The 144,179-nt window shown below is 37.0% G+C and overlaps 3 protein-coding genes across 5 annotated transcripts; 2 read left to right on the top strand and 1 right to left on the bottom strand.

Moving 5' to 3' along the window:
• Positions 1-84,248: 84,248 nt before the first annotated feature.
• Positions 84,249-84,677, top strand: LOC136406456 (histone H2A-Bbd type 1-like). Its single transcript, XM_066386527.1, has one exon. The coding sequence runs from the start codon at positions 84,249-84,251 to the stop codon at positions 84,675-84,677; it is 429 nt and encodes a 142-aa protein (XP_066242624.1).
• Positions 84,678-90,618: 5,941 nt separating this feature from the next.
• Positions 90,619-117,968, top strand: GNPDA2 (glucosamine-6-phosphate deaminase 2). Of its 2 annotated transcripts, none has more exons than XM_066384938.1 (7): positions 90,619-90,747; positions 93,884-94,045; positions 97,543-97,644; positions 98,669-98,851; positions 105,773-105,957; positions 107,293-107,467; positions 116,640-117,968. In XM_066384938.1, exons 2-7 carry the CDS (start codon positions 93,922-93,924, stop codon positions 116,699-116,701), a joined length of 831 nt encoding a protein of 276 aa, XP_066241035.1. In that variant the 5' UTR covers positions 90,619-90,747; positions 93,884-93,921; the 3' UTR covers positions 116,702-117,968. The 2 variants fall into 2 exon arrangements, with proteins under 2 accessions (XP_066241035.1, XP_066241034.1); XM_066384937.1 differs by lacking the exon at positions 116,640-117,968 and adding an exon at positions 113,254-116,618.
• A 1,651-nt stretch (positions 117,969-119,619) lies between these two features.
• GUF1 (GTP binding elongation factor GUF1) lies at positions 119,620-142,296 on the bottom strand. Of its 2 annotated transcripts, XM_066385831.1 has the most exons (17): positions 141,942-142,296; positions 140,140-140,251; positions 139,839-139,987; positions 139,482-139,562; positions 138,133-138,210; positions 137,284-137,367; positions 133,878-133,942; positions 133,137-133,340; positions 131,262-131,401; positions 129,821-129,944; positions 128,934-129,066; positions 128,008-128,151; positions 126,418-126,551; positions 125,329-125,430; positions 123,611-123,730; positions 121,540-121,576; positions 119,621-120,663 (listed from the first exon to the last, which is right to left on the bottom strand). In XM_066385831.1, the coding sequence occupies exons 1-17, from the start codon at positions 142,104-142,106 to the stop codon at positions 120,526-120,528; spliced, it is 2,010 nt and encodes a 669-aa protein (XP_066241928.1). In that variant the 5' UTR covers positions 142,107-142,296; the 3' UTR covers positions 119,621-120,525. The 2 variants fall into 2 exon arrangements, with proteins under 2 accessions (XP_066241929.1, XP_066241928.1); XM_066385832.1 differs by lacking the exon at positions 123,611-123,730 and having other exon boundaries at positions 119,620-120,663.
• Between the last annotated feature and the right edge of the window lie 1,883 nt (positions 142,297-144,179).

Raw genomic sequence — 144,179 nt, 5'->3', positions numbered from 1 at the left:
TTTAACAAAGATATACAAATGGCCAACAGGCACATGAAAAAATATGCACCCTCACTAATTATCAGAGAAATGCAAATCAAAACCACTGTGAGATAGCATCACATACCATTTAGAATGGCTATATATACATATAATGTTAGCAAGTATGTGAAGAAATTGGAACACTGGACAATGATGGTAAAAATGTAAAATGGGAGAGCCACTACAGCAATCAGTATAAAGGTTTCTCATTAAAATATGTATGTGTATATGATCCAGCAATTCTACTGTTCTATTTCTGGGTATTTATCTAAAGGAATTGAAATCAGGATCTCTGAGAGATATCTGCATATCCATGATTCTGCAGCATTATTCACAATAGCCAAGATATGGAAACAATCTTAATGTTCATCTGTGGAGGAATAAATAAAGAAAATATGAATTATTCAACAATGGAATATATTACTCAGGACTTCAAAAAGAAGAAAACCCTGCAATGTGCAGCAAGATGAATGAACCTTGAGGACATTATACTACGTGAAATAAGCCAGTCCCAGGAGGACACATACTGCATGATTCCCATTACATGTAGTATCTAATATCGTCAAATCACAGAAACAGAGAATAGAATTGCGGTTACCAGAGGCTGAAGAAAGAGGGAAACAAAAAGTTGCTAATCAGTGGGTACAACGTTTCAATTATGCAAGATAAAAACAATTTAAAGATCTGCTGCACAAAGTTATGCATAGGGTTACCAAAACGTGAAGGTCTGTTAAGAGGGTGGATCTCATGTTAGGTGCTCTTACAGTGGAATAAAATTTCAATTGAAAAACAATTAGAGAGCTAGAAAATCAAGAAAACACTGGGATGTGAAGACAGTCTACCTTCAGCTGCACTACCATCAAAAACTTGCTTACCCTTTAAATTTCCTACTTCAGTCTTCCAGTAAGAACGTCTGCCCAAATTCCAGATCACAGAAAAATCAAATTGCTCACATACAACTAATATTGCCAAAAAGAGTTGATGGGATAACACTGAGCTTTTTCTTAGGAGAAACTATTGCCCACACATATTAACTTGTGTAATGAGCTTTAATTCTTAGTTGGTTTATGTATCACTCAAAGCTCAGATACAATTTTAAGACAATCATTATCATCCTTAATATTACTTATTCATTCATGCATAATTCTTCGGAGAATTTACTATTCTTTCATGAATGGCATTTTGTCTAAATACTAACCACCATTTCTGATTTACAGATGAGGATAAGGAAGCTTATGTAGTCTAAAGCCAGTGTGATTTTCAACCACTGGGCTGCAGACGAGTCAGACAAATTTCTTGCTGGTCCACAAAAGAGGTAGCCACTCTGCTGTTGTATGAAGATTATAGACCCAGTGATCTTAGTTGAATTCACTTATGCTCAGTGATTTCTGCCATAGTGGTCCCTGAAATAATTCTCCTATTTTCACCAGTCCCCAAGTATAAATAGATTGAAAACCACTGGTCTAAACCACTGACTAAAGATAATAACAGATCTAATAACAGATCTAAAAGGTCTGTAAGCATAACCTTAAGCACATTCTACCAATTTATGTTGTCTTCTGTCAGGCTCTTTCCTCATATCCATTCGCATTAGACTCCTCTCACCCTACCTGCAACTCGGTGTGTTCCTGCTCATTCCCCAGCTGCCACGGATCCCCTTGAACCTCTGTGTTTGAACCCCATAGAGTGCTGCCCACCCAGGATCTCCTCTACTCTTGTTCCATCGGAATATTTATTTATGAAGCAAAACAACAAAAATTCTTTTCTCTGAAGTCAGTCATGTTAAGTCCTTTAAATTTTCTAATAAAAGAAATCAATAAAAGTACTTCTGATAATGATAGTATAATGTTTAAAACAATGTAGAAACACTTGATTTTGTGAACTGAGATTCAACACCCCAATCCATTCAGTACAATAACAGAATTTACTACACTCTGTGAGAGACAGAAAGGACCAACACATCAAAAAATTCTTAGTAAACACTGCTTCACACGTTTTAATAACAGACAAATCTTGTGTAATATTAGGTGTGATGGGAATCTGCTAGCTTTGAAGAAGTAATAACAACAACAACCACAACAAAACCTGGGGCAGGGGAGAAAAGAAAGGTTTTTACTTTTCGATACAAAAAAAGTTCAAGTTGATTTCTAACTGGACCTTGCCACGGGGAACTTGCCAACTACAGGAGAACTGTCAATTGAAGAACGTCTGTAACCACAGGTAAAAAGGCAAGGCTTTCTTGAACAGATTTTGTTACTAAAAACATTATTTAGAATATCTCTTAGTTATAAAAATGTAAATATAATCAAAGTAGACAGCCAGTACCCTGAAGAAAGTATATGACATTTTTTCCTACGATTTCTTAAAGGTTGACCTTGAATAATCCCTTTGAGTGAAGAGATGGGATGTAACAGGGGGACAAAATTTATGTTCCAAAAGGTCCTTGACACCCTCTGGGGTATTCTTTTCTTTCTCATCATCATCGGAGCCACTTTGAGGAGAGCACTGGCGAATACGCCCTCCCTGCTCGCTGAGCAGCTCCGCCAGCTGCTGCCTGCGGGCTGGACTCTCTGTCTCAGGTTCATCCAAGCTGGCCTGGCTGTGTTTTACCAAAGCATTCGTGACAATTCAAAAGCCCACAAGTGGCTTAAACACTTCAACATGAATACATAAGGCACGCTGGCTTTATGGGTATTCCATGAGATTGATGAGGCTGCCATTTAATACCTACCCACTGTTTCTTATTCAATGCCCCAGAGTTCTTCATTGTAGCAGACATAGTAACCTAGTAAAATACTTACAATAAAGTATTGTATAGAAACATTCTCTAGCTCTTCTAATCTGTAAAAGTTAATGTACTTCTTAGCACATGATGGAATATTACCATAAGAAATAATTGATTAATTAGGTTAAGGGCACTTTAGCACAGTGGTCCCCAACCTTTTTTGGGCCACAGACCAGTTTAACGTCAGAAAATATTTTCACGGACCGGCCTTTAGGTGGGACGGATAAATGCACAAAATAAAATTATGCGACCAGCATAAAAACTGTGGTATTTTTAAATATAATTGTCGAACTTACGGGACAAGCATCAAGAGTGAGTCTTAGACGGATGTAACAGAGGGGATCTAGTCATTTTTTAAAAATAAAACATCGTTCAGACTTAAATATAAATAAAACGGAAATACTGTAAGGTATTTATTCTCTTTCTCTGTGGACTGGTACCAAATGGCCCATGAACCGGTACCGGTCCGTGGCTGGGGGGTTCAGGACCACTGCTTTAATGCCATTTTTTTTTTCAAAATCTCAGTTAGACTTGAGAGTGTTTTTAAATATAGATGGTTTCTTAATGACCTATTTATTTTATCTTAGTCATAAAAGTCAAAATTTCACTTCTGAAAACAGAAATGATTCTGTACTTTTTACATATAGACCAGATTAATATTGCGTTCCATAGCTCAGGTAACTGCCACAATGAGGAATTGGCCAAAGTGATGAGCAAAAGACAGCAAACAGACATTCAACAGTAACAGTTCAAAAATACATTGATTGAGAGCTCATGACATATCAACTATTATATGGTAAACAAGCATTTTGTTTCAGATTACTTTTAGCAAAAATTCCAGGTGGAGAGAATTTAATTAACACATGTTTTTCCAAGAAACTAAATTTTATCAACTCCAGATGTTAATGTTGGAAGTCGTCTTTGTGGAAACTATAATATCTTACTTCATCTAACATGGCACTCTCTCTCCCTTTGAGTGTCTTCAAAGACAAATGACCTGAGAAGTAGTCTCACAGTTGCTCCCAGCAATTGTTTCTCTGTTCCTCCTTCTCTTTCCCCCTGAGTAGCCCTCTCTCTATGCAATCCCTTCCCTCTGTACCTTTCAAGCCAAGGGGAGATAACAGCTCCTTGACATTAATAACCGTTAGGTGCTTTCTCATGCTTTCTGATTTCTCAACAAAGCTTTATCATGCTTTATTGATTACCCAAATATTAGTGTATAAACTCTTACCTCTTTAAAAAGTACCAGCTATTTTCTACTAGACTATGACTCATACATCCTTTTTTTCTCCAAATCTACAAATTCTATTAGCTGTACTTCTTTTCAAATTTAATTCAGTTTGAAATTTTATTATTCCAATATTTGTCTCACCAGAACTCTTAACCATCTCACCTCTTAGTACCTGTTGTTGTGCCCATTATGAAATTTCCCTAAACTGGTATCAAGTCAATCATGTTCTTCCGCTTTTATTATTATCCAAGTGGTTGAACACATCCAGTAAAAACTACATATTTAAGCAGATCAGTAATTCTTCAAGTAAAGAAATGAGTATATCAGCAGTCATTGGACTGAGAAAACTAATACAGTCAGAGGAGTAGGCAGAATAGCTCCCCACCCCCAGAATAAAATCCAAACCAACAAACAAGGTATTAATGAACTTTAGGTGGGACTCAATGCTGAAAAAGAAAAAAAGTGGTAGAAAGTGGAAAGAAGAAGAAGCAGGTAAGGTTTGGATAAATTAGTCAGACTCTCACATCAACTTCTAATCATAAAACTTATTTGTATTTCTAAAATATCTGATAAATCAGAGAAGATAAAAGGAAAAAGATACTACTGGATGACACTAAATTTAACTAATTCTTAAAAGAGCATAATAACCTTATAAAAACTATTATCTTCAAGGAACTAGAGAAAAGCTATTTGCTCTCAAATTAGAATAGTTAAACCATGAAAATTTCATAGAAACCATCTTTGCTGTTGATCCCAGCTGGTTTTTGAATAAAGACACTTGTATTTGTGGTATTTGTAGAGATTTCACTGCAGTGACTGCGCATTTTTATTAAAATGAAGGTTGTTATGGTTACTCCCAGGGACTGTGTGTGATTTGGTCACCATATTAGTAATATGAGGTAAATTTATTTATTTTTTATTAGTTAACAGGCAAAAATACACCTAAGTAATTTTATTTATTAAGAGGAAAGCAAAAGTTTAAGGAACCAAGAATCTTGAGAAGCATGCTTACTATAAATCTTTTCCATGTTGTTTCTATTTAGATATCACCAATAAGAGGCACTTGTTGGAAAGACAAAGACCATTATCTTACTCCAACTATTTGGTCAGACAGGTGGGCTTTAACAGATGGGAAGTTTCTCTAGAGCCTCCAGGTATTCTACCACAAATCACCTCACCTTAATGTTAAATACAGTTGTGCCCATCATGGACAGTTTCTGCATTTCAACTAGTTTTCAGGAGACCAGATGACATGCTCCAAGACCAGATGATGAAGAGGCTGAGGGGAGGCAACAGCCTTGGTCCTCAGACTGAAGGACTGAAGCCCCGTCCCCTCCCTTACTCAGATATTTATTAGCCAGTACAAATAACTCAAGGAAGCAAACAGAAAAAGTTTTCAGAGGGTGAAGTAAAGGACATGGAACATACTGACTACTAATCTCTGTTCTGAGAGCCTAAACATTTCTGTTACTGAATCTTATCAGGCTGTTTTGCTGTTTCCAGCATGCACTGTTTCCAATACGGGTCAGAGAGGCCCCTAGACTCTCATCATCTCAGGGTTTTCACCCTAGAGCACCTTGCTGTCTCTAATTGTCATCCTAACTCTGAATATTTTCATTGCATATTCCCACAGAGAGATGGAAAGACTACTTCACTGGCTAAATTTTCTAATGCTATTATATATATAATCTCCAGATTTAGAAGAAAATAGTAGAGCAAGTATGATAATTTCTTTGTGGTTTGGGGTTTAATTTCTCTTCAAGGAAAATAAAAAATTATACTGATATATTCATGGTTTAGTAACAAATATATTTACTCCTTCAAATACATCTGGCAAGAGGAATCTGTCATATTCCTTATATTTATTATTTTATATAACTAAGAAAATTGAAGGCATATATAAATTAGATCTTTAGTCTTTATTCAGGACTTAAAAGTAATTGAAGCTGTAGGAGATAAGTCTCCATTTCCATTTCTGATAATTAGTTTTGGAAGAGAAAAGCTATTTACAATAAGTTTTATATCTGATAGACAGGTGTTGAAGACTGGAAATGTGAGGGAGGAATGCTATTAGCTAAAAGAGCCCCCATCAGAGTAGATTGCTATGATATACATGTGGATGATGCCTTGAGACCCACCTCCAACCCTCTTGACTTCTTTCATAAACATGAGAATAAGCACAGCACACAAGTCCCCTATGCAATCAAGTCATACCTCATTCATTGCCAGCCACATACATCTTAATAAAGAAACATCCCAGAGGGAGAATCACCTTCCTTAAAGCCAAGAGTGAGAGGTTCTGGAATAAATTAATAATACTCTACTTTTCCTTTTTTAAAAAGCACAGAGGCTTTACCTTTCAGGTGTATGATTTTAAGATTGTTTAATGCAGTGGAAATGAGCAGTCGAATTAGAGAGTGTTGAAATGAGCAGTTACAAGTAAGCCAGCCCAAGAATCAGTCTGCAACAGTTTACATGTACATTTCTCTCCTTGGGAATTCTCTGTCCTACAGGCAAATTACTTTTTATCCTGATATTTTTAATAATACACACACACACACACACACACACACACACACACCCTCACATAAAAACAACAACAACAACAACAAAAATTCCCAATAATTATTATTTCATAGGCCAGTGTCTAGAAAAGACTGAAATAACATACAACTCTCTCTGGCAAGATAGTGATAAAGTTGGTTCCTGAGCAAGTGGAAACAGATACCACAAATTGCCATTTTTTGTCTCACCAGCATCCTTCTGTAGGCTGAACTGTTTGCTGGGTTTTCTTATGGAGATCATTTTCATATGCTCCCTGTTGCAGGCTGGTTTTTCAGAAGCAGACACACAAAGAGGCATGGTATGCAGGATGACCATTAGAGCATGCTGGGAAGGAAGGAAGCAGGATTGAGCAGAGGGAGCAGCTGAACAGAAATGTGGTCCCAACAAAACCCCAGATAACCCCAGGAAGCGCTCTGGAGCACATATGGCTCATTTCTTGGAGGATCAACATGGCTATCTTTATATCCCACTGTGATTAGTCATTTGATGGGGACACCCTAAGAAAGCTATCCCTTGGCGGAGGCAGCTCTCCACAATTTAGGCAAGCACTAAAGAAGCCAAGAGCCAGATGTTGTCTGCTGACAGCTGGGTCGAGTCTGGCATTGAGGAACATCTGGCCAGTGCACCTCCATTTCACTAGTCCCTTATATGTATTAATCACAGTTGTTGTTCAGTAGAAACTAGAATTCAGTGGAAGAAACTTCTAGTTATTTTTTACCTTCAAGTTCAGAATCATTTAATTTATCAGGTTTGCCCTGAATAAAAAATAAGAACATTAAATCTCAGAGTCTATGATATGAGCTATTTAAATTTTCAATATTATTATTTTCCTTATAATTTGGGTACATAAATTAATTAAAATATTATTAAATTTCAACCAAATGGGTCTTTTTAAGCATATCTACAACATTTGAAAACAAGTTTATTGTACTATACAGCTTCTTTCAATGGACTTGTGGCTTCATATGGTTTCATTGTATCTACTCTTGGCTTTAAAACCTAGATTTGATTTATCAGGCCTGTCAATTCTAAGATATATCTCTCTTTTTAAAAATGGTTCTATCTTGAATGATGTGCAGAGCGTGATTTATTGGGTAATGTCATCAGCTGCAGCCATTGTGGACGCTAATGTTGCAGAATGCTGTGCACTGAGGGTTAGATAGACCCGGCTTATCCACTTCAAAGTGCTGGCGGAACACAAAAAGCCCGTGCTCACTGGCTCTCCGTAATTGTGCAGCCAGCAGTGGACCGTAAGGTTCCCACTGAAAAGAACCAGAAGGTTTGAATAGCATCCTTTTAATGGACTTTTTATCAGAATGTATTTTGATCAAGTGGTTTCAAATAAGATGGGTTTGTGTGTGAGTTCAGCAAGATGTCTAGGCCTCCACCCTTATTGAGTTTTTCTTGTGATCAAAAAATAGATTGTTCTGGTCATTGTTTCTGTTTTTCAATTCAGCACTCTATTTTGAAACGTTCTCATTCAAATGAGAGTTATGTCCAAAATTTTCACAGATCTCTTAATGCAAAGAAATACTGTGCCAGCTGTGATTCTGTGTGTTTTCTTTTCTTTCTTTCTTTCTTTTTTTTTAGTTGGGGCAATTTCATTTTAATTATCCTCGCTTAGTTGGATCTTGAAAAAAAGAAATTGCTATAACCCAGGGTCCAATTAATGTCATATTAATTAGTGTATGACTTTCTTGGGAGTTCCCCAATGTGTATACCATCTCCATATAATATGATGCTTCATTTCAGAAACTAACACTCTATATAATTCTTTCTTTAAAATATCTGGCCCAACATAGTTTTGCATTTTGAATATAAAATGCTTAAGGACATTAGAAGGCTAACAAATACTATCATTTTTTAAAAATCATGCCATTGATTTTAACATAAAAACTAATTTTAAAGATATTAATATGTGAAAAAAAACTGATGAAATGCAGAATTATGGTATTCTTATTTCCTCCTTGAGCATTATATTTTCCTCAATATGTTCTTTATATTTTTTTATTTTTTTAATTCCTTCACTGCCTCCCAGTCCCCTGGCCCCACCCCACCCAAAAGCTGTCAACCTGCTGTCTACAGTTCTGTCTCTATTTTGCTTGTTAGTTCACTTTGTTCATTGAATGCCACATATCAGAAAAATCATATAGTACTTGTCTTTCTTTGACTACCTTATTTCACTTAGCATAATACTCTTTGAGTCCATCCATGCTATTACAAAAAAATAAGATTTCCTTCTTTTTTACAGCTTACTAGTATTTTGTATTGACTAGCTAACAGAAAGGAAATATTTAAGGTAAATTACACAAAATATTACTTTAACTTTAAATATGATTGGAAAAGAAAAATATAAAAATAATCACATAACTGATATTAAAAAGGTAGAAGAGGCTACAATATAAGCCAGATATGTAGTAAAATCTGTCATGAACAATCGAAATCAGTTTTTATGGTTCTTTGATAAAGATACATGGCTCATAAACATTCTAGAAAGCACTGAGGAGAAGATGTTATAAGAACAAAATCATGGCAACTTTGCATATTAATGAAGTGAGGAGCAATGACTTTGTTAGCTTGGCCCATGTATTAAGACTAGTTTTGGGAAGTATCATGCCATGGAGATAAGTGAAGAAGACCAAAGAAAATACAGTCTTTAAAAAGATAAACTAAAAAAGAACACTATTTGACATATTTTTTAATTTATCCCTCTTCACAGAACCCCTCACCTTCTGTTTGATTTATTTTTTCAATATTCCCATATAAATAGGAAAAGTGGGTTATGTTTTTCTACTATACTACTGTTTCTATCAATATCTCCTGCGTGGTATTTACTGCTTTTATGTTGTTACCTTATATCTGAGTTATCAAAGGAGCAAACAACATACGGCTACACATTAAGGCCCACACTTAAAGGGCTATAAATGCATCTTGTGACAAAAGGGAAAAATTGCCATAAAACTGTTCATATTTACTTTGCTCTTTTTCTGTCCTAAGTATGTCTGAAAAGCTTTGTGAGAAAAGATTCAAATAGTTATTAGTAAGATTGTTGTAATAAACCATCTTCATTATTTTATATTTGCTCTTGGGGCTAAATTGACTCCAAGTTTGACAATTTGACTCATTTTCCAAAGTTACTGAAAAATAATTAGATCTACTAGGCTTCAAATCTTCCTATCTAAGCTAAACCAGTATTTAAACCAATATATCCTTCTCTTTATTAGAGTTTGTCAACATTTATATAGTGAACTTCAAGGTTTATAATGAAAAAAAAATGTCAGTCATCATGATGGTGACAACAGTGCCATTATTCAAGAACAGGACATACCTTTATTTATATTTAGCTGTTTTCTAAATAAAAAATTATATTTAAGATGTTCTGCATCATGCAATGTGTTGTCCCTCCTTTCTATTTCTGAACCTATTTATATTAAGTTCAAAGAAATCTATATACATATTACCTGATTAAATTATCTAATTATCATTCATAAACATGAACAAACAAGTATCACTAGAGATGATTTGGGGACCTCTTTATGCTGAAAAAGAAATCCCAACATGAACAAATACAATAACATACTCTACATCAAAAGATGATTCAAAGGGCATAAATCAAACTTAAAAAAAATTCTGAGTGAATTATTTACCTTAAACCTTAGCCTATTGTCATGGTAACTAGGACTCTGTGTTCCAGCTAGCTTCATCTCCTAACCCATACCTACATGCATATATTCATCTACACCACATTTGCCAGCTTGGTGCCCAGACAAGTAATTGACAACGGGAAGCTCTACTGCCTGGAGCATGCCATCTAGCCACATAGCTAGACCATTGCAGTTTAGTGGAGGTGACTCCTTTACCACCTTTAGAATGAAAAGTGATAAGAAGCTTGTCTCCAAAGTAGTGTTCGTAGACCTGAAATTCACACATTTATTGATGAAGTTTGTTTTGACACTTATCATTGGCTCTTCTACCTTGAGTAGCATATCACTTTCAAGCAAAATTCTGCCAATAACTGTCCGCAAGGGTACTATACCACTGACAGGAAAGCCATTGACTTCAACTTGGCCAGAATTTACACCTTGGCCAATGAGTTCACAGGTCTTTTAAAAATCTTGGTTTTGGGGAACAGATTCTGGGTATACCTCCTGCTTATGGAATGTCTCTGTTAAATAAGATAAGAATTCCAAATTCACATTCTCCATTTTCTTATACCCAAAACGGTAACTAAATTCCATGTCCAACTTGATCCTTACCACCCATACGACCATGGATTACTTAGATTGTGCCTTCCTAGTAGAAAAAATATTTCATAAATATATATATTTATATATATGAAAAATCTCTGTGTAATCAATTCAAATGAAAACAGAGAGTCAGAAGGTTCTATAAAAAATTTCCTTCAAGGGCCCTGGCCGGTTGGCTCAGTGGTAGAGCGTCGGCCTGGCGTGCGGGGGACCCGGGTTCGATTCCCGGCCAGGGCACACAGGAGAAGTGCCCATCTGCTTCTCCACCCCTCCCCTTCTCCTTCCTCTCTGTCTCTCTCTTCCCCTCCCACAGCGAGGCTCCATTGGAGCAAGGATGGCCCGGGCACTGGGGATGGCTCCTTGGCCTCTGTCCCAGGCGCTAGAGTGGCTCTGGTCACGACAGAGCGACGCCCCGGAGGGGCAGAGCTGGTGGGCAGAGCGTCGCCCCCTGGTGGGCGTGCCGGGTGGATCCCGGTCGGGCACATGTGGGAGTCTGTCTGACTGTCTCTCCCCATTTCCAGCTTCAGAAAAATACAAAAAGAAAAAAATAAATAAAAAAAATAAAATAAAATAAATTTCCTTCAGAAAAATACAAAAAAAAATTCCTAAAGAGAAAATGGATCTCATTTAAAAATCTGCATGATTAAAATATTGGAAGATTTTTACCAATACGACTAAACTTATAAAGTATTTTTCTGTCCATAAAAACAAAGGAATAGAATTAGAAATTCTTTCGAGAACCAGAAGCTGTCTAAGAAACCCATAGACCACATACTAAACATCCAAAATGCAATATAATTTTAAGTATTAAGAACTTGAGCCTGACTAGGTGGTGGCGCAGTGGATAGAGCATCGGACTGGGATGCGGAGGACTCAGGTTCGAGACCCCGAGGTCACCAGCTTGAGCGTGGGCTCATTTGGTTTGAGCAAAGCTCACCAACTTGGACCAAAGGTCGCTGGCATGAGCAAGGGGTTACTTGGTCTGCTGTAGGCCCATGGTCAAGGCACATATGAGAAAGCAATCAATGAACAACTAAGGTGTCACAATGAAAAGCTGATGATTGATGCTTCTCATATTTCTTCATTCCTGTCTGTCTGTCCCTATCTATCCCTCTCTCTCTCTCTCTCTCTGTCTCTGAAAAAAAAAAAGAACTTGGAATGTTCTTTTTTGTTTAGTAAAGTTTCAAATTATGTAAGATCACAGTCCCTGTTCAATGGGTCCCATTGCAGTACTTTGATTGAAATAATACTTATAGGGTTTTAAATATTGGTTATGCATTGTATTTATCATATTTACATAATGTTAATGTTTTACTGGTTTATTTGTTTTCAACTTTTAAAACTGACCTTTAGTGAAAACACAGTGAATAACATAAAACTTGAAAAAATAAAACAGAATATAAACTGGCAAAGTCCAAAAAATGGTATGGCTACTAGAATTTAGGAAACAAAAGGGAAAAGAAGAATTAAAGAAAAATGTGGAAGTATATTACCTAATCATCTATAATATGAAGTCGACGAGTACTTAAAAACTATATGAATCAAGAAATATTTGTTAAAGAATATTATTTAAAGTCATAAATACAATATTAGAAGAATTATAAATGATGTAAACTAGAAAGATGAAAGGTGGAAATTACTGTGATAATCTAATTACTGTGATAATCTAGATACTGTCTAAAGTTAATAATCAGAAATAAAAATAAAAATATATAATTTAGACAGACAATGATAGCCACATATAAACTGAAAACAAAAGTTCTGTAATGTGGTTGCAACTGCAAATTGCAGCTAAAAGTGAGACAGAGGAAGGTGAAAACTCTTTTTTTTTCATTTCCTTTTAAACTATTAAGATATATAGAGATAATAGATAGAAATAGATATAAACTTTTTCTCATATTGTTTCCTTTTTACAAAAAGACACGATTTCTCAGTTATCTTCTCGCCTACATCACTGATCAATTCTTCTCTATTGATTCAGCTAAGTAGAATAGTAATTCCTCTTAGTTATTTAATCATTGTAATTATTATCTAACCCTAGATTTTATAGCATTCTGCAAAATTTTCATGGACTTTCTGTCAGTGAATCTACCAAATAAGTTATTATCCCCATTCTATAATTGGTGAAATTTTGCTTCAGATCATTTAAATAATTTTCTCCAGTCATCTAATTATGCAAAAATAATGTGTGCATCAGAAACTATGATATGCACAGAAGATTTGATGACCAGAGATGCAGATAACTGAGTAGGAGTGGCCAATGTTAAATATACAAATAAGTCTACAATTAAAAATAGAAGTAAATTATCCAAAGGAAAGCAGCATAGTTTCATGAAACCTAAATAAACCAATCTGATTTAAGTAAGATGGGTAGAAGTTAAAGCAGCAAGGAAAGGAAAAGCATTTAAAAAAGAAAACTGTATGGGCAACTGTCTTGAGAGGTGAAGCATTGTCCAGTAAATAAACCGTGGCTGAAGTAGTAATGCCGCAATCAGCACAGGGGAGCAGCAATGGAAGATGAGATAGGTAAGTAGGCAAAGCTAAACCCATTCAGGACATTTAGACTGCCATCATTATCCTAAGGACAGTAAGAAGCTATTTAAATAACAAGGAAATATGACATGATCAGATGTGACTTCTAAAATATTCTTCCTACAGTGCAGAGAAGCCAGTATTTAGAGAGCTGGAGTTATCTACGTGCATATTCAGACTCCAAGCCAAGTATTCTTTCTACCAGAACTGTCTTTTGCAAGATATCTTTTTATTGGATGGATAAATCATTTATTCAGGCATTTGTCTTTTAGCACAACTTTCAGCAGAATTTGAAGAACTGGTTGCCATTATCATTATCAAATATTGTCTAGAACACAACCTTGCACCCAGAAGAAAATCTGGGGAACTAAATGAATATGTTGGTTCTACATAATTGTTTAAATTACTATGCCAAAAGTTGCCATATATCTCCTTACCTTTTTCTTCCTCCCATGGAATATCAATTATTTCTCTTTGCACTTCAATTCTCCCAATAAGGAAAATGTGTCTTGCATATTGTCAAGCCGCAATAGTGAGAAGGTACCTGTAAAGTACAGAGGAATGACCTGGAAACAAAGGCTGGAAAAAAAACGAACACTGAATTCTCAAATAATTATTTTATCTAAGAAAGGCTTACATGATCACAGGGTTATGTGACTCTTATATAGGTGTGATGAGGTGAAAGAAGAAACCACAAAATACTTGAGGTGTGAGGATATAAGTAGTGATCATGGGATAATACAGATAATTAAGTTAAAAAAGAGGACATGTAAGAAAACCACAAACTACCTGACCAGGCAGTGGCGCAATGGATAGAGTGTTGGACTGGGACTCAGGTTCAAAACTTGAGGTGGCCAACTTGAACACGAGATCACTGGCTTGGGTATGGGATTATAGACACGACCTCATGGTCAGTGGCTTGAGCCCATGGTTGCTAAATTAAGCCCAAGTTTTCTGGCTTGAGCAAAGGGTCACTCTCTCTGCTATAGCCCCCTGGTCAAGGCACATATGAGAAAGCAATCAACTAACAAATACAGTGCCACAACAACAAAAAATTGATGCTTCTCATCTCTCGCCCTTCCTGCGTATCTGTCCCTATCTATCCTTCTCTGTGACTCTCTCTCTGTCTCTGTCAAAAAAAAAAAGAAGAATACCACAAAGACATATACCGACTCACACAGATAATACAATATGCAACCCTTTATGCATACATGTGCATAGCCACAAGCATTTTCAAAAAGTCCTACTGGCATTCAGAACACAGTGATGGTGTACGTGAAGCGGACAAGCACCTCCTAGTTGGGTGCCAAATAAAACTGGTATTTCCCAAAGAAATTCCTATGTTTGCCTGTATGTGCAACAGTATTTCAGGTGTCATCAAAACCTACAGCAAAGCTCAGAATGCAAACCCATGACAAGAGGTAGCTGTTGGATGTCTACTTAGAATATATTGAAATTTTCTTCTCAAACAAAATATGTTCAAAATAGCCCCTGATTCATCATGCTTCATTTGATTCATTTACATGGAATATCAGGTTTAAATATCAATTATTCATTTAGGAAAAGACCCCAATACATTAATTTGGTGGAAAAATGTTTAGAAAGCTACCTAACATGAATATTCTTATATTTGCTTCTCTGACGATTGTGCCTTGAACACCCACACACGTGCTTTTAGTTAACAATGTGCCAGAAATTATTATCCTTGTTTGTATCTTCCCACACATAGTTGTATTCCTTCTTCCCTGAGGTTTATTTTTCAAGTTGTAAAAAGATAAGAACACAATGTCTACTTCTATCAGCTTTAAGACTAACTAATAACGCATACCTCCAGCTGAGAAAGTATAGTTTAGAAGCTGTTGTTCATGCTTTATAACAATGAAATCAAAATGACTGAATCATTTCAAATGGATTTACATCAAAGTAACTTTTTAATAAAGGATATCTTTTGAATACATTAGAAATTAGAAATCTTTCAGCATAAAAGTCATAAATTAATAAAAAACTGTGATTTTTTTAGGATGCTCAATGAAATATAAATACTATATGATAGTATATGAGATTGAGACATATTTTGACTCTTATCCATACATGACTAAATCATGAATTAAAATGTTAACTAGGCCCTGGTCAGTTGGCTCAGTGAATAGAGTGATGGGCCAATGTGGGGAAGTCTCGATTTCAATCATCAGTCAAGGCACACATGAGAAGCGACCATCTTCTTCTCTTTCCCTCCCTTTCTCCTTACTCTCTCGCTTTCCTTCTCGCAGTCAGAGGCTTGACTGATTCAAGCATCAGCCTCAGGCACTGAGGATAGCTCGGTTGATTTGAGCATCAGCCTCAGATGGGGGTTGCCAAGTGGATCCTGGTCAGGGCACATAGGGGAGTCTGTCTCATTCTCCCCTTCTCTCATTTAAATAAATAAATAACTAGAATGGTAACTAAATTGCTAAATTCTTTATGAGCAGGGCTCGTCTTAATAATAGGCCCCAGTGTGTAAGGAACATAATCTTTCAGAACTGGGTCTGTAGTGATAAGACCTGAGAAAAGGAGAGGTGGGGGTGTTGCTAGTGTTGGTCTCCAACGTTCCTCTCAGGGACCACATGTCCCCCTCACTGAGCAAAGTGACCCAATTGCCTAAGGAGCAAGAAACTCCAACAACAACAACAAAAATTTTCCCTGATTTTTTTTAAAGGATTTTATTTATTCATTTTAGAGAGAAGGGGGGAGGAGCAGGAAGCATCAACTCCCATACGTGCCTTGACCAGGCAAGCCCAGGGTTTTGAACCGGCAACCTCAGCATTTCCAGGCTGACGCCTTATCCACTGCACCCCCACAGGTCAGGCATTTTCCCTGATTTTTTATTACCCACATCACACACACTGTGTTTTACCCTTGGGTGGGAAGTACAGTACTTATTGAAATTAGAGATATCAGTTAGGACTTTCTGATAAAGAAGAAAAATACCAACTCTGCTTTAATTAAGAATGTGAAAAGTTCTGGAGGAACTGGACACCCAGGTTCTGAAAAGAGCAGAAACCAGGGAAGCAACAGTTATTTCTAAATAATCCTCCTATGTGCTTATTGTATGATTTGGACAGATGATCTTAGAATTTATTTATTTTCATGAAGAAACAAAATTGCTAAGAATGGCACCTGATTGTCTTCGGGTAGGTTACATTTCTACTTTTGTACACATAAGGCCAGGTGACCTCAGGGAGTCGGTTAGTATGAAATGCAGAACAGGCATCACTCCTGAGGAGAGTGGGTACTACCCAAGCAGGGAGTCTGGAGACAGAAACACGTTGTGCATGCATGACTGTGGCAGCCAGCCTCCAGATGGTTCCTGATAAACCTCATGTCTTATATAGTATCCTGCATGTGGATCTGGGTTGGTCTCTGAGACCAAGAGAATACAGCAAAGTGCAGGCTTGTGGCTTCCAAGACAAGGCCATTAAAGTTGCTGGAACTTCCACACTGGTCTCTTAGATTGTTTATTCCAGGAAAGGGCAGCTGCCTTGAATGAGAGCACTCATGTGGCCCTGTGGGCAGCCCTGCGTGAAAAGAATCTGTGATCTCCCTTCAGCATGCAGCATCAACTTGCCAGCCAGGGGAATGAATCACCTTGGAGTGGATCTCCAGGTCCCAGGAAGGCTTGAGACCTGCCACCCTAGATAACGTCTGACTAAAGTCTCGTAAGAGGCCTGAACCAGAACTGGTTGAGCCAAACTGTTTTAAGTATCTGACCCACAGAAATGGTGAGAGATAATAGTGTTGCCATAAGCCACTAGGATTTGGGATAGTTATGTAGCAATAGATAAATAATAAAGTAGCTCTACAGCTACTAAAGAGGAACAAACATTTAAGAGGTTTATGAACAAGTTAAACCAGCAGGACATAGGGTAGAAATCTTATTAATCAACTATTTCTTAATTACCTAGAAAATACTGAGGCAGGATGGGTTTTGAAATAAGACTAAGTAAGTACTCTAACAACTGTGTGAGCTTCAGCAAATTACTGCTTTGGGAGATAATACCATTTCTATAGCACTTATAGAATGAAAATTATAAAAATGACACTTAATTCAAAGGTTGGTTGTGAAGATTATATGACATGATACAATAAAACACTTAGAACTTTGAGTGGCATATATAATATTTCTATAATATGTAATACATAATATTTATATATTGTATGAATACCTACATGTACATACACAGGCACTGGCATACGTTCATATACTCATTTAATCTTTGTAACAACCTTATAATATATGCACTACTATTTTTCCATTTTACAGATGAGTAAACTAAGGAATAGCTCATAAGGTATAAAGCCATACTTTAGATCTAAACAGTTTGTCAACAGAGTTTGCACTCTTAACTATTATGACATAGCATCCCCCAATTAAAGCATGCTCCATAAATGCTTGAGAAATCATGCAAGTTGGTGTTGAAAATAATATATTAATTCTTTACTTTCTTAAGGAGGTTTTATTTTAGATGAGAAAATGGAATGATAAAAAATCAAAGATTTGTTAAGAATATTTTACCTTATAGAAATGTTTCATTTTGAAGAATGAATATTTATGAAATGGTCTCTGGGTCCTAGTACTGAGACAATGCCTCCACATAATCATGTGCTTGATACAATAATTAAGTATATACATTTGGGGGCTCTGATATAATGTGTACAAAACATCATAAGATTGGTCTACAGTTTTCAGCTTTTCCATCACTGTTATCAGCCAGCATTTCTTATTGTTTTTCATATACAATATCAGAAGTCTCCTTAACCTACCACATATTGTACTCCTAATTATCTTTGAATTGAGAAAAGAAATGGCCAAGCATAGTAGGCTAAGTATAGTATACTCAAAAATTCATCTACCAAGAACCTCAGAAAGTAACCTTATTGGGAAATAAGGTTTTTGCAGCTATAATTAGTTAAGGCAAGAAAAGTTTATACTGGATTATCTTGGGCCCTGAATCCAATGGCAGGTGACTTTATTAGAGAAGAGGACACACATAGAGACACAGAAAAGAAAGCCATGTAGATAGAAACAAAGATTGGAGTGATGCTGATACAAGCCAAAGTATTCCAAAAATTGTTGGGAGGCAACAGATGCCAGGAAGAAGCAAGAAAGATAATTCATAGGTGGCATGGCAGACTTCTAGTCTCCAGAACTGAGAAAATAAATTTCTCTTATTTTAAGCCTCCAAATTGAATGGTAATTTGTTAAGGCAGTGCTAGGAAGCTAATAAAGAAAGATTATAAAAGTGTGTTAAAAGAGGTTGTTAAAATACAGGAGGGCACATCTCTCTCAAAATGTGGATTAAAGAACCCTTCCTAGGAAAAAAAAGCAAGCATGTCTGGTTCTTTAGAAGATATTTTAAGAGCCTCAAATCTTCTATTTATTCTGGGTTCAAAGTCAGAAGCCAGAGTGTGGAATTGTTAAATTGTCAGGATAGCAGGGGAGACCTGGAAACCAAGGATCCCTATCTGGGTTGGTAATAATATAACCAGTCCCTGAAATATCTTAAACTCTAGGGGAAAATGAATGTGTGATTCTACCTGAGAATTTCATTACTTGAACCAAATACAGGTGATAATCCAAGGTCAGAGGCACAACAGAAAGAATAGCTTGGCCCCAGTTGGAGTCTCCAAGCATCACAAATGAGTCAAAGGTCCATGGAAATGCTTTCTTCACTGGTGATTCGTGTTTCTCGGCAGCAGTTGGTTACATTTAGAAGTTAATGGTTTGCTCTTGGAAATTGAAAAGAACACTTCACAATTGATGTATCTGGAACAAGCTGTGCTCTACATTGTATTCAACTCACTGCTTATTATTAGACATCTATAAAGAGGGGTAGCAGAGTAGCAAGAAAGTCATGCCAATGGAATTTGGATGTAATCTGACTTCTTTCTACTAAGGTAACTAGTATTTCTTGCTTCCTGAAATTCTTCAGTTGGCTTTTGATGGTTCACAGAATCACAGGATAGTATGAAAACAAGAAACTGTTGAGTTTTTTTCCAACCATTTGAGCAGAGAAAAATCTGAGGATGATGCTATTGTTTAAAAGTTATAACATATGCCAAGTGCCAGAAAAACAGTGTAAATACTCACTAAAAATTAATTCCTTCTATAGTTACACTAAAACTTCTTTTTTGCTTCTTTTAAAATTTTTATTTTTATTTTCATTTTTACTGTGACTATCAGAGAAAGGTTATCCTTGCAATACTAGAATCTCGCAGCTATATATTAAAAAAAACATGTTTAAGTTCTTGACTATTTCCTCTTGAACTGTGATTAGTACTTGTTCTAACAACTAAGAAACAGAACATGTTATACTTGAAGTAATTAGGTACCCTTACTTTTCCTTTCTGCAGAACATAACGTCTTACCCTTTTAGAATTTCTTCAGGGGCTTACTCTTTATTATTTCTATCATTCCTCACCAGATCCACTTTAAATTTGTCACAATTTGTGAGGGTTCAAAATAAAAAGCCTACAATGATGGTTAGTAGCTCATATATCAAGGTGATGCAAGAATTGACCGAATTGCTCTCGATGGCCCAAACGGGAACAATTTGAACAAGAAAATAAAGTAGTGCTGAAATACAACTCAATCTATAAAATAAATGTCTCTGAGTTCGGACTGATATGAATAAATGATTGAATAACTAATTGGGGGAAAAGAGTCCAGTCTCCCATGCAGAAAAATGTCAAACAGTATATATAGATACTGTGCCCTCCAGGAGGTGATGCATAGCTCCTCACTCCTGAAGTTAAGGCTGCACACAGTGACTTCTTTTCAATAAACACAGGATGGGAAGAGGTAGAGAAGTAACCTTGACAAATACTGTCCAGCCAGGTGATCAAGGCTAATATTAACCATGATACATGTTGACAGTATATACCCTTGATTCGATATGATGAGAAAGGCATTTTCCTCCTGTGGTTTTCTCCCTGAAAACCCATAACTCCAGTCTAAGAGTGAGAAAAAGATCAACTTAACTGAAATTGAGAGACATCCTACAAAATACCTAATCAGTACTCAAAACTTTCAATGTTATCAAAAACAAGAAGAGTGTGAGAAACTTTCACAGTCTAGAGAAACCTAAAGAAACTTGAAAACTAAATGCTATGTAGTGTATTGGATAAACTCCTTGAACAAAAAATCATATTAATATATGATTAATTAATAATAGAGGAAAAGTTATATGAATAGGATAACTAACTATTATTTTAACAGTTTTTTTGTAAGTCAAAAATTAATATATTCTTGGTTTCCTAACTATACCTAGGTGGCTTCCTCACAACTCTTTCCCAGCTTGGCTCCTAAATAAACCTCACAAAATTCTTATGTAATAGATTCCATTACAGCATTTTTACAGATAAGATAACCTAGAAATGTTTACATAGCCTACTAAAAGCCCTGCCCCCAAAGTGACAGAGCTGGCAATGAAATGCAGACATCTCAATTTTAAACTTATCATCTTAACCATGATCCTATCCTGTCCCATAATGTGACAGTATATGCAGATAATATAAAACAATCTACATATATATATTGGTTTAGAATTCATGAATAATTTAGGAAAAGTTATTAATTACAAGGTCAACATGGGGGGGTATTTTTTGTATTTCTCTAAGTCCCCACAATAAATTGTTAGACAATAGAATATTAACTTGCTACTTATCAAAATTATGAAATATAGCAAATCTAATAGTAGATGTATAAGACTTCTACATATAAAACATAGAGAGGATTAAAGAATACCTAAATAAATGTAGGGATATAACATGTTTCTTCATGGAAGAACTTATTATAAAGATACCTACTGTCCTTAAACATCTAAAGAATCAACGTAATTACCACAGAGTGAATGTATGTATATGTGACTTTATAAATTATCTTAAAATTTAAAATGAATGCAATGGATTTAGAATAGTGAATAAATTATTCAAGATAGAATAAGAAAAGGACATATTTCTTTAATACTTGTTACATTTATTTTAAAGCAATATTAATTAAAGCTGTTGAATTAATGCAAGAATATACAGACAACTGAAATTGATTTTTAAAAAGCACAGAAAGGTAAAAAAAATCAGCTAAACACAAAAGAAGACAGTAATAGAAGAAATGAGGGCACAATGTTATAGGGTATATTGAAAATAAATAGCAAAATTACAAATGTAAAAAAATAATAAAAATAAAAAGCACAGAAAGGAACCTATGTATATACAGGGTGGTTCAAAAGTAGGTTTACAGTTATGAGTACCTAAAAAGTTCATTCTTGTACTATTATTTATGAATTATTGTATTAGTTTTTATAAAAACTAATGTAAACCCATTTTCCCCACCCTATATGAATTTTCAAAATGTAGTATAAGAGAATTTTTTCATGACCTTAGGTTAAGAAACTGTTTTTAAACAGGACATAAATAGCACTAAACATAATATATATATATATTTAAAAGTTAGACTACACAAAAATTAGGATCTTATATTGTTCAAAAGATATTATCAAACGAGTGAATGGCAAACCAATGGACAGAAAAGCAGATATAACATACACATTTGAATGTGTAAAAAAATTCTCTTCCAAATAAATAAAAAAGAAAAAGATAGCCAACCCAAAGGGAAGATAATTGTGGGGTTGATGCTGGATATGGCCCTTTCCCCTCTCAAGATGCTAGATAGCTGTCTGGCCAGTAGCCATAAAGAGACAAAACCACATCCCGGTCTCAGGAAGTTCTCACGAAGTGTACTGAGGGGAAAGTCAGACTTTCCCATACACTACCCAGAGTGTTTTCTACTGTCCTCAGTCATGCTCTGCCCTCCCTCCGAGAGTTTATAAGAAGGAAGGAGGGGACTGCGTGGGTACGGCTCTCCCTTGCCTGACTGGCAGCAGCCAGGCTTCCCCTGGAAAGTGTAATAAACAGCCATATCTTCTCCTCTGGTCCTCCTGATGGGTTTTTTGGACTATCCAAGGGCTGGGTTAACATACCTGGCTTGGAACTGTGCATTTCAGTAAGCGAGAGTGGAACAAGTACTCCATAAAGAAGACATCTTGGAGACAAACTAATCAATAAAAATATTTTAAAATGTAATATAAATCAGGGAGATGCAAATTAAAATCAGAAAGAGATAGAACTAAAAACTCTTCAATGGCTAAAATTAAATGGTTACAACTAATGGTTAGCAAGTTAGAAACTTCCATACATTACCAGTGAGATTATAAACTGGGATAACCACTTGGGAATAAGTTGAAATCAGCTGCTAAAATTAAACACATGCACACACTGTAATATGAATTCCACTACAAGATATGTGTCCAAGAAAAATGTGTGCGCATGGGCAGCAAAAAATAATCTACAAATATGTATACTGTTTATAAATATCTCAAACAGAAAAAAAGCCCAAATACCTATCAACATAAAAATGGATAGTACATTGCAGAATATTAAAACAATAGAATACTACACATCAGTGAAAATGAGCCAATATATCTACATCACAAATGATGATGAGTGTCACAAATGTACAAAGAGCAAAATAAGCCCCAAAAATGATTTACTGTATGGTTGATTTATATAAAATTCTACAACAGATAAAACTAATTTTGATGATGATTGCAGATTTGTCCTACAATGAAAAAAAACTGCAAAAATAAATAAATAAATAAATAAAGCATATATTATGAAAGTCAAAGAAAACTTACTTTGGGAGCAGGGAATCCAGGGTTTTGTAATTGGTAATCAGCATATCTTGGTTTACATTTTGCATTTTATAGTAATCCATTGAATTGTAATTTTTTTTTGTGTAGTTAACGAAATATATTTTAAATATAAAAATACAAATTATTTTATTTTGCATTTAAATATATTTCATACGTTGAAAAATTTTGTAAAGAGTATATAAAGCTTTTAGAGCCACATCTTCAGATATACCTAACTTGCAAACTATTTAATCAAACAAAATAAAATATAGAATTTTATACTAAGAAAAAAGATATTTACCAAAAGTGACTAGTATGTTAATTACAAATTGCACATGGTTTCCAATAAAGTCTTCTTGCAGAAGGCAAGACTATAATCACTCTCAGTACTACGCAGTGTCGCCATTGTGCGATTAGACAAGATGGTAATTAACATGGTCACAACGATAACCGTCAAGCATGAAAACAGTGCTGAGTGTGTTTGCGCCCCAGCTGCTATTAGCATGGGTTAGCAGAACTGAAAATATTGCCAAGAAATCAACCTCTTCCATCAAAACTGAACTGACTCTGAGCAGCAGTTCAGTAGTTTTATAAGAACAAACACAAATACAACTAATTGCTGCTTAGAAAATTAATAGAGAAGGCTCTATTCTGTATTTCACCTATCACTATGGGCAGGTGGGCTAAATGCCTGCCAAGAAAGTAGTGGAAGGTATTTCAGGAGCAGGAAAGAGGCAAATGACATCTTTCTGAGTACACACAAGGAATGTATCAACTGTCAAAACCAGGTACAATCAGAATCATCCCTTTATTTGTAGGACATTTTAGTTACATACGGCTTCTCAATTTTAGAAAATAAAAAGGAAGGTGACTACAATATCAAGGGAACAATAGTGGGTTATTGATTTGGAAGAAAAAAATTAGATGCCAGCATTCTGTAGCAGAATTGTGAGGGTAGAATCCAAGAAATTGACTAGACTGGATTATGTCACCTAATGTCTGACTCTAGGGTGTACAGAGCCCCAAGCAAACTTTTTTTTTTTGTAGCACCCTTTCCAATAAAAACAAATTGATTAAAAATACATTATAAGAATCTGTGGATCCCCAACCTGGTGGGGAACTTGAGGGAATATTGTCAGGCCAAAATGTTCCAGAATGTCTGAGTATGCTCCTTTATGCATGTGTGTTGTCTGAGCAATACTGTAATGTTGAAGAAAGAATAGAAGGGCAAGTTTAGCGTATATTTGAACTGGTGTTACAGCATACTTCTTCCTGGAGGCCTGATGACCTCTTCAGTCAATGGGCTCCAGGTCTGAAAATTGGGAATTTTTGCAGAGTGACCACTGTAAGTCTTTTACTTGTCCATTCTTATTTTCTTTTGATATTATATATTTACCGGTAACCTTACTGGACGTCCAAGTTTTTTTTTTTTTTGTAATGCTGTATTCAAGTAACCATCCTCACAATTCTTTCTGGGCAAGTTCCCTGCCGTGTCATTCCAATGTCTACAATAACTTAGACTCTAATTTCTAGGGGTTAAATCCCACCATCTGCCCTCCGTTATTTTAGAATTCCTTCATCTCCATGGTCATGAAGGAGCCTAGTTGTTACTGCCTTCTCCTGCACTAGGTCTTGGCTACAGAGCCACCATTGAACATTTTTAGAAATGCTGATGCACTCACCAGCATATTTGTTACAACTTGAGTAAATAGCGTGTCTTTTGAACTTTCCTATGGAACATAATCATCAGGAGGGTAGTCTAGCAATGCACAGTAGACTCGTTCCAGTATTCCTACTTCCCCAAATCTTTTAATCTCATTCTCTATCATCTGTCATGGTGATTGTAGCATTCCAACTTCACTCAGCATGGGCCATCTCTTTCTTCCATACTTCTAGGAGCTGTTCTAATAGCAAGTTCCCACCATCCCATGAGACCTTTCCTAGTGTTAAATCCTGTATTTTGGGAAAGAACTTCTAAATCAATAAATTCTTCTTTATCCAATTTTATGTTAAGAACCTCCTCGATTAAACAACCCAGAATCTACTCCCATGAAGACTCCTCCAGCTCCTATCAAAACAGGTTTACTCTTCCTTTGTAATAGTCTATTCTTCCCTTATCAGATCCAGAATGTATCTGCTAGTGGTATGCTATCACTTAACCCTGGTTACCTTTTTGAAAAGAACAGTCAGGAAGATTGATGTGAGGAAATCTTGGGGCACATGTTGCCTTGTGCACTGTTTTATAACAGAAAGAGCCCTAAAGAGGCAATATAAACCCCTTCTTCAGCCTCAGTATGTTCAGAAGAACCCAAGGAAGCAGAATCCTAAGAAAAATCCATCCAGATCTCTCTATCCAAGTTTTCTTTTTCAGGCTCTAATCTTGATAAAATAAATGTGACATGGTTGGGGTTTGGAGTCTAGCCTTTGGTCCTCTACCTTCTTCACGCTCTTTATTGAAGACTTGAAAAATTTGTATGCAACAAAGAAGGCCCTTTGGCTTTACATCTGGTTTCTACTGTCCATCATTTTCTCTCAGATCTTTATTACCTTTCTGAGGAGTCCCAGTGGAATTTAGCTTAACTATCCAATCCCATTATCTTTGTAGCTACTATTTTCTCTACATGTCTCAAACTCCTCACACATTTGTTTCCATTGGCACACCTTCACAATTCATCACAAATTAGAGTTTAAACAATTGTTCTTCTACCTTAACCAGTGATGAGAACCTCACTTCCAGTCAATCTATTAGTGATCAAGCTCCAAAAATCCCACCTATCACCTGCTTTCTTAAAACACTCCTGAAAGTTCAGTTCCTTGGAAGTCAACTTAGGGGTGTAGTTTGGAGGTCCAAGATAAGTATTAGACCCATCTGGGTGGTTCAGTGGATAAAATGTCAATCCCTCACACCAGAGGTCACAGATTCCACCCATGGTCAGGACACATCGAGAAGCAATCAAGGAGGACACAACTAAGTGGAACAATTAAAGGAAACAATGAGTTGATGCTTGTCTCTCTCTCTCCCTTTCCCCTTCTTTCTCTTCTCCTCCTTCTCTCTTTCTCTCTCAAATTTATGGAAATATTTTGTGATTTTTTTTTTTAAAGATGGTTATTAGATCAAGATTTGTAAATGGAATAAGGAGAGAAAGGAGTAAACAGAAAACAAAGTAAAAACATAATACATTCGACAAAGCCTTGGCCATCACAGCAAAGAGCTCTGAAGCAAAAATTGCCTGTCATAGTTTCTAACTTTGGTCCATAAGGGAGTTTTGCACCCCGGCCTTTCTCAGCCATCAAATGCAAACATTTGGAAAATTCATGATGTCAGTGAAGTTTTCTCTATGCAACTGAGTTCAACACCAAATACATGAGCTATGAAAGCACTGGCTAACTTGTATTGCCTACAGCTGGGCAACAACTACTGCTTTGAAGTAGAATGAAGGTGACACATCTTCCTTGTCTATAGTACTAGATTACAATTCAGATGTAGGAGTTAAGAACACTTAATGAATTAAGGATACAAATCCTCAAAAAAAAAAAAAAAAAGAATAGCTAGGAAGAGATAAAAACTTCCTTAATAGGATAAAGAATATCTGTAAAAAAAATACCACACACACCCACACACAATTAACATCATATTTAATGGTAAAAGTCTGAAAACATTCCACATAAGATCATAAACAAGACATGTCAACTCTCAACATTTGTGTTAAACATTGTACTCAAGGTCATTTTCAGGATAATTAGGCAAGAAGAAAAGAAATAGAGTATCCAGATTTAAAAAGAAGGAGCAAAATTATTTTGTTTCGCCCTGGCCAGTTGGCTCAGCAGTAGAGCGTCGGCCTAGCGTGCGGAGGACCTGGGTTCAATTCCCGGCCAGGGCACACAGGAGAAGTGCCCATTTGCTTCTCCACTCCTCCGCCACGCTTTCCTCTCTGTCTCTCTCTTCCCCTCCCGCAGCCAAGGCTCCATTGGAGCAAAGATGGCCCGGGCACTGGGGATGGCTCTGTGGCCTCTGCCTCAGGTGCTAGAGTGGCTCTGGTCGCAACATGGCGACGCCCAGGATGGGCAGAGCATCGCCCCCTGGTAGGCAGAGCATCGCCCCTGGTGGGCGTGCCGGGTGGATCCCGGTCGGGCGCATGCGGGAGTCTGACTGTCTCTCCCTGTTTCCAGCTTCAGAAAAATGAAAAAAAAAAAAATTATTTTGTTTCATAGATAATCCTAAGAAATTTACCAAAAATCTATTAGAATGAATAAATTAGTTCATCAGGGTTGCAGGATATAAGATCAATATGCTAATATTGATTGCATTTATATAAATTAACAATAAACAAACTGAAAATAAAATTAATAAAATAATACTATGTCCCATAGCATCGAAAAGAATAAAATACTTAGAAATAAATTTTACAAAATAGGTGTATGACTTATACATTGACAAGTACAAAATAATTCTGAAAGAAATAAAAGATTACCTAAATAAATGAAAACTATTCTATGTCCATGGATCAAAAGACTCAGGATTGTTTGGATGACAACATTCCGATGGTACAGATTCAGTACCATCCCTATAAATTTTTTAGTATCTTTTTTCCAATGTATTTTTTTTAAATTTGAAAAGCCAGTCATTGAATTCATATTTTACTATGAAAGCACTGACTAACTTGTATTGCCTACTAATACATATTTTACTATGTATTAGTCATTTGTATCTATTTCATAGATAATCCTAAGAAATTTACCAAAAATCTATTAGAATGAATAAATTAGTTCATCAGGGTTGCAGGATATAAGATCAATATGCTAATATTGATTGCATTTATATAAATTAACAATAAACAAACTGAAAATAAAATTAATAAAATAATACTATGTCCAATAGCATCTTTGGGATATTCATACAAATGACTAATACATAGTAAAATAAAAAACAAAAACAAAATAAACAACATACAGTAATTTTAAAAAATCAAAATTTTATGTTAAATAAAAAATAAATACTAAACAATTTGTATTGAATGTTTTATTTATATGAACTTCAAGAACAGAAAAGATTACTTTAAGGCAATATAAAACCAGATCAGCAAATAAGAATTGACTAGAAGCAGAAGTGAGGTAAATTTCTAGGGTGATGACAATATTCTGTATTGTACCATGGTATCAGACACATGTCTGTTAACATTTGATAAAACTTAACAATTTGTATATTTAAAATCTGTGCATTTTACTTAACATAAATTATAACTCAATTTTTTAAAGTATGAACTCAATTCAAACTATGATTAATTTTTTGAAAGCTACTTCTTGGTGGGCTGCCCCTTTTCTCTTCTTCCAAAAGTCTAATTTCGCTTTTTCATATGCTAATTAGTGGTCTCCATTAAAAACCGGTAGCAGTCTCTGTTTTTCTCACACTGAAGTTCTGCACATGTCTTAGAAGCTCTCAAACCTTATACTGGATTTCAGTTGTGGCAGCTGTTTCACATCAAATTTAAGAAAGAGAAGTAAAGGCAGAGCAAGATATAACAGGAGGTAAGAAATGACAGGAAGCTTCCTGGAAGTGAAAGCTCATGCATTCACCTCTACAACATCTGCACAGCGAGAAATTACAAGAGAAAGGTCCCAGCAGAGGATGTGGGCAAGACCACATGAGAGAAAAACTAAACTCTCGAAGATATTTTAGAAAGAAGTTTTACTTTTTATTATATTTTTATTTTATCAAATTTATTAGGGTGACATTGGTTAATAAAATTATATGTGTTTCAGATGTACAATTCTATAATACATTACCTGTGTATTGTATTGTGTGTTCATCACCCCAAATCCAGTCTCCTTTCATCTAAAAAAGAGTTTTAGAAAATGATTTTTCAATTGAAATCAAAACATGACTCCTTGTAACTTCTCTGCTGCCTTCTAAGTAAATAAGAAAAAATTGTCTTTTTTTTTTAAATCCTCATTTTTTTTAAAGTTTTACTATATTAGTCTTGCAGTAACTCTCGATTTTTTTAAATACCTACTTTATATTCCTCCTCTTCTCAAGTAAATTGGCATGGTCTATACTTTTAAAATATCCCCAGATTTTATAGCATAACATAGTATGTACAGATTTACTCTGTGTAGCACTGTAAATGTATTTATGTCTCACATGGTGTAACAAAAGTGGTTACATTTCTGCTGAGACTTACCTGTAGATCTAACTGGCAAAAATAGATCTCACTTCATTTAGTATTTTATAAAATGTAGCATCTTTTTATTTAAATTTTGGGGGACTTTTTACTTGTTAAAAATATTTTTAGTATGCCTTGCTTTGAAGAGAACTTGAATTTCAAAACATTATACAGACAACTAAAAGATGTACTACTACAATCTCATATCAGTAATATAACTTCAACTTGGATGCTTGGGTTTTTTTTTAAATGGCTGCATAACGAAGAAAAGTAAATTTACTACTTTGAGTTTGTTTTTCAAGAGAGTAACCACATTTCGCACTACAACAGTCTCTTGCTACAGCAGAGGCATAATAAATCATCTTCTTTACTATTTTTATGACAGGATTTAAAACTCATAAAGTCTAATCAAGTAATTTAGGAACTCCTTGATTTAGTTACTGTTAATTATAAGCAAACCTTCTACTAATTTAAATGTTTCCTGATTTTTTCCCTAAAATCTGGTATTTAAATGATAATGTTGACATTTCCACCCTGCTAGTTGTGTTGGTGTATTGTGCATTTTCAAACACCATAATATTAAAAAGCAACAAGGTGGGGAAATATGTGCAGTAAATATGACAAACCACCATCATATTCTTGAGAAATGTACAGAGTTTAGGCAATTCACAAGAGGAGAATGACAAATGGTCAATAAACATCTGGGGGAAATGTTCTTCTTGGAGCCAACAACATTTTTGCCTAATAATTTAAAAAGATTATAAAATGTTAGTACTTACCATTAAACAGGGTGCAATAAACTGGCTGGAGGAAATTTAAATCAGAATAAGGCCTATTAGGCCCTGGCTGGTTGGCTCAGGCCGGCGTCAGCCTGGCATGTGAATATCTCAGGTTTAATTCCCAGTCAGGGCACACAGGAGAAGTGACCATCTGCTTCTCCACTCCTCCCGCTTCTCTCTCTATCTCTCTCTCCCCTCCTCCTATAGACATGGCTCTACTGGAGCAAAGCAAAGTTAACCTTGAGCACTGAGGATGGCTCCATGGCCTCACCTCAGGTGCTGAAATAGACTGGTTGCCAAGCAATGGGGCAGCAGCCCCAGATGGGCAGAGCATTGCTCCAGAACGGGGCTTACTGGGTAGATCTCAGTCAGTACTCATGCAGGAGTCTGTTTCTCCTCCTCCCCACCTCTCACTTGAAAAGAAAGAAGAAAAAGAAAAAGAAAGAAGGGAAGGAGGGAAGAAGGAAAGGAAGGGAGGAAGGGAGGGAGGGAGGGAGGAAGGAAGGAAGGAAGGAAGGAAGGAAGGAAGGAAGGAAGGAAGGAAGGGAGGGAGGGAGGGAGGGAGGGAGGGAGGGAGGGAGGGAGGGAGGGAGGAAGGAGAGAAGGGAGAGAGAAAGAGAGAGAGAAAGAAAAAAGAAAAAGAAAGAAAGAGAGAAAGAAAGAAAGAAAGAAAGAAAGAAAGAAAGAAAGAAAGAAAGAAAGAAAGAAAGAAAGAAAGAAAGAAAGAAAGAAAGGAAGGAAGGAAGAAAGAAAGAAAGAAAGAAAAAAGAAAAGGTCTATTAAGTAATTTGGCTATGCAAATCAACAGCTTTAGATTAATTCATACCCCCAGATATAGCAATTACACCTCCAGTAATTTATCCAAAAGAATAATTGGACAAGTACAAAGAATGATTATAGGAGATTTCTGTTAAGTTCAAATTGTTAGAATTTAAAATTTGAGGTGACCTGTGGTGGTGCAGCGCATAAAGTGTGGACTTGGAATGCTGAGGTCGCCAGTTGAAACCTTGGGCCTACCCAGTCAAGGCACATATAAGAAGCAACTACTACGAGTTGATGTTTCCAGCTCCTCTTCCTCCCCCTTTTTCTCTCTCTCTTCTCTCTGAAATCAATAAATAAAAATCTTAAAATAAAATTTGTGGTAATTTAAATGTCCAAAACTTGAGTACTAAAATAAATTAGAAAGAGACTGACTATATTTGATAAAATGTTATGCAATTCAAAAATTACATTTTCCAAGACAATCAATATGAGTAAATGCTCATACTTTGATTCTAAGAGAATAAAAGGGGGGAACCCCACAAAACTAAATTAAAAACAAATGTTAAATATATAGTTCAACCAGTTTTGTGTAGACAGCTCTTTTTCCCCTGAGAAGCTGAAGGGGAAATGAATTGTCCTGAAAAGTTTTCATTTTAAATCAGCCAAAGTTTAATGCATAACGAATTCTGAAAAAAAAAAAAAAAGGATTATTAGCTACAACATTAAGATTCACAGTAAAAAAAACCTATAGAAAAAGATAAATTATTTTGATAGTAATTATCATTAACTTATAAACATCTGAAGTGTCTCTGTCAGGATCAGTGAAAGGGATATGGACTGGCCTTGGCCTTTTATAGGACATTGGCTCAGCGTGTGGCTGTCCTGGGTCTGATTCCCAGTCAGGGCACACAGGAGAAGTGCCCACCTGCCTCTCCACCCCTCCTCCACCCCTCCCCCCTTGCTTCTCTCTCTCTCTCTCTCTTCTCCTCTTGCAGCCATGGCTTGATTGGAGCAAGTTGGTCCCTGGAGTGAGAATGGCTTCATGGCCTCTGCCTCAGGCATTAAGAAGGGCTCAGTTGCTGAGCAACAGAGCTATGACCCAGATGGGCAGAGCATCGCCCCCTAGTGAGCTTGACAGGTAGACCCTGGTAGGCCTGCATGAGAGAGTCTGACTGCCTCCCTTCCTCTTACTGAATAAAAAAAAATTTTTAATTTAAAAAATAAAAATAATTGATCAGGAAAATTGCTACTTCTTGGACATGTTGTTTTAATATTCTATGTGTCATTTCCAATAATAAATTGTTTTAATATCATACATAGTATGAATAAAAATATATATATGTCCCCTCTATTTGTAGCCCCCTCACTATTCCCACAGGCTATAGGACCTTTAATCTCAGGATATATAGTGAGAAAGCATGTAGAAGAGAACAGAAGTAGACTAAAAAGATAGAATGGAATCCTTACAAAGAAGGCAGCTGGATTTTTCCAGTGCTTTGAATGCCCCCCCCCCCAAAAGAATACATTTCTGTTCTAGGTTGATCAAGATGGAAAAGCCCAAACTAGGCTAACTTGCATCATATGCGAAATATCTTCTCAATCCAGGTACTTAAATGGAGGATAAGTTTGTCATGAGGCATTTATGGCTATAAATATTTGCAATGATAGTTTTTTACAATGATGACAAATTTATCACAGTTAAAATTATATTTAAATGAAATTTCTGTGGCTTTCTTTATAAATATTATTGGGAGAAATTCTCAACGAGTCTCTCATGTTATGGCAAATTTACTGACAGATAGTTTTTCTAAACTATTTTATGAAGGATGTTTGGATAACAAATAGCCATGGAAGAAAGATATATTGTCTCTCTCTGAAGTAGAGGGTTGATTAGTTTCTTGTGTAGTATAATAAAGATGAAGTCTCCTTTCAGAGAAAATATTGGGCAAGATTGCTTGCAGCCATCGTACAAAGATTAGTGTCTCCTGAGTTTGGAGCTCCTGAGCTGTGATGCAAATGCACTGCGCACACAGCATCCACTACTCCTGCAGGACTTGCAGGGTGGGGGGTAAGACAACGAGGTCAGATGCAAATGTGAGTAATAAAATAAAATAAAATAGAAAAGAGTAATAAAAATCCTTTGTTTCTGGCTAGGAAACTCATGTCTTCTTCCACTACCCATGAAAATGTGGAAGGCTAACTTATTAGCTGTCAGATAAGATAAAGTCTCAGACTCCACATTTCTTGATAAACTTCCAAATTTAAAATTAATGTTTTGGCATATATAATCTCATCTGACTTTAGAGAGTGCTCTGTATTGGTAATATCTCTTAATATTGCCAAGTGGGCACTAGAGAGATATTGATTCAGATGTTTCCTAATTTTAGTATAGTTGATTCTCTTCAAAGACCACGATTTCTTTTCTGAAATATGACTAGACATCCAAAGTAAGAACTCAGATGAAAATTTTTTCTGATCTTGTTTTCCAGCAAGAGACTTAGACTTCAGAGGAATTGTCTATTCACTTTCATAGTTTTGTGGGATCCAGCATTCAGAGAAAAATAATGGCAAAAATAAAGGTACTTTGACCATCTTTATCGAGTCAACTGCAAAAGGACTGTCACACAAGCAATGCCACTCCTCTTCCTCCTGACCCTGGTTTAGTTCACAGGCTAGCTGTGTATGGTATGTTTTAAAATGTTCATTGGCCTGTCAAAGCACACATGCATTGTTAAGATATAAAAGATCGCTAATTATCAGAGAAATGCAAATTAAAACCACAATGAGCTATCACCCCATACCTGTCTGAACAGCTATCACCAGTAAATTAACAAACAAGTACTGGTGAGGGTGTGGAGAAAAGGGAACCCTGGTGTGCTCTTGGTGGTAATGCAGAGTGGTGCAGCCACTGTAGAAAACAGTATGGAGTTTTCTCAAAATATTTAAAAAGGAACTGCCTCATGACCCAGCAATTCCACTTCCAGAAATATATCCAAAGAAACCCAAAACCCTAATTTGAAAAAATATATGCACCTCTATGTTTACTGCAGCGTTATTTACAATAGCCAAGATTTAGAAGCAGACCAAAAGCCCATCAGTAGATGAGTGGATAAAAAGCTGTGGTAAATTTATATAAGTACTACTCAGCCATAAAAAAGGAAAACTTACCTTTTGCAACAATATGATGGACCTGGAGAGTACTATGCTAAGTGAAATAAGCCAGTCAGAGAAAGACAAATACCATTTGATTTCACTTATATATGTGTAATTTAATAAACAAAGTAAACTAACAAAAAGAATGAAAACAGACTCATAGAAAATAGATTGACAGCTGTCAGAGAGAAACGGGTTGAGATGCTGTGTGGAAAAGGTAAAGGGATCATGCAAAGAAAAAAGCAGCTCATAAATGCAGACAACAGTATGGCGATTATCAGAGTGAAGGAGGAATGGGGGAAGTGGAAGAGGATAAATGGGAGATAAATGGTGATGGAAGGAGACTTGACCTGGGGTGGTGAACACACGATACAATATACAGATGATGTATTACAGACTTGCATATTGAAATGTATATAATTTTATTAACCAATGTCACTCCAGTAAATTCAATAAATTTTTTTTAAAGTATAAAGAGGTGAAGGGAGAAATTGAGAAACAGTCAAAGGATCTAAAGTACAGCATAAAGAATATAGTCAATAATATTGTAATAATTATGTATGGTGCCAAGTAGGTACTAGAATTACCAGGGGGGGTCACTGCATAAACCATATAATTAATTGTTTAACCACTGTGCTCTACACCTGGAACAAATATTAAAGAAATAAATATGCTTAATAAATAAAAAGTGTTAAGATAAAAAAGAAATCAGTTTGATGATTATTAATTTTTATTTTCCATGTTTCTGGGGAGAGTTCAACTGAAGCTGGGGATATGAACATCAGGATCAGAGATAAATGTTGTGGGTTCCCTATCAAGGGCTTTCACAAATCCTTGAAATGATTCTCCTTGAGCCATAAACATCTCACCTACATTCCTGCTATAGCATCCTAATTTATCTTCCTGATTCTGCCATTGCCTTCTAGCAATCTAGTCTACAGATTGCCACTAGAATAATTTTAAACATAAATTATACCGTGAACCATTCTATAACCAAAATGATTATTTGGGATACATATTCTGTAACTCTTAAGTGGCTTTTAATCAATAACCCCATACTGTAAGTTAAATCCATTCAGTTACTTTGGCATATATTTGGAGCACATACAAAAAAGGAATATTCCTCAAGGTTAAATATTCTATGATTATTTCACTGAGGTTTTTATTTATAGCTGAGGTGAGCATTTTTTACTCCTGCATCTAAAGCATTCCAAGGTGAAGTCATTGTGCCTCTGCTCTCTGGTTAAAATGAGTGAACCTCAATGGCTCGTTCATCTCATTGTTAGGCCCAAACCCAATTAGTATTTAACTAGAATGCTGTTATTTCCCACAGGAAACCCCTGCCCATCTCTACGCGAGATAAAGGGTTTCTACTAAGACATATGTCTTTATCAAGCTTCTCAATTTGAAATCTTTTACTTTCTTCAAAACACAAGTTTTGCTCTTAATCAACTAGAAAAGCTATAGTTCAAGTACTTGTCAAAGAATATAACCACAAAATCCCTGCTGATCAATAGCTATCACAAACTAAGTTGAACAAAACTATATTTCTGGATGGTTGTGTGAAAACATGTGGTCTATTCATTTATCTACTTTAAAGTATCTCCCTAGATGAGACTGATTGTCACAGAACTCTGAAGCTTTTGGCTTGCTCAAAACCTTATTGTGAGAGAAATGCAATTTGACATTAGGCTATTATTTAATTTTGATACAATTTTTAAAAATAATAAGCCATACAGTATTTCAGTAATAGCTTATTATTATGTGTCGACTATGTGCTAGACACTATTCAAAAAAATCATACACATAAGATCTAACTTAAACTTCACAAAGAATTCTCGAGTTAGACACTATTGTTTCCCCTATATTAATAATAAAGAAGCTATGCCACAAAAAGATTGAGTAGGTGTGGTAACTCCACTTGTAAATGATGGTATGAAAACTTAAACCCAGTTTTCAGAGCCCATTTTCTTAATCATTACAGAAACTTCTTCTGCAGTTACTCTTACGTTATAGTTAATTATATTTTTATTATATTTATATTATGTCTTTTCATGACATGAAAAGAATAGCTCCTTCACCTCAATAAAAAGAAATGCTAATCTCCCTTGGAGACACAAATTTTTTTAAATTGTAAAATATATTTTTCTTAGCACAGGGGAATGTTAGAGTCAAATGACAGTTGATGGACATTTAACCAAGAACAATGTCTGTCTCTAAGAAGAGTAATAAGATTCCTAGATGAGATTCTACAACAAATCACCATACAGGAAGAAAAAAATTGCACAAAGATACTGTCAGAGGTGGATTTAATGGCAGGTGCACCAGACACATGCCTTGGGCCCCAACTTCAGAAGGGTCCCACAAAACGTCAACTTTACACTTTTTTCTAATGTAAAAAGCCCAACATTTTCTTCTGTGTCCAGGGCCTTAACCAACCTTAATCTGCCTCTGGGTATTGTGAAGCTATCCAGAAGGTCTTAAGAATAGATAAAGAAATATGAGAGAATTCAAGATTTAAACATTATTGAAGAATTGGAGCAATGAGCTCCAATGCTATCAGCTCCTTTTTCCATTTAGAGTCTGCCTCTCTAGATCTTCCTCTTTTATAACCTTCCCATACACAAGCTTTGTCTCCTTCACAGTCTATATGATGAAACAAATAACCAATAATCCATGAGTTATTGGCCAATGAACATTTTAAAACATACCATACACAGCTAGCCTGTGAACTAAACCAGGGTCAGGAGGAAGAGGAGTGGCATTGCTTGTGTGACAGTCCTTTTGCAGTTGACTCGATAAAGATGGTCAAAGTACCTTTATTTTTGCCATTATTTTTCTCTGAATGCTGGATCCCACAAAACTATGAAAGTGAATAGACAATTCCTCTGAAGTCTAAGTCTCTTGCTGGAAAACAAGATCAGAAAAAATTTTCATCTGAGTTCTTACTTTGGATGTCTAGTCATATTTCAGAAAAGAAATTGTGGTCTTTGAAGAGAATCAACTATACTAAAATTAGGAAACATCTGAATCAATATCTCTCTAGTGCCCACTTGGCAATATTAAGAGATATTACCAATACAGAGCACTCTCTAAAGTCAGATGAGATTATATATGCCAAAACATGAGTCTATAATCTTGGAACCACGGGTAAATTGATTTCATTTTTTATATGTATTCCTAGCAAATAAGCTCAACAACCCAAATGCATCAAGGTCTCTCATCTCTGGTCCAATGAACAGTGATAATAAAAGATGAAACTGTGTGGCGATAACATGGCAACTCCCACTGCAACCACGTGAATGTATAAGAAGAAGAGAAGAGAAGAGATTTTTTTATTCTTTTTTTGTTGTTGTTGATTTAAGAGAGAGAGGGGAAAGGAGAGCAAGAGAAACATCAATCTGTTGCTCCACCCCTTTATGAACTCATTGGTTAATTCCTGTATGTTACCTGACCAGGGATCAAACCCATAACCTTGGCATACTGGGAGGAAGCTTTAACCAACAGAGTCACCTGGCCAGGTCCTAGAGGAAAGATTTTTAACCAAAAATACAATAGGAACAATGGGATGTACTACAACTAGCGAATACAGTTATAACCCGCATATACCTACCCTGTTCTCTTTATCTCCCAAAAAGTTCAGACAGCCTCTTTCCTCATTCTATAATCAGCATGGTAGATTCTACTGGGTTTGTTTAAACGCTGTGGAATATAGGGAGGCTTCTAATAATCCATGGAGAAATTAATTGCTCTTATTTTATGTTGATGGCAAAGTCAATAATAAACTCTTAAAAATAATTTGACAGTTTTATCAGGAAACCTTTGTTATCAGGGATACATTCTTTCTTTAAATCTTTTAAAAAGTAAAAGAATAAGGAAATAACATAAGAAAATTAAAATAATAGATAAAAGATTTTAAAAGAATGAAAGGAAAAAAAAGCTAAACAATGGTGAACATGTCAGTATTACTGGCTCCTTTCACCACTCACCTTTCATTGTCTCGTGGAGAATGGAGACCTTCACTACTTTTTCCTCCCTCTCTTGCATGTACTTCTCCACATTCTCAGTAGCCTTGGTCTTAACCAAAGCTTTAATACCCCACCTATACCACAGGCTTTTGCAATATATATTTATAAAGACAGTTCCTCCCAAAAAGGGATTATAGTACCTGTTCTTAACATTTTTTAAGACTGTGAAAGATTGATAAAACTACATTGTCAACCACTACAGGAACAGGCAGCCATAGCCACTGATGAAATCATTTTAAAACTAAAAGGAACAGTCAATGATTCTTAAAAACAAAGGCTGGGGGGGGGGGGGGAGGCTCTGAATTCAAAATTGAATCTATGAAGTGATTACACCTGCACTTAAAAATGACATGGGTGCATACAAACAATAAATATCTCACAGGAACAAGAAAAAATAAAATTGAAACTTATTTAAAATGGTTTAAGACGGTGGTCCCCAACCCCCAGGCCACGGACCGGTAACTGTCCATGGGCCACTAGGTACCGGTCCACAGGGAAAGAATAAATAACTTACATTATTTCTATTTTATTTATATTTAAGTCTGAACAATGTTTTATTTTTTTTAAATGACCAGATTTCCTCTGTTACATCTGTCTAAGACTCACTCTTGACTCTTGTCTCGGTCACGTGATATATTTATCCGCCCCACCCTAAAGGCCGGTCTGTAAAAATATTTTCTGACATTAAACCGGTCTGCGGCCCAACAAAGGTTGGGGACCACTGGTTTAAGACATGGCTTTTGAGTGAATATATTTCTTTCAGAATTGTTGTTATTATTATTAGTCTATTTGCATAATACAGACATTTAAATGAAAATAAGTAAGAGGAGTTACAGATGAGGCAGATACAATTGTAAGCAACAGTCAGTCCTTTACCCAGATCCCCCAGCCACGTGGGTGGCTGACATGGGGAGAGCCTCAGTGGGGCCTCAGACCTCTACCCTGACCCCCCTCCATCACACACCCCATAATGTTTGCTTCAATGCTGAAAGGAATAATTTCAATAATAATTTCAGATCACCTTTTGAAGAAACGTAAGCTTTTCTACTCATTACCCTCCTTTACTTTCTAGCCCTCTAGAGAAATAACTCCTCCAACCGTGCCTCTAGGTTTCTAAGCACAGAACCCTGGACGCCCCTTCTCTCAGAAGGCTTGAAGTCATGTATCTTACATAACACAAAAGGCACCAGACAGTTGCTCAAAATTCAGGTGAAGAACAGGGAAAAGCCACATTTCTCCAAAATCCTTCTCAAATGGTACTTCCCATATTTCATCAACTTTTTCCCTGGGTTTTGTTACCAGACGTTCCTCTTTAAATTATTTGACTTCAACCATTTGTCTCTCTTTGAATGCCTTTTTTTTTTTTTTACTTAGCATAGCACTATTTAGAAAAAAAAATGTATAACACTTTTAGCATTTTATTTGCCACAGTTAGACATTTAAACTGATAGTGGTCGAATGCTTTGTAATCTTAAGATTTGATAAATTAAGATTTCTGTTTGGTAGCCTTTCCAATATTACGTTCTTTTCATGTATTTATAAGAAGCAATTTTACCTTCTCAACTCCAGTTTAATAATTCTCCTTAGATATGAAAGCATTCCCCACCTTATAAAAAGCTGAACAAAAATACATCTCGTGTCCCCTTATATAAATAAAAATCAAAACCAGGCTTTAAATTGTGTTTCCTTAAAATTATATCTGACTCAATCATTTTTGTCCCCATCATTTTTATTATTTTATTTTATCTGACTCTACTTTTTTTCTGTCTCTCCTTTGACAAACAGATAATTGGAATTGGGAGAGAGGGAGGAGAAACGACTCAAGCCTGCACTTACTGAGCGTAGAAGCAGAAGCAAAATAACTTCAGCTGTTGTGTTCTTTGTAGTCAAAGGCTCTTTCCACCTCCACCTAAGATGATTTAGTTTTAGACCAGAAACGTTGTTTCTGTTTGCTTTAGAAAATTCTCTTGCTTTAACTAAGGAGAACTGATGGTTTGGGGGGGGGGGGAGGGGGAGGGGATTGGACACTGTCTGTTCCAAATGTTCTCGGGAAGATGTTTAGATTAAATGAACTTAGAAATACACCCAGCACCATTTTGCATTCAGCATATTAAAACAAAGGAAAAGAAAAATACCACAGGTAGTTTTTGTATAGCTCACATGCTTCTCCCTCTGTTTGCCAGTGGTTTTCCTAGTAGCTCTCAAGTTATTTTTAAATCATAAAAAAACATCAAAGTACTGACACCTTTTTTGAAGAGAGGTGAGCCTTTAATCTTTGATAGCATGCCAGTGAATTTACTTGAAACATGGTTTTTATTATAGGTTGGTTGTGTCTTCTGATGCTATACTATAAAAGTGTTCATGACACAGTACATTCTCTTTTTTGGGGGAGCAGGGAGAATTCTATAGGCATGCTTCTTTGTAGACATGTATATTGAACCTTTAATATATTACATTATACCTGAGGTACCAACCAATTCTGAAGCTCTCTCTTTAGCAAGAGGCGTCAAATTTCCATGATAGGCTAAAACAACCCTGGAGGATGTGGAGATAGGAACACACCACCCCTCTCCCCAAATGCATGGCTTTCACAATGCTGTGATAAATGATCAGGGAAAACAACCAGAATATGTAATACAGTTTCAATACATAAATGAAAAATCAAACATGTGTCACCAAATAAATAACCGGATTTATTGGGCCAATAGACAACCAACTTAGTTCTAGAGAGACTTCCTTTTTAAAATTCTGAATAGACTTCACATTTTCACATTTTCTTTTCAATTACAATTTACATTCAACATAATTTTTTTTTACAGAGACAGAGATAAAATCAGGGAGAGGGACAGATAGGGACAGACAGACAGAAAAGGAAAGAGATGAGAAGCATCAATTTTTCGTTGTGGCACTTTAGTTGTTCGTTGATTGCTTTCTCATATATGCCTTGACCATGGGGCTACAACAGACCGAGTAAACCCTTGCTCAAGTCAGCAACCATGGGTCCAAGCTGGTGAGCTTTGCTCAAACCAGATGAACCCACACTCAAGCTGCCGACCTCAGGGTCTCAAACCTGGGTCCTCTGCTTCCAACAGTCCGACACTGTCTCCACTGCGCCACTGCCTGGTCAGGCTCAACATTATTTTTAATTGGAGTCAGGTATACAGTATAGCAGAAAAACAATTACATAGTTTACAAAAGTCTTTTGAGTATATATCCAAAGAAACCCACAAACACTAATTTGAGAATATATATACACCCCTACGTTCATTGCAACATTATTTACAATAGCTAAAATATGGAAGCAACTCTAGTACCCATCAAATACCCATCAAGATGAGTGGATAAAAAAAGATTGGTATGGCCTGACCTGTGGTGGCGCAGTGGATAAAACGTCAACCTGGAAATGCTGAGGTCGCCAGTTCGAAACCCTGGGCTTGCCTGGTCAAGGCACATATGGGAGTTGATGCTTCCAGCTCCTCCCCCCGTTCTCTCTCTCTGTCTCTCCTCTCTCTGTCTCTCTCCTCTCTAAAATGAATAAATAAAAAAAATTAAAAAAAAAGAGACATGATTTAAAAAAAAAAAAAGATTGGTACATATATACAATGGAATATTTCTTGGCCATAAAAAAGAATAAAATCTTATCGTTTAAACAGACACTTTTTTATTTTTTTAATTGAGCTACAATATACAAACATAAAATTTATCATTCTTACCATTTTAAATGAACAAGTCAGTGAAATTAAGTACATATTTTCAATGCTGACCAACCACCACTACTATCCATATCCAGAACTTTGTACACTGTATCCCTAAACAGTAACTTCCCACCTACTCCTTCCCCCAGATCTGGTAACCCCTACTATGCTTTCTGCCACTATGAATTTGCCTATTCTAGATACCTCATAAAAGGTAATAATACACTTTTTTTTATATATCTTGCTTTTTTTCATATTGTAAAATGTTTTCCAGGTTTGTCTATACTGTAGCATGTATTAGAATTCCATTCCTTTTTAAGGCTTAACCATATACTATTGTGTGTATATATCCATTTAATTGATGATGAACATTTGAGTTGCTTCTACCTGTTAGTTATTATGAATAATGTTGCTATATACATTGATATAGGTATATCTGTAATGGTCCCTGTTTTCAGTTCTCTTGGGTGAATGCATAGAAGTGGAACTGTTGGATCATGTAGTAATTCTATGTGTAACTTTTTGAAGAACTGCCACTTTGTTTTCTACAATACTGCACCACTTTATATTCCTGCCAGCAATTCACAAGAATCTCAATGCCTTACTTCTCTCTCTCTCTCTCTCTCTCTCTCTCTCTCTCTCTCCTTTCACACACACACACACACACACACACACACACACACACACACAAACACACCCTTTCTTTGGCAAGCATTTATTGATCATTATTGCCAGGATTATTCAAGAACAAATAAGACATTGTCAAATATTCTTTGAACACTAATATTTGTGTGGTTTTTTTATTTAGAAAATTAAATTTAACAGGGTGACACTGATCAATAAGGGTACATAGGTTTCAAGTAAACATTTCTCTAACATTTGTACTGTTGATTATGTTTAAGCACTAATATTTGAACAAATAAAAAGTACTAATAATAATGAGAGAAGCATGGGAAGTAGAAAATTAAAATTTTGTGTTAATTGATTTATATAAAGGAATGTATTGCTTATCTGTCTAACTTACTCACACTTATGGGCTTTGCTTCTTTATTTTGTTCTTGTATACATTATTTTTAGAGCCTTACCAAATCAAAAATTAAGAGCATATCAATAAACATTAGCAATGTGCTTTAGTGAATAGAATGCAAACATTGAAATCTATTTTAGTCTGTTCAATATATACCAATACTAGGAGAGACAAAAAAAATAGTTGTTACAGTTACAATTATTTTTAAATGCTTACTATGTGGTAAAAAACTAAGTAAGTGCTTAAATATATTATCTATCAATTAGAGACTATTATGCCCTTGCTACGAATAAAGAAACTGAGGCTCAACAATGCTGGGGAGATTTGCTCAGGTCACAGAATAAGTACATGGCAGACAAAGATTGAAACTCAGCCTGATCATAGAAGTTCAGTATCAAAAACACCATTTTTACTTTGACAGTCTTTGATGATGCTTGAATACATAATGTGTATTATGAGAGGAAATATTAAGAAATAATTTTCAATTGCCCTAACTCCTGGCAGAAATTGACCATGGCCTCCATATATAGTTCAGAACAGCTAAAATAGAGTTATGTTGTTATTATTTATCAATTTAAGATGTGATTATCATTTACTTCTGGAAAATCATAAACCTCCCCAGAATATTGTTTCTCTATAATTGTTTAATAGATAAAACTTTAATTATTTCTGCTTTTGAATATAAAGCCCAGCAGAATTGTAACTAGAACCTTTAATCAATTTTAAGAATTATCATAAAGTTAGCAAAAATCTATACAAAGGATTTATCTGCACATAACAAAATGTCCCCATGGCTTCACATTTTACTTAGAGTATAATCCCAAATCCGTTACCTATAGAATCCTGCTGCCTCATTCATCCTCCTCCAGGTTTACTGGACTCGTTGCTGTTGTTCTAACATACCAAGAAAAACTCCCACATCAGGGCATGTGCACTGCTATGTTCTATTTAAAATCCTCTCCTTCCTGGTATTTACATAGCTCATCTCTTAGTTATCTTCTGACACTGATCAAATGGCACCTTCCTAAGCACCATCTACAAAATACCACCACCTACCCCCATCTCCACCAGTCACTTTGTCTTGACCTTCCTCCATTCATTTCAACAACTGCTAATTCATCTTTAAATTTGTTGTTCAACAGCCATAGCAGGCTGCTGAAAGTATTATGGGTAAAGCATACAACCCCATTTGGTGAAGTTCTAAGATAGTTTCTCCTATTTCTTTATTCCTTTGCGGCAATTTACATTATTTGACAGCAACTGTTTTTTTCCCAGGGGCAGTAGATATACTGGTTCCCAGCTGGCATTTCTCCTCAGCACTGGTTGGATTCTTCTAACCAATCTTTTGAAATACATTGAGACATATTTTATGTCCCTGTATATGATTTATTTTGGGGAATGTGTCATGTGTTCTTGAAAAGAATATATATTCCATAATTGTAGGATGGGGTGCTCTATATATCAATTAGGTCAACATTAAAATCTTGTGTTTTTACACATTTAGATCTAATTTTTTTATCAATGAGTGATAAAACAGTGTTAAAATCTCCAACTATGTTGTATATGTATTTTCCCATTAGATCTTTGTTTTTCATTGCTGTTGATGCATATACTTTTCAGCTCTATTATTAACTTTATTATTATATATTTGTTATGTCTTATTGATGAATAGACCTTTTATCATTATGAAATAATGAAATATCTATACACAGATATCTTATATAATACTATATATCTCATATAATGCTATTTTTTCTTGAAATATACCTTGTCTAATATTAGTATAGTCACAACAGCTTTTATGGTTACTAGTTGCATGGTTTGTCTTTTTCTATCTCTTCACTTTCAGTTTATTTGGGTTTTTGTACTTTAAATGAATCCTTATGAAAAACAATTATTGAGAATTACTTTATTTTATCCACTAGGAAAATCTCTGCTTTTGAATCTGTGTTTCTGGTCTACTTTTGTTACATGTAATAATTAATATGGTTATACTTATATCTAACATTTTTCTATTTGTTTTTAATTTGATCTGCTTTTGTTCCTCTGTTTTTCTGGTATTTAAACCTTCTTTCAAATTACTCAAACGTGATTTTTATTTTTTATTTTATTTATTTATTTTTTTACAGAGACAGAGAGAGTCAGAAAGAGGGATAGACAGACAGGAACGGAGAGAGATGAGAAGCATCAATCATCAATTTTTTCGTTGCGACACCTTAGTTGTTCACTGATTGCTTTCTCATATGTGCCTTGATCACAGGCCTTCAGCAGACCGAGTAACCCCTTGCTCAATCCAGCAACCTTGGGTCCAAGATGGTGAGCTTTGCTCAAACCAGATGAGCCCACACTCAAGCTGGCGACCTCAGGATCTTGGACCTGGGTCCTTCGCATCCCAGTCCAACACTATATCCACTGCACACCACCTGGTCAGGCGATTTTGATTTTTTAGTTCCTTTAATGGCTTTTAGGTATAACTTTTGGTATTACTCTTCTGTGGTTACTCTAAGGGATTATAAAATTATTTTTATAACAGTCTATTTAGAGTTAATACTATGTCACTTTACATAAAATGTAAAAACTTTGTAAGAATATAATTCTACCTCCCCTACCTCCAAACCCTTTGAGCTATTGTTGCAATATATTTTATATATTTTAAATCTGCATGTTACAATCCTACAATCTAAGGATATATTGTATATTGCATGAAATATATATCTTTTTAAGATATTGAAAAGAAAATTAGTCCTTTATATTTACTCTCATTAAAGTTCTTTATTGCTTACATATTGTGTTATATCCTTCATCCTCAGATTTTCCATTAGTATTTCTTATGTTCTAGTTCTCCTGAAATTGAATTATTTCAGCTTTTGAGTATCTGGATATGTCTATTTTGCCTTTATTTATTTATTTTTCTCTTTTTTGTGGCAGAGACAGAGAGAGTCAGAGAGAGGGACAGATAGGGACAGACAGACAGGGAGGGAGAGAGATGAAAAACATCAATTCTTCGTTGCAGTTCCTTGTTGTTCATTGATAGATTTCTCATATGTCTTGACCGGGGGGCTACAGCAGACCGAGTGACCCCTTGCTCGAGCCAGTGACCTTGGGTTCAAGCTGGTGAGCCTTGCTCAAACCTGATGAGCCTGCACTCAAGCTGGCGACCTCGGGGTCTCGAACCTGGGTCCTCCACATCCCAGTCCAATGCTCTATCCACTACGCAACTGCCTTGTGAGGCACCTTTACTTTTTGATATAGAATATTTGGTATAAATTACTGGATTTACTCCTTTTTCTTATTGAATATTTCAAAGTTGTCATTTCATCGCCTTCATTTTTCTCTGATGAGAAGACACAGACATAATTTATAATGTTGTTTCCTTTCATGAAATTTGTCTTCCACCTAACCGCCAACTGCTTTCAGGATTTCTCTCTTTACCTTTAGTTCTCAGTAATCTGACTGTGATGTGCCTGGAGTTGTTTTCAGGTTGCTTGTATCTACTCAGTTTTATGTTTCTGTGGGTTGATATTTTTCTGCACATTTGGGGAAATTTAACCATAATTTATTTATACATTTTTTTCCATTTCATCTCTTTATTCTTTATAAATTCACTCACACATATGTTAGACAGCTTAATATGTCCTACAATATAATGAAGTTTCATGTACCTTTTAAAAATTATTTTCCTTCTATTTTTCAGATTGTATAATTTTATCAATTCATTTTCAGGTTTGCTGACCTTACTTTCATTTTCAATCTTCTATCTGCTATTAAACCATCAGCAAATTTCTTCACATCCTTTTACATAGAATTTTCATTTCTTCTTTATAACATTGATTTCTCTGCTGAAATACTCCATCAGTTCAACATCATTTCCTTTACATTTTTGAAAATATCTTTAATAGCTGATTTAAAGTCCTTGTCTACTAACAGTTGGATTAACTTAAGGAATTACTATCTACTTTTGCTTTTGACTATGGACCACATACTTCTATTAATTCATGTCAGTAGTCATTTTCAATTATATAATGTGGATTCTACATGATAAAACTCTGGATTCTGGAATATTCCTCTACTTCTTGGTTAGTAAGTACCTAAATTACTTACTACATATCTTGAACACTTAGAGGTTTGGTTTTATATTTTGCTAGGGTTTATTTTAGTTAAACCATAGTCTTAGGAAAAATGCTTAGTTTTAAAGAAATAACCATTGTTCTTAAGTCATAGGCATTCTAGATTTCAATTAAAAGCCCTTCTCACTTGGACAAATTTAAATGTCTATTCTTGTCACCCATATATGGTAGGCAGCAATTTAGATCTTTGCTTCACGATTTTAGCCTACAAACTGTTGTTTTCCCTACATCCCTTGGAATCTGCCCAGTGCATGCATAGTTCAGGTGTATCCAAAGATATGAGAGAAGTTCATATGCAACTCTACAGCCTTTGCCTTTTATGACTTTTTTCTTTTCCCCCTCAATTTCCAGCTGTTGTACAATTCTGATCTCTGAAACTAACCACTTAAGCTTTTAAAACTGTCTTTCTGCCTGAGTTTTAGCTCCCTTGCGTCATATAGATTGAGATTTGCCTTCAGGAAAAAAACAGACTGTACTTACCCAGTGGACTTCCTTTATTTCATGGTCAAATAATTTCCAGCCTTTCTTGTTTTGGGCTGCTCTCCAAAGTCTTAAAATAGTTGTTTTGGCCCTGGCCGGTTGGCCCAGCGGTAGAGCGTCGGCCTGGTGTGCGGGGGACCCGGGTTCGATTCCCAGTCAGGGCACATAGGAGAAGCGCCCATTTGCTTCTCCACCCCCGCCTCCTTCCTCTCTGTCTGTCTCTTCCCCTCCCGCAGCCGAGGCTCCATTGGAGCAAAGATGGCCCGGGCACTGGGGATGGCTCCTTGGTCTCTGCCCCAGGCGCTAGAGTGGCTCTGGTCCCGGCAGAACGACGCCCCAGAGGGGCAGAGCATCGCCCCATGGTGGGGAGAGCATCGCCCCTGGTGGGCGTGCCGGGTGGATCCCGGTCGGGCGCATGCGGGAGTCTGTCTGACTGTCTCTCCCCATTTCCAGCTTCAGAAAAATACAAAAAAAAAAAAAAATACAAAACAAAAAATAGTTGTTTTATTTTAAATTTTATCTAGGTTTATAATTGCTAACTGTGGGAGAGTTAGTCTGATATTAGGTACCCTACCTTTACTAAAATTAGAACTACTTAGAGTTTTATATAAAAGGTACATGGCTAAGGGCATGATAAAAAATGCTCTCATACAATCACAGTCTTAAAATGGGTTTGTTACAATGATTTTTGTCTTTAAAACACTTATCTTTAAGACTGAATGAAAATTTATAAATAGAGGATTTAATAAAGATTTCTGTTGGAAACAAAGTAGACAATAAGTACTAAGAGTGAGAGCTTCTGAACTTAGGCAAAAATAAGCTTGGGAGAAAAAATATGGTGAAGAAATCACAATAGTCCATAATGATCATCTACTCTAATCTCTTACTTTACAGATAATCAAGAAAGGGTTATGACTTGGTAAGTGTATCTGCATAGTATATACACATATAAAACCACAAGTTCCATAGTTCCATCTTTTTTCAATCCCGACATTATTTATGGACATGGAAAACCTATTTTACAGTTGACTTTATCTTCTGTAACTCTGCAGTGAAGCCATACAGATGACATCATATTTCTCTCTCATTTTCAAAGGACAGTTAGGTAAAGATAAGATGCAAAAGCCTTGATGATGCCCATAAATAAGGGATTTTTTTAAGAAGCTTAGGCCCTGTTTCTACATTGCTATACAAATGTATTGCACCTTTGTTATTCCATACAGGTACTCTTAGATCTTAGAACAGGTCTACAATAGTTTGGCAAACTTCTACTTGATAGAAAAATTTATTATATGTATAGGACATAGATGTACAAGTTTCACAAGACATGGCAAGAACTAATTGCATGCTTCCAAAAGGATTTTGATAGAAATGAAGGTATAAGTAGTTCAGGCAAATGGTAGGTATCAGCTATATTAGGTTTGTTGACACAGTTGAGGAGAACAAATACCAAAGGTTAACAATTCTGGAAAATCCAAGTACACATTTGACATCAAGAATTTCTCAGCAAGTTACTAGCCTTCACCTAGAAGACATTCAGGGCCATGACTAGAGCCTATGAAGTAAGATGCTTTAATTCCACTATCCTTCAAATTACCTTTTCTGGGCTCCCTACCCCTGCTTCTACCCAATTTTAAATCAAACTGCAACAAAACCTTCTTTTTTGTACTTCCGTAATTATCTTCACATTTGCAATTAAAGCTTAACCCATAGTAAAATATTAGCCGTTTGACTCCCTTTCCTCCCAGATTGTCACTATAAACCAGGGGTTGGGAACCTTTTTGGCTGAGAGCCATGAATGCCACATTTTTTTTTTTTCCGCCACATATTTTTAAATGTAATTCTGGGAGAGCTATGCAACGACCCGTTTACGTTACGCATTATCCAATAAAAATTTGGTGTTGTCCCGGAGGACAGCTGTGATTGGCTCCAGCCACCCGCAACCATGAACATGAGCGGTAGGAAATGAATGGATTGTAATACATGGGAAGGTTTTATATTTTTAACGTTATTATTTTTTTATTAAAGATTTGTCTGCAAGCCAGATGCAGCCATCAAAAGAGCCACATCTGGCTCGTGAGCCATAGGTTCCCGACCCCTGCTGTAAACACGCAAATAACTAGATTAAGAGGACCTTGATGACATGAACTACATCTTTTATCTATGCATCCTAAAAATCAACCCAGTTATTGGTATGTTAAATATTAAATCATTCTTTTCAATGATGGATGGATGGATGGATGGATGGATGGATGGATGGATGGATGGATGGATGGACAGTGTCTTAGTCAGCTAGGGATCTCATAAAAAAATTATACAAACTGAGTTGTTTAAAAAACAAGACTTAATTTTTTTTACAGCTTGTGAGGCTAGAAGTCCAAGATCAAGTTGTTAGTAGCTTTGGTTTCCTCTCAGGCCTCTCTCTTCGGTTTGCAAAAGGTCACTCTCTGCCTTTGTCCTTGCATGATCTTTCTTCTGTGCAGAAAGATCTCTGTTGTCCCTAAATGTACATGTATCTAATTTTCCTTTTCCTATAAAGACACCAGGCAAATTAGGTTAGGGTCCACCCTAATGACCTCATTTTAACTTAATAATTGTTGAAGGGCTTATTTAAATACAGTCACATTCTGAGATACTAGAAGTTAGTACAGGAATTTTGTGGAGACCCAATTCAGCCCATAATAGATGGCAGAGTAAGATAATCTACTACTTCAGGGTCCAAACACAAGGAACATATCAGAACAGAGGTCTGTAAAATAAACTTTAGTATAAAGAAATCCTGGGTCTTCAGAAAGAAAAAAAAATGTGAAATTTGGAGATAGAAGATCTGGGTTCAAATTGAGGTTAGTTTGCAAACTGAACAAATCACTTTGATAAATAACTTACTCCTGGATGGTGATTTCCTGAACTCCAAAAAGGGACTGGTAATATGATTTGCTTTATTTTCCAGGGTTATTATAAAGATAAAGTAAAATGTGTGAAAAGAAATTTTTTTTGGTATTTTTCTAAAGTGAGAAGCAGGGAGGCAGAGAGACAGACTCCCACATGCACCCGACTGGGATCCACCCAGCAATCTCAGTAGGGGGCGATGCTCTGCCCCTCTGGGGTATTGCTCCATTGCAACCAGAACCATTCTAGTGTCCGAGTTGGAGACCATGGTGTCATCCTCAGCACCCGGGCCAACTTTGCTCCAATGGAGCTTTGGCTGCAGGAGAGGAAGAGAGAGAGATAGAGAGCAAGGAGAGGGGGAAGGATGGAGAAGCCGATGGGCACTTCTCCTGTGTCCTGACCGGGAATTGAACCCGGGACATCCACACACCGGGCCATTACTCTACTACTGAGCCAACCAAGCTAGGGCCTGAAATTCTTTATAGACTGTACGACAAACACTAACATTTTGTTTTGTTTTGTTTTTTATTTGTGTTTTTTTGATCCTTAACAGATCTGAGGCACAAGATCAGGGAGACCAGGCTTAAGACCAGTGCTAATGTGGAGGATTCATGATTTTCCGTCACTCCTTGCTCTGTGCATCTCTCCCACCCGCTGTCCTTGAGTATGTCCTTTCATAATAAACTGGTAATTTAATAAGTAAAAAGAAAAAAAGAAAAAGGAAAGAAAGAAACACTGGTGCTAATGATTAAAATAGCAACAAGTCTGAAAATGAATGGTAAAGGGTTCATCTGAGAGTGATTCATTTTTGGCCAAAAGTTGGAAAAGAAAAAGAATCCAACAGCTCCTGGGCCAGGATTCTTTTGTCTTTTGGATCAATCAGCACCAAATGGATATATATATATTTTTTTCATTGGCATTGATAAAAAATGAATACATTAAGCAAAACTGATCAAAGTTCTGGTAACTTTACCTAAAACGTTGTAAGCTGTCCAGGTGTCAGTTCCCCCTTGTGCTTCACATCACACCCAAGAAACACTTCTATCAATAGGTATTTCATGCTGCTGTTTTTTCTTATTTGTCTAGCATAGGAATGAAAAAGTAAAAATGGTTTCATTCTCATTCATCTGCAGACATTAAAAGTCTGACAGATACTGACAAGTGATCTTAGCAAAGCAGGACCAGAGGAACTATTGAAATCCTGGAGTCTTCCACCTTCATTTCACAAAAAGAAAAGCTGGGAGGAAGGGGCTGGATCAGGCCCCCTGGCAGTGAGTGAGAGAGCCAGAGTGGAGCTTGGCTCTCCTTCCTCAGTTTTAGGGTGTGCCCCATCCATTTCCCTGCACATCCATCATTCTCTGAGCCTTGGAGAGAGAGCATCCAGCCCAGAACTGCCTCAAATCAGTGAAGCAATTTTTAACTCTCCGAAAATACATACATGGCTATTTTGAACATAATTACTATTTAATTATTTCTGAATAAAATCTCTAAAAAAAATTATTGGCTCTGTGGAATCACATAATTTACCAAGGATGGTATTTTAGTCTCTAGGAACCCCTGTCTAAATTTAGACTTTTCCTGCGTCAATGTTTCCTTAAACTGTAAACACGCACTACGCGTTATCCAGTTACATCACCTTACCTTTGAGCTGCTGCTTTTTCAAAATATAGATAAATACTGTCCCCCAGTGGCAAAACTTAGTATCTGCAAACTGAAGAATTGAAACAAATAGAAATGCTGGTTAGGACAATGTTTTGACCTATAGGAGAATATTTGTGTTCAGAAGATATACTGTCATTTAAATACAAAAGAAAAAGACAGGATGATTTTCTTCTGCATTTCCATGAACTATCTCTATAGAGAAGTAGAAAGTTATGTTTAATGTTGTGCTATTAAATACTGCTCTTTAGTTAAAATTGTAGAGACCCTTTTTCCACTTTCACTATAGTCTAAAGTTAATTAATTTGAAAATTGTTTTAAAATAGCTTACTTTAAACTACATTTTTCTGTTAGTGCTACTTCAGCAAAATCCAGACAGAACACAATCCATACATCTAGACTTGAAGATTCAATACGCATGTGTTTATTGAGTGAGATCAGTAGTGAGTGAAATGATTATTTCCTTGCTAAATAAATATTTCCACTCCAGAGAATACCGGCTAAAGCTATGAAGACTCCTGAAATACGTAAATATTATAATGCATGTAATTTCCTTCATAGTGTATCATAACTAATTGTAAAACTTTAGTATCTTTTCACACCCTAATTGATGTCATAAAACAGCTCTATATTTTTGACTCATAAAGCTATAAAAATTATTTGACCCTACAGCACTCAATAAAATAATTTCATGATTCATATTTTTATATTTCTGTATAAACTATATGGTGGACTTGCCCATGACCTACAGCCAAGTCACAAATAAATGTGAGTGCTGGGTCTTAATTTAGCCCAAGCTTCTATATTTTAAGAAGTCATTTTGTAAGAGTTCTTTAATTTCTCATTATTTCCATCACAGTGATAACACTTCATTTTTCTTTTCAGGTTTATTTTTAATAGAATGTACATCCATTAAATACTGGGTGTGTGGTTGGGCACATGCTTGCATGCATGCAAGTGCATAATTTACAAATATCAAGGATCTTTTGTATTCTATGAAAATTTCTTTGAGTCATTGCTAGGACTTAAAATATTTATTTTAAAATGCACATTTACATATAGTACATCAGAAAATCGTGTATGTGATCAACAAGTATAAACTTCATTTAGGATAACGGAGGTACCAGAATACACTGAAATGAAAATCTTGGTAATAGAAGCATAAACTAATTTAGAGAAAAGCAAAGAGCAAACTATGGCAGCAATTGAAGCTGAATATTTAAATTTTTTGCTGTGATGTGGTTACGATACAGGAAAACTAAATCTGTCATTGAGAGTAATTTGTTTACTCTGTTTAGATCATAAGGACTCAACTGTCCAAGTTGTTTTGTTCTATGTGGAAGGGACAGTTCATTTGCACAGAAGGATTTTACAAATTAATAAAATTCCATTTTGTAAAATCTGTCAATCTGTTACTTGGGATTTTTGTTTTTGGACTCCTCTGTTTCTGATTAAATGGTTTATTCATTGAACCAATAATCACTAGGTTTACTTAATTCCCCTGGGATGTTAGCATAACAAAAAAATGGATAAAATACATTAACAGTTTATTTAACCCTAAGAATATTTTCAGAATAAATTATCCCACTTTTGGTGTTGTAATTTCCCCAACAGGACCAGTACCCAATAAACAAATCATTGAATTTTGTAATATCAAATAGAACTAGAATATATAAATATATTACCCTTTTATTTAATCTCAGATTATATACTATTATAATCTATACTACCATAAATGTAGAATACTACTATATACTATTGAAGTTTATATATTAAATCCTTGTTAAGATGTCACTATATTGCCTATAATTTTTATTCAGAAGCATTTCTATGCTTAGAAATAACTAGAATTTATATGAGTAAACTGAAGGCCATGAATGATATTTCTCCACATAATCAGTAAAAGAATAGTTATCATGTTTATATAATTTCTATTATGTATAACAAAATAGAAATAACATGAGTAGCAATGATGGTAATAGTAGCAACCAAAGCTTACATTTATTGAGCACTATGTGCTAGTCATTGTTCTAATGTCTTTTATTAATTATCTTGGCTAATATAATTTTATATGGCAAATATGAGAAAAAATATGCTTAGCAAGGTGATGTGACAAAGGTCACATAGGTGTTAAGTAGTAGATGTTATAAAGTGAAGGTCACATAGATGTTATGTGGCAGAGGTCCTGAGTCCAAATCACATCGATAGTTAGTGGCAGAATTTATATGTCTGAAGTCAGATAGGTAATAAACAATAAAGGTTAGTTATTCAAGATCAGCTGGGTGACAGGTGGTAGAGGCTATATGTCCAAGATCGCAAAGGTGGTAAGTGAGAGTGTCTCTCTAACCCTCCAATCTCTCATTAGTAAACTGAGGGCTTTGATTGAGGTGATTGTGGAGGACACTATTCTATTATGCATAGTAAGTGAGTTACAACCGACAGGACTACCTAACAAGAATTTTATCTCCCAGTGCCCCTTGTGAACAGGTGTGCCTTAGTGACTGAGTTCTCACCCATGGAATGTCATTAGAAGTGACACTTACTGCTTTCAGTCCTAGCCTATAAAAAGGTTGCACTAAGTTCCTATATTCAAGTTTTCTTTTCACAAATCAGAATTAGGGAAGTGCCTGAACCTAGCTTCACTCAAACTGGAGAAGAAAATACCCCAGGGAATCAGACAGAATCAAGATGGAAAGAAGCTGGGTCTCTAAGGATTACTTGTTGCAGAGCAGACTCAAGCCTGGAATGCTCACCTTAGCCTGTAACATAAGGAAAACATAAACTTTGGTTTTTTTTAAACCATTTAACTATTGTAAATTCTCTTTGTTTCAGCAGTCAAGCCTTAACTAAAACAGTAAACTTTCAGATGTCTTAAATTTTATAATTCTAAAATTTAATTATGAAAATGAAAAGATAATAATTTTATGTCCAGAAATTTAAAACAAAATGAGAAAATTATGGTTTAATAACACTAGAATCTTATAATGTACATCACTTTTGATATTTACTTCCCCGAATTCTAATCACTTTGTCTTTCCTTATATGATGGCATTACTAAATACAACCTTGACCTCCCCTATCCTATTTCCTTAGACTTTTAATCCATATCATGTTAAATAAAAACTGTAATAAAGAGATCATGCTATGTTTTGTTATGGATAAAAAATTGTGCCAGATCAATTTTCCAGCATTTGAAAAACTTTATGCGCAGAAGCCATGACTAAACTGAAAGAGATTTTCTTTCTTTAATTCCAATCACCTGAATTTTAATGAATTTAAAAGAGTGCAAAACATTGTAAGAATAAATCAATTCATTCTTCACCAGAATAGCAGCTTGCAGTAAGTAGTATAAGAAATAATTTGCATCATAAAGAAATATGTTTGATGTTTTTTTGTAGAAATATTTCTGTGAAAATTATTTAGTTTTGGAAAAATCGGAGCAAGTCTTCCAGCATGTTCCACATTATAGAATAGTAACAGTTCCATTATTAAATCCACAAATGTTTTAAAGTATCCATTAAGTGCTCCTGGGGGTCAGGGTGTCACAAACTGTGTAACACACATAGCACAAAGCTAGAAGACTCACACTTCCTGTTTACAAAATTTAATACAATGCTCCTGTATTAAAAACAGTGTGGTGCTGGCATAGAGACAGACATAATGACCAATGAAATAAAAAGACCAGAAATAAACCCTTTCAAATATAGTCAAATGATTTTAACAAACGGGCCAAACCATTCAATATAGAAAGGGCAGTCTTTTCAACAAATAGTTCTGTGGAAATTGGATATCCACATGAAAAGAGTCAAGATGAACCCTTACTTAACACCGTATAAAAAATTTAACTCAAACTAGGCCTAAATATAAGATCTCAAAACATAAAACTGTTAGACAAAAATATCAGGCAAAGATTTATGGCATTGGAATTGGCAATGATTTCTTAGAAATGATCTCAAAGGCACAGGCAATGAAAGAAAGAAAAAAAAAAGACAAACTGACAATGAAAAAAAATTAGATTATTGTATACATCAAAAGCCATTATTAACAGAGTAAACATGAAACCCACAGAATGGGAGATAATATTTGTAAATCATATCTAATAAGTTATTGATATCCAGAATAGATAGAGATCTTCTAAAACTCAACCATAAAAAAGCAAAAATCTGATATAAAATTGGTCAATAAACTCCAATAGATGTTTCTCCAAAGATATACAGATGAGCAATAAGCACATGAAAATGTGCTCAACATCACTATACATTAGGCAAATGCAAATTAAAATTACAATAAAATTGCACCTCATACACACTACAATGAGACGCCATTTCATTTCCATTAAGATACCTGCTAAAACAAAAAACAAAACAAACAAAAAAAGTGCTGGTGAAGATTTGGAGCAATTGGAACCCTTGTGCACTGTTGGCAAGAATGTAAAATGATACAACCACAGTGGAAAACATTATGGCAGTCTCCAAAAAATGTTAAAAATTGAATTACCATATAATCTAGAAGTTCTACTTCTGCATTTCTAACCAAAAGAATCAAAAACAGAGTCAAAGAAATAGTTGTATAGCCATGTTCATAGCAATTTATTCACAATAGCTAAAACATGTAAGCACCCCAAGTGTCCATCAATGGGTGAATGGATAAGCAAACTCTATTATATACATACAATAAAATATAATTCAGGAAGGAAATTCTGACATATGATACAAAGTGGATGAACCATGAAGACAGTAAGCTAGGTCAAATACGCCAGTCACAGAAAGACAAATTTGATATGATCCCACTTACATGAGGTACTTATAGAGTGTCCATAATCATAGAGACAGAAAAAGGATGGTTTTCAGTTGCTGATGAAGGAGCTATGGGAATTGTTATTGATGGTCCAGCTTTCTTCATTGAGGTGACACATGATGTTTGGTTTGCTAGCAGTGATTTCACTAAAGTACTTCTTACAGTCATTGAAGATTATAACTTTAGGTCAATAAATGTATAAAGAAACAAGTTAATGGATATTTTGCATCCCAACATTCCTGAGACTATCTATAGCACAATGGCCCACAAACCCTGGGCCGCGGACCAGTACCGGTCTGTGGGCCATTTGGTATCGTTCCACAGAGAAAGAATAAATAACTTACATTATTTTCATTTTATTCATATTTAAGTCTGAACAATGTTTTATTTTTTAAAAATGACCAGATTCCCTCTGTTACATCCATCTAAGATTCACTCTTGATGCTTGTCTCGGTCACATGATACATTTATTTGTCCCACCCTAAAGGCCAGTCCATGAAAATATTTTCTGACATTAAATCGGTCCATGGCCCAAAAAAGGTTGGGGACCACTGCTATAGCATACATGATCATGTTCATTACATTCCTTCTTCAAGCATTAAGAACATTAAGTTTATAAGAAAAGAAATATTAACAACATATAACAAACATGAAGTCCAAACACAGTATATGTGACTTAAAATTTATCACACTGCCAAAAATCCCAGTTTTTAAATTGTACTTGAGTTGGTTCATAGTGGCTAAAGAGGTAGGAACCCTTCTATTCTGACAAAACGAGGCAATTTCCCCATGTCTTTAGAAATGTCATGCTCCCGAACTTCAGTTTTTCACTAGGGTTTTATTTATACTATCACCTTCTAAGATTTTCAAGATTCACGGGGGTCTATAGTGTTACCCGCATGTGCCCCACCCCCACCCCCTTGCCTGCATTCAGTCCCATCCCAGTAGACCCCTTGTGTGCAGTTCTCTACAACTGCTTCAAAAGCCCTGTGGCTTTCATATGTGGGGAACGGAAAAGTAGAACCTGATACTTTTCTTCTCAATTGCTTCCTCATCATCTTTATAAGGTCCTAGGTTCATAATCAACTGTACGGTGCCTATAGTTAACAATACTGTATTGTATATTTGTATAAGAGGATAAATTTAAAAAGTCCTCACCACAAGAAAATAAAATTGTAACTATGTGAGGTGGTGGATATGTTAACTGGCTTTATTGTGATGATCATTTTGTAATATCTACATTTAAGCCATTATATTCTATACCTTAAACTTATACATATTATTTATCAATTTATCTCAATAAAGCTAGGGACATTGTTTTTAAATAAAAAAATAGAATGTTTTTGTTTTATCCTCTATTTCCTTGTGTGTTTCCTAAAGACACGTGAATTCATTGTTTTTAAAGATAGAATTGCCAAGAATAGGAAGTAAGGAGTTGAGATTAGAGCTCTCCTGCTTCATGGCATGGGTTATAGGCTTCCACGGAATGCATCATTGGAAGAAAGAGTTCTGTAAATCTTAAGAAGGCTGAAAACTAGTATTTATTTATTTTTGTATCCCCTGCTGTTCCACACACAATCCCAGTATTTTTAATGTTTTTTTTCCTGGTGGTGGTTAACAATATATATGAGCTAAAATCAGTATAATGAATATAACTGTCCTCTACCTGCCAGAAGGTAACAATAAAGGTTATCAAGAATGAGAAAACTCATAATCAATCAATGGGCACATATTACAGATAATAGCAAAATCATTTGCTCAAAAATAGAAGTGGCAAGCCAGCAGAAATATAAGCATTGTTATAAAATGTAATTGGCAGTGACAGGTTTACACTGCATCAAATAACTTTTAAAAAGCCTGATCAGACCCGGGTTCGATTACCAGCCAGGGCACACAGGAGAAGCGCCCATTTGCTTCTCCACCCCTCCGCCGCGCTTTCCTCTCTGTCTCTCTCTTCCCCTCCCACAGCCAAGGCTCCATTGGAGCAAAGATGGCCCGGGCACTGGGGATGGCTCTGTGGCTCTGCCTCAGGCGCTAGAGTGGCTCTGGTAGCAATATGGCAACGCCCAGGATGGGCAGAGCATCGCCCCCTGGTGGGCAGAGCGTCGCCCCACGGTGGGCGTGCCGGGTGGATCCCGGTCGGGCGCATGCGGGAGTCTGTCTGACTGTCTCTCCCCGTTTCCAGCTTCAGAAAAATGAAAAAAAAAAAAAAAAAGCCTGATCAGAACTTTCTAAAATGACCAGTGTCTTAAAATAAGTAGCAAATTGAGATGTGAGCAAATATTAAATTGTAGTGAATATTTGCCCCTGGACTACTGACCTTGACAAACATCAGTAACTATTCCATCTTAGGCTTCTATCTTTGCTTTACCCACTAAGGTAGGCAAAATAATGTGCCCCCCCCCAAAAAAATATGTCCATATCTGCATTCCTAGGACCTTTGAAATGTCATATGGCATGACAAGAGTTATAGCTGCAGATGGAATTGAGGTTGCTAATGAGCTGAAGTTAATATAGAGAAATTATCCTGGCTTATTTAGGTGTGCTTCAAGTAAACATAAGGGTCCCACGCATGTAGAAGAGAAGAGCAATAGAGTCAGAACAAGAGAGAAGGCACCAAGGGAAAAGAGATCTGGCTTGAAGATTGAACAAGGTCATGAGCCAGGGAATCCAGGAAATCTCTAGAACCTGAAAAAGGGAAGAAAATGGATTCTCCTTGGAACCTCCATGAAGGCAGGCAGCCCTGCTGACACCCTGATTTTAGCTCAATGCAACCCATTTCAGACTTTCTACTCCAACTGCAAAATAAGAAATTTGTGTTGTTTTAAGCTAGTAAGTTTGTGGTCACTTTGTGCAGCAGCAATAGGAAACTAATACACCTACAAAAATCATTCCAATCTTTCTCAGATGTCCAGAAACAATTCTTTCCTTATCAAATATCTTCCCTATTTCAATCTCCTGTCATTACACTCGAACTTCTTTATTTTTAAGACGATAATTATAATTTGATAAGTTAGTGATGTTTTCTATAAATTGCCTTGTCAAAACAATTACTAGGGAAGATATTACCAAGACTTAATGAATATTTAAGTCATGATTATATAACCATTTTAATTAATGTCATTTAGACATCATTTTAAAGCCAAATATATTTTTAAATCCTCAAGCAGCACATAATTATTTGTGTGAGATTTTTGAGAAGACACTCTTGCGTTTGTGTTCTCTGAGTTAATCTCCTCTCTAAAAATAGCCTATTTAAGAAAATTAGGCATTGTTTGATCCTCCAATGATGAGTTTGTTAAGTGAAACATAAGAGAATGTGGAGAGCAAACTGATATCTCATTTCTAACACAATTTCACCTTGATATTTAAGATGTGTTTAAATGCTCGCAAAGGTCAAACACTAGTGGCAGTTGGAGAAAAATTAATGTTCATGGGTAGATAGTTTCTGTTTCGAAAATGCTTTCATTTCAGTACCTTGTAGAAAATGAGACTGTTTATCTAAACAACTAAAACAAAACAAAACAAAAAAATCATCACCAGATAAGATGTGTCAATGTACCATGAATCCCCTAAAACTCAGTTTTTTATATGATTTTACCAGCCTACTCCCCACATAGGTTAATTCTGAAGATCAAATGAGATAAAGCATTTAAATCAACTTTTCACCAGTGAAACCATTTTTCCCCTCAGTTCCTAACAAGTTAGATTTCTTTCTTTCTCTCTCTCTTTCTTTCTTTTTCTTCCTTTCTTCTCTCTTTCTTTCTTTCTTTCTTTCTTTCTTTCTTTCTTTCTTTCTTTCTTTCTTCTTTTAAGTTTTAATGATATATTTTAGAAAGACAGGAAGGGAAAGAAAAAGAGAGAGAGAGAAACATCAGTTGGTTGTCCTGCTCATTTATGCATTTATTGGTTGACTCCCACATGTGCCCTGACCCAGGATCAAACCCACAACCTTGGTGTATCAGGTTGACACTTCATTCAACTGAGCTAGCTATCCAGCCAAATGGTTTTGCAAACTAGTGTCAACTCCATAAATTCAATTAATAAAAAAAATTTTTAATGAATTAGACAACAACTTAAAATAAATGTACCATATAAGACACAGAATGTCATCTGTTCAGCGACACTTGGGTCGCTTCCACCTTTGGCTATTGTGAATTGTGCTCCTATAAACATGGGTGTACAAATACTTGTGCAAGATTGTTTTCACTTCTTTTAGGTATATACACAGAGTGGAATTACATAGGATGATCTATGTTTGATTTTTTGGGGAAGTGTCATACCGTTTTCCAAGATGACTACGCCATTTTGCATTCCCACCAGCAATGCATGAGGGTTCCAACTCCACATCCTTGCCAACAGTTGTTTTCTAGTTGTTGTTGGTTTTTTTTTATAATTGCCATCCTAATGGCTTTGTGATGGTATTTCATTGTGCTTCTGATTTGTATTTCCCTAATGATTGGTGATGTTGTATATCTTTTCATATATCTATTTATTAACCAAATGTACAGTATATCTTTTTTGCAGAAATATGTATTCAAGTCCTTTGCCCATTTTCTAATTGGCTTGTTTTGTTGTGGCTGAGCTGTAAATCTTTATACATTATAGATATCAATCCTTATCAAATATATAATTTGCAAATATTAAATAAATAAATAAACAAATAAATAAATAAAAGACACAGAATGTTGTGAGGATCCATGGTTGACACAAACTTGTGAGGATTCATGGTTGACACAAACTAGATGGAGGGTGACAAGTTATCTTCATCCCTAAAGAATCAGAATGCCTACTATGTGCAGGCATTTTGCATACTAAGTGTTGTTGTACACACTTTATATCATTTCATGCTCACAAACATCTGATAAGGTAATGCTATTGTTTTTCTTTATTTTCTAATGAGAAAGAGAAGACTTAAGTTAAATACTTCTTTAAGGTATGAGAAAATTAAGACATAAGGCTAAAATTCATTCATTTTTTTTGTTCATTTAACCAATAATTATTCAGCACTAACTGTGCATGAGGCATTGTTACAGATGCTCAGGTTGTAGTTGTGAAGAAAACAGATAAAAATACCTACCTATATAAAAACAACTAAAACATATATAAATAGATAATATGGTAGATAGTCATAAGTGTCCACAAAAATAAATAAAACATGAGAGGAAATAGAAAAGTGATGACAGTGAAATTTTAAATAAGATTGTCAAGCCCGACCAAGCAGTGGCGCAGTGGATAGAGCATCAGACTAGGATGCAGAGGATTCAGGTTTGAAACCCGAGTTCGCCAGCTTGAGCGCCAGCTCATCTGCTCTCAGCAAGGTTCACCATCTTGAGCCCAAGGTCACTGGCTTGAGCAAGGGGTCACTCAGTGTGCTGTAGTCCTCCGGTCAAGGCAGATATGAGAAAGCAATCAATGAGTAGCTGAGGTGCTGCAATGAAGAATTGGTGCTTTTAGTCTCTCTCCCTTCCTGTCTATCTGTCCTTCTCCCTGTCTCTCTCTGTCTCTGTCACCAAAGGAAAAAAAAAGATGGTCAAGAAAATCATCAAATGGAACCTGTTAAGTTTGACATGCTTGTTAGACATTCAATTGTATTTGTCAAATAAACAGAAAATGTATGAGAGAAGGTAACATTTGAGTAATTGCTTAAAGGTGAGGGAGTTGGTTGCCCAGACATTAATGGGGAAAGCATTTAAGGGAGAATAAATAGCAAGGAGAAATGTCTTGAGATGGGATGGTGGTGTGATGAAGCAAAGGGAAAGAAGAGAAGTACAGCAGACAATGAAATCTGGATAGTAATGGAGGAGGGGAAAGTTCTTGTAGGACCTTAGAGTCGAGTCTTGGGTTTTTGCTTCTAAAAACCAAATGAGGTTTTGAGCCTAGAAGGATGTGTTTAAACAGGATCACTTTGGCTGCTATGCTGAGAACAATCTGAGAAGAGGAAGCAGGGACTATGGTTAGAACACATCTTCAATAATCCAAACAGAAGGTAGTGCCTTGTACAAGTGTGATAACAGCAGAGGAGAGGCGAGCTGTCAGATTCGCACACGGAAGTAGAGCCAACAGGATTTGCAGATACATTGAATGTCTGGTAGAAGAGAAAGAAAGCAATAAAAAATGAGAGCAAGTTTTGAAGCCTGAGCAACCAGAAAGGTAAAGTACCATTAATCTTTGGAAAGAAGGGATTTAGACATGGTAAATTTTATATTCTCATTAGACATTCAAGTGTACTTGTCACATAGAAAGTTGGATATCTCAGACTGGAGTTTGGGAGAAAGAGTATGGATTGGAGAAATAAATTTAGAAAGCATTAACATATAAATTTATTTCTATATATGTTTGATTTCCAAACCCAGCTCCTAAGTGTTAGGGGCAATTTTCCATTGTATTTCTATATGTTGTGGGTTATTGTTTCAAATGTGCAAACATCCTTGGAAAGCACAGTGTGTCCATCCAGGTTGGAAGGTAAATTTGCTTCCTGATCAAGGTAATAAGGGTATTGTCTCCCTTGGCTTGCAGCTTGCAATGCTGTCTTTATTGTCATGATTTCTTTAGTTCAGTGTTCCTCAGCTGTGACCCGAACGTGGGTGTGCACAGTGTTCAGCAGAACTCACTCTGCACGATCCTCATGAGATGAGAGGAGAGCAAGGGGAATCGGTGCAATCATGAAGTTTATGCTGCTTCATGTCCCATGAGTAATAAGCTATCTAAATCCATTTAAGTTCATTGTTTCTTTATGGACCCAATTCATGGAAATGTGGGAAGTCAATCTAGCAACTGAAGTAGTAGCTGCTGCTTAGGGGCTGTGGAACCACTTCACAATAACTACTATTTAAGAGGAATTACAGAAAATTTTGTAACATGAGCAGAAGCATGATTTAACTTGAAGTTTGAAATTAAAATTCCTCTATACCTGAGGGAAAGTTGGACTGAAGAAGTGGGAATAGAAGCAGATAAGTCTGTTAGGCTATTATTGAAATAATTTGCACATGAATGGACCTGGAGAGCATTACACTAAGTGAAGTAAGCCAGTCAGAGAAAGACAAGTGCCATATGATTTCACTCATATGTGAAATCCAATGAACAAAATGAACTAACAAGCAAAATACAGACTTATAGATAAAGAGCAGGCTGACAGCTCTGCTGGGGGGACTGGGTGAGGGAGTGGAAAGTTTGAGCAAAAATGAACAAAAAGGAGAAAGAACACATGGAAACAGACAACAGTGTGGTGACTGCAGCAGAGTAGGGGGGACGTACAGAGAGTGGATAAACGGTGATGGATGAAAACTGACAAAGATATTAACAAAGGAGACTGAAAGAAGAAGGCATAGGCCTGGCTGTTTGGCTCAGTGGTACAGCATTGGCTCAGTGTGTGAATGTCTTTGGTTCGATTTTCAGTCAGGGCACACAGGAGAAGCACCCATCTGCTTTCCTCCCCTTCTCTCTCTCTTTCTCTCTCCTTCTTCTTCTCCTGCAGCCATAGCTCGATTGGAGCTAGTTGGTCCCAGGCACTGAGGATGGCTCCATGGCTTCTGCCTCAGGCATTGGGAAGGGCTCAGTTTTTGAGCAACAGAGCTATGCCCCAAATGGGCAGAGTATCACCCCCTAGTGAGCTTGCCAGGTAAATTCTGGTAGGTGTGCACATAGGAATCTGTCTGCCTCCCTTCCTCTCACTGAATAGAAAGAAAGAAGAAAGAAAGAAAGAAAGAAAGAAAGAAAGAAAGAAAGAAAGAAAGAAAGAAAGAAAGAAAGAAAGAAAGAAAGAAGGAAGGGAGGGAGGAAGGATATTCAAGAGATACTTAGAAGCTAAAATCAATTGGCCTTCCAGTTGTATCTTTACCAATTTATGTTAGAATGATTTCAACTGTAAGGAAGAAGATAATTTGAGGTGATTTTCTTATAAAGAATGAAGATAGGCACAGCTGCTACATGCCTGCAGAACTGTGTGCTGACCTCTCCATGCAGTTGTTCTGTTTCACGGTCTCAAGCAGCAGCCTTCAACATCATATCCGCAAAGAGCAATGCCCAAACAGCAAGGAAAGGAAGAAGCCCAATGTACAAAGAGTCTCTTTTTTTTCCATCAGAGAGAAAGATTTTTCCTAGAAACCTAAAGCAGGTTCCTTTCATGTTCCATCAATCAGAATTTGGCCAAATGTTCAGGTCTCAAGAAAAGCTGAGAAAATAAAATCTGGCCCTTTCAGCTTCTATAATGGGAAACGGGTCCAGAAGTACTAAAGAAAGGTTGGGGTTAGCTGTTGGGAGAGACTATTAAATACTGATCAGACACGGAAGCTGAGAAAGATGGAAAAGTCAAAACAACTGCTTAGGTACGTGGCTTGGACCATTCATTGAACTAATTGAGAAGAACAAGTTTGGGGTAGGGAATAATAAAATCTTATAAAACACTAGAAAGCCCAGCGCTCATATGAAATGACCGCTGTTCTAGATATCATAAATTGTAATTAAAATGATTTGTGCAAAGGTGTCTGCTAATTCAAACTGAATCACCCAGGGCAGGTGGCGAGGACGCCCCTTTGCTTAGAGCCCCACGGGGTTTCCCCCTTCTACTTGCTTAATTGCTTAAAGTAGAGTGCATTGAAGGAAACCACTGGTGATACATTTCTTAAGACCCACCGCTAGCTCAATAAATAAAGGTAATTTAAATAATAAAATGTTAATTCACATGTCAAAGATCTCTTTGTACACAACATTTCTTGTGTAGATCTTTCCATCATTTTTAAGCTCACCTTGCAGAGGACCATCAATTATTTTTAATTTTACGTCTGTTCTTTCACGAAATGGGTTAATGTCTTGAAATAATTCCCCCATTTCATTAAGTAAGGTCTCAGGAACTCTTTTATTCCATTCTAAACATGCCAAACTGGCTTCTGAGTGATCAAGTATATATAATTGAGCAAACTTTCTTTTCCCGTCATAAGGATGCAAAGTTCCAGTTTGATGGTAAACTTGACCATGAAGTCGAAAGCAATAAAGTCCTGGTCCAGGCAAGTCAATTGGTTTGTTTCCCATGGACGCAAAAGCAAACGAACTATTAATGGATCGAATGCTATCCATGTACTGTTTGCTATTTGGATGCTGATTAGTCAATAATTTATTCAAGAATGATGGATAATTCTCAATTAGTGGAACTACAATGTTTCCATACTTGCAACATTGAGAAAATCCTTTCTTGCCACGGTCAAATCGATTAGTTTCTAACTTGAAGTTTAAGGACTGACAGTGTTCACATTTAATATTCATGTCACCAGAGGAATGCTCAAAAATTAAAGTTTCTCCGTTTGAAACTGTTTTAATCCTTTTTGCGTTTCGGTCAGCATTACTCTGTCGTTTTTTTTGCATTTCTCTCCTGCCTTTGTTCAAGGGATTAATTTTGTCGAGACAGGCTTTTTTGTCTTGCATCTGAGGCAAGCCTTGTTTCTCTATGCTCATCAGTCTCATTTTGCCGAGAAAGACGCATTTGCTCTGCGACTGAAGCAAGCCTTGTCTTTCTCTGCTCAGTGGTTTCTTTTTGTCAAGAAAGCCGTTTTTGTGCAGCTTTAGCTCCTTTTCTCTCCTCTTCAGTGCTGTATTTTTAGGAGGCATTCCTAAAAGAAATTACGTTAAGACGTAGTTTTTATGTAAAACAGATGATTGCCAATGCAAACATATGTTCACCTTCCCCCTGACACGCTCAATTTGCGTTCAGCCTTAAATTGTTTCAAAAGCAGATGATTGCCAATGCAAACAAATGTTCACCTTCTCCCTGACCCGTTCAATTTGCGTTCAGCCGTGGCAACTTCACCCCATTGGCTAGTACAGTTATGCAAGCAACCAATAAGCTATCGGCGACAAACAGACACTTAAGCCGCATATAATAAAGATATTTGAATTTCTAGTAGAAATGCACAGAACTCAGTTTCATAAGGAGTCTAGACATTAAGACTGAGAGCTAAACTAGAGTTATAAGTTTGGGGCAATATAAGTGAAGTCACACAGTAAAAGGTTTTGTCCAGAGACAGTATGTAAAGTTATTAGAGAAAAGCCAAAGAGGAAACCTCAGAAAGAGAAGCCCATTTGAGAAAATAGAAAGAAAATTCCATAAAAGTAATAAAGAAAGCAAGAGAGAGCAATATTTTAAGGTGGGAGAGAGGTCAATAATACTAAAGTGCCTCCCAGAGACCAATTAAGGAGAAGATTAAGAAGAAAAGTGCCTATCAATTTTAGCAACAAATATGTCGTGGTGACTGTTGCCAAGGAAGAAACATACAGGGGTCGGTAAAAGTAGGGTTACAGTTAAAACAATATAATAGTTATGCAAAAATACAATAATTAATAAAAACACAATAATACAAACATAAACTCAGTGTTTCATGTATACACAACTCTAAACCTACATTTGCCCCACCCCCTGTGTATGCAGAGGTAGTTATAAAGAAATGATATTATTTTGGTTATTTGTTATGTTATTTATATTTTAATGAGCAAGGTGAGCCCATGATGAGAAGCTGGAAGACAGGAGAATAAGAGTGGTCTGTAACATCTACACAATTGTAGTATACAATTGTCAGGAACTGTCAATTTCCTGTGCTTTAGATCTTTGGGGAATTAGCACAGCCACCAACTAAGAGTCTAGGATGGTCAAAAGAGCTCCCTTCTCCCTGAAATAAAAAATTCTGGGGGTCACTTTTCCAATTCCACCCCTTGATTATTATTGCTAGTTTACAGTGTGAAGAATACATTTTCTTTATCAAGGCTAATCTTCTTACACTAATTTGTTACAGTTTGCCACTCACAAAAATGGGGAAAATGAAATGTAAGGAATGCTCTCCAAGGAAAAGCACAATTCCCATGGCAGTGAACTGAGACAGAATCCCAGTTTCTATGGAAGATTTTCTAGTAAAGAAAAAAATCCTAAAATTCTACATCACTCTATCTTGGGTTTTACTTCTGCAGTGCTCTGGTAAATCTCTTAAATAGTATAAATGAAAGTAAATACTAAGTTTTATATTGCAGTAAACTTCAGTTTAATGGTTTTTTTTATAGTGTTTACTGTCTGTTTTTGCTATAATCTAGAAGGTCAGCCAGAGTAATTTCCTACCCATAAAGAGCAATTGGGAAAAAACCCCTCCAGTTTATAAAAAGCAGTACTAGTGACCCAGCTTCTCTTAAATCAGGTTCAACCATGCCCTCTTGTGTATAAGTGTAGCATAGCAGCTTCCATTTTATATTGAAACAAACCGAACACTAAACACCTAGGTTGTTGTGCCAGGTCGTATGCTGCGCCTGAGGATATAGCTGTAGACAAGGTGTAAAAGGTCTCATCGTCATGGAGATTACCCAGAACTTACTTTAATTATTATTTATAAAACATCTATTTCAAAAACTCTGTATGAACTTAAGCACTTCTTCATAAGGTAAAAATGGTTTTATTGGCTATAAAAGAAATATTGTCAACAACTTTTTAGTCTACAGTCTTATACTACTGATTCATTTTGCCCTTAAACTTTTGTCAATTTCTAGTGGTAAAAATTTTAAAATATACTGATTTATTTTATAGCTATTATTTTCAAATATATATTTTTCAATACAATAAATTGTGATGTTTACTTCTAAATCTCTTATTTAATCTTGGTGTTAGTTATCACTAAAATGCCTACAAGGCTATAATTTCATAGTTTGTGGTCCCAAGAAAACTTTTTTTATTGATTTATAGATAAAAGACAGTGTTTTAGTCTATGTAGTGAAAACTGAAATTCCCTGACTCTTATTATATATTCTTACTATCTGCATTTTTACAATTCTTACCTAAGAAAGTCTTCCAAAAATCTCGCTGCTGACATAAATTTCTCAAATATTTTTGCCTGGTTTTGAGACCCTGAAAAACAAAAGTCCTTGTTTTACTTTAAAGGAACAAGATCAATTGTGATGACTGCATATAGATGACATGCTATGTTGCCTGGGATGAATTGTCCCATAATGAATAAAAATATGATACAATGTAAATCATGGTAGGCAGAATTGGGAGAATTTGATTTTAATGAGACACTTAAATCAATAATCATCCATTCTAGCCTGCCCGTGGAACTGAGGCTTGTGGCCTCACTTGGGAGCTGGCTCCTCCTGCGGGTGTGGAGCCAAAAGCCCAGAACAGGCAGAGTTCCACTACTGAGCTGAGCGCGGGCACGCAGTCCTGCCTGGCAGGTAGAGCCAAGGATAGCACCCGTTCCATGAGTGGGCTCCTCCTTCAAGGGAGGGGCGAAAGCCCGGAAACAGGCAGAGACCCGCAGCTGAGCAAAGGTGCTCGCCACTGCCCTCAGGGCCAAGCATAACGCCACCCACGGGGGCGGGGCAAAGGCCAATGCCACCAAGGCTTGTGCACCCGAGCACATGATCACAGCCACTCCCGTGAAGGAGAGGTGTAAACCACAGCAACAGCCCCAGTGGGCAAGCACCGGCAACGCCCAAACCCAAAAGCCCTAGGCAGTAACAGAAGAGGGGGTGGTGGGCCTGCAGACAGACCATACCTAGGGAACAGGGAACATACCCAGTGGACTCCAGAGGCCAAAACCTTCCTTTACACAGAGAAATGCGAAGGCAAAGAAATGCAACACAAATGAACCAAGAGAAATCCCCAGAAAAAGACCTAAATGAATCAGATATAACCAAATTACCAGATGCAGAGTTTAAAATAATGATTGTTAGAATGCTCAAAGATATTAGAACAACAATAGATGGTCATTATGAACACCTAAATAAAGAGATAGCAAATATAAAAAAAGACATTGAAATAATAAAAAAGAATCAGTCAGAAATGACAAATACAGTATCTGAAATAATGAACACAATGGAAGGAATTAAAAGCAGGATGGATGAAGTGGAGAATCAAATCAGTGAGTTAGAGGACACGGTAAATAAAGGCATGGAAGCAGAGCAGAAAAAAGAAAAGAGACTATAAAAGTCTGAGGAAACTCTAAGAGAGCTCTGTGACAACATGAAGAGAAATAACATCTGCATCATACGGGTTCCTGAAGAAGAAGAGAAAGAACAAGGGATAGAGACATTGTTCAAGCATATCATAGCTGAAAACTTCCCTCAATTAAGGCAGGAAAACATCTCACATGTTCAGGAAGCACAGAGAACTACACTAAGGAGAAACCCAAAGAAATCAACACCAAGACACATCATAATTAAAATACCAAAGCTAAGTGATAAAGAGAAAATATTAAAAGCTGCTAGACAAAAAAAGACTATCACCTACAAAGGAGCCCCCATAAGGATGACTTCTGACTTCTCAACAGAAACACTTGAGGCCAGAAGAGAATGGCAAGAAATATTCAAAGTAATGCAGAACAAGAACCTACAACCAAGACTACTTTATCCAGCAAGGCTATCATTTAAAATTGAAGGAGAAATAAAAAGCTTTACAGACAAAAAAAACTCAAGGAATTCACTACAACCAAACAAAGGCTGCAAGAAATGCTAAGGGACCTGTTGTAAACAGATCAAAGGAGAAAAAGAATATAGCAAAAGAGGAATACAGTTTAAAGAATAAAATGGCAATAAACAATTACATATCAATAATAACCTTAAATGTAAAGGGATTAAATGACCCAATCAAAAGACATAGGGTAGCTGCATGGATCAGAAAACAGGACCCATAAATATGCTTTCTACAAGAGACACACCTTAAATCAAAAGATGCACATAGACTGAAGATAAAAGTATGGAAAAAAATATTTCACGCAAATGGAAATGAAAAAAAAGCTGGGGTAGCAATACTTATATCAGACAAAATGGACTTTAAAACAAAGACTATAGTTAGAGATAAAGAAAGGTACTACATAATGATAAAGGGAGCAATCCAAAAGGAAGATATAACCGTTATAAATATCTACACACCTAATATAGGAGCACCTAAATATATAAAGCAGACTTTGATGGACTTAATAGTAGGGGATTTCAATACCCCATTAACATCATTAGATAGATCCTCAAGAAAGAAAAATAACAAAGAAACAGCAGACTTAAAGGACATATTAGATCAACTCGATTTAATACATATCTTCAGAACCTTTCACCCTAAAACAGCAGGATATACATTCTTTTTAAGTGCTCATGGTACATTCTCTAGAATAGACCACATATTAGGGCACAAAAGCGGTCTCAACAAATTCAAGAAGATTGAAATAATATCGAGCACTTTCTCTGATCACAATGGCATTAAACTAGAAATCAACCACAACAGAAAAATTGAAAAATACTCAAACACTTGGAAAATAAATAGCAAGTTATTAAAAAATGAATGGGTAAATAATGAGATCAAAGAATAAATTTAAAAATTCCTAGAAACAAACGATAATGAGCATACATCAACTCAAAATTTATGGGACACAGCAAAAGCAGTCCTGAAAGGGAAGTTTATAGCATTACAGGCATACCTCAAGAAGCTAGAAAAAGCTCAAATAAACAACTTGATCCTACATCTAAAAGAACTAGAAAAAGAACAGCAAGTTAAGCCCAGAGCTAGTAGAAGGAAGGAAATAATAAAGATCAGAGCAGAAATAAATGACACAGAGGCTAAAGAAACAATACAAAGAATCAATGAAACCAGGAGCTCGTTCTTTGAAAAGGTAAACAAGATTGAAAAACCTTTAACCAGACTCACCAAGAAAAAAAGAAAGAGGACTCAAATAAATAAAATTAGAAATAAGAGTGGAGAAATAACAAGTGACACAACAGAAAAACAAAATATTGTAAGAAAATTCTATGAAGAACTGTATGCCAAAAAACTAGACAACCTAGATGAAATGGACAAATTCCTTGAAACATATAATCTTCCAAAAATTAATCTGGAAAATCAGAAAACCTAAACAGACCAATTACAACAAATGAAGTTGAAACAGTTATCAAAAAACTCCCAAAAAAGAAAAGTCCTGGTCCTGATGGCTTCACATGTGAATTCTACCAAATATTCATAGAACTAACTCCTATCCTTCTCAAGCTATTTCAAAAAATTCAAGAGGAAGGAAGATTTCCAAGCTCCTTTTATAAGGCAAGCACAATTCTGATTCCAAAACCAGGCAAAGACAACACAAAAAAAGAAAATTATAGGCCAATATCCCTGATGAATTTAGATGCTAAAATCCTCAACAAAATATTAGCAAACCGGATCCAGCAATATATGAAAAAAAAAATCATACACCATGATCAAGTGGGATTTATCCTTGGGAGGCAAGGCTGGTACAATATTTGCAAATCAATCAATGTGATTCGTCACATAAACAAAAGGAAGGAGAAAAACCACATTATAATTTCAATAGATGCAGAAAAAGCATTTGATAAAATCCAGCACCCATTCATGATCAAAACTCTCAGCAAAGTGGGAATACAGGGAACATACCTCAACATGATAAAGGCCATCTATGACAAACCCACAGCCAACATCATACTCAATGGGCAAAAATTAAAAGCAATCCCCTTAAGATCAGGAACAAGGCAGGGGTGCCCCCTTTCATCACTCTTATTCAACATAGCTCTGGAAATCCTAGCCACAGCAATCAGACAAGAAAGAGAAATAAAAGGCATCCAAATTGGAAAAGAAGAAGTAAAACTATCATTATTTGCAGATGATATGATATTGTATATAAAAAATCCTAAAGTCACAATAAAAAAAACTACTAGACCTGATAAATGAATTCAGTAAGGTGGCAGGATATAAAATCAATACTCAGAAATCAGAGGCATTTTTATACACTAATAATGAACTGTCAGAAAGAGAAATTAAGGAATCAATCCCCTTTACCATTGCAACCAAAAAAATTAAGTACCTAGGAATAAATTTAACCAGGGAGATTAAAGATTTGTACTCGGAAAATTATAAAACATTGATAAAAGAAATCAGGGAAGATACAAACAAGTGGAGGCATATACCATGCTCATGGTTAGGAAGAATAAACATCATTAAAATGTCTATATTACCCAAAGCAATTTATAAATTCAATGCAATACCAATTAAAGTACCAATGACTTACTTCAAAGATATAGAACACATATTCCAAAAATTTATATGGAACCAAAAGAGAACACGAATAGCCTCAGCAATCTTGAAAAGGAAGAATAAAGCAGGAGGTATCACACTTCCGGATATCAAGTTATATTATAAGGCCATTGTACTCAAAACAGCCTGGTACTGGCATAAGAACAGGTGTATAGATCAATGGAACAGAACAGAGAACCCAGAAATAAACCCACAGCTCTATGGACAACTGATATTTGACAAAGGAGGTAAGGGCATACAATGGAGTAAAGACAGCCTCTTCAACAAATGGTGTTGGGAAAATTGGACAGCAACCTGCAAAAAAATGAAACTAGACCACCAACTTACACCATTCACAAAAATAAACTCAAAATGGATAAAAGACTTAAACGTAAGGCATGAAACCATAAGCATCTTAGAAGAAAACATAGACAGTAAGCTCTCCGACATCTCTCGCAGTGATATATTTGCTGATTTATCTCCACGGGCAAGGGAAATAAAAGACAGGATAAACAAATAGGACTATATCAAACTAAAAAGCTTTTGCACAGCCGAAGACAATAAGAACAGAATAAAAAGACAAACTACACAATGGGAGAACATATTTGACAGTACATCTGATAAGGGGTTAATAACCAAAATTTATAAAGATCTTGTAAATCTCAACACCAGAAAGAGAAACAATCCAATCAAAAAATGGGCAAAAGAAATGAATAGACACTTCTCCAAAGAGGACATACAGATGGCCAATAGGCATATGAAAAAATGCTCAACATCACTAATCATTAGAGAAATGCAAATTAAAACCACAATGAGATATCACCTCACACCAGTCAGAATGGCGCTCATCAACAAAACAACACAGAATAAGTGCTGGCGAGGATGTGGAGAAAAGGGAACCCTCCTGCACTGCTGGTGGGAATGCAGACTGGTGCAGCCACTGTGGAAAACAGTATGGAGATTCCTCAAGAAATTAAAAATCATACTGCCTTTTGACCCAGCTATACCACTGTTAGGAATATACCCCAAGAACACCATAGCACTGTTTGAAAAGAAGTAATGCACCCCCATGTTTATGGCAGCATTGTTCACAATAGCAAAGATCTGGAAACAGCCCAAGTGTCTGTCAGAGGACGAGTGGATTAAAAATCTTTGGTATATATATACTTATGGAATACTACTCAGCCATAAGAAATGATGACATTGGATCTTTTACAACAACATGGATGGACCTTGATAACATTATACTGAGCGAAATAAGTAAATCAGAAAAAACTAAGAACTATATGATTCCATACATAGGTGGGACATAAAAATGAGACTCAGAGACATGGACAACAGTGTTGGGGTTACAGGGTGGGGGGGAGGAGAGGGAGCGGGTTGGGGGAGGGGAGGGGCACAAAGAAAACCAGTTAGAAGATGACGGAAGACAATGTTATCAATGTCACCCCATTAAAATTAATTAAAAAAATAATAATCATCCATTCAAGTTTTTTATTACAAAAAGACTATTTTTTCACCCTCAATGGTTAAATCATCACATCTTTGTATCAGGAGACTGTCCCTTCATTCCTAAGTGTGAAGACCACTGTGAATTTCTCACTTAGTCTATAGCCCAATCCCTCCTACTTTTATTTTAAGAGTATTCTTTTATTTGATTTTATTATTTTGGGGCCGAGAGGTATCTAGTTAAGGTTAGTTTTTTTGAGTGGTGACTTTAACCCCTCCTCCAAGTGTATCAAACCCTAGAAGACCTTGAATAAACTTAAAATATAATTTAAAATAATATTTCTGTTCTGCATATACAGCTTCAAATCAAGGTCCTTAGTCTCTCTCTATAACCAAATTACTGACTCAAAACCCTACCTACATTAGAAATCTAAATGGCTCCATTAGCCTTTCAGAGTGAATATTATATTTCACACACAAACACACACACACACACACACACACACGTGCGCGCGCGCACACATCGTGGCTGAGATCCACCCGGCAAGCCCACTAGGGCAGCAATGTTCTGCCCATCTAGGGCATTGCTCCATTGCTCAGCAACTGAGCTCTTCTTAGTGCCTGAAGTGGAGGCCATGGAGCCATCCTCAGCACCCAGGGTCAACTTGCTCCAATTGAGCCATGGCTGCAGGAGAATAGAGAGGGAGAGAGAAAAAGACAGAGAAGGAAGAGGGGGAAGGGGGAAAAAGCAGATGGTTGCTTCTGTGTGTCTTGACTGGAACTCAAACCCAGTACTTCCACACACTGAGCCAATGTTCTACCACTAAGCCAACCAGCCAAGGCTTGAATATTACACTTTTTTAAAGAAATGAGTGATATGCCCTGGCTGGATATCTTGGTTCATTAGAGCATCATCTCAAAGCACAGAGGTTTGATCACAGGTCAGGACACATAAAGGCAACTTATACACTTTGGGATGATGCAATAACCAACCAACTTATCTGGTCATAGCAGAGTAGCTATTCTTTAAAAAAAGAGAGAGGAAAAAAAAGATATGAAAGAGAGAGAGAGGAAGGAAGGAAGGAAGGAAGGAAGGAAGGAAGGAAGGAAGGAAGGAAGGAAGGGAAAAAATGTGGGTGGAGCGCAGAGCACATTCCTAGCAGCTGTGGCTGATGCAATGCTGTGAGAATACTCCAGCTCCCAGAACCCTCCTGGGCATACCCAGGAAGGGAGCTCATCCACTATAAGGAAGTGACTTAGTGCCAACCAACCATGCAGCTCCCTGACCTTTTCAGCCATTGGTTATGAAGGATACACTGTAACATCCTATTGGCTGAACCCATGTTTATAAGCTAGTTTACTTCCTGAATAAAGTGGATCTGCATCACTGAACCTGGTCCCCGGAGTTGGGTCTTTGCATCTCTGTCGTCCTCACTCTCTGCAGGACTTGTACACAACTGATGCCCAACGTGGGGCAGGGGCCTAACTGGCATCCAAGGGATGGGTGAGTGACCCTCTGCAATGTGAAACCTTCTCCCCCACTCTCAAGCCCCGCAGGCTTGAGCCCTGCATGCCCTATTGCAGAGTAGGCGAGTTGAAGTTAGTGAAAAGGATCTCTGTACTTACTGGGAGATTCTCTCTGGTCTCAATCCCTGGATTGAGGACGCACCTCTCTGGGCCCCGGATACTTGGGCCCAAGCTTTCTGGCATGTCCATTTGGCTGAAGTACACGGGGGACAAACCTTTCCTCTCGGCCTCACTCCTGCCCTGCTAGCGATACATGCCTGCCTGACCAGTGCTCCTGCTGGGGACCCTCCGCCCGTGCCAAATATATTGCAGGCTGCCTCTCTCTCTGGGGAGCCCCCACCTTCCTATTCTCCCCCCTCCACTGAGGAGAAAAGTAGTTTAGCCTCCGAGTTTGACAAAATCGCACTGAGTGCGCAGAAACAAAACCAACCGCATTTCTAACTGCGCCATCAGCTCTGCTGCTGGAAAAGGCAGAAGTCGCTACTTCCGCATTCCCTGCCGGGGCTCAGTGCCCCACCCCAGCCTCTCATGCCATTTTCTCCAACACGTGTTCCTGCTGCAGACCCATGGGCCAGCCTATACGCCCCCATGTGTCTTTTTTCTGTCTGTCTGTCCTGTCTATTTTTCTGTATCTCTCGCTCTCTCTCTCTCCCCCGCCCCTCTCTCTGAAATGATGCTGGAAGGACCCAGCCACAGCACAGTGGTGGGGATCACATGCTCTTCTAACACAAGGAAGAGATTATGCTTGTGTTTTTCAGGCAATTTGGATCCCAGGAACCCCCCCCCCCCAACCTGTTTGACAGTGTTTCTTGGGCACCCACTAAGTGGTTCAGTCTTCATCTGTCCAAAACCACAGCCCTGGCCTTCTCCACACTGACTACGCCTGAGGGGAGGAAGTCCTCAGTGCTCCAGAAGAAGACCTCATGGCTGGCATGTGCACCCCATCACGTGGGGGGATGTGGAGGCTTGGGCGGGGTGGGCCCAGGGAATTGCTCCTGACGGGCCCCCAGGCCCTGGTGCTCTGTTCTTGCCTGTGTGTGCTATAGTGACCGCTGACTCCCAGATGCAGGCAGTGGCAGCCCGGGGCTCGAGCCCAGCAGCGTGAGCTGGTGTTTTCAGTTCATCTTTGGAGGATGAAAATAATTGGGCTGGAGTTGCGATTTGCAGACTCCAGAAGGTAAACAGCGGCAGCTGTGGCGGGAGGATGAACGGAAGCCAGGCTTGCATCACCGAGTGGCCACTGGAGTGGCAGGGAGTGCCTGCTAAGCCGCTTGTGGGTTTGCTGACATTTTGGGACATAAGGGTGAATGCCATCATGCTCTCTGGAGCAGAGATGGAAATACTGACTGCCATTGCCACGTGCTCCTCTTTGAGACAGTGTAACACCTGCCAGGATGGCAGGGATGAGGGGGGTGGCTGATGCCCCATGTGCGTGGACTGATTTCCTGGACTACGACCCGAGTGGGCACTGGCTCCTTTGTTGGATGGACTTATGGAATTTGCACAAAGTGAAATACCCTGATGGGGGTGGGGGGTGGCTTTGCTGGAGACCCTTCCCCTGTCCTGGGAAGTTTTTCCCATGGCTAGAAAGAAGGCCAAGGACATTTTGTGCTTTTGGCAAAGTGCTCAGAGACTGGTGAAATGTACCTTTGTAATTGTTGAAATTGTATGATTGTCACGTTGTTTTAATTTGTGTAATGTGCCTTGCAACCATATGCAGTATGCAGCTTGCAGCAAGCCATCCGTTCTGTGTTTGGATGCTGTGATGTTTGTGGACAGGGGGCGTGCATGGACTTATGTTCATATTTTACAATCAAAATGGAATTGTGTTTAACGGCACCTAGAAGGTCTCTATAACACAATGGGAGGGAAATGACATCCTGACCCCTAGGAGGAATCCCCTGTTTAAGACCCCCATTCTATTTCCTAATTAGTCAAACATTACAGAAGCTTGCCTCATTGTTTAATCCAGCTAATCTATTAGCATATAGTATAATAGGTTTTATAGTTGTTTTAGTCCTACTAGGATTCTGTTGCATAATGTGTAGCATTCAGAAGCTACAACAACAGCAAACTGTCATTCATCAAGTCCAATTGTCCTTAATTAAAAGAGAAGGGGGAGATGTGGGTGGAGTGCAGAGTGCATTCCTAGTAGCTGTGGCTGATGCAATGCTGTGAGAATACTCCAACTCCCAGAACCCTCCTGGGTATACCCAGGAAGGGAGCTCGCCCACTATAAGGAAGTGACTGAGCGCCAACCACGCAGCTCCCTGACCTTTTCAGCCATTGGCTATGAAGGACACGCTGTAACACCCTATAGGCTGAACCTGTGTATATAAGCTAACTTACTTCCTGAATAAAGTGGATCTGTGTCACTCAACCTGTCCCCGGAGTTGGGTCTTTGCGTCTCCAGCATGCTCACCTCAGCAGGACTTGTACACAGAAAGGAAGAAAGAAGAAAGAAAGAAAGAAAGAAAGAAAGAAAGAAAGAAAGAAAGAAAGAAGGAAGGAAGGAAGGAAGGAAGGAAGGAAGGAAGGAAGGAAGGAAGAAGAAAGAAAGAAAGAAAGAAAGAAAGAAAGAAAGAAAGAAAGAAAGAGAATGAAAGGAAGGAAGGCAGGAAGGAAGGAAGGAAGGAAGGAAGGAGGGAAGGAAGGAAGGAAGGAAGGAAGGAAGGAAGGAAGGAAGGAAGGAAGGAAGGAAGGAAAAAAGAAAGGAAGGAAGGAAGGAAGGAAGGAAGGAAGGAAGGAAGGAAGGAAGGAAGGAAAGAAAGAAAGAAAGAAAGAAAGAAAGAAAGAAAGAAAGAAAGAAAGAAAGATGTTAGTGAGTGTGAAGAAACTGGAACCCTTGGATGCTGTTGGTGTGAATATAAGACGGTATAACCACTATGGCAAATAGTATGAAAAGTCCTACAAAAATTTAAAAAATTGAAACAGAACTATCATATGATCCAGCAAAGTCATCAAAAGAACTGAAATCAGGATCACTGTACTCCTTTATTGATAATATCCCAAATATGAAAATGTTCTAAAAATATAATGTATACATACAATAGAATATCATCAAGCCTTAAAATGAAGAGAATTCTGCTATGTGATAAGATGGATGAACCTGGAGCACATAATACTAAGTGAAATAAGCTAGTTACACAGGACAAACTACAATTCCACTTATATGAGGTATGTAAAATACCAAATTTATAGAAGCAGAGGATAGATTGACTGCCGGAGGCTGGGGGCCAGGGAAAATAGGCATTTGTTGTCCAATGTTTAGAAAGTCTCAGTTATGCAAGACAAATAAGTTTTCGAGATCTGCTGTATAGCCTAATACCTATTATGTTTTCAATACTGTACTACGGTGCAGTTAAAATTTTTGTTAAGAGAGTAGATTTATCAACTATTCTTACCACACACAAAAATGGGGGGGGGGGAGGAAAACTTTTGGAAGCTCTGAGAATCTTTATTTCTTTGACTGTGATGAGGGTTTTTGTATACCAATCATACCTCAATAAATGTGTTTTTAAAAAAGAAACCAACTTGAAACATAAAGATATGTATGAACAGGTTAAATGCAAAAGAATAAAAATACATACTATTTGAACACAAATCAAAACAAAATTGAAGTGGTGATAAGAGATAAAGATTTCAGAGCAAAAACATATTACTGTGGATAAAGAAGATCCCTTCAAGATGATAAAGTGATCAACTCATCAAGAGTATATGACAAATCTAAATTTTTCTGTACCCAATAACAGAGCAGCAGAAGACATGAATCAAACACTGATAAAATGGCAAAAAAGAAAAGGTGGACAAATCCACAATAACTGTAATTTCAACACTACTATCATTAATCAATAGACTACATAGACATAAAATCAGTAAGGATATATGTCCCAGCAGAACCTAAGCTCTACGTCAATCAGGCATCCCCGATCTGCCTTCCTTGTGTGGTGGGACACTCCTGTTAACAGCAGGGCTGGCAGCCTCTTCGAGACTACTCTTGAGGAGGCTGTAAGGATTCTACTTATTGGTTCCAAGACAAATTGCCACCTGAGGAAAGACAGGACCGACATACAAGTTAGTTGCAAGAATCAGACAGGTAGTTTATTACTCACAGACCCTATGGTGTGCCTGGTACAGCTGAATGGGGCTCCATCGATGTGCTCCTCTAGGTTGTCCTTGGTCTGAGTGGTGTGGAGAGAACCACGTTCAATGGTGAGGTCTGGACAACTGACTGCAGCTGGAGGCCTCTTGGCTTTAGTACCCTTTCTGGCATAAGCCTTCTAACAGGTGTTAATCTATGGGATTATCACATCATGCCAAGGGAGTTCCTCGCAAGGAGCTCTCTCTGTCTACGTATCATTTCACACACACACTGACTGGACCCTGCACAGAGGGCATGAACTTGCCTATCATATCTGTACACACGAGGTTATCTCCCACCCAGAGGGTGCAGCCTTATTCACCTGCCTTAATGGCCATTAATATTATATAGCCTAACTTATTTTTATATATTTTCTATATTTTTTCTAAATTTCTATACAGTGTGTCCATAAAGTCATGGTGCACATTTGACCGGTCACAGGAAAGCAACAAAAGACGATAGAAATGTGAAATCTGCACCAAATAAAAGGAGAACTCTCCCAGTTTTATACCTATTCAGTGCAGTTCGATGTGGGCTCATGCACAGATTTTTTAGGGCTCCTTAGGTAGCTATCCCGTATAGCCTCTACAGACTCATCACTGACTGATGGCCTACCAGAATGGGGTTTCTCCACCAAACTGCCGGTTTCCTTCAACTGCTTATCCCACCGAGTAATGTTATTCCTATGTGGTGTTGCTTCGTTATAAATGTGCCAATATTCACGTTGCACTTTGGTCATTGATTCAAATTTAGCGAGCCACAGAACACACTGAACTTTTCTCCATACCGTCCACATTTTGACTGGCATGGCTGTGGACTGCTCCACTGGATACACGGTGTTACATCATCATCTGTGCATGCACACATGCTACCCCATCATCCTACAGAAACTGGGAGTTTTTTCTTTTTATTTGGTGCAGATTTCACATTTCTATCATCTTTTGTTGCTTTCCTGTGACCGGTCAAAAGTGCACCATGACTTTACAAACACACTGTATATTTAATTACTATAACATTATATTACTGTAACAATATATGAGACTTGACACTATCAACCCAATGTTACTTAATTGACATTTATAAAACAATCTACCCTGAAACAGCTGAATTCATATTTGTTGTCAAGTGTATATGAATATAGACCATGTCCTGTGCCACAAACAAGTCTTAATGTATTTTATAGGAATCAAGTGACACAAAGAATGTTATCAAAACACAAATGAAGTAAAATAAATATCAAAAATAGAAAGATTACTAGAAAATACCAAAATATCTGGGAAATAGGAACACACTTCTAAATAATGTATGGATCAAGAAAAAATAAAAACAAAATATACAAAGAATTTTCTGCTCAATAAAAATGAAAAGACAAGATATCAAAACATGTAAGATGCCACTAAACAATACAAAGTAATAAAATAAAAAACAAAAAGCAATGAAAAACTGAATGAATCCAAAATTGAGTTATTTGAGAAGATCAATAATATTAATAAATGTCTAAACACAGTGATTAAGGAGAATAAAATGAAGGTACATTTTACCAATATCAGAAATGAGAGAGGTGAAATCAACATGGATTGCACAGATAATAAAGAAATATTATTAACAAGAGAAAAGTTTAAATTTTTTAAAAAGCAAACTGTTATATCTCATTCAAAACGTAATCAAGTGAGGAGGTGGGATAAAAATTGCAGGGTAAGGGTACACAAAAATCTGTCTCTCCAGAAAAGCAAAGAGAAAACTGGCAAACTATCAAAATCAACCAGGGGTCCCCAAACTTTTTACACAGGGGACCAGTTCACTGTCCCTCAGACCATTGGAGGGCCGCCACATACAGTGCTCCTCTCACTGACCACCAATGAAAGAGATGCCCCTTCTGGAAGTGTGGTGGGGGGCCGGATAAATGGCCTCAGGGGGCCGCATGTGGCCCGTGGGCCGTAGTCTGGGGAAGCCTGATAGACTATCATCAACCTAGGAATGGGGTATTTGAGAAAGTTGACTGAATATTATTAATAGTTGTAAAGCCAGTAGCCGCCATCATGGCCATTCACATGCAGGTTTGCATTGGATTCGGACAGACGGTAATGAAACAACAGAGCCACAAACTGGTGGGCCATCATCTTTAATCCTAGCTTGCACCTGGGGGGGAAGTAAAAACACACACTGGGCTCCAAAACCCACTCATTCAGCGCTCACAAAGCTACTGACTTATCCAAGTTTCCTAGATCAAAGGTGTCTACCTCACCAGCCTCATTCTCCTTTGTTTCCCATCTCCTTCTCTCTGCACAAACTCTGCACAAACTGGCTTCTCTTTCAGCATTCCGCCATCTTGGCCGCTTCTCCTCTCCTCCACATGGCCTTTCTCTGCTCTTCTCTCTAATGCTAACCTCAGGAACTGAGAGAGAGCAAGCTCCCAGTTTGCCCCACTTTATAGTATAGAAATCAAAACCTTTAATCCAATATACAAACAAGGAAGTCTCTGATACAAAGTCACTTATCTGAGGCATAATGGGATTCCTCATGAGAGTGCACCACCCACATCAAAAAGGGTGGGAAAGGCTTAGTCTTAAAATTAAACCTTAAGCTATAAGAATCCTGCCTGCTTATAGACTGTTCCCCACACCCAATGCAAACTATAAGCAAGCAAACATATATCAGATTTAAAAACTTATTTGACCAACAATAGCCACTTTTGTGTGTTTTAAATTGCCCTCTCTGCTCCCAGATCAACGGTAGCCTTGTGGGGAGGTGGGGGCAGGCGGAATAAGACCAGGCTGGAGCAGTCTCAAATCCTCCTTCCCAAATAACAGCCATTACTTAACCTTTTTATTTAATATTAAAGACAGATCCTTCAAAGAAGCCATTGAAAGGCTTACCTTTACAGTATTTTGTCAAACTCAGAGCTTCCACATAGTTCTGAGCTAAAGCCACATCCGGGAGTAAGTGGTATTTGTCAAAAACTTCACAGGTGAATAAAGAGCCTGCTTCTGGCTGAAAGACCCTCACTCTCAAATCAGCTTTATCTCAGCAATGCAATTGTCGAAACGAAGAAAATGCTGTGGAAAATGGCAGTTTTACCACTTATTTTATCATCAGAATCAAAGAAGAAGATGAAAGGGTTTTACATGAAATCCATTGGTGTACAGTTGATGCTGAACCTGGCCCTTCCCCCTCCGGAGCCACAGGGCGCTGTGGTCAGGAATCCTGACCTTGGACCATGAGATAAAGGGTTGTCAAACAGAAACTTAGGTTGTACTAAGAACAGTGGAAGTGAGCCACCAGATACGTATCAAGGAGGGCAATACCAAACAGGCGTCTCCCTCTACCCCCTGCTTGCTAGGCCTTAGACAAAATGTTTCCCTTGAGTAACCACCCAGGGTTGAGCTGTTTAAACTGCGACCCCACCCTGCGCAGTGTGAGCAGAACGTTCACCAGCTGGCCGCTGCTGTTGGCCACCACCCGTGCGGTTCCTGTAAGTAAGTGAAAAAGACTGTGTCCGCTCTATCTGGTCCTCCTTGTGGTTTCTTTGGGATCTGCAACAACACCAAATTCATTTTCCTGGTCTGGACCTCCCGCATTACACTTGGTGATAGATTAGGGAAGTGAAGAAAGCAAGGAGGTGGGGGACCTCGGAGATAAAATATACTGCTCACAAAAATTAGGGGATATTTCAAAATAAATATGAAGCAATAAAAAGAGAAGCATTCACCTGACCAGGCAGTGGAACAGTGGATAGAGCGTCGGACTGGGATGCGGAGGACCCAGGTTCGAGACCCCGAGGTCGCCATCTTGAGCGCGGGCACATCTGGTTTGAGCAAAGCTCACCAGCTTGGACCCAAGGTCGCTGGCTCAAGCAAGGGGTTACTCGGTCTGCTGTAGCCCCACTGTCAAGGCACCTATGAGAAAGCAATTAATGAACAACTAAGGTGTCGCAATGAAAAACTGATGATTGATGCTTCTCATCTCTCTCCGTTCCTGTCTGTCTGTCCCTGTCTAACCCTCTCTCTGACTCTGTCTCTGTAAAAAAAAAAAAAAAAAAGAAGAAGCATTTGATTTTTTTTTATTAAACAAGAACATCAGAAAAGCAAACAAGTCAAAAAAAGACAAGATGAGGCTAGAATCAGCTAACCTAGAGCAGTTTCCCATAGGCAGGGAAACGTTTTCCATCGAAACATACATATTTTTCTTGGATGCTAAAGTCACCTAGAAAGAGTCTTTTGAGAAAGCGGGTCAAGTTACCATGGAGACCAGTGTCCTATCATGGACATTTCTAGGCCAGTCCTGGTCAAGGCCCAGGGGACACCAGTGATGTTACAATGTCAGTTTGTCACAAAGGCAGCTCCCTGACCAAGTGCTGGCCTAGAGCACAGAGATAGGTGGGCAGGAGTAAGGCCTGGCATCTAGAGAAGTCCAGACCATCAGGACAGCCTAGATGGGCCACTCCCGGAAAAATGCAGCAAACATCAGGTCTAGGAAAAGAAGATACCGGCACCATCATAAGAAGCATGCCACCTCCCGCACAGCTAGAGCCGAGCTGCAATTCCCTGTGAGTCGTATGGACCGCCACCTGCGAGATGGTCACTATGCCCAGCGCCTGTCCTCGCTGACCCCTGTTTTCCTCGCTGGCGTTCTTGAGTACTTGGTGGCCTACCTTCTGGAGCTGGCGAGCAAGGAGGCTGACAACCGTCACAGGGGGCGTATCACCTCAAAAGACATGAAGAGAATGGTAGAAAACAATCCGCAGCAGCTCCACTGCCTTTTGAGCATGACACCGATACTTGAGATGATGGGATTCCTCCATCCAGGAAGAATTGATGCCAGGGTCCCAGAGCCTGCAGACCTCTGCAACAGTCTCAGCTAGTCCCCAGACTTCCCACCGGTGAGGGAGGCCTCCCGTTTTCAGCACTTGCCATTAAAGAGTTTGAACACGGGAACGGGTTTCTGACTCCTCTGTTTCTGTCACTTTGAGTGGGAAGTGTGTGTGAGATAGACATCCAGGAGGACATATCTCATGGGGAGTTGGAGGGTGGAAGACGCGGTCAGCGTGGGATGCCGGAATCAGGGATTCAAGAGAGCGGTTCCTAAGGTGACGGTGTGGGAAGGGGCGCAGGTGGGAGTAGCTGTCCGGGACTGTAGAGGTTAGACCACCTCATTGGCTCTGAGCAAGTCAAGTCCTGTGAAGCCAGGAGGTTGGTTGGGTGCGGGGCAGGTTGCTGCCTGGCGGCCCCCTCCCTGAATAACAGTGGTAACTGGGGTGGGACTGGAGGCCATGACTGAGGTTGAGAACATCTAAAACCGGAGGTGTTGGCAATGGGTGTGGGCAGAGAGGGTGGCATGGCCGTTGTCATGAACTTAATGGGACTGGAGCTTTACACAAGGGATGAGGAGTGGTGGGGAAAACCTAAAGTAATGTACATAGAAGGATTTCTAGTCAGGTGGATTTCATTTATTTATCCCGCCTCATTCCGAACAAAAGGACTTGAGACAGGGATTATTGACCAGTGTTGTAATGGCCTTTTAGAATATAATCTCTTGTCCTCTTTTGTGGACACTGGTACATTAACCAGTAATGTATAAAAGCTACCCTCTGGTGTAAGACATGCAATTCAAGCAGTTCTTAATGATTACTAGACATTACATTATAAACACAATTATGATACTTAATTGCAAATGAAACACCTATTTTTCTGTCCTATAGCTAATAGAGTAACAGAGTTACCAGTGGCTGAATACATGTCTTAAGATACACAAGTATGTTCTCTTTCAATTCTGCCCTAAGTGTTGGACTCAAAAGCATATATAAGTCTTATAAACACATTTATGTGCTGTGTTAAGTTTAAAAAAAAAAAAAAAAAAGGTCACCGCATTAAGTGTCTTAGAAAACAAGCCCTCTGGTATGAATGTCATTTTCTCCACTACTCACCCCCACACACACACCTGCCCTTTGCTGCCTCCAGTCCTGTAAAAAAAAAAAAAAAAAAAAAGGTTGTTTGATTATGCAAATGAGATGCAAAACCAACTTTTATTTCATTGGTGAAAATGCACTATACAAAAGCTGAAAGTCTTCATGTTCCCTGATCCCCTAATTTTTTGTGAACAGTTTAAAAAGTAAAACGGATATACACATACTTTTACATTGGTGAGTATGGAATGGTTAATAATTAACATAGCATATAGAGATAGTATGGTGGGGAACAAGATAACAGCGGGGTGCTGGGGTCTCCTGCTTGGTGCAATGGTTGTGCCCTGAGGGGTCTGGAAAAGGAGATTACCCTGACATTCCAAAGGTATGTTATTTTAGATGGAAAAAGGCAATAAACAGGCTTACTTGAGGTAAAGCTTGACCATTGCCAAGGAAGGTGCTGATGTAGGGCACGGCTCCCCACCACCATTCACTTTTAGCTAGAAGGTTTTAATTTCAGACCATCCTATTTGGTCATTTTAGGTCTCTGCATTTGTAAGGCCTGCCATGAAGGCCTCCCCTGAGATTGTCAGATTTAGTATGTGGCTCCTTTTTCACTCATATAAGATAGATTTAACATTTGAAAATCAATCACTAATTCACCAAAAATTGAAAATGGGAAATCATACCATTATTTCTACAGATGCAGGGAGTTTTTGATAAGTAACATCCATTCTTGATTTAAAAAATACCAAAACAGAAACCATAACTATTGGAATTTGTGCTCTCTGTCACCAATTCAGACAAATAAATAGAGACAGGAATTGAATCTTTTATTTTTATTTTTTATTTTTCTGAAGTGAGAAGTGGGGAGGCAGAGAGACAGACTACTGCATACACACAACCGGGATCCACCCGGCATGCCCACTAGGGGGCGATGCTCTGCCCATCTGGGGAGTTGCTCTGTTGCAACCAGAGCCATTCTAGCACCTGAGGCAGAGGCCATGGAGCCATCCTCAGCACCCAGGCCAACTTTGCTCCAATGGAACCTTGGCTGTGGGAGGGGAAAGGAGAGATAAATAGAAAGGAGAGGGGGAAGGGTGGAGAAGCAGATGGGCGCTTCTCCTGTGTGCCCTGGCCGGGAATCAAACCCGGGGCTTCCACACGCCAGGCAGATGCTCTACCATTGAGCCAACCAGACAAGGCAGGGATCTGAATCTTTATGGGTACTTTATTCAGGTGACCAGCAACCTGGGGATATAGGGTTTACATTCCCAAATTGTCTCAACCCCCAGTCTTCAGCCAATCTCTTTATAAGAGAAAGAAAAAGGTAGGTAAAGGTTTTGAAATTTCAAAGGAGAGTTCATCAAATCATAGTCAAAGTTAATTGGATCACAGTCAAGGGGCATTCTGTCCCTGGAGTACAAAGGCTTTGCCTGCAGTCTTCTGGAGCACAAAGATGAGTTATCTGCAGATCTCATGGTGGCCTGATAAAGGTGGATCACTCAACAGATTTTGTTAAGTCTTATAGACCTCTTCAGGTATCCCAATTCCGGATTAAAGCTTTCACTGTATGCACTGACCATTATGCCCACTGACCACAAACAAAGCCACTATTATTCAAGATAAAATTTTAATTCTTGAGTTACCCCTATCAAAACTATCAGCCATTAGTGAGTCCCTGACACTAGGGCTAGGGCAGAGAAAATGCCAAATGAAATTACCCATTCAACTGTCTGCTCTCTAAAATATAATCTGCTAGTTTCTTATGGAATTCATAAAGCATAAGTGGCTGTGCATTGACTACAATATAAAGTTCAACATCTAAGCAAAGCCTACAAGGGACTTCATTTCATATTGATCTCTCTTTCTAGATTCAATTTCTGCTAGTTTTTGAAATACAGCCTACTCTTAGCCACAATGGAGTAACTCAAAATCCCTTATGTATGTATTTTACTTCCTTACTTTATTTTTTATTTTTTTTATTGGGTGAGACTAGTTAACATAATTATACAGGTTTCAGGTGCCCAATTCCACCACTGCTCTGTACTCGGAGTTATGTGTTCACCCCCCCCCCCCCCATTTCCTTTTACTTTCCTGCTTGCAGGCCTTTGGCAACTTATTTCCTGGGCTTAGAGGGTTCTCCTCTGTATTCTATTACTGGCAAAATACAGTTTATCCTTATCTACTCCTAATCTAACTTCGATCTATTTTTCACAGGCATATAAGGTGATTTTTGTTTTCCATACAAATCTGATCATTTTGTGGTATGTAGAAATTTCATAGGCCGTACATTTCAATGTGTCATTTCTTGTTTTTCTGTAATATATCTATATAATATATGTCTTTAATATAACTTTTACTTAAATCTTTCCCTCAAGCTCCATTCTCAAGGAGCGGGAAACTTAAACCAGTTGTTTTCAGGTTCACTTAATTGTTTAATGTTTTCTTAGTTATTTAACGTATACATTCTGCCTGACCTGTAGTGGTGCAGTGGATAAAGCATCAACCTGGAACGCTGAGGTCACCAGTTCAAAACTCCAAACTTACCTGGTCAAGGCACATATGGGAGTTGATGCTTCCTGTTCCTCCCCCCTACTCTCTCTCTTCTCTCTAAAATGAATAAATAAAATCTTTAAAAATATATATATATATATAAATTCTGTATTTTGGGGGTATATTCCCTCTCTGGACCGGGGGAGGCTACTGGTCTGTTCTGGGGTCATCTCTCTTCTCTGACATCCACTGCAATGAATAAGTATTTTTTCCTGTGGTTTGTGGTTTTAAGTACATATCCCCATTTGTATCTGCTAAAACACCCTCGGTCCATTGGCCTCCATTTGTATAATACATGTTGACTGAAACACTATTTCAAACTCTGGGTCAGTTAACTACAGCTCTATGTCAGCTACTCAGGGTCACAGGATATGAGTGTTGTCTGATGTTTATCTCTGTGACCTATAGTAGACAAGGGCTTTCATCAGGCATATATATACCTGTCACCTACACAGCCACTTCTACTCTACTGCTATCTCACTGTAAGTCCTTGAGCAGGGGTCCCCAAACATTTTACACAGGGGGCCAGATCACTTTCCCTCAGACTGTTGAAGGGCCGGAGTATAAAAAAACACACAACTATGAACAAATCCCTATGCACACTGCACATATCTTATTTTAAAGTAAAAAAACAAAACGGGAACAAATACAATATTTAAAATAAAGAACAAGTAAATTTAAATCAATAAACTGACCAGTACTTCAATGGGAACTATGGGCCTGCTTTTGGCTAATGAGATGGTCAATGTGCTCCTCTCACTGACCACCAATAAAAGAGGTGCCCTTCTGGAAGTGCAGTGGGGGCCGGATAAATGGCCTCAGGAGGCCACATGCGGCCCGCAGGCCACAGTTTGAGGACCCCTGTCCTTGAGTGACAACCTGTTAAAACTTCTCTATAAAACTCATCATCTAAAACCTTTGTTCAGGGACCTTAGTCTTGACATTCTTTGGGTCTTTATTTGGAGGACATGACACAGGTCCTTCCTATGCTCAAGTGATGTCTGAATTTAAAGGAGTATCTCAATTAGAAGCTCACGATTGAGACTAATTTGCTTATTAAGATTTACTGGATGATGTCTGTATCGCCACAAGACTGTTAGTTCACTGACAGCAAGAATTTTGTGTTTGTTTTACTCATGTTGATGTGTGGTACATAACCAGGTCTCGGTAAATATTTATTAAATGAACAAATGAATGACTCAGCTTAACATGTCCTTAACCTTCTCAGAAACAATTTTTCTAGTTAGTATTATTTTCTTCTTGATGGTAGTAATTGCTTTAATCTTGATACAAAGAGCATGACATTGAGACAGAATGTATTTCTTAAGTAACACAATCTGCTCAAATAATATTCCATGCAAAGCTCTTTTTATTACTTGCAATTCTTTTTGACCACAGTACATACACAATAGATTTTTGTCAGATGGTACACGATAGTACTGGAAAGGTGTTAAAAACTGCTTTTGTAAGCTAACTCAACGCTAGTGCTAAGAAACCTTGTCTTATAATAGAAGTTAATAAAAACTTTGCTCTTCGAAGTCGTATCATTGAGAAGGAAGCATCCGACTGACTCTTGGTTAAAGAAAGTAAGCAAGGGGGTGGAGTGGGGATAATTTGACCCAGAGGAGCTGGATTTACAATTTAGGTGCAGAATTATAAATAAGGAGTTTGGGGACATTACAGTTCACATTTATCTTAACTTTACAGTATCCGAGAAAGCAGGACTTTGGGTCTGTCACTGCACGCTGGTAACGGACTGTATCATTCCTAGAAAAGTGTTCCTAATGGGACATTGCAAAACCACACAACCCTCTTTCCGAGTGATTGCTGCTTCCATTTCCTCAGCCCTGCCGCCTTCCTTCCCTCTCCTGAACAAAGATCTGTGATTCTGTTTCCTCTGCTCTTTTCTCAGGCTCACTCAGCACATGTCCATATCCCATTAAAGTCTTCTGCGTTTACTCTTACTGAGCTGCTCCTATGTTTCCCATAGTAAACACTTTTAACTTTGATGAGCTTGTTGACAATAAGCGCTTAGCTGTCACTGTGCTTGCGAAGTAGATGTACCCAACCGCTTTGGGTAAAGGGAGAGATTTCTGTTGCTATTATGAGCAACAACGAAAGTATGTTTTTGTACGAGCATTGCAATCCACCGTACCAAATTTTAGACAACCAAAGAATCTATCTCAATCCATCTTCTGAGAGGCTGGGAGATGGGTAGCGGCATGGGGCGCCCAGGGACTGGAGACCCGCAGGTAGGAAAGGCCCCCGCAGCGCGGAGCTGACAGACTCCGCCGCGGCTCATCCCCTAGAGCCCGAGGCACGCGCATGCGCGCCACCGCGCGCCTCGCCGCCGTCCCTTCTGCGCCCCGTTTTGCATCCGGGTCTTTGGGCTTCGCGCTCCACCCGTTGTCCGGGGTCGCTCGTGGGTTGCTAGGTATTGGCTGTTCGGGCCGTGCCGGCGTGGGGAGAGCAGGTGGGTCAGCGGTGAGTCCAGGGGAATGGGTCAGGAGGGGGCGTCGGGCAGGGGGCCCGGCCGGGCAGTGCCGCCTGGGGTGGGCTTTGTGCGGGGACCGGGGCGCGGAGCCCGGGGCGGGTCGGGGTCTCGGGAGCCTCGGGCGGGGTGGCGAGCGCGACGGGCACCGACCCGGTCGGGCCTCCGGCAGGGGGCTCCCCGGCTCCTCTCCGGCGGCTCTGCAGACACTTGTTTAGAATCCGTCAGTCATCCTCGCGTGCTCCGAGCCGCGGCTCCCGGCTGCCTGGGCCCCGCCGCCCAGCCTCTGAGGCGGAGAGCCTCCCGGCGGCGGTGACCCCGGTCGGGCTCCGAGACTCTGCCCCGCACGCCCCCTTCCTCTCCCGGGCGGGGCGGCGGTGACCCCGGTCGGGCTCCGAGACCCTGCCCCGCACGCCCCCTTCCTCTCCCGGGCGGGGCGGCGGTGACCCCGGTCGGGCTCCGAGACCCTGCCCCGCACGCCCCCTTCCTCTCCCGGGCGGGGCGGCGGTGACCCCGGTCGGGCTCCGAGACCCTGCCCCGCACGCCCCCTTCCTCTCCCGGGCGGGGCGGCGGTGACCCCGGTCCGGCTCCGAGACCCTGCCCCGCACGCCCCCTTCCTCTCCCGGGCGGGGCGGCGGTGACCCCGGTTGGGCTCCGAGACCCTGCCCCGCACGCCCCCTTCCTCTCCCGGGCGGGGCGGCGGTGACCCCGGTCGGGCTCCGAGACCCTGCCCCGCACGCCCCCTTCCTCTGCCGGGCGGGGCGGCAGAGCCCAGCGGGGATTCTGGAGGCTGGAAGCTGGTAGACTGACTCCCCAGAGGTGCCCGTCCGGCTCGGAGTTCTGACATCTGGGTTCAGCAGCCGCGCGCCGAGCGGTGCACATCCAACGTGAATCAGCACCGAGCAGGAACAGGGAGGGCGGGGCTCCCTGCCTGTGATGCCGGAGAATTGCCCAGGGCCATGGGAGTTTGGATCTCTGAGGACTGGCAAAAACACATCTTCTAATCTGCATAAGTGTGGCAAAAAACGATCTGCTTTATTCCCGGTGAGGTGATTCATCTGGGACTTTTAGGACTGAACTCTGAGTTCTCCAGAGTTTAAAAAGCAAGCAGACGAAACTTGCCTATACTTGATCTGAGAGACTTACTTGAACCCCTTTCCAGTGCAATCATCTTGTATGGTGTTCTTTCTAAATTTAACCCGATAGTAAGAATCACCTGTGATATTTGCAGGAGTGCAGATTCCCTGGACCCCATTTCAGAAATGCTATGGCCACCGAGAGGGGCTTGGGAATCCCAAAGTTTTAACAAGCAAATGCTATTTATACTTGTTACTGTGCCAGAATTCAAGATGTTGGTGATAATTTTTGTTGTTTTGTCAGAATTCTAAAGTGTTATATTCCTGAGGACATCGTTTAGGTTCCATATATTCATTGTAATGAGACTTACTCTGGTTAATTTAAAGAATTTGACTTTGTTACTCTATGTTAATTAAGTATGGGGGTACAAATTTCAGGACTGCTGCTGAAGCATTTTCTAGACTGACAGCTGTCAGAGGGGATGGGGGTTGAGTGCTGGGTGAAGATGTTGAAAGGACTAAGCAAAGAAAACAATCTCATAGACATAACAGTGTGGGGATTGCAGGAGGGAAAGGGGGTGGGGAGGTGGAGGCGGGAAGAGGGGGGATAGATCCTGATGGTGGCAGAATTGACTTGGGGTGGTGAACACGTGATGCAATATAGGCATGATGTGTTGTAGAATTGTGCACCTGAAACCTATATAAGTTTATTAAGCACTATCACTATCACCCCAATAAATTCAATAAATTTTTAATTAGAAATATAAAAAATAAAATAATTTATTGGGTGACATCCTTTTAAATATAGAGGTAAATTAAAATCTGGGAATTATGAAAATATAAGAAATAAATCTGGAGATTAAGGTTCAACTATAAATGTTATTAATTCTAACAGTACAAAAATAATACATTTTGCAGAAATGGGGATGTAAGAAAGTGTAAGAATGCAGTTTTCTCTTTTATGACAGTAGGTTAATCTACATTGTCTAAAATGGAATCATATAGTTTTAAAATTACTGTGCTCTCAATATTTGTATAATATTTTTTTTAACTTTAGGGTACTCTTTTAGGAACTGAAATTGCTTTATGCGAAGAAATTTTTTCTTCAAAGATCAGCAGTTTCTTTAGTTCACTTTTTTTCTTTCTTTTATGTTGAATGTAGGAAAAAATTTGTCTTTTTATTAAAAATAGTATGTCAAAACCTATATCATTTTATTAAGCAATGCCATCCCAATAAATTTAATTAAACATGAAAAATTGTCTCAAATAAAAGTATACTTAAATACTCAAAATTATAACATGTCTAGTATGATCCCATTATTAAAAGTTATTTCTATATGTATTACTTATATGTGTGCATAAGCTAGATAGATATCTGGAATGATGTATACCTAATGATATTAGAATTATTTATGAGTGGTAGGATTTGGGTTGATTTTTTAAAGAAGTTTTTGTACCTTTCAATATTGATTGAAATTTTTTAAAAGTGAAGGTATTGTTTTATAACAACATTGTTTAATAAAGAGAGGTTTAGTTTTTACATTATTTATAGGGAGAATTCTGAATTTTAGTAAATAATCCAAAAGTTGCTGAGTTAATCGTTACTATCTTTAACTTGCAACCAAGAAATGAGTACTGCTTTGTCTGCCTTTAGGTTCGTTTTATGTTGATTTACACAGTATCCTTATAGAGATAGTGAGTGCAATGTGGTGTCTTTATAGTGAATTTGCCTTGATACAAATTCTGGCTTTGTCACTTAGTACCTGTGTCACCTTAAATAGTGTGAATCTCTGTCCTCATCTAAGACTGGGCTTTATATTACTTTAGCAGATTGTTGTAAGGATTAAAATATATGTACTTAAATGATCTAGTTCACTGCATGGAAACCAAGGCCTCTTCTAAAGGGAAACAGCTATTATTACTATTTTCAAAGTACAGATTATATTTGTATACATACATATCTTTTTTGAATTTATCAGTGTTGCGCTTCTACATAAGTGTCTATAAGTTACTTAAAATGTTCTATGATGGAATTTTCTCAGGTTTGAACTTCTTGTCCTGGAAGCTGTGCGTCACCATAATGAGGCTTGTAATTCTTGATAACTATGACTTGGCTAGTGAGTGGGCAGCCAAATACATCTGTAACCGCATCATTCAGTTCAAACCTGGACAGGACAGATATTTTACACTGGGCTTACCAACAGGTAACATGCCATTCCCCGCCACCTCTCCATTTTAGATACTTTGGTTATGGGATTGAGGGTTTCCTTTAGTAAAATATGTTTCCTTGTTATTTCTTGCTACATCGCTGATTGCGCATATTAGTATATAGAGCCAGAAATAAATCTATCTATCATCTATTATCTATATTTTGTTCATATTTTCTTTGTTTAAATTATATTTCACCTACCCCTCCAAAATACAAAATATATATCCTAACTTAAATAATGGTCATGGTATTTTTTTATATATTTTCTTATAGTGTTTTGCTTGTTTTTAAGAATCTTGCTTTCACTACTCATATAATTTATAGTATATTAGTATTAGCTTTCTTATTAACCATCAAGTGGTACCTAGAGTATGTGCTGTTGCCTCTTAATTTTACCTTAGCTGCCTTACATTATTGTATTTGCCATTTGCTATTTCTGTGTTTATTTTCTTTCTATTATAGAAGTATTATAAGTGAAACATTTTAGATTGGTGTGTTTTCATGACAGAAAAATATAAGCATTCATTACATATTTTATTGAATTTAAGTCTGTTAAATTTTTTCTTAAAAAATAACCAAGTAGGGTCATTGATACTTTAGCACTTTTTTTGATATTATAGCCATCCACAGGAAAGAGTATTGCACCTGTAATCGGAGCTGCTACTTTCTTGATTCCTGCAAGGCATTTGTTCTGTATTCCTAAGCCTCGGTTTCCTTACCTTTTAGAAGCCTAAGGATAATAACAGCTTACAATCTGTTTTGAGGCTCAAATAAAAGTGCTTGTGCAAGTCCCTTGTATGTTGTAAATAGTACATAAAGTTCCCATAAGTGGGTTTTGTTTAAACAGTATTTCTCCTTCTGCCCCTGCCCTTCCCCTGCCAGCTATAGAAAAGGTAGGCATCATGATAGTTTTTTGCACTTGCATTATTTCCATGAAAGGTACTCTTCAGTTTGCCAAGTTGACTTTTTTGTCTGGTTTTCTTACTTTTTGTGTTTAGCCCAGGGCAGTAGATCTTGATGAGAGGGGCAAAGAGGGACTTCCCACAATTGTCCACACCAGTGCTGGGCCTCCTCAGCAGCCGCAGTTCTGACGCGTGAGCACCAGTGGCTGACCCACGGCCCTTGCGTCAGTGTGCACACTGTGAACCTGGGCTACACTCAGGCTAGCTAAATCAATCACTGTTTCAATTATAATATAGAAGTAAACAATAATTTGACTATAAGGGCAGAAAGGCTTCGGAGTCATAAATGTCGACAGTGCTAACCATGCTTTTGTGTATCTAGATATACAACTTTTGATTTATTTTGGATAGTATAACTACCTAGTAATATATCTGCCAAGGGTGTATCTCTGGAAAACCTTTGTTGGTGTTCCTGCTTTTCTCCTTCATTGACCACTGACAGTGATAATCCTGTCTGCCCACCCCCCATACTTTTGAAATTTCAATATTTGTTTCTGTAATTGCATGTAATATGCTTTATAGTAATTATCCTCCAACCAAGCACAATATCTGAGGTATATAGCTTCTTAGTATGTATGTATTGAAGTGACTTTAATAAGCTTGACATTTAAGGGCCTGAATGCTGTTGGCCTTACCTACTTCCCTGACTTATTCCCACCATTCCCCTACACGGAATCATTACAGGTAGATTAGCCTGCTTTTAGTTTAAAGAAGAGGCCTGAACTTGCTGGCTTTACTTTCACTCATGCTGCTAGCATGTTATGTAATGAAACTTATATGAGCTCCGGAACCAAAATATCTCCTTAGTCTCTGGCTTTACTGCCATGTGATATTTGGCAAATGTCTTAACCTTTTTGACCCAAGTCTTTCACCTTCTTAATGGGAAAGATACTGCCAATTTCCCAAGGTTGTGAGATTTACATGAGCTTACTGTATGACAATACAAGCATTGAATCCAACACAGGGTAGGCGTCAAATGTCACTCCTGAACCTCTTCCCCCAGCTTTTGTCTACCGTCACCAACTTACCCCATCTTTGACTGTTGCAATTCCACTTCTTTAAGACTCAGTTGAAGTGCCATCTTCTTTGATCCCTCCTCCAACAAGCAAGACTGTAGTTTTCTTGAATTCACTCAGTTCTCCAGACTTCTAATAGGTTGTTCTTACTATTTTCCCTTGTATTATAGTTATTTTGTACTTGCCAATTCCATCTTTTGAGTTCTCAGATGGAAACCGTCTTAATTCTTTGTTTTATCAGAATTATAGTAAGCACTTGCTAAATGTTACAGTAGTAAATTACTATTGCAAAGCAAATACTGAAATGAATTTTCTTTAATCAATACACCCTGTACCATATCTTTCATTGAGTTACTTCCTCAGCCACTTTGATTAAAAAGTAGAAAATGCATGTTTCTTGTTATCACCATTGTAACAGCTTCTTTTTATTTATATACCTTCAAATTAAGGAGGGATTTCTATAACTGTGCACTTGACACTGAAAGATAGACACAAAATATTTACGCCTTTAGAAGGAAGAAGGAAAAGCAGATTTATCTATCTCTGAGCCAGGTTCATGTCAGTGTGCTGTAGTACTCTGAGTAGGAACTGTAAAATTTGCCCACATAAATTTTAAATTATTACTTGCATTTTAAATCAGTATGTATTCTTAACTTTAAGGAAATCTGTTAGTCTTCTGTTCTCTGAATCTGTCTATATGATATTCATTATTTATAGCCACTTCCGTGACTGTCATCTCAAATGAGAGATAGTGTTTTTTCTTTTTTTTTTTTTTTTTTTTATTTTTCTGAAGCTGGAAATGGGGAGAGACAGTCAGACAGACTCCCGCATGTTGTTTTTTCTACTCACAACAAAATCATGAACTCAGATGAAGTGCCCGAAGCCAAGTTCCCATTTCCTAGAATTATAAAACCAGGAACTCAGATGGAGTACTCAAAGCCAAGGTTCTGTTTCCTAGAAGTCACTTTAGCTGATACGTGCTCAAGTTAGCACACAATAACAAATGAAAAAAAAGAAGCTCTAGTTAAAAATTTAAATGCTAAGGTTCCTTACTCAATCTTGCCAGTTTCAAAGTCCATTTTAAAAGTAGGGGCAGTGTGTAAACTTAGCTTTGGTTATCCTTTTTATTTCAATACACGGTCAACACTTGATCCATTTTTTTGTCATTTATGCTACAAATCCTCCAAATTTTTTTCCTGAAAGGTAGATGTTTTCTTTTAATTCAGATGTGCTCTCTAAGTGTTTTTAATCTTGTAATGTACAACATTAATTCCAAATACCTAAAAATTCAATAATAATTTTCTGAACTGTATTTTCTATTGACAGATTTCCAACATTTACTAAAATTCAGTACCTTGAAAAGAAACTAATCCAACATACATTTATTGTTTAAATACATATTTAAATTAATAATTATTTGCCTAATAAATTAGAAATATAGGATAAATTAATGTGAACTTTTAAATTCAGTTTTTAAGTTATGTTTTAAAAATGTATTTTTTACCTATTTTTAGGGAGTACACCATTAGGATGCTATAAAAAACTAATAGAATATCACAAGAATGGAGACCTTTCTTTTAAATATGTGAAAACCTTTAACATGGATGAATATGTAGGTAAGGTATATTATTTGAATATATTATTTGGCTGTGTTATATATATTTTAAATAAAATGAATATATTTTAATGTTTAATATATTATTTGAAGTTTTAAATATAATATGAATATATTTCTAGAGTATAATAGCCTTGTGAAGAGGTGGGAGTGTATTATAAAAAGAAATCTATATTTTTGTGATAACAGTACGATATTGTGGAAGGAATATGGAACTAGAAATCGGAAGATCTGTATTCATCTTGGGCCCTGCAGTTTACCAGTCTTGTAACTTTGGTCTAATTTGTTCATATTTCTTATTCTCTTTTATTTTTCATTAAGGCAAAGTTAAAAAACAAATCTTGTTGTGGGGAATAAAGTAATATGTATATAAAAGTAATTAGTAAAATAAAGATTTTATATTTGTAGCTGTGAAGCTTTTATGATTTATTGATTAACTTGCTTAACTAGACAGATCTCTGATGCATATAAACTGTGTTAACATGAGTGTAATATATAGAGCAGTTTGAATGGTAGCCTAAATGGTAGCCCAAGAACTGCTGTGATTCAACAGACTTTGCAGGCGTGTAGGAAGACTGAAGAAGGAACATGGACCAACACTTCAGTTGAATAGTTAATTAACTTATGTTGACCTTAACATGTAAATCAGTTCCATTGCTTAAAACTTTGCATGTTTGAGAAATCGAGTACAAACTAAATGCATATGAACTAGACTTCTGTGTTTGAATTCCAGCCCTTCTGTGAGCAATGTGACTTTCAGAAAGTTATTTAACATTTTGTGCTTCTGTTCATCTGTAAAATGGGAGTGATAATATTTCCATGGATATACAGATTAATTGAGTTAATACATACTTGCACAGTAGCTAAAATAATGCCTGGCATATATTCCACATAAAAATGCTTTTAAATTGAATATGGTAAAGAAATGTTATGTATTTTAAATAGCATTTAGAGCTTGATCAGAGAAGCAAATTTTAAATTTATTTTTGAAAATAATTGTTTTTATTTATTAACTGTATGTTTAGGACTTCCCAGAAATCATCCTGAAAGCTACCATTCTTATATGTGGAATAACTTTTTTAAGCATATTGATATAGATCCTAATAATGCTCATATCCTTGATGGGAATGCTGCAGATTTGCAAGCAGAATGTGATGCATTTGAAAAGAAAATAAAAGAAGCTGGAGGAATTGATCTTTTTGTTGGAGGTATGTAAAACATTTCATTAATTCTTTGTTAATATTTGTATTAGGTGCCATGAATTTAAAAAAAAAGTTGTACCATTGTTTAGTGTAAAGAACACTTGTCACTGTCTACAATGCACATTTATCTGATTTCTGTTTTACTTTATTTTCATAAAACTATTATCTGAAGCTTGCAAATTGGAATTGTTTAAAGTATGTTTCAAGAAATAGGTTCCAATCCTTGCCAAAGTCTTCTAATTACTTCTTTAGAACTAAATGGTTCATCTTGCAAAACAAGTGATGTTTCTTTTTCTAAGTGATAGTCTTATCTTAGTTTTTTAACTCCAGCCAAGCTTTCCTGTGGAATTGCAGGGTTAAATCTCTAAAAGCTTGCATGTGGAACAAGTGGATATTAGCATTTCTCTACAGGTCACTTAAATTTTTTTTCTCTCACTAAAAAATCAGTTAAGAATGATATAAGGTTTTATTTATCATTAAGCCTTAGTTAATATGAATTAAGCAATATAATTTTCTTAATAAATTCCAATGCGATTAAATGTTGATTTGACTAGGTTCCACTTGAAATTTATGTGTGTGTATGTTTGTGTGTACATAATTAACATTGAAAATAGGTGGAAGAGTTTCTTCCAGTGTAGAGACAACATAATTTTCTGTCATCAAAGCATATGAGACAGCTAATTCATTACCATCAAAATATTATGGTAACATCAGAATAACATCAACTACACTACAACTAAAAAAGTTTTGGGGCAGATTTTTTAGTATTCAACTAACCATACTAAAGCTCTAAGTTAGCATTAAGTTCTCTCTATGTATCTTATAATTAATTTATTAGAAGACTGCTGAAAATTACATGAATTCGATCTTCAATAGAGCTGTATGAAGATAATTTATTGTTGAGGTGACGATATATGGTTGAGGCACTTGGTATGTATTGCTCTTGGGGAAAATTGAGTTTTACAATCATATAAGTTTTCATCCTGTTTTGGCCACTTATTATCTGTATGACCTTGGGAATTAAATTGAGGTCCAGTATAATGAAGTCATTTGTAAAGCATAATTAATGTTAACCATTCCATAATTTGTGAGAGTTAATTATGTTAAAAACATGTATAAAATGCCTTGCACAGTGGTTGGAACTCCACTAAGTGTTAATTCAGTTTTCTCTTTCTGAATTGTAGATGCTGAAATAATTCACTAAATTTCCTGCTTTTCAGTGTTTAGTTTGTTTGTTTTTTTGTGTTTTTTTAACTGAATTAATCTATAAAGGTATATAGCAAGATTGAAATTTTTTCTTTAAGGAAACTTTTATCTGTCTCATAGAATCACTATCAATTACTTTCTTGTGTAGATGGAACAGTTTATATTTGAACAAGAATCCAAGTTAGACCATTTTGCTTTACAAAATAGAAACATCATCTATGTTTTAAATAAAATTTGCTAATATTACATCGATTTTCCTGGAAAACATTTACACTTCAATTTTGTCCATATGGCTCAATTCTGAGATAATTTGCACCTGCCAGTATCAAAAGTTCTATGTGTTTTAAATAAAATTTGCTAATAGTACTGCAGACTTCCTGGAAAACATTCATGCTCCACTTTTGTCAGTTCCTGTTTGCACGCCAGTATTAACTATAACTAAGGTAATGCATTTTTGAGAACATTTAAGGAGTGCACTACCCATCTGTTCTTTAGATTTTCTAAACTTTATATCAAAATCTTGTAGAATTACTGTAATATAATATACCTAAATTATTTATCTTAGTTATAGCAAGGAATTGTCACTCATTTACGGTTACACAAAAAGGTATATATTTAATAGATTCATTATTTAAAATGGTACAAGAAAAATGTCATTTAAAAATATATATTTTCTCAACTTTTTTTGTCTTTTTAAAAAAATTTTATATTTTGATGTTAGTGAGAGCAAGGGAGAAAGAGAGAGACAGGAACATCGAGCTGTTCCCAAATGTGCCCTGACCGGGTATCGAACCAGCAGCCTCTGTGACTTGGGACGATGCTCTCTAATCAACTGAGCTATCTGGCCAGGACTTCTTTTTACTTCTTCATTGAGGAATTTTTTCCTATTAATTTATTGACTTTACAGCAAGAACCATGTGGCAGATCCCTGAGTGATTCAATGCCAGAAAATGGTATTTACTGGGAAAAAAACAGATAACTCTTTAACTCAAGTTTGTCCTTTTGTCTACTTTCCGAAAGCATCTATAGCAGGGGTCCCCAAACTACGGCCCGCGGGCCGCATGCGGCCCCCTGAGGCCATTTATCCGGCCCCCGCCGCACTTCTGGAAGAAGCACCTCTTTCATTGGTGGTCAGTGAGAGGAGCACATTGACCATCTCATTAGCCAAAAGCAAACCCATAGTTCCCATTGAAATACTGGTCAGTTTGTTGATTTAAATTTACTTGTTCTTTATTTTAAATATTGTATTTGTTCCTGTTTTGTTTTTTTACTTTAAAATAAGATATGTGCAGTGTGCATAGGGATTTGTTCATAGTTTTTTTTATAGTCCGGCCCTCCAACGGTCTGAGGGACAGTGAACTGGCCCCCTGTGTAAAAAGTTTGGGGACCCCTGATCTATAGCTTAACATAATATTTAAGGCCAAATCTTTCTTATCAAAGATAGAGCTTTCTTCTTTCCCCATAGCTTTAAGTCACTTCTCGTTTCCTTTTAGCTAAAGTTTTTTGGTACATTTCCTTACTATAACCCACGTTACTGCTCCTTTGAAACAAACGAAGCATAAATTATAGTTATCACTCACTTTTACTAACAAAAAGTAATTTACTTTGTTTTTTTTAACCAATTTTTGTCTTAAACTTTCTGTAGTTCTCTCCAAAAAAAAAACCCCAACAATTTATTTACTTATTTCTTTTGTTGTTCTCCTACAAAAAAATTTAAGAGGATTTCCTTGCCTCTTGCATTAACATCGTCACTGTAGTCATGTGATGGTCCAGGGTCTGACAGTTTTTGAGCTTTTTCCTCTTTGGGATACCCTATTATTGGATGTGTACTTACAAAAGAATCTCATTTGATTCTTTGCCTTGTTGATCTTGTTATCGTTGGATTTTCAAGATGAGGCTTAGTATCTGGGTCTTACCACTTACCCTTCTTTTGTTCCAGGGTTTGGTTAATAAAAACACTAAGAACTGAGCCAAATGGGATCAAAATATCAGCTTTATTAAAGGTAAAGTTGAATTAGAGATTACAGGTGTGCTTGAGGCCAAACTGGGAGGTTTCCGAATTTGAACCCACACTGCTCACTTGTGGGGTACATCAGGAGTCCCTTCCCTGAGGAGAAAGACAGAGCAGGAAGGGTACTCTGGGAAGTTCTTCTTCCTCTGCTGACAAAACTGTTGAGAGAAAGAATAAACTGTCCCTGACCCACTGCAGCAATAAAGTAACAAACATGGAATTTTATTAATACACTCTAAAGGTATTATTAACTTTAACGTTTTCTTAAGATAATTTGTTTTTAAAACAAAAAAGATAGAGAAAACTGTAACATTTTCCGTTAGTTAAATACGGTTAGATAATTTGGTTTGCAAGTAACAATAATCTACTAAAGAGACCGAAAGTGATTTGGAATGGCTCTAGGTTAATTCACAGAGCCGATAGAAGACGTTGGATAAAACCAGGCCTTTGGGAAAACCGGGAGCCTCTGGTCTTCAGAGCAGGATCGCATCAACCCTTTCCTGCAGTGCTGTTGTCAAATGCCTCAGCTCTGGATGCCTTTTTTCTTATTGTAGCCTTGGTCAAGTTTCAGAATTTCTGGACAGAAATTCTAATTGTTTCAGCTTGGGGCCACACTTTATCACTTGACCACAGGCGTTCTGCCTAAGAGCCACAGGGTATTATGATTATTTTAGCCCCTGTTGTGAGGGGGAGCAAAGCCAGGGTAGAAGCCACAGAGAGAAACTGTGAGCATATCAAAAAGTTGCCACCAGTCATCAGCCAGTATTTAATGAGTGTCTCCTGTGTGTCATATGCTGTTCATTTAGAGTAATGAAGAAGCTCAGGGTTTTTTCTCATGAAGTTTACAATCTACCCTACAAAACTATAGGAACACAGGAAAGACATACAGAGTGGGGCAAAAGTAGGTTTATAGTTGTGAGGACACAAAACAGTTTATTCTGGCATTACTGTTTTTTAATGATTGTATTATTTTCCGTATGTATAACCATAAATCTCCTTTAGCCCCAGTCTGTACAATCCAGACTCTGATATTTTAGAGATGCCTTATAAAGGTTCAGATTTCTTAGTTTTGACTTAAATACTGAATTAGACTTAGCCATGGATTTTAGATTTCATAATTACTTTTAAGAAAGTTTTATAAAACTTTGTAGAGCATTATATAAACATTTAAAAATATAATTTTATATCAGGAAGGTCAGTTTCTGATATTTGCTCATGATCAGTAAAGGAATATATTTACCCATCTCCATCATGAACCACTGCTGGTCTTTTCAGTTTCGCTGTACACTTTTGTATGACTCAGATCAGTGGACCCACTAGGGTTGATCTTGGAGAACTTCCTGTTTTTCCCGGAACTTTTATTTACCTGGTCCCATCCCTTTGCCTTTACTCATACACAGAGAAATATAAAGATACGGGCAGACGTGTATCTAAGAGGTGAAACAGACAGTTTTACAAATCTAGAGAGAAGTGCATATCTATCATTTAAAATTTGTATTTACAAGGAAATACATACTTAATAGTAGAAATAAACAACACATATTAGCCACATGTAGTTCTAGCTTTATGTCCCCATATTAAAAATTCCTAGAGGCCCTGGCCGGTTGGCTCAGCGGTAGAGCGTCGGCCTGGCGTGCGGGGGGGGGCCCGGGTTCGATTCCTGGCCAGGGCACACAGGAGAAGTGCCCATTTGCTTCTCCACCCCCACCCCCTCCTTCCTCTCTGTCTCTCTCTTCCCCTCCCGCAGCCAAGGCTCCATTGGAGCAAAAATGGCCCGGGCGCTGGGGATGGCTCCTTGGCCTCTGCCCCAGGCGCTAGAGTGGCTCTGGTCGCCCCGGAGGGGCACAGCATCGCCCCCTGGTGGGCAGAGCGTCGCCCCTGGTGGGCATGCCAGGTGGATCCTGGTCGGGCGCATGCGGGAGTCTGTCTGTCTTTCCCCATTTCCAGCTTCAGAAAAATAAAAAAAATAAAAAAAAAATTCCTAGATTGTTGTGCTTTGGTATTAGTATATGTTTCCTAAGATTTTTTTTCTTCCTTCAAAACCAGGTTACTTTTTGTCATATTTTACCTTGTTGTAACCTGGAAAAAATTTGTCAGAATTGTGTGTTAAGAGTCAGTAACATTATATATATATATAATGATTAAAGAAAATATGCATATTATAAATGTAACAGATATTTTGACTAAGAGAACTGGTGGGTTTACTTTTTGATTGCCAAAAATCTGACTAGTTGGATACATGTAAATGAAACTTGATTTATGCCACAGAAAGATTCTTGATTTTATAAAAAGATATACCTTCAAATTTTTTCAAGTAAGAAATGTCATTTTTAACTAAATTTTAGAAGAAGTCCTAGAACATTAGAGCTGGCAGATCTCCTTGAGGCAGTATTTTGAAATTGTGATTGTCACCACTTGAAGTCATGAAATCAACATAGTCACGTCCAGTATTTCCCTTTGATATGTTTTGTAATGAAATGAAATGTAATCCAAAATAGCTTGTATGGTTCCTAGTAAGGGTATTGTTTCATGCAGTTTTTATTTTAATTATATTTATGTGTATATGGGTGTGTGTGTATACTAGATTGCAGTAAGATTAGATGTTTTCTTTTTTTTTTATTTATTTATTTATTTATTTATTTATTTTTTTTTTTCATTTTTCTGAAGCTGGAAACAGGGAGAGACAGTCAGACAGACTCCCGCATGCGCCCGACCGGGATCCACCCGGCACGCCCACCATGGGGCGGCGCTCTGCCCACCAGGGGGCGATGCTCTGCCCATCCTGGGCGTCGCCATATTGCGACCAGAGCCACTCTAGCGCCTGGGGCAGAGGCCGAGGAGCCATCCCCAGCGCCCGGGCCATCTTTGCTCCAATGGAGCCTTGGCTGCGGGAGGGGAAGAGAGAGACAGAGAGGAAGGTGTGGCGGAGGGGTGGAGAAGCAAATGGGCATGGGCGCTTCTCCTGTGTGCCCTGGCCGGGAATCGAACCCGGGTCCTCCGCACGCTAGGCCGACGCTCTACCGCTGAGCCAACCGGCCAGGGCCTTAGATGTTTTCTTACAAGAGGTTATAGTAACAAAATGTTTGAAGAAAACTACAGCTCTAGATGTCTTATTCGGTGTAGACATTGTAAGTGAGGAAACTGTACTGCAGGGAGGAGGAGGAGTTAACTGTCCCATCTAGACTAGAACCACGCAAGTTGAAGCCGAAGTATAAGGGCCACTGGGTAGGTATCAGAAAATTTTGATGAGTCTATCTTAGTAGTTACAAAATTATTACCTTGAACAGTTATATAAAATCCATCAGCATGAGAGTTTCCTTTTGAGCTTAGAATAAGGTGTGGGGGGGATGACAGATATGCCTAATCTATCTCACAAGATTGTTGAAAATATCTGTTCTTGAGATGATATATATGAAAATGCTTTATAAATGTAAAGTAACATAAGGAGCTATTGTGACATAAGGAGATACTTAATTTTACTGCTATTGGAATCATGCTAGCTCAATGCTAAGCATATGAAAAACATTGAAGTACTTGTTGAATCAAATACAGGAACAAATATTTTAATACAGCATTAGAAATTCAGCTGTCAAAAAAATAAGGTAAGTGTGATTATAACTGTTTCTTTGCTCTTAAAAACATGTTGAACTTCGAGCCATATTTACTTATCTATATTTGTGTATGTGTGTGTGTGTGTTTTCTTTTGAAAGGAATTGGTCCAGATGGTCATATCGCTTTCAATGAGCCAGGATCCAGTTTAGTATCAAGGACAAGATTAAAGACTCTAGCAATGGACACCATTTTGGCAAATGCTAAATATTTTGATGGAGATTTATCAAAAGTGCCAACTATGGCTCTAACAGTTGGTGTGGGGACAGTGATGGATGCTAGAGAAGTAAGAATTAAATGTTAATGTTTTTCCTTTGATATCAATAGATACTGGAGGAATTTGTTGACAAATGATATTTTGGTTGCGTCCCATTTACATTTTGTTATCTAACTTTCAGCAACTTTTGTCCATCTCACTGCTATGTTTATAATTCAACTAAATCAAATCTTTTGGAGCTGTAAACTAAGAGCTAGGCACTCTTTTGGGTTACTCCTTAACTTGCTTATTCCGACCTTACAGTTTGAGGTCCTAAAATCCCCCTGATCATATATGGTCTGTTTTTAAGTGAAAGAACTGTTGGGACAAAGATGCAGTGCTAATTAACACTCAACTGCTTTTGGAGGCTCAGGATAGTGTAGAGTAGTGTGCTCCCTGACTGTAGGAGGATGGCCCGGTTGGTCCCAGCAGAAAAAGAACTCACCTCGGACTGGATCTGTTCTAAATTTGGTGTATTTAAAAAGGCAAGAGCTCTGAACAGTAGACCCTATCGAATTTTTAAACTTCTGCTTGGACTGTCATTTCCTTCTTTGAGAATAAGCAAAACAAGTTATAGTCAGCTCATGAGTATAAGTGGTTAAATTATATTAAAACCCTAAACTCCATTCCTGTCTGGCAGCTGGATGGGAAAGTCTTAGAGGAAAGAGTACAGTCAAGGCACTGATGAATAGTAACTAACCTTGACGTAAATATATCTAGATTGGAACTTACAAATAGAACTAGTATTCAGAATGTAGTTTTTGATAGAAAACTCATCAGCATATGAAAAATCTTTCAAAGACAAATTTATTTTGTAAATAAATTGAAAAACAGATTTAGATAGAGTAATCTTATTTCTGAAACATGAAACTGAAAGTTATACAAATATGATATGTCTTACACTTAACAAGATTTAAGTTATAATACAACTCATGCTGATTCTTGAATGAACAGAATTACTCACTGTCCTTTTTTTATTTCTTTCTTTTGGTCAATTTTTCCAACAAAATTATCTGAGCTTAAGACATGTGTCCCATTCTCAGCTTCTCCACCACATCTAATCAGTCACCAAATCTCAACAATTTAACAGATAATTTGAAGACAAATAAGGAATTAGCACTTCATTGCAATCACCTTAATTCAAGTCTAAATAATTTTTTCCAAGGATAATTGCACACCCATTCTAAATCATGGCTTGTCTGTTACCTTAAAGAATAAAAATAAATACTTGCATTATGAAGAAATATCAAGCTGTTTATTTTTATTTTAGCCTCAGAAGAATAAAAGTAATTTTTTAAAAAAAAAATAGAACTTCTCCATCATTTGGAATGTTTTAAGAACTAACAAGTAATGTCTGATTTTCAGGTAATGATCCTCATAACAGGTGCACACAAGGCATTTGCTCTCTACAAGGCGATAGAAGAAGGGGTCAACCACATGTGGACTGTGTCAGCTTTCCAGCAGCACCCCCGAACTATTTTTGTGTGTGATGAAGATGCTACCTTAGAATTAAGAGTTAAAACTGTGAAATACTTTAAAGGTGAGCATTGATGTTTCAGAAGCAGAATGTGAGAATGTTCCATTGTAGATAACAAACAGAAAAATTTAATATGATTGTATAGTTACACCCTGCACTGTGGCCTATTAAAAACTGGCATTGTGCTGACCCAGTAGCCAGTTCTTTCAAGGAATAGAAACAGTATTCAAGGAATATCTTAACTCATAGTGTAGCTTTAAGATGGTTTCCTTTTTTTTTTCATGAAGAGAATATCTTTATATTTTCAGTAATTAAGATTTTTCTTGAAATCCAAACTCTAATAAAATTTTTACTTCCATATTGAATACACAAGGTTACATAACCCAAAAGAAATGTATACGTCCTTTCTGATTTTTTGTTTATCTGTCCCACCTCCCTCCCCAAGCTATGTTTAGAATTGAATCAGCAGATAAGATAGATGGGTTTGCCTATTACCTCATTTACTTTTTATGATTTCAAACAAATTATCCCTATATCTTAAACTTATTTAAGTGTCAAGAAGAGTATGGTATAAATCCTAAAAGTAAGCAGGAGTTAGATTGCCCAGACTTCTTCATGTGTATCTTCCTCTTCTTCCTGCAGCCTAGTTCAGGCATCCTTAAACCTTACTGTACGAGTTTATATATATAAAACCACATTACTTGATATATTGGGTAACTGAAGAGATTTTCAAGGACAACTTTGAATATACTCATTTAGATGTCATTCCTTACTTAAGTCAACTCCATACACACACACACACACACACACACACACACACACACACATATGATATATGTATATATATATGTATGTATAAATAGGTATTCTTTATAAAGCATCTACCTATATTTATATAACTGATATAAAAATATGTAACTGGTCATATAGGTGAATAATGCCTAAAGTAATTAGTATGTGAATATAAATTTTGAATTTTATTCTGGTACAGAAAAATTATATGGAACCAATTAAACCTATATTTCATGGATATCAAAGTTAAAGAAGTTACTATATTTTATTGCCTCTTAAACACATTTTTTTCACTTGTATCTTGTCTAAAATTGGGATGTGCTTAAAGTTGGTGTGCAGTATTTTTTTCTTAATGCCACATAAATTAATGGTGTGTCTAACAGTTTTCAGCATTTCATATTTATGAAGTATTTATATAATTCATAAATGTAAAAATTATAAATCAATTTAAAGGAAACCAGTAATTTGTATTTCATGTAAATGTGGAGATATGGCAGAAATCTGGAAGGTGATACACAAATGGAAGTTTGGCAAACAGTTAAAATAGTCTAATTTTTAAAACAAAATTTTGATCATGTGTATATAGTTTTGTATTTGCACTTATCTGTTGTGAGAGTTTCCTTGTTTAATATTCTTCAAAAGTATTTTTAATAACTATATAATAGTCATGTAGACATATCATTATTTACTTAAACATTTGCTTAGTTTTAAACTCTTAGATCTTTTCCAGTCATTTGCCATGTTTTTATCAGATAAATTATCAGTTTTTTACCAAGCCACAAATATGTCAAATAAACTGAAAATTTGTTAGCTTCTTAGCAATTTCACAGATAAAAGCAGAGAATATCTGTGATGAGATGTGAATAAGAACTCTTAGGTGGAGTTTTACCCATATAGTTCCATGCAATTCTTCAGATTTCATCACACGTTAGGTTCCATGAAAAGCTGATAGAAAGAATCCTGTTATCCAGATTTTAATGACAGTTTTCAGGAGATTCACTTAACATTGCCATTTTGTTTAGCACCAGCAATTCCCAAATAAACCCAAAACTTGTCTGATGTTGTCAAATTGATTTTTATCAAAAAATGTTTACATTTAAGTGAAGTAAATATTTAGTAAAATATTTAATAGTAATAGCCAGTATCTTTGTGACCAAGTGCTATTCTAAACCCATTACAATGATTTATTTCTCAAAATTCCATGAAGTGGATACTCGTTAAATCACTTCCCCCAAGTCACACAGTTTTTATGTGGGTGAGCTGTGTAAGTGAAATCAGGCTTATCTGGAGTCTGGGCTTTTGTCCACTGTTACAGTGTCTTAATAGAAGTGTAAACTCAGGCTGTGGAATGATCTTGATTATATTGCTTCCAGAAAAGTATAGCCATGTGTTACAGAAGAGCAGTAGATGATTATATGTATTTAGTTTTGTTCATCTATCCAGCTTCAAGTTTTCTGAAACATTTTGAAGTATACAACTATTCGTGAGAGAATGTATGCATTACCTTTTTGAGGACACCGTATTTTTCCCTTGGAATTGTATGTATTTCTGAAGAGGTTCAAGATGTCAGCTTCTGTCAGGATGCCTCCTTCAATACAGAGAAAAATAGAATTGAGATATTGTTCTGAGCTATAGATGGACCTTATCTTACAATAAGATATTTTGATATCAGGTAGAAAATTAATATCATGAACTTAGACATGTTAGAAAAGTTTGGATTTGCTTATTCTCACTCAATTATTGTATCACTTTAATATGTACTGGAGGATATGAATCCTACTGTTCATATCACATAACTACCCTTTCTTCTGCCATTGCTAAAAAGTAGAACAGGTATCTTTAAGGGTTTTCATTATTTAACTGCTAAAGAAACTATAGATTAACTACATTTAAAACAGTAAGAATCATCAATAAATGACAGTTTATTTTAACATATACCTTTTGAAAGATAAAATTATATCCAAGGAAAACAGTTTAATACTAAATGTTTTTGCTTTAAAATAAAACTTCTGTTTATGCACTTGAGAATATATTTTTAAGACAACATCATCACGGTGAACATTTTGTATTTCATCCTTTTTAGACTCTATTCCAATAGCTTCACAGAAGTTGAGTGAGTTCACATTAAGCCAAAACCATAAAATTGGCATTTAACGTTTATGATCTTTAACTTTTCTTCTTCTGGCAACATGTCAGTTTATATTATTATTATTTTTTCTTTTTTGTATTTTTCCGAAGTTGGAAACAGGGAGGCAGTCAGACAGACTCCCACATGCGCCCGACAGGGATCCACCTGGCATGCCCACCAGGGGGCGATGCTCTGCCCTTCTGGGGTGTCGCTTTGCCGCAATCAGAGCCATTCTAGCGCCTGAAGCAGAGGCCACAGAGCCATCCTCAGCGCCCAGGCAAACTTTGCTCCACTGGAGCCTTGGCTGCGGGAGGGGAACAGAGAGACAAAGAAGGAGAGGGGGAAGGGTGGAGAAGCAGATGGGCGCTTCTCCTGTGTGCCCTGGCCGGGAATCGAACCCGGGACTCCTGCACGCCAGGCCGACGCTCTACCACTGAGCCAGTTTATACTATTTTATTAATACTCATTATAATAATTTACTTATTTGTTTATAATTTAAGTAGCAATTATTTTTTTTATCAAATTCTTGTGTAGAAAGGTAACAATTTTTACCTTGTCATAGTAAATTCTTGAATTATCCCAAAATCAGTATTTTTAAAAATTTCTAGTTGGGAAGCAGCCTTATCTTTTGTATAAAAGTTATAGCCAATGTATAGTTTAAAAAAAATGAATTGAATTTTTAATGTTCATCCTGATGTTTTAAAGCTCTGATGTATTCTTTTCCATAATCAAATCTGTAAAAAATGGTAGATGAGTTGTATCAAGTAGAATGATCTTCTAGAAGACAAAACATCTGCTGACCCACGTGGCTGAAATCACCAGTTTGTTGTACCCTCTTTACTTACTGTCTCTCCAGTCTCCACTCTACTGCTCTTTATATCCTGGTTGTGAAAATGGGTTCATTTCAGTTAAAGCTTGTTTTCAGTAGGATTGGTTCTATCTGAAGGGATCAGGTAATCTTTTTCATTAGCAGATATTCCCTTTGCACTATAAAACATTCTTTTAATGCATATATCTTTGATAAATTATATTTTTCAGTTAGTGTCATCAGCCAAGAAATATGGTAACCCACCGTTCAGGACATTGTCTAACACAGGGTTAATCAATAGTGTAAGAAGTATCCTTGCCTTAAAGTAGTTGGCATTCTTCATAAAAAGTTGGCTCATTAAGTGATTTGAGAAAATAAAATGTAATATTACATTGAAATAAAAGCTCCACAAAGGTAGGGACTTCTGTTCACTACATTATTTCAGCATCTAGAAATGTGCCTAGAACCCTGGAGGCACGTGGTCAGTGTGGGTGGTCGGACAAGTCGAGATGAACACGTGACTGTGAAACCCTATCAGTTTAAGTGCTTTATTATGTAATTCATACTATGAAGTCCAAAGTATACTGTAGGAGGGAGAGAGTTATAGTTGTTGAAGAAAACTGGAACTAAGCTGATGGTATTGAGAACCCTGGAAGAAAGGTAGCTCACATGTAAGGATGAGCTAATATAGTAGTAGAAAATGTCCTGGTAACAGGGCAGAGAACATATAATGTGTATTTGATAAAATGGGGCTAGAGTATCCTTTAAAAACAAAGGGAATATGTAGATGAAGAGCAAAAAGACAAACCAGGGCTGACTTGTCATTGGCTCTCTGCCTTTTTTGGGGGGGTCATTTTGAAAATCTGGTGAAAGGGACTGTCCTCAGAAGACTGCACATATATATGTGTATGCATATTATTGTATATATTAATGCGGGAGATCTGAGGACTCCTTAAACCTTTCCTAGCTCTATTATAGCTTAGGAGCCAAGTTAGGAGTTGATGCTGTACTTGATTTCTGTCAGGTGGACAGCTTCTGTCATCAGTCTACAGGTCAGAGGTGGTGCAGTATTGACTACTTTTTCCTGCATTCTAAGTTTAACTCTTATTATATTTAAATATGAAGTGTTTAACAATGGTACCTCGTTGCTTTTTTTAACTTTAAAAATCCTCATATTAGAATGTAGATCATGGGCAAAAGGACTAGTTTAATTTAACACTAGGCCTCATGAAGAACACAGAGGATGTTCATTGAAAGAATGCTTGTGATTACTCCTGTTCTGGGTTCTCTCAGAACTCTTGCATTTGAATATCCAAGAAGTATTCTTTTCCTTATGAGGGTGTAAAATGAACAGCCTTATAACACCAAAACGATATGGGATGGGAGTTTTATTAACCCTGAAGAAAACAGTTATACATATTGAACAATAGGTCAGTGTATTTCAAATCCAGCCTCAGGGATAGCTTTGCATAAAACAGTATAATGAGTGAGAAGTCATTGGTTTTGTCCACATATTCATGGATTTTTATCACAGGCTTCTTGTCTTCAAAGCACTTAGTAAGCAATTGGGTGGTGTACAACTTTATAGGAACTAATACTATAGAAACATTTAAGTATTAGAGATTATATTTAAGACATGTTAAACCAACATCATTATAAGACTTGAATGTAGTATGTTGCATGCACTGCTTTCTGTTTTGAATTTCTGAGCTGACTGCTCCATTTTATAAATAAGGCCGGATAGCTAAATGGCTGCCATGTACCTGAGGCAGAGGCTGAACCCATCTCAAGTGCCTTTGTGCTTTGTTTGGAACTTGCGCAAAAGCTGTTATTTCCTGGGCTAGTTGCTGCTCCAAGTTTTGCAGTTTTCAAACTTTTCCCATTGCTCACTTGAACCTCTGACCCTCTTTCCCTCCCACTGCATGGAAGGGTTAACATTTGTCCCTCCACAGCCCCTACTTTTTTTTTTTTTCTTTTACAGAGACAGAGTCAGAGAGAGGGATAGATAGGGGCAGACAGACAGGAACGGAGAGAGATGAGAAGCATCAATCATCAGTTTTTTGCGACACCTTAGTTGTTCATTGATTGCTTTCTCATATGTGCCTTGACCGCGGCCTTCAGTCGCCCGAGTGACCCCTTGCTCAAGCCAGCGACCTTGGGTCCAAGCTGGTGAGCTTTGCTCAAACCAGATGAGCCCACGCTCAAGCTGGCGACCTTGCGGTCTTGAACCTGTGTCTTCCGCATCCCAGTCCGACGCTCTATCCACTGCTCCACCGCCCGGTAAGGCCCTACTTCCACATTTTAAACCTATCTAATCCTCGAGCAGCCTTTCCTTTAAAGTCTATGCATCCTGCCAGTGCCCGTGGTCCTTTCTGTCTCAATTTAAGGAACATGGACGACAGAATCTGTCTCCTTCCCCTCCTACTGCCTCCTTTCCATCAATGTCCAGTATGTGCTACATTAATTTTAAATTTAAAAAACTAGTGGATGTACCATCTCACTAAATCTTCAGACTGAAAGAAATTTTTTTCTAAAGATTTATTGATTTCACGGAGAAAGGAGAAAGGGGGCAGGGGAACGAGACATATCATCTTATAGCTGCTTCACTCTCACTGTTCCCTGACTGCTTGTATGTGCCTTGACCAGGCAAGCCCAGGGCTTTGAACCAGTGACCTCAGCGTTCCAGGCCCACATTCTATCCACTGTGCCACCACAGTCCAGGCTTCACAGACTTTTTAAAGTAAATATTTAATGAGGTTCCACTGCATGCCATAACCTTTATGAACTTGGGACTTAAAGCTGTGAATAGAAGTTTCTTGTTGGAGATGCTATTTTCTAAAAATGAAAATGACTTTTAAGAAAGTGGCACAAATATTTTAGGGTGACATTTGGGCTGAGACCTAATCAGCAGAAAGAAGACAGTCATGTTTTGCTCAGGGAGAAGAACATGCCAAGCTGAGTCAAGCAGCAAGTGTAAAGATCCTGCACTGGAGCCAAGCTCAGCTTTTCTGGGGCCACAGCAGTAGACTTCGGGTTGAGGACAGCGTAATGGGAAAGCGAGAGGACATGAGATCAGAAGAATAAACAAAAACAAAAGAAGAATATCTAAATTATTTTCTAAGAGACCAGAGCAACTGATAATTTTAAATAGGGAAATGGTACAATCCAGTTTGTTTTATAAAGACTAGGTTGCCTGTTGTCCAGAAATTGTATTATGGGATGGGGGAAATGAATGAAAGTAGGGAACTGGAAATAATTTGATTTGAAGATTGGCTTCAACTAGGGTGGAGTGGGCAGATGAACTGGGGCTAACTGGGATTTTTTTGGAAGTACTGACAGTCCCTCACTTCGACTTTAGAAAGCTGCAAAGTGATATGCATGCAGTAGAAACTACTTTGAATATTTATTTATTTATTTATTTATTTATTTATTGCACTTTTCTGAAGTTGGAAACAGGGAGGCAGTCAGACAGACTCTCACATGTGCCCGACCAGGATCCACCAGGCACTCCCACTAGGGGGCAACGCTCTGCCCATCTGGGGCATTGCTCTGTTGCAACCAGAACCATTCTAGCGCCTGAGGCAGAGGCCACAGAGCCATCCTCAGAGCCCGGGCCAACCTTGCTCCAATGGAGCCTTGGCTGCGGGAGGAGAAGAGACAGAGAAGGAGAGGGGGAGGGGTGGAGAAGCAGATGGGCGCTTCTCCTGTGTGCCCTGGCTGGGAATTGAACCCGGGACTCCTGCACGCCAGGCCAACGCTCTACCGAGTCAACTGGCCAGTGCCTGAATTTTGATCTTGTCATGGGCTCCCGACATGCAGTAAAATACTCATGTGAAGCAGGGCAGCCCAGTCAGCCATGTATGTGATCAGAGGGTAAACAATCCATACTTTACAGTGTAGTATTAAGTACATTTTCAACTTATGAGTTGACTGAGCATTGACTCCATGTAAGTCAGGGAGCATATGTAAGGCCAACTGGTCTTGCTGCTGAATTAAAAAAGAAAAAATTCAGTGGATTTTAGTTGTCGGCTTTAGAAGCTCAGTGTTATACCACACACCAAGATTTTCAAAATGGTGTGGAAGGGAACAAATAGAGTGGGTCTGGACCTTGTTCTATTTAAGTTGCCAATTAGACCATGAAGTGGGCTGTTGAGCAGTTAGCCTTATCTCATTTCCAGATGCACTAATGGATTTTCTCCTTCTCTCCTTTTAAGACTCTTCACTTCTGTTTCTTCTACTACATGAACACTTCAGTGCTCTTTGCATGTTCCTGTCTTTGCTTATTAAAGCAGGTCCTCCTCAGTTTAGACTTTAAAGTGCTTTTTGCAGCTTGCCATCTACTTACTAACCAAGTACCCGGTCTCCCCAATCCAATAATCTCATTTCCTGAGAAAATTACACTGTGTATCCCTTTCCTCAGCCTCTTTGTTCTTAACAATTTGGAAAATGTAACCCCTTTAACTTTCAAAATATAAAATCTGTAGCTCATTACTGGGATAATCATTTCGTTTCCTCCAGAAAAATACAGTATGTATGTATTAAGACATTAGTAACTGGAAAATATTTCCCAAGAAGCTTTAATAAGAACATTTTACAAGCATACCAATTATAAAATGAAATTTAAATCTAGTTAGAAATTAATATTTAAATTTCTGTAGTTTTAGTAAATCCCCCTTGGTATGGCTTATAATCAACCCCTATTGTAAACGTATACGTCAATACAGTGAAAAATACACTGCTCACAAAAATTAGGGGATATTTTATCGCTTCATATTCATTTTTAAATATCCCTAATTTTTGTGAACAGTATAATTTACCAGATGAATGGATACTATAATCTATTGGAGATCTAAAGTATCCTAGGATTAGCAGACATTTGATCCTAAGACATCCATGGAGACATTTAGACCATGCCAAAAGGTCCTTGATAGTATTTTTTATGTATTAACTCGGTAAACCACCGGTATACAAGTTATGGGCTATTTGAACTGAGGGGTGTTTTCAAAGCATGGACATTTTTGATAAGGCCAAATTTCTCAAGGACCTTCTGGTGGAAACCAGTATCTCTATGGATGTTTTAGATGGGACCATATGTCCTACAAGGCTATTCTAGCATAACAGTTCTGAGCCCTTCATTGGAGTTTAGTAGAGGAAATGACTGACATGTAATTAAAACATATTAACTAAGTCAGCATTAAAATCTGTTTATAATTAAAATTTTGTCATATTGAAACTCTGAAGATAGGAACTGCTCTGACTTCTGGTTACTCCCAAATATCCTGTATACATTCTAGATCTACAGATTCATAAATAACTAAATTTATTCATTAGGTAGTCAAAAATAAACATTTGGAAATGTCTATTTGCATTTTTAAAATAAACAACTATTTTATATCAGATAGGAACCTTTATACTAATTTCATCTTACAAAATCTGTCGTTTTCTAAAGTAATGAGATAAAGTTCAAAATTTAAAATACAACTAGAACTGTGCTTTTTTTCTTTAAGGTTTAATGCATGTGCACAATAAACTTGTGGATCCACTATACAGTATGAAAGAAGGAAACTGAAGGAGATTGGAGCAAAATTCTGCTTGAAACAACAGAACACTTTATACTAGATGAATCTGCAGCTATGTAGTATGATAAACCATGGGGGATTTTTGAAGGCTGTCATTTTTAAAGTCCAATATCTATATGTTAAACATTCCATATTTAGAATGTGTCCATTTTATATTAGAGTTTAAGAGAAGTAGTTGCCTCTCATAATCAGCTATTTTAAAGTTCAGAAGCCATACCACTTTCTAAAATTTTTAAAAATCATTTTTAAAAATAAAGATTCTGTACATCAAGTACATTCATATCACTCCAGTGGCATTGTTAAATTTTCATTTTTTTAATCACATGAAGACACAATTATCATTGCAAACCTTTACTTTTGAAATGCAATCTTGGTATTTTTCTGTGCATCACACAAGCTTCCTGCACGTGGTTGCCTTAGTCATTTTCCTGAAGTAGCACCTGGACACCAGAAGTCCTGCTATATATTGTAGCTACAGAAAATCCGAATAGGTGACAGTGCCTAAAAGTACATATAAGTCTTTCTGTAATGTACAAGGGCATGATTTTTATGCACTTTTTACAAATGTGCTCTTGTTTTTATTTACTAACTTGGATTCGTGCTTTAATAAGTATTTTGGCAATTATGAGCTTTATACCTAGTGACACACTTAACAAAATTATTTTAGAGAAAGTTTTCTGATTATTGTTAAACATACTAAATGATTTATTCCTTATATATGTCTAAAAGGATAATATAATGAAGTATATAAAAAGTTATTATAAACTATTGTAGATTGCCATTAAGAACTTGCATCATTAAACTGCAAATGAAAGTATATTGTTTTCTATCTTTAACTCCAATAAAGCTTATAATAAACAAATGAAAGTTATCTAAATTTTATTTCCAGAAGTGAAACTGAATGCATGCATCTGATTCCAAAAATTAAGAGAGGCAGTTGACCCTGCATTTAACTTTGTTTACTGCCATCATGCAATTGGGAGATTTGTTAAAAGACAATGATCTACATATAATTGTTTAGTCTTGCTCCTTGGAGAATAAAAAATACCCCCTTTTCCTTTCAATATTTTACATGTTATAAGCCCATCTAGTAAAAGAAGCATTACTTATATATCCTGCTTAATTGCCTTTGTGACTGAAATGTATTTACATTTAAGTTCCTTAAAATACTTAAATAGTAAATTATAAATTAAATAAAAACTGTTAAAACATGCTGCTTTAATTCCAGATAATGAAGCTGTAATAGTCTTAAGTGTTATAAATGATTTTTAAATCAGTATCATCTCCCAGTCCTACCTGGTAATAAAGTACTGGTTACTGCAAACTACCCCAACTACTTCAGAAGGTCATGTAGTATTACAGTGAAAAAGCTAAGGATACCTGGTTCTGGTGCATGGTTCACCGTTATTACTGTGCCTTAAAAGTGTTAGCTGGAAAACGGTCAGAAAGGGCTTTCCATCACTGCCCTTGATATTAGGCTAGTTTAGGTCCTCGGACTCAAGCTTCTCAGCAAACTGCTTTCTGGCCACCCTAGCTCCTTAACTCAGAAGCTAAGCTGCTATTAAGGAAAGAACTCGGAATCCTACTGAATTTATTTCCACAAGAAACAATAAAGCACGGTAGCTAAGAATTAGGGTTTGGAGAATGAAACCACTCTTTGAACCCCAGCTCTGTCATTCACTGTGTTGGACAACACAAAGTCTGAGTTTCTTCTGCTATAAAATGGGATGGTAACAGTATTTGTACCTTGACTGCAGTATAGATTGAATTAGGGAATGCCTACATATACAGCTCAACACAGTAGCTATCATATTCAACTCAATGGCAGCTGTTCCAGTACTTTTCATGTTTGCAAATTTCTTAAGAAATATAAGGTGTACTCTGGGGGTTATACATAGAAGGCATACAACTTTAAATCATGAAAATCATCCATTTGAGAGCATGGCCAAAAGACAGAACTTAAGCTTACAGTGAAAAACTTGAAAACTACTTTTTGCACATTACTACCAGTAAAACTATGTCTTAAAGAGAGGTTTAAGGAAGAGAATGTGTCCAAATTAAAAGCATACTAATAAAGCACAAATACCAACTAGTAGATACACAGGGCAGACTATGCACCCAGTACCAACATGTAACTTTCCCCCAATAGTGGTATAACAGGAACTCTATTAGACATTTATTTAAATGCTTTTCTAGTTTCAAATACAATGCCCCTTTCCAAAATACTGTTGTCACAGAGTCTAATAATTCATGTTTTATTAGCACCAGAGGGACAGTAGAGGTATCTATGCTAATTAAATCATGTTATTTAACCCTTATATACACTTTTAAGTAAATCCCCGCTATCTTAATTTATAATTAAAATTATCATGTAATAACGATGGTATAAAATTCAGATAGTCTTATCCATAAAAGACATTTACCTCATCCAATTCAGTCAAGGCAGAGGACAAAATCAATGGCTAAATTACAGCTGACCCTTGAACAATGTGGGTTTGAGGTGATCTGTCCACTTATAAGCAGTATTTTTCAACTTTTAAGTTCAAACTGGCATTGTTCAAGGGTCAGCTGCCAGCTGGGATCTGCATGTGCAGAAGGCCGATTTAAGTCAAGTATGGATTTCTGACTGCATGTGGTCAGTGCCCATAACCCCTCTGTTCTTCAAGGGTCCAACTGTATTTTATCTTTACAGTAGTTTAGTCTGTTTTAGTTTGTTCACTGAGTAAACATGGCAGTCAGGAGCACATACTTTGAAGACAGCCATTTACTGGCTATGGGACTTCTAGTGACTAAATAAAGCTTAGTCTCAATAATGAAATCTAGACAGTAATTATTAAACTCATTAATTACAGCTGCTAATAAAACCCCTATAAACTGCACAATTGCATTTCAATGATCAGAAATGTTTATTTCTAGATGTATACAGGGTGGGGCAAAAGTAGGTTTATAGTTGGTAGTACATAGAACACAGAGTTTATTCTTGTATTATTGTTACTAGATTATTTTCCATATGAACTGTAAACTATGCCCAACCTGTATATAAACCATCTAGTGTCAAAATAACATTTAAAACAATTTTATCAAAAATTAGAGCACACAGCCCTGACAGCGTGGTTGGTAGAGCATCAACCAGAAGCGCAGAGGTTGTGGTTTGGCCACCGGTCAGGGCACATACAGAACAGATTCATGTTCCTCTTTTTCCCTCTCTCTTTTTCCTCCTTTCTCTCTCTCTCAAATTAATAAAATAAACAACAAAAAATTAGAGCACCTCTACATAGTATGTTATTTGGTTTTAATAACTGACTCATATATATCATCTAAATTTATCTAGCTAACAACAAACTGATACTTATGGTAATTTTGAAAATATTTTATATCATGGGCTTGCAACTAGATAGATTTTTAAGAATGGGGACTTTTGGGTGTCAGAAATAATACCCATGGAAACAAAATAGTTAAGATTCATAGAGGACTTACTATGTGTCACATATTCTTCTGAGTAGTTTAACCAGATTATCACATTTAACAACCTATTGAGGTAAGTAATAATATAATCTGATTTTACTGAAGAGTAAACAGACTAAGGTAAGTAATTTACTTTGCTAGTAAGTGGTGGAACACAAATGTGAAACCAGGCAATGTGGCTTCAGAGTCCAGACTCTTACCTACTATTACCCTTCAAAGAAAAGCCAACAGGTTATTTATCTGAAATTGAGAAGCACATTTTGTAATTTTCATCTGTTGTCAACATATAATAAAAACTAGAGGAAACACTATTTTTAATTCATAAAAATTCCTTATATTTTTGCACCATTTATTTATCAGGTTGTGTCCTCAGAACTTTTATAAAAGCATCTTTTGGGACTTCAACATTGCCAACTTTCCTCAGTTTTTTCTTTCCTTCTGCTTGTCTCTTCAAAAGTTTCATTTTTCGGGTAATATCACCGCCATACTGAAAAATATTTTAAAAATTGGAAGTCCAAATCACTCCACAGAAAAATAATCATACCATTACACAGCAACATCAATACAACCACCTTACAATTGCCCCGAGTCCATGAGGAAGACGTCTGCAGAGACCTCTCACTCTTCCTCTTAGCAGTCCTAAGTTCACTGCCTCCAAGAATGGTAAAAGACTTTATTTTTGGATGAAGATGAAGATCCCCAAGGAAGCTCAGTACTACACTACGCATGTCAAGGAAGAATTCTCGATCTCACTACTGATTCAAGGCTTGAAATTTTGGACCGTACCGCTGCAGTCTGATAGGGAAACCTGCACGGCACGAACGTGCCGGGCCCCGTGCGAAGGGTTTAGAGACAGCCTTCATCACCTGATTCTCATAAATGAGATAAGACAGGCTGTGCGAAGGGTTTAGAGACAGCCTTCATCACCTGATTCTCATAATAAGTGAGATAAGAAAACTTTTTTTTAATAGATGAGACCACAAACTTGGCAAAATAATGTAGGAGAGGTAGATTTCAATCTCATATTCTTCCCACTGCTTAGCTATTGTGTTCAAAATCTTTCCTATAAATTAGATCAACAAAACATGTTCCTCTATTTATAACTATTATAAAATACTTTCTTTGATAGTATTCCATGTAAGGAAATTTTTATAAATAAGATGAAAAATATTTAAGAACATTATCAAAATGAATATGCTATCATAGCCAAGCAGAAAATTTACTGATTTTAAAAGAAAGCTTAGGGATGAAATAAAGGATATTATAAAAACCAACAATGGAAACCATTATATTTATACCCCCTTAATTTTAAACTCATAAAGTAGATCTATTATCACAAAGAAGAATGTAGGTAGGTACTTACACATTTTGCCAAAACATTTTTCCTATAGGCTTTCACACTGTAAAAGAGAAAATTCTGTATAAGTATAGAGCTTCCATTATACTGTTTCAAAGTACTTTAATTTCAAAGTCTCCCCTTTATTAAAGATCTAAGTAATTGTGTCAGACCTATGTAAAACTGCCATCAGAAAATAGGCAGCTCAAAAACTACTGTATTTTATTTTCATGTATTTGGTGGGATAAAATAGGTGAATCTTATGCTATGTATAAGCACCAACATATATTTTTATTAGGAATGAAAAAGATCAAGGCTTGTGGCAGTGGTGATGAGGCCAAATTCAAGCATTATATGACTTGATTATAGAAATTACATAAGATCATTTCTGGCTCAACCTAAAACTACCACCACTTCTCCTCTCCCCACCATTAAAAATGGTTATTGCTTCTTTACTAACTCCACCAAATGTGGGTTAAGAATGACTAGAAATATAAAGAATATATTAGTTTTATAGAACCATCTTAAGGGTAAACTAAATTTAATATGTTCATCTAAGCCAGCAGTTCTCAACTAGCTTTAGGCGACCCGTGTTTTCCGATGGCTTTAGGCGACCCCTGTGTTTTGATCGTTCGACCCCCGCCGGGGTCGCGACCCACAGGTTGAGAACTGCTTATCTAAGCAGTTGTAAATTATTTCTATAATGTTGCTGAAAATTTTGGAGGATAAGAAATTTGAAAATAGCTCCATTTGTATGTATTCTTTATTTTTATATTTTTATTTTATTTTTTGTATTTTTCTGAAGTTAGAAGCAGGGAGGCAGAGAGACAGACTCCGCATGCGCCTGACTGGGATCCACCTGGCATGCCCACCAGGGGGCGTTGCTCTGTTGCAACCAGAGCCATTCTAGTTCCTAAGGCAGAGGCCATGGAGCCATTCTCAGCATGCGGGGCCAACTTTGCTCCAATGAAGCCTTGGCTGTAGGAAGGGAAGAGAGAGATATAGAGAGGAAGGAGAAGGGGAAGGGTGGAGAAGCAGATGGGTGCTTCTCCTGTGTGCCCTGGCCAGGAATCAAACCCGGAACTTCCCCACACCGGGCCGGCGCTCTACCAATGAGCCAACTGGCCAGGGCCCTGTATGTATTCTTTATTGTCTACCTGAACACACTCATGTTTGCAAACTAGTCTAAATTGCACTTGTCAGAATGTTCCTAGGTTATTAACTCCATTCTGCCTAATCTCTGAGCACTCCTAAAACACAAAGTAACTAACTCTAAAGCAAAATAGTTTTAGAAAATTAAATCATTGCAAATATTGGCATAACATTTATTCCAAGACTATATATGAACGATGGTTGTATTTCACCACTACTGATACTTTAAGTTTAGGTTAAACTAGAATTGAGGAGCAATTTCCAAATACTTCTGATTTCCCAGAAGTATTAAGGCCATCAGAGAAAAATAATAGTAAATGCTGCAGGATACTACCTGCACTTTCTGTTCCTCACAGAGCAGCTTACTCAGTGCTCTGATTTATACAGCACGCATCATGAAAAAGACCAGTTTTCCACACAAATTAGCCTCTCTTCCATGTCTCCTGCATTACATGTGAAGTCCTTACTCTAGAAAGCAGAAGCTTAAGATGAGATTAGCATTCCTCTCACCTTTCTGATTTACAACTTGACTAGCTCTGAGAAATTAATTCTTCAAGGAAAAATCATAATTTGGTTTTGTCTTTAGGAAGAATATCTCTAAAACCTTGTTAGTTTCAGTTCATATTAATCTACAAGAAGGGATAAAACCATAAAAACTTGATGGAAATATCTCACTCAGTAAATTCAATAATCATTCAATAAAATGAGTGCTCAAACTCATATATATTCAATCAATAAATGTAAATAATATTACCCAAAAGTGTTACTTACACAAGTAATTGAAAGTAACAGTCAACACTTAAATTAGTGGAATTTAGAGTCAGATGACTGTTTCTACAAGTAGTAAGAAAGTTTAGGCCAATGTTAAGTTAAATTTTTCAATATTTCATTTTCTAACTATATTATTTCTAAAACCAACAGGAAACCAAAAAGAATTTCCACTCACGTTTCTCGGGCAATGATTTTACTTCCAATAGCAGCCTGCACTGCGATCTCAAACAGCTGCCTAGGGAGCGAGTCCCTCAGACGCTCACATATGGCTTTGCCCACAGTCTGTGCTTTGTCTCTAAATCAGAGAAAATTCAAGTATTTACTACTTATGCTAAATAAAAATGTTCAAGTAACTTTCCAGTCCATCTGCATAATCAATGTAAAGGTGATTCTGTAAGGAAGGTCAGATGAAACTTGTTTGTCACAAACATCACTTACTTTCTGAATCATAATGACTTTCTGATTGCAAAATTAGTAGGATTCATTACAGAAATTACAGGAAAACATACATTAGAGCAGTGGTAGTCAACCTGGTCCCTACCACCCACTAGTGGGCGTTCCAGCTTTCATGGTGGGCGGTAGCGGAGCAACCAAAGTATAAATAAAAAGACAGATTTAACATAGTAAGTTGTTTAATAAAGATTTATTCTGGGCCCTGGCTGGTTGGCTCGGTGGTAGAGCGTCAGCCTGGCATGCGGGAGTCCCGGGTTCGATTCCCGGCCAGGGCACACAGGAGAAGTGCCCATCTGCTTCTCCACCCCTCCCCCTCTCCTTCCTCTCTGTCTCTCTCTTCCCCTCCCGCAGCCAAGGCTCCATTGGAGTAAAGTTGCCCCGGGCGCTGAGGATGGCTCTGTGGCCTCTGCCTCAGGCACTAGAATGGCTCTGATTGCGGCAAAGCGACACCCCAGAAGGGCAGAGCATCGCCCCCTGGTGGGCATGCCGGGTGGATCCCGGTCGGGCGCATGCGGGAGTCTGTCTGACTGCCTCCCCATTTCCAACTTCAGAAAAATACAAAAAAAAAAAAAATTATTCTGCCAAATTTAGCGAAAATCCGACATAAAGTACTTGGTAAGTCATTATTATTATATGCTTTAACTTGCTGTAACTCTGCTTTATAAATTTTATAAAGTAAAGTTACTTCCCTACTTTATAAATCACCATTACTGTGGAACCGGTGGGCGGTTAGAAAATTTTACTACTAAGAGAGATACAAAAGTGGGCGGTAGGTATAAAAAGGTTGACTACCCCTGCATTTAGAGAATAAAAACCATTCTTGATGCCCTTTCTCTCACCTATACAAAACCACTGTTAAACATTTTAGAATGTTTATGTTAAGCATTTTTCCTTTAGTTATTTTTCTGCATACATATTTTAATTGTTTCCAGTTCAGATTACAGTGTATTCATTCTACCATTATATGTAATAGGCACTTCTATGTCACTAATAATAATCCACAATACAGTTGTAATGGCTTAAAAGAGATTATGAGTGCTCCATAATTTATTTTAACCACTCCTCTAATTCTTGAACATCTAGGATATTTCATATTTTACTAGTATAAATTATTAATGAAAATCTTTATTCTCAATTCTAAACCTACCATAAAGTTTAAAAAACATTTCCTTTTATTTTCTCTTACCTGGTATGGCAAACTTTCCTCCCCATGACCCTTTTTTTTTTTTTTACTATCATAACTCTATTCTTTTATATATTAACATACTGGAAAGAGAAGCATGGAAAAAGAATGGAAGAAAAACTAGTACAGGGAACTTTAATTAATTACCTTTAAGTTCTCAAAATGTACTTGTCAAATAAAATAAAGCAACCAATAACTAAACAAAAATAGGTCACAAGTAGTTACTTTCACATTCCATTAGTTTCTACTCAACTTACTTGTGTACAACAGTTACTAGCTCCTCTACAATATTTCCGTTCAGTAGAATGTCCATTTTTACAAGTTCTGCAGTCTGGTAGCCTGCATCTTCATAATCAAAACTAACAAGAAAAAATGTCCAAGTAATAGATAAACATTATACTTCACAAAAGATTACATTTTTTTCTTTTCAAAACATATTCTATATTACCATACCTCCCAAAAAGATGTAACTTCCTATCAAAATGTTACATATATACTTCAGATGACTGGAACTAAATGACGCTAGTAAGGAATAAACTTCATCATCTTTTTTACATTTATGAGACCAGAGGCAAAGGCAGGAGAATGTGCTCTAAATGGTGAAGGAAAAGAGGCTAGTGAGCCTATCTAGGAAAATGGATCATGAAGGTAAGTATTACCTTCTCCCCAAAATTCCCTCCCAAAAGCAGGCAGGCTGTAAACAACAACAGATACTAACGGGTCGTGCTCAGACCCTAAGTTGGGTTTCCGTTTAGTTTTCTGTTTTCAGTTAAATAAATGCTATGGCACTGACAAACAGCCATTAATGAAGCAGACACGGATTTCAGAAGTGGCTCTTCAGTGTGAACATTCACAGGGTTTTGAGGATGAAATGATTTGATACATGTAAGCACTTGAGCAGTACCTTGTGTATAGTGTTCAGAAACAGAGCCTAGCCTAGCACATATAAGCACTTACTGTCAGCTATTAATAATATGGTCAAAACTTACAATGCTAATCAAAATACAGGTTTAACTTACAAAATGGCAGTATGATGACAGATAATTTCAATTACACTTACATGTCTTTCCAATTCTGAACAAGAACATATATATTCCTATTACCATAATTTTAAAACAAGCTGCCAATATGTCTGGTTTCTAAGCCATGAAGTTTACAAGATGATATTAATACTCTAAAACTAGATTTTAGCCTAAAATATTTCTTGAATCCATTCTTTCTTCAACAAACATCATTAAGCATTTACTGTCTGAAAGATACCATATTAAATACTATTCAAAATACAAAGAGAAGATATTCTTGCTGGTCAATATTTCAAAAAAAAATTGTTCAAGTATCTGAATTACCTAGCATATCCAGAAGATAGAGATTTCAAAGAATCATAAAAGTCCACCACAATTTCATTCAAAGGTAAGAGATATTTAAGCATAACTCTGTTTTGATCAATAAACACCATAGTCTTCTGAACTGCTCTCCGAGCCTAAAAAGGGTAGAAAAAAATGTGTTTAATGATCATCCATTAAACAATGATTTGAAACAAATATAGACAGATGTCAATTACCAACTTAAATGTTTCCTTACAAATGAAGATAAAGAGGGGACAAATGAAGGAGTATTTCTTTTTTTTTCTTTTTTTTTTTAGCAAAGGAGAGAGAGAAGCATAGACAGGGACAGACAAGAAGGGCAAGAGATGAGAAGCATCAACTTACAGTTGTGACACCTTAGTTATTCATTGATCGCTTTCTCATATGTGCCTTGACTGAGGGGTTCCACTAAGTCAGTGACTCTTTGTTCAAGTAGTGACCTTGGGCTTCAAGCCAGCAACCTTGGGGCTCAAGCTAGTGACTTTTGGGCTCAAGCCAATGACCATGGGGTCATGTCTATGTTCCCATTCTCAAAATGGTGAGCCTGTGCTCAAACCGGATGAGATGGTGCCCAAGCTGACAACCTCAGGGTTCCAAACCTGGCTCTTCATTTGTCCCAGGATGACACTCTATCCACTGTGCCACCACCTGGTCGGGCTTGACTGGAGCACCATGGTCAAGGCACATGTGAGAAAGCAATCAATAAAGAACTAAGGTGGTACCACTTTAATGGCCTAGTAAAGTCCTGCAAAAACTATTCACAATACAGACAGAACCATTTTGTATTTCAATTACAGTATACACCAAATATTTTAATCCTTTATATTTAACAATTTTATCTTTTTAAATTATATAATATTTCATTTAATAATATGTCAACTGTGACTACAGATAAAGTCAAAGTTCTAATTTCTTATTTTAAAAATGAAGAAACTTAGGTCTAGGAAAATTAAGTTACTGACCAAAGTTATAATCTTCTGTAATTTGTGATAACAGAATTAAAATTCAAGTCTACTAGTAATAATAGGAGACATTATATTTTCCAATATAATGTCAGAGTATTTCAAATAGGTATTTTGTGAGGATTATGAGTATATCCAGTTTTTGGAATAAATTATTACAATGTGGTAAGAACCAAAACAAAATGAGAAAAAAACCTTCCAATCAAAGGTTCAAGTATTATTACATTTCAAATTATATTCAATATCAAATACTCAGCGAGGCTAAAAGAAATTATACTTTTATCCACTCAGGATAAATAAGCATCAAATATCTTTCCTTTGGACTAAAATATTTATTTGGTAAATTAACAAAGTTGATCAAATTTTGGCTCTATTTTTGTTATTTGAAATCAAAATAAATTTTAAAAGTATATGTATCTATATCCACATATATAGATCTCTTATATATCTATATCTCTCTATCTCTTATAAGGCATTATAATCATTATATAAATATAGATCTCTATGAAAATTTGTTATAAACTCAGTGGCTCCACAGAAAGAAGTCATGAAAATTGCCTGAGGACTAAAATTTACTTTTGCATTACATTACATTGTATTACATTTATACCTGGCAAAGTGTCATTATTTTTCCAATATATTCATCTGGTGTTATAATTGTGCCCAAAACAACTGGCTCCAAATATTCTGTTACTTTTGATTTATCAGGGAACTGTGCAGGATTGATAATTGTAATTTCCTTTTCTCGGTATTCCTAAAAATAAGAAATATAACCAGCAATGGTTAAAAAAACAAAACAAAAAGAAATTAATTACCATGTTTTAAAATTTACTTTTAATTTAAAGTATATGTTGGAATTTATTTTGTTATTGAATTTGTTGGAATTAATAAAAACAACAGAATCTCTAAAGGTTAGAATATCTTACCATGCTTTAGTTTTAAAAAAACCCACCTGTAATCATTTAATATTAATGAGCAATATATTCTATTGATTTATATTTATTAAACACATTTCACATATCATTGAGGAAGTACGATGTCAGAGAATATTTTAATCTATCCCTTATAAGGCATTATAAACAGTTTTCTAAGTTTTTATTGGAAAATACTTACAGATGCCAAGTTAACATTTTCTTAAACAGGCTGCCACTTAGATGGACAATAGTACTATCTCTATCATTAACTTAAAACCTAAAATTTCCTTCAGCCAGGTAGGAATAAATATTTCATTTTTAAATATGATAAATTACTTATGACCAAAAATAATATTCATCATATTTGCACTGGATTTAGAACAGTATTTTCATTACTAATTTAAACAGACTAATATTTATAATGTGTAGATTTTTATTAAGTGAAATGCTGCATAAATTATATTTCTCACATAGATTCTCCATCATTAATTAAAAGGTAAATTTTTATTGCTATTTAGTTTTAAAACCTCATCAACTAATGGTGTACAGTTTCTCTTGCATTCTGCAGACACGCACACACATACACATAGTTTTTCCCTTGTATCCTGATGCACAACAGTACCTTTATCAATTTTGCTGATGAAAGAACAGCTTTATATGGAACTGTAGGGGTTGTCAAAATAACTGAAGCATTATATTCTTGCTCTAGTCGCTGGTTGAAAACTTCCATATGCAAAAGTCCAAGAAATCCCAATCTGGGGGAGAAAAAGCCAAACTCCAAAATGTTTATGTCCCATGGGCTCTATTTTGCATGATGAATGCATTGTTACTTTGTGGGGATGGGGTGGAATCAAAGTCATTTCAGCAATTCCCATCATAATTCAATGCTAGCATAATTTCATTAAATAAGACTCCAATGGGCCCTGGCCGGTTGGCTCAGTGGTAGAGCGTCGGCCTGGCGTGCAGGGGACCCGGGTTCGATTCCCGGCCAGGGCACATAGGAGAAGCGCCCATTTGCTTCTCCACCCCCCCTCTCCTTCCTCTCTGTCTCTCTCTTCCCCTCCCGCAGCCGAGGCTCCATTGGAGCAAAGATGGCCCAGGCGCTGGGGATGGCTCCTTGGCCTCTGCCCCCGGCGCTAGAGTGGCTCTGGTCGCGGCAGAGCGACGCCCCAAAGGGGCAGAGCATCGCCCCCTGGTGGGCAGAGCTTCGCCCCTGGTGGGTGTGCCGGGCGGATCCCGGTCAGGTGCATGCGGGAGTCTGTCTGACTGTCTCTCCCCGTTTCCAGCTTCAGGAAAAAAAAAAAAAAAGACTCCAACCAATGCTCCACTGGGATTCTATTTAAAATTGCTATAAAACTTACCTATAGAATATTAACTATAGAATAGGCAGATATTGTTTTCTTTTTCACTTTACACTAATATGAACTTATCTTCAGAAATGTTCAGGAGCAATAAACCATTTAAAATTTTTCAATAAACATGAAACCCCCCAGAGTAATTAAATCTTACCTCCAGCCAGCACCTAGTGCAAGGCTACTATCCCGATGAACTGTCACACTGGAATCGTTTAATGTCAGTTTTTCTATAGCACTCTTCAGGTTATTATATTCAGACTGATCTACAGGGTACATTCCTGAGGACATGATAATTTCTAATTAGCACAGGTGAAAAGCTGCCCAGGGAACTACATACACAATGCTTCCAAGATAAAAATTAATCATTTAACTTTTTAAAATTTATTTTAGATTTTATTTATTCCTTTTTAGAGAGAAAAGAGAGCGTGAGAGAGAAGGAGAGAAGCAGGAAGCATCAACTCATAGTAATTGCTTCCTGTATGCACCTTGCCCAGTCAGGCCAGGGCTTTGAAGCCGCTGCCTCAGTGTTCCAGCTTGACACTTTATCCACTGCACTATCACAGGTCAGGCCTCATTCAGCTTGTAAATAATTTTCTTATATTTCATTCACCAAAATACTAGTTTGTTAAAAAAACAAACTATGAATATTAAGTTATACTCACTTTAAAGTATGTTGCAATTTCATAGCCTTAATGAATTTATAACTGGATTCATACTAAAAGTGATGTTTTTATCATTTTGCAAAAATATAAGGAAAACAGAAAAGAACCATGAAAATTAGGCCTAGGAAAATACACTATTTCAAGAAACAAATGTGGAAGACATTGGAGAACCACAAATGAGACTCCATTAACAGATGAAAAACAGGAATATAAATGAAAATTACACTGAATTCTTAATTCTCTACAGCAGTTTATTCATTAAATTCAAAGATAAATTTTGCTTTTTTCAATTCACTGAAAAAAACTACAAAGTTCCTGTTTCCTCAAATTCTCATTCTGATATCTCAAGTCCTCCCAAATCCAAGAGACCGACTTTGCCTAAGCCTGCATATAAACAAAGTTCATAATTCCAATGAGAGCGACTTACGGGAGGAAAGCAGGGCTGAACGGACACCAGGCACAGAGTACCTGATGACCTTCAATCTGGCCTTCCTTTTTCAAATGTCTGTCATTCCACAAGTAGTAAAAGGTAGGGAAGTTAGACTCTGTGAGGTGACACTATTCTCTGCCATGCCTACACTTGTACAACGTCAGAGAAAGGCCAGCTGAAGGGAAGGTACTCAGTAATAAATATTTAAAATATTGAAATATTAAATATATTGAACTACTCCCTAAGGGAACAAGCAGGAAATTCATATTACTATGCTCTTCCATAAGTCAGAGACTTGTTTCTTAAGAAGTCCTAAAAAAGTTTTGGAAATTATCTCCCACATAAAGTTTTACTATATGAAATCAGCTAATATGCAAAGAGTATATACACACATACATACAAGTATTGTGGAATTAGCTATTTAAAATAAGTATTTCTAGCAATTTCTATCTCAAGTGACAGAATAAATTGACCCTCATCCTTTGAATTTGTGAGCTCCTCACCTGCAAATACCATTGGTTTCGCTGATTTAAACCCAGGCAAGGGCTCCACTGGTTGTTTATGTAAATATAATGTATCTCCTATTTGTGCTTCAGTGACATCTTTCATCCCAGCAATCAGATAGCCCACCTGTCCTGCATATCTAAATGAAATTATTATATGGAAATATTTACTGCTTTAATGTTTCCAGTACATACTCCCAATAAGCTCTACCTTCTCAGGAAATGCTCACTTTCCAAACAAAACCTCATGAAATTGCAACTAAATGCTATCAATACATATAAACTCTCAACTTTAAGGATGATTAGCGAAAGAACATGCTGTCTTACAGCCCATTACCAACAATGAGCGTAAGGCCTTTTTCATGACTCTGCCTATCTTTGCACATACTAAGCACCAGCTAAATAGAATATAAACATAGTGAAACTGATTAGTACAGAAACATAAAACACTTCTTATAGTGTAAAAACACTATTAGTGAAGTGTTACAATTTAAAGTACAAATGTACTTTAAAAAGAAAGAATACAAGCAGAAATAAATAAACTCTCAACAAATCTTACATCTATTTGATGTTCCTCTTGCAGAAAAAGAGCAAATCCCAAGATTTCGGAGTTTTAGTTTAATTCCTTTTATAAAAAAAAAAAAGCAAATTTCCTCTATGATAACAACTAATTTACATTTAGGATGAAGTATAAAAATCTTAATTGAAGATGCAGTATGGGTCAGTATATAATATGCATGGCAGAATACAGAGAGACTTTAGAAATACTTGAGTAAAATTAAGATAAACTGTGTTTATGATTCTCAATTAAATGAAAAATGTGATAAGCAAGATACTCTTGAGACATATACCAGTAAACTGTCAAGTGTGACTTACATAGTCACCTGGTTTTAAACCTTCATTTCTACAGATAAGGCCATAAAAACTTCAACTATGTATCCAAGGTACTTTATCTTATCACTACCTGGAGTAATGACAGAGTAGGCACTCAATTAAATATTTAGAAGTGAACTCAGAACAGTTTTTACAGTGCACACTAACTTGCTAATCCCACATGCAGTAATTATAGTTAATCAAGTTTCTACCATAAAGTCCATACTAAAGAAAAGAATTCTGATATTTTCTCTACATATTTTATGTTGAAAATCTAATTATAAAAAAATGAACTGTCTAAATGATACACTATATCAAGGGTCGGGAACCTATGGCTTGCGAGCCAGATGTGGCTCTTTTGATGGTTGCATCTGGCTCGCAGACAAATCTTTAATAATAAAAAAATAATAATGTTAATAATAATGTTAAAAATATAAAACATTCTCATGTATTACAATCCATTCATTTCCTACCGCTCATGTTCATGATTGTGGGTGGCTGGAGCCAATCACAGCTGTCCTCTGGGACAACACCAAATTTTTATTGGATAATGCGTAACGTACACAGGTCGTTGTATGGCTCTCACGGAATTACATTTTAAAATATGTGGCATTCATGGCTCTTTCAGCCAAAAAGGTTCTCAACCCCTGCACTATATGAATATGGATACCGGTGAAGGAACCATCTCACTGTCTCATGCAATACATCAATATAGAATACTATCTACACAGTATCACAAAATTAGCTATGACAAGTCAAAGGAATAAAAATGTATCAAATAAAAATGTATCAAATACATCTTTAAAGATGTATCAAATTTCTACTATCCTTCACATGAGATTCCTTTCAAAAGCTCACTCACTAGATACCTGCATTATATAATCAGGTTTTATTTTTTTTTCTAAGTCTCCAAATTGGAATCATTCTAAGTATACCAAATTGAGAAAGGATGAGATAGTAATACACACAAGTGTATTTTAATTACTAATGTGATTTACTTACAGTTTATGAGTTGGCTGCTCATTGGGATTCAGAATTCCTACTTCATTAACTTCATAGGTCTTCTGAGTATGCGCTGATACAATTTTATCTCCTTTAGAAACCGCTCCATCAAACAATGCTACCTTGGCTATCACACCCCTATACTGGTCAAAGGTGGAGTCAAATACCAACGCTCTCAGAGGATTTTTGCGCTGTACTTTAGGGCTTAAAAATAAGTAAAAAGAAAATAAAGTAAGTAAAAAATATACATACACATAGTAAATTAAAATCTTCCTAATAAAATGCCTATTTATAACTCAAATACTATGCTTAATTTACTCTAGTACTTGAACAAGGTCCGCAAATGGCTGACAAAATAAAAAGATCTTTCTATAAAATAATGTCTATTTTCATAAATGTTTTCATTCAATCTCAATTTTTAAATAAATGACTGTTTTAAAATTACTTTTAAAACTGAAGGAATATATTTGTTAAGTATTATAGAAAAGAATAATAATTGTAGTAATTTTCAATGTATTCAAGTCTCCTTAATACACTGATTGTTAAGAAGAGATCCTATCATCCTTTTTTTCCTCTCATTTTTCTGTACTGTATGTCTTTTATATATTACTAAAAATAAATTTAAAAATTTATTTTCTTTGTCCACAGAGTAAATTTCCCATATCTACTAAGCTAAAGTAACAGATCGAATTGATGGTCTTTAAAAAGAAACAAACAGTATAAAATTAGCAAAAGACTCACGGGGGTATTCTTTCGATGACTGCCTGAAGGACACTTTCAACATTTGTTCCCAGTTTAGCAGAAATCTAAAAATAAATGTAAAAAAATTTTTTTAACTTAAAACTCTACCTTTCTTCTATCTTGTTGATGGAACTTTATAATTTAGAAAAAAGAAAGAATTCCAATAGTTATCAGTTTATATCAATTTGTGAGGAAGTACAAAGCATATAGTAACAAATGTCCTTCCAGTACAGTTAAGTAATTCTATGGCTCTTAGATTAAATTATAAGAACATTCTGATCATGGTGTTGAAAAAGAAGTAGAGTAAGAGTTCAAAAATTCTAGGTAACAGTCATGACCCGACATGGAATGTATGACTTTGACCTATACTTCTTTGAGCTTCAAGTTCTTCATCTGATAAAGTGATTATTCATATCTTGCCTACATCTCAAGGTTGTTGTATAAATTAAACAATATATGTGGATGGCATACAGGTTATTTATAAGGAATATTATTACTATTGTTATCCCACTGAAAAAGCCAAAAGAATCAAAAAACATGTGTATGACTGACCTTTGCCATCACGAGTAATTGGACTGTTTCTGAAATCTAAAAGCCATTCCATAAAGACCACCTCCTACCCTTCACACTCATTCTTGATCAGTTTCTCAACTCAGCAATAACGACAGCTGGGGCGACATCTGTGCACTGTAGGATACTTTAAGGCATCCGTGGAATCTCACCTATCCACAAGATGGCACTAGCACCCCCCACACACACACTGTAACAACAAAAAATTCCTCCAGACATTGCCAAACATTTCCTGGGGATTCAGGAGGTGGGGTAATAGGGGTACAAAACTAACTCCAAATGAGAACCACTACTCTAGATGCTAGTACATTGTCTGAACAATCCACTAAGATCACAGCCTCTAATCCACTGAATGGGCACTTATCTATTAGTCCTCTGCCCCTCCTTTCCCAGATGAGACTCCAAGGTCCACTATTTACAATCACTGTTCACCACTTTCTATTCTCTATCATAAGCAGATGGTAAAACCTCAACTGTGACTGCATCCAACTACATGTCTTTCCTATGCTTATAACAAGAACAGCGTAACATTACTGGAGAAAAATCAGGGAACGGGTCTGCCCAGTGTCTTGTGAATTCATGACCACAGATCTCCAAATGCAGTTAACAATTCCTAGCAGTCCCAGGATGCAATTCCCTAGTACATTCACACTACCACTCAGTAAGATAAATCACATCACCTTATTTCAATCTATACATTTTCCCCTTTCTCTGTTGGCAACTTTGCCTCTCAACTCATTTTAGGAAACAGACATCAAAAGCTTCCTTATCCAAATATACAAATCCATCCATCTGCATACTCTTTGCCTTCTCTCTTAATATAATCTGAGGATTATTGCCCTTTTCTAAAAACTCAATCCTTCTACGCTCCTCTTCTGAATCAAGCTCTCTAATCCTTCTCAAATTCTTACTCATAACACCTTAAAAACGGACAATAATGTAGTCTGACTCCTAGGACTTCTCCATCTATACTTTCACTAGGAAAACTATATCCATTTCCATGACCTCACTAGCACATATATGCTAATGCTCCTAAATATCCATTCCTGACCCAGCCCTCCCCATGACTGCCTGAATTTTAGATTTATGCTATATCTCTACTTGGATGTATAACAGACATTTCAAACCTACTATGTCCAAAACAAAGCTTTTTACTTTCCCTTGTAACTGTTTCTCCCCAGGTCTTCTCCATTTAGTAACAGTATTTGATTAGTTGCTCAAAACCAAAGCCCCCTGATTCTTCCCTTTATTTTACTTTCCGACATGTAACCTATGAGCAAATCTATTACAACTACAAAATACACATCCAACTTGCCCACTGCTCCAAGATCAACATCAAACACTTAGCCTCCACCAGTCTGCCCTAGGATATTACTACAAGCTGATTTCCCCATCTCTTCCTACTCTTTTCCAAGCCATTCTCTCTAAGGCAACCTGAATGCTCAGTTTATTTTCTCTGTTGCTTTAAAATCCTTTCACTATCTTAGAATAATTCTCAATTTTGTAGCACAGCAAGAGTCCCAGCATGACTTGATTCCTGCCGACCCCTACAAAGCCATCTCATCCCATGTGTCTCCTTTTTGTTCCTTAAACATGTCAATCCTTGCCAAACATGCCAAGCCTTTACAGCTGCTCTTTCCTCTTCCTAGAGTGCAATCTCTCAGCTCTTCATTTCTTCAGGTGTAGTTCACCGGAGAGGCCTTCCCTAAGTTACTCTGCATCACATCTCTCTGAGCAAAAAACATTTTCCATCATTAACTATGGCATTCCACCAGAAACAATACAATCTGTTGAGTGAATTTCCTTGACAACAGTTGTCTCATTCAATAATTAAGATGCTTACTTCTTTTTTACTGCCTCCCAAGTAAAATATAAACACAATTAGATGGAATCTTGTCTGTCCTGTTTACTACTGTGCCCCTAGCTTGGAACATACCAAATAAGCATCTGAATGAATTTTGTAAACATGTACTAAAATAAAAATAGCTAATTAGACTTTAATATAACACAATCCAAGTTATGAAACCACAGATTTCCAAGACTGTCAAGTAACAGGCCCCATTTCATAATAAAAATCATCGAATTCTGTGTGTGTAGCTAAGAAAATAAAAATGACTGCTTTTTCAGTCCTTACCAAGCTGTATGTAATCACCCATTGTGTTAAGGTTAAACAAACAAGTAACACTCATCACATGAAATCTGCTTTTGCAAAAATCAAACAGGATTGAAAGTGGAAGCTAAACACTCTCTCGCTTCACTGACACACTTACTACACAAGCACATAGCACAGCAGACTGGATGTGGCTATTTAACACCCACACCAGCATTAGAAAGGTCCATTTAAAAATTCAAATTTAATTAACTTTCACATAAATAAAATCTATTTTTTCCTAAGATTATTATCCTAGCTCGCTCTTATATTAAAAAAAAAGTTATTTGTCAATTCCAAAAATACATACACATCTTAAAATGAATTTAAACCTGCTCTTCAAAGAAAATGTTTCTATAGAGGTAAAATGGCATATAAAAAATAATACTGTGGTGCATTGTGGAAGACCTACATTTCAGGCCTGGCATGTTAGCTAACTATAGAGTTTCAATTTTAAGAAAGTGATAAAATCTTTGACCCATTTCTTTCAACTATCACCAGAGTAATTCGTATCTGAACTAAGCATGTAATAAGAATTTTTTGTGAAGGTCAAATGAAATATTAGTAAAAAGAACTTTGTAAAACTATAAAAACATTATATAATGATGGGCTATCCGATACTGTGAAATTTCACTTAGGCCAATTATCTGAGATCTGCAAACCAAGTCTGGCAAAAAGGTATTTTACCTTAATACATTCATCATTTGGAATATCAAACACCTTTTCGATTTGTTTTTCAACCCTTTCAGGATCAGCATTCTTCAGATCTATCTTTAAAGAAAAAGAATTTATTATACCTTAGTTTAATAAAAATAAAGTGTATTACATATTAAATGATAGTATTTGGAAATAGTTAAAAGTATTACTGACACTCTAAGAGGGCAGACAGCAGCTTGCAAAAATTTTAGGTTATCAGTGATTCAAGGCAACAGAAGAGTTCAATAACAATTTATCAGTTAACACCATATGAACTGATTTTACAAGTTAAGTTAGATATAACTTACAACAACAAACTGTCTTACCTATGGGTCAACTTTGCTGCTTTTAAACTTAACTCCAATATCAAAAAGTACACTGAATGCAATGCAGATGTTTAAAACCTTTTTAAAATAGTATTTTAAATAAAATTCTAAATTTATTAATTTTAAAAATAAAGTTAAGGTTTATTCAAAGTGCTCAGTTTAGCACTTAACTGTTGTATTTCACGTACTATATTTTCTTACTAGATGACAAACTCCTTTTCTCTTGTAAACGACACATTTTAGCTGCCCTGCAAGCATACCTTTCCTATAGAAACAGCCTCTGTCACTCCATGTAATTTATGGAAACAATCTTCCAACTCCATGGGAGGCTACAGGAGTCTGAGTTACAATTCTACCACATGCAATTCAAAGAAATAAGTCCCACCAATATAGTTAATAAACCGTTGAAGAATCCCTCATATAAAAAATAATAATAATACACTTGGTATTCAAACACTAAATTTACTTTGAGAAAGTAAAGTAATAAATAGCATTGTTGTCTCATTGTAATTACCTTGTTTATAACTGGAATTACCGACAACTGTGCTTCAAAGGCAAGAAAGAAGTTTGCTACAGTTTGAGCTTGAATACCCTGGAAATAGCAAGACACAGGACAGAGATACTCATTCTACCATGGGTCACAACACTTAGAATTCAAGTCTATCCCACACATGTTCATCACGAGCTGAGGTATAAGACAAACTACGGTATCTGTACTTCCTTGCACCGGGATTATTCTCTATGAAATACCTTTCACTTCAGGAAGCATTTGCTGGAACTGTGTTAGGCATTAGAGACACAAAGATGAAACACTGACCCTCAAGGTCATCACCTACTGTATGATACAGTCATGTGATAACGTTTAGAAAGCCCAATACTATGTATATAAGATAGAGATTCACTTTTCCTGACAGAATCATGGAAGGTTTAACACAACAAACATATCTTTGGATTTTTAATGAAGTTTGTAAGAAACTGAATATATCAAAAGCTTAAATAGCATATCACAGATCTTAAATGGTCAACTACTGAGTATGTTATTTGTTGTTTTGTTTTGTTTTTCGCCAGAGAAAGAAATAGGGAGATAAGAAGTATCAACTGGTAGTTGTGGCACTTTAGTTGCTCACTGATTGCTTCCAACACATGCTTTGACAGGGCGGGGACAAGGAGGGGCTCAAGCCAAGCCAATGACCCCTTGCTCAAGCCACTTGAGCAGTGACACCTTGGGCTCAAGGGATCTCTGGGCTGAAGCCAGCAACCATGAGGTCATTTCAACAATCCTAAGCTCAAACTGAATGAGCCCGCGCTCAAGCTGGCAACCTCAAGGTTTCAAACCTGGGACTTCAGCATCCCAAGTAGATGTTCTATCCACTGTGCCACCACTGATCAGGCTGAATATGTTTTTATCGTATGCTTATAACACAAAAAAGTTGGTAATGTTACTGGCACGTTTCTTGAAACCTAACACTTCCCATACTATTACCTTAAAATCACCCAAAATGACCTCAAAAATATTTGTCAAGTTCTGTTAAAAAGTGATATGGAAAACTCAAATTAAGAACTGTTAAAAATAGAGGATTTTGTGATAGGATATATGTATGACATATTTCAACAAAACATACAATTAAACAATTCCTCTGATCAGCTTAAAATTTCTAAAAGATGAACCAGTCAATTTCACAAAAATGCTTTAGTGTAATAAAACTTCAAATTGATGGCCCAAAGCTTATGATTTTAGTTAAATAATACAATAAATCTTATTTTTTTCCAACACAAAAATTCTGTTTCCAAAACACATTTTAAGAAGAACATTTTGAAACAACCAAATAGTATGTCACATCATATAAAATGGAAAGTACCCACCTCATTTGCGTCAACCACAAGTAAAACACCCTGGCAAGCGGACAATGACCTGGATACTTCATAACTAAAATCAACATGGCCCTGAGAAACAAAAAACATTGACACCTCTAAATGTTAGCTATAATTTTTTTAGGGAGTGGCATTATGGCAAATCTATTCAATACACTTGGTAGAAAGTTAATAGTTTTCTTCTGTTTAGCCCATGCTCGTAAAATAATTTACTAACCTAAGGACAATGACAAAACAAAAAGCAAAGTTAGTGTTTAATGTTCACTTCAAAAACCAAACAAGGATTTACGTGCACTATTAGTACAAGGCTGACTTTAACAATGCAGATAAAATTAATATTAAACTTACCGGTGTATCAATGAGATTTAAAAGGTACTGCTTTCCCACACAGTTATAGAAGAGAGACGCTGTCTGTGCTTTAACAGTGATTCCTCTTTCCCGTTCCACTTGCAATTTATCAAGAACTTGCTTATTATTCTTTGTTTTATCAATTGTCCCTAATCAGAAACACATAATATTTATATGGGCTTTTTTAAAAAAAATAATACTGCATATAGTTTAAATTTAAAACCAAATTTAAAAAGCGTAGTACAAGTGATTATGAATTACTCATTGCCTTCAATCAAGTGTGTAATTAAAATGAAAATACCTGTTAACTCCAGGAGTCTATCAGCTAAAGTACTTTTGCCATGATCCACATGTGCAATGATACTGAAATTTCTAATATTCTCAACAGGGAATTGAGACATGTCAACTTTTTCCTGGAAAGGAGAGATAAATGTTACATTTACCAGTATAAATTTCACACAATATGAAACAAATATTCTAATTCAAAATATATCCTTCTTTAAAAATTTTCATTTATAGAATCTATATTGTTTATATTATTTCTCTGACAATAAAACCACATATGGCTAAATTCAAAAGCAATGAATTATAATGACTCATTAAATGTTAGTTTCACTGTCAAAGGTGACTACACAGCTAAATACAACTTCTTTATGTTGCCACTACTTAAGAGGGTCAATGAGGAACCGAATTTATCAAGAGAACAGATACCTAGAACTCATGAACTACCTGAGAGCACAGAATCTAACAAAACCTCTTAAGGCAAAACAAAACAAAACAAAACAAAAACAGCTACAGATAAGCTGAAAGAAAAAAAGAAAAAAAAGGAAAACCTTTACCCGCATCACATATTTAATTACCAAGTTAGGTCTATTTAAAAATTTGTCCTCCTAAGAGTCTTCAAAAGTTTAACTTAGATACAGTTTTGTTACTCAGCAATTTCTCTGAGAAGGGAAAAAGATCACAGGAGCAAAAAAAGCTCTTATTAACTTAAAATTCAAAAATATTTTAATATGTAACTCCTGACTTTTAGTTGCACACATCTTTAATTTTTACTGGAACTCATTATAAACTGCTAAAAAATTGGTGTTCAAGTAATATATATCAGTTTTTTGGTACTCAAAAAAACAATCCCATGAAATGATAATGAAATACAACATTCTCATGAGCATTAAGTTTCATTTTTTTATAAATGCTGCAATATAAGGCAGACAGTAACTGTGCAACTACATCTGAAAGAAATGGTGCAAAACAGCTAAAACTGATCTGTTTGGCCTGTAAGATTTTTCCTCCAGTATTCAAAAGATATATAAAGACATAACTTTGAATTACAATATAAACTCATTTTAAATTCCACATTCATTTTAGAAATGGGCAAAACTGCTTACAGTAACTTTATGTGATCTTATTTTTTTAGTTACTTGCAATCAATTACTTCACTTTTCTGTCTAAATTATCTCTCTTCATAGTTATCAGATAGTGTAGTTGCAGAACCCCCACCTTCTCCAACCACAAGAACAGTCAGAATTACACAAGTCTGCTTTGGCTGTATATATAAATACTGTATATAAAATACAGTAATACAACAGAAGTTTAGCCATACCCAGCGCTTCTTATATTCTAGGTATTGGACCAAGAACTCTATGCCTCCCATCGTGCAATCCTCATAATAAACAGGAATTCTATGTTTTATAGTATCTCATCTAATACATGAAGAAACATTCACAGAAAGGTCAAACAGCTTGCCCAGGTCATATGGCTAATTCCAAAAAAATGTACTGATATGATACTAGCAGCTTCCTCAGTAGGATTTTTAGGAGTATTCATGTAATCCATGCAAAGCACTTAGCTCAGTGACGCGCGTCAAGTTTAATGAATGTGTTACTGACTTCACAAATGAGTCAACACCTGCAGAGACTTGTCCAAGGTGACACTGGAGAGCGGTGGGGCCTTCCGGAACCTCATGACACGCGCGCTCTCCGCCCCGCCCCTTTACAGAATCGCGCCCTGGTAGTCCTAGGGAGCCCTTCTCATCTCCAAATTTGCAAGCAGCAGCCTCCCAATTTTTAATACCTGCCTAATAAGAAACTAAGGAGCGGTCACCTTGAGCTCTGCAGAGCTGTAGAGCCTGTCCAGAGCCCAGGAGTCGCCAGCAGCCCCGCGGGTCCGCACGCGGAGAGGCCAGGGCAGCCTCCAACCCGTAGCCCGCGGGACCCACGCGGCGAGCGCGCGGCCGCGCCACCAGCCCCGTCCCGCAAAAGTCCACATTCCCCCGGATGACGGATGTGTCAGGGGAGGACCCCGGGACGCGACGGCGCCATCCCCCGCCGCTCGGTATTCTCCAAAACGCCGCGGCTGAGGGCCGGCGAAAAGAATTCAGACTTTCTGAAACGGACGGGGGCGAGATGCTGCGGGGAGCGCAGCCCACGAGCGGACCCACCGGAACGCCGTAGAAAAAGCTCCGCACGCCTACGTCCGTACGTCGAACTACGTCATGACGTTAGCGTGCTTCCGCGCAAGGGTGTAGACAGTCACGTGAAGGGGAAGTACAGTTTTAATTATGTTCTGCGTGAGGTTGGGATATACCTTGGTATCCTGAGGGATTCTAAATACATTGTCCATGTTGTCAGTGATTATTGCTAGTGTTTTAATGCATCTAGCGGTAAAATGATCGCAGTGTACCTAGGAAGGTTTTGACCAGAAGTGAAGGTGGGGAAAAGTAACACTCTGAATGTCCTATTGACTCGATCATCATCAAGTTTCAAATTCAACAAATGTTTCCCTTGCAGAGGGCAGAGCTCTGGCCAAGTAAGGTGAAGGATAATGATAAGGAAATGAGATCTGTATACCAATTCTATTGTCTGTCTCCCCCAACTCCCTTGGGATTTTCTGAAGTAGCTCGAGTTTGGTGCAGAGGACAGAGAGCAATAACTGTGTTCAGTTTATTATTGCATTGTGTCTAGTTCATTCTTAGAACTGCTAAAAATTAATAACAGTACCGTGCTTGATAACGCCAGTAATTGCTACTGTCACTGTGGTTAGAAAATCAACTTAAAAGCTACCTTAAAATGCAATCAACACAATAAGAAAAAAGACTAAACGTGATCTGCTTTGCATAGAGTTGTCCCTTTTTAAAATAAAAAACACCAACATTGTGCTGAAAACATAAAGGGTATGAGGTACCTTTAGTTCTGTCATATCTAGAACATGGTCTATCACATCCGATCCTCTCTTGGAGTACTCGGTTTTCAGACCTTCTATTACTAGACAATCCACTACCTTCTAAAACAGACGTTGAATCTTGGGTGTCTCTGAAAATTAGGAGCTTCTTTATTTCTTGGCATAAGTAATTATTTATAGAAAGAGATCTTGATTGATTCCACTTTGCTCACTATTTGACCATCTGTCTAATGAAGCTGCGGTTGTTGTGATTTATGTTCTTCCATATTCAAAATCCCCATTTTAGCCTCCAAGAAATCAGATAATATGCTTGGTGCTGATGGCCTTGCATTTCCCATTTCCTCTTTATTTTCAGATCTTAATTACTCCCTGCCTTTTTCTTTACCTCTCAGAGGTGGGTTCATAAGAGTTTTCTGTTTATGTGGTAAGAAGTACATTTAGTGCTGCTTCTAAGTTGTTGCCATTATCTTTAAGAGCTTGGCGTCATGCTTCCTTCTAAAGCCTATTTCTGTTCTGTACTTCATGGCCTTCTCATCAACCAGTTCTCTGTAGACACTTTAATGTTTCCCCTCTAATCAGTTGATATTTCTTTCTGTAAAACTTCCCTATTACAGTTACCAGCTCTACTTCTTCAATATACATTTTCACTGGGTGCCTCTTGTCCCTGACCCTGCCAATGGCAGCACAGGGGTCAGGAGACAGATCCCAGTATGCCAGAACCATATTAGCAGCATCCTTCATCCCAGTCTCATTAAGCTCCAATTTCCCTTCACCATGTTTTCTTTTACGCATTCTCCTTTCCATTGGGATTGACTTTCTCTAAATATATGTCAGAACATAGGAGCAGGTGGCAGGAATATTTCATTGATACTTACAAAAGCAGCATCCTGACAGTAGAGAGATAGCTGCTCTTTTTCTATTTAATGTAAAACTTACTTCTCCAAAGATCTTGAACCTTACTATTTCTTTTCATATAAGTGGTCTATTCTTCTACATGAATAAAAAATGTGATGGTCAGAAATAATTTTCTCACTATAGACGCACCCATTTTGTCACAGAAACTTGCCCAGATTCTAGAAGCAGGTTAATCCCAAGGATTAGTTTTTCACATTTTGCAGTATGTATCTTTTTATAAACCCCCACCAGTCTTTTTCTAGGGAT

This window comes from Saccopteryx leptura, chromosome 5 (genome assembly GCF_036850995.1).
Source record: "Saccopteryx leptura isolate mSacLep1 chromosome 5, mSacLep1_pri_phased_curated, whole genome shotgun sequence".
NCBI classification, from domain to species: Eukaryota; Metazoa; Chordata; class Mammalia; order Chiroptera; family Emballonuridae; genus Saccopteryx; species Saccopteryx leptura.
Note: the sequence above shows the minus strand (reverse complement) of the source record. Positions and strands in the feature narration are given on the sequence as shown.

Bases quoted from the DNA above. Each gene is read 5' to 3' on its own strand.
- LOC136406456 (XM_066386527.1), top strand. From the start codon at position 84,249: ATGGGCCACTCCCGGAAAAATGCAGCAAACATCAGGTCTAGGAAAAGA.
- GNPDA2 (XM_066384937.1), top strand. From the start codon at position 93,922: ATGAGGCTTGTAATTCTTGATAACTATGACTTGGCTAGTGAGTGGGCA. The intron at 97,645-98,668 runs GTAAGGTATATT...CTGTATGTTTAG, and splicing joins TAACATGGATGAATATGTAG to GACTTCCCAGAAATCATCCT. The intron at 105,958-107,292 runs GTAAGAATTAAA...TCTGATTTTCAG, and splicing joins CAGTGATGGATGCTAGAGAA to GTAATGATCCTCATAACAGG.
- GUF1 (XM_066385831.1), bottom strand. From the start codon at position 142,106: ATGTGGACTTTTGCGGGACGGGGCTGGTGGCGCGGCCGCGCGCTCGCC. The intron at 137,368-138,132 runs GTAATTACAATG...TTTTCTTTAAAG, and splicing joins TAATTCCAGTTATAAACAAG to ATAGATCTGAAGAATGCTGA. The intron at 125,431-126,417 runs GTAATTCAGATA...TTTTCTTGTTAG, and splicing joins CTATCTTCTGGATATGCTAG to TTTTGATTATGAAGATGCAG.